A 144,179-nucleotide genomic window follows, 5' to 3' on the forward strand; every position below is an offset into this window, starting at 1 on the left:
AGCAAGCTTTAAGGTCAATGCAGATTTAATGAAGTCAGAATACATTACATCTCTGAGGACTGCATTTGCAGATGCAAACTAGCATAGTTCTACTGCCTTAGCTGGAGCTTTGCCAGTATATAACTTCTAGCCTTGAAAAAAATCTTACTAAATATTCTCAGTTGTGTCTTTTTTCTTCTTCTGTTTCTTTGTAGCTGAAGACTATTTTCTCCTGATTTTTCCCCTACATCTCTGTTCTTTTAATAGGTATTTTCCTTTCCTTTTTCCTCTCTACTTGAGTATTTTCAGCTTTCTCCAAGAACCTTTTTTTAAATTTTTGTTTCACAGAATCATAGAATAACCTGGGTTGGAAAGAGACTCTGGAGGTCACCTAGGTCAACCTCCTGCTCAAAATAGGACTAATTTAAAAGTTGATTCAGGTTGCTCAGGGCTTCCTGACCAGATGAATTTTGAGTATACAGAAGGATGGAGACCGCACAACTCTCTGTGTCCTTGTTTCTGTACTTACCCCTCTATTTTTTTTAATTTAGTTTTAATATTTCATTTTTTGCCATCCTGCTTCTTTGAATAACTTCCATAATTCTTCCTCTTCACTTCATCCTCACATGTGTCTCTACCCTTCTAGCTCTAACAGTTGTAGCAAACATACTATTTCCATGATTTCTGAATTTTCTGATGTATTTCTATTTCTTTGTAACAGAAATGTAGCTCTTGCTTTGATATACAGGGTTATATTTGCTCGTCACAAGATTCAAAGTGATGCCATATGGGTGGAGGTCAAATGAATGACCACAGCTTATTGCCCAAAGCCATTCAGGTAACATGAACACTGCTAGCACTGCCCTAATCCCCTGCCCTATTGTCCTTTGCTCCCACACAGCTAACCCATCCTGCGTTTGAAAATCAGACTTGTGTCTAATACCTCTAGGGCTTCAGTAGTTTTTGAAGGAATAATGGCTGCTAAGTATAAAAAGGTGCTCAACTGCGAGGCCTCACATTGCCTGAATTGCTAGATTCATGTTCAGAAATTTACTTTTTGTTTTAGTTGAAAATTTGGAAAAAAAAGTGCCTTAGCTGGCACTGGGTTTTGTCCATGGCACTGAGAGGAGCTACTGGGACATTTGTCAATCTAAATGAAGGTTGTCAATTTTAAATTGTTCTAAACAATTGATCTTCAGAGAGAGATAGACCTTCAATGTTTGCCATAGAAGAGCTGGGGTTCCACTCTCACATAGAATACAGGGAAATTTAAACACAATGAAATGAGATTTAGGAGAAGTAATCTTATTGCTTTTAAAATATTTGCATTTGAAGCAAACGTCTTTCCTAAACCACTAAAAATACATACATTGTTAAAAAAATTGAGTCATATTTGCTTTGAAGTGGTCTACAACAAAGCTTTGTGCTCTAATTGGGATCACTGAACCTTTGACTTTCCTGGTGATTACTGCTTCTGTTTATTTTTACAAAAACTAATTTTGAAAATCATAAACAAGTGAAACGTCACATCTGAATCAGTAGGTATTTGCTTCTATTTAATGAAGTAATGCATATTTGCTTCATCACTGACAACCATTTAAGTTGACTGGGAAGGAGATAACTTGCTGCACTCTGATAATTGCTTCAACGAGTAAGATCCAAGAAATGGGGAAATTCTAATTTGCTGGAGAAATCAGAGGCATGTACAACAATTGCTCCTCTCAATTTAATGTCTTACTATTGTTTGCACATTTTATGCCAATAAAATCAAAGCACTCAAACTTTGCTCTACTTTTGCTCTACTCTAGTTTGCCCATGTGTCTTCTGCAACAGGACATCTCGGGGTACTGAAATGAATCTTGCATCTTCATGCTTCTGTGGTGGGCAGAATGGACCTCTTTCCTCCCACCTCCTTTCTCATACCCAATTCTCAGAAGTGGAGTTATGTTTAACTATCATGATCAGTCTTCTCTGGTGTATGCAGTTTAAAGGAAATACTTTGCAATACTTGCTTCTTGTTGGATTTCTTTGATATTTATGGTATTTGGAGACATAAGCTTTTTGTTTACTTCAGTTTGCAGAACTGTTCAGATAACAAATATTTTTTCTTTTCATATAACTGTGCTTCTCAGTGACCCCACATAGAAAAAACAGTTTAATATCCATCTGAGAGCTTCCGTCTTCTGAGTATTCAAGAAGAAACACGGTACTCACAACAAGACTCAATATTCTCAAGATTATGTTGGATGCCAATATACATTGGAACAATCCACATATTCCTTCTACAATCCTGGACTCTTGACAAGGGATATATGATTTTATTCTAGCAGTGAAGGCTGTTTCAGTACTACATAGCTTCACTCAAGACCTGATCAGCCAATTCCCTCATTTCAGGAAAAATATTCAGGTAAAACAGATACTCCACGCACTCCATGCGAGGGATGCTGGGCTCCCTGAATGCTGGGACAAGCAGCTTTATGAAGACTTCGCCCGGACAGAACAACCGAAGCAGGGGACCTGGAGCCAGAACAATTCCTGTCCGTGGACACCGTGGTGTCAGGCTCCGCCTGGACACCCCCTTCCTTGAAGGCAGCCAGGGGAAGCGGCTTCTCCCGGAGCTGAGCGCAGGGGCAGGTGATCGGCGGGGGCTGCGGTTGATACTGAATCTGTGGGACACACACCGCTGGATCTCCCGGCACGGCCTCTGCCGCTCCCGGTGGGAATGCGGCGTTGCCAGGCTCCTCACAACCCCATATTTTGGCTAGAGGGACACCATTCGCTTGCGGTAACGCCGCCTGCAGCCGGGGCGGGGGGCAGCGGGACGGGGCCGAGACCCCGGGGCCGCCCCTGCCCAGGCCGCGGAGGGGGAGCTGCCCTCCGCCCCTGGGCGGCCCGTGTCCCGGGGGCGGGCCGGGCCCGAGTCCGCCTGAGGTGCGGGATGGCCCCGCCTGAGGGCAGCGGGCATCTCCGCGCCGCCCCGCCGGCCGCGGGGGCAGCGGCACGGGAGGCGGAGGCAGGGACGGGAGGGGAAGGGCCGCCCTCGCCCACCCCGCCGGCGGAGAGCGAGCTGGGGGAGCGGAGGCGAGGGGCGGGAGGAGAGGGAGCGCGGGCGCGGGGCGGCTTCCCGCGGGCGTGTGCGGGGCCGCGGAGGCGGCGGGACGCGAGGAGGGGCGCGGGGCGCATGGAGGAGCCGGGGCCGGCCCGGGCGGCCGGCGGGCGCTGAGGCGGCGGCGGCCCGGGGGCGCTGCGGGCACGGCCGCCGCGGAGCGAGCCATGCGGGGGGCGAGGCGGCTGGCGGCTCTGCTGTGCCCCCTCTCCCTGCTCGTCACCGCGTCGTGGGGAGTCCGCTTCCACCCCGGGCAAGGTAAGCGAGCGGCAGCAAAGGCGGCGAGCGGCCCGGGGGTCGTGGCCCTGCGGCGGGCGCCGTGCCCTCCGGGGCAGCCGCCGCTCCCCGGCGGGCGGGAGGAGGCTGCGCCGGCTCCCGGCGGCGGCGGGTGGCGGGGCCGGGCGGCCGCGGGTCTCGCCGGGCGCGCTGGCGGCAGCCCCCCGCCCCCGGCTGTCACCGGACCCGGGGCTGGCGCCACGAGTGCCGTGCCAGCAGCCGTGCGGGTGCCGGCGGGGCGTTGCTGCTGTGCTGCGGTGTCAGGCTGAGCCTCCTGCCTTTTGTCACAGAGACCTTGGTGAAGCAGCTCTCCTCTTATGAAATTATAACACCTGTCCGAGTGAATGAGTTTGGAGAAGTTTTCCCGCGCACGCATCACTTCAGAAGGAGGAAAAGGAGCTTGGAGGCACCGCTGGAGCCCGCTGCTTTCCGGACGCATTACCAGCTCAGAGCGTACGGGCAGGTCTTCCAGCTGAACCTGAGTGCTGATGCAGGATTCCTCGCTGCTCAGTACACGGTGGTGCACGTCGGGGCCCCGCAGAAACAGCCGTCCTCTGATTTGCGGCACTGTTTCTACCGCGGGCATGTCAATGCCCAGGAAACGCACATGGCTGTCTTCAGCATCTGTGGTGGTTTGGTAAGCATGTTGGTCACTGCTTCCTGTCTCCATTCATATTCTCCTCCCTGAAAGAAATGTAGTGGGATGCCTTTGCTGGAGAGCTAAGCTAGAAATTCTTGGGCATCATTCCAAGTAGTTGGTAATGAAATGTCTTGGCATCAGCAGTGTGCACTCATGATGATACTTCTCTGGTGGGATATACAAATGCCGCTTTCAAAGGATCTCTTGCTGGCCAGTAATGTAGTTGGTTGATGTAACTCCTGACACCAAGAGCGTTGTAACCGAGGGAAAAAGCATGCCCTAGAAACACAGTAAGCTATTGTCTTGATAAAATGATGCTGTCAGTTGCATCAGTTATGTGTTTGTAGCTTAACAGATATTGTGGTTGTGGGTGAGGAGTAATGGTAGTTGAGATGGTGAGAGAAGAGCTGGTGTTGATCAGTTTCTTCCTCAGCTTTCAACAATGCTGTAAAGGTATGTTGTATACTAATAAGTGTGCAGCAGTGCTCTCTAAACACATTTCTGCTAAAAGGGAATAGGAAATTTCCTAACTTCAGGGGAAGTGTGTCTGTGAAAGCCTTCTTAAGAATTGTATTGAGTAGACAAATCAAAACTGCAATGATATACATCTTGTACTTATCCCTTGATAGCATTTATTATGTCTTCCAAAGTGATAAGGAGAAATAGCATCACACAACTGTCTTTGAAAACAATTGTAGTGTTGCTATATTTTATAGTTTTGTGTCTAGAAACACGAAGACTGATACCTTGTGCTTTGCCACATCACTTCTTATTGACAGGCCAAGGACAAGTTGTGTGACAGGCACACTGTAGAAATACAGCATTGTAAATATTGCTGTGAATTGAAGTTGGCTTTGTTCCATTTTTTTGCAGTCACTTAGGAAACTAAAGGTGCAAGACTCTTATTTTTGGGACCTCAAGAAAATCCAACTTCATACACTAGGCTCTTTCTAGTAGCCTACACAAAATAGAATGCAATTGGTTGGATGTATTTAGGACTGTGTGATGTGTATTAATAGAGGGTGATAGACAGGATAGAAGAGAGAACCAGAAATAACTGCTATTTGAAAGAAACACCTCTTTCTTGTGCTTCTTGGATATTTGGATATATTCCATCTTGTCTTTGGGTTGAGGTGTGTGGACTTTGGTTAGTGCTTGGAAATTAGTGATGAAGCAAGCATTTGAAAACAGTAATTCTGTATTCATCCTAAGTTTTATCTATATATCTTGCTTTACAAATAACTGTCATTGGTTCTTGACTATATTATCTAAAGTTCAATTCAAAACTATACCAGATATCTTAATATGTTTACTAAGAGAGAGAGTAGTATGTTTACAAGGAGAGGGAAAGATGAGGTATCACAAATATGCTTGGTTTTGGTTTATTTCTTCCATGTTTCATGTTTTAATAGATGCTCAAATGTCATGTCATTGAGAATAGTGGCATACTTTATGAGAAGTTCTAAGAATTTGCACTTTCAACAATCTTTGTTGCCTGTTTGAATTCTATTCCTGTAAACTGTTGCTTTGCATTACTTGAAGGAACCACGTACATTAAAAGTAACTTTTCATCAAAACCTGTACTTACTGCTGCTAAAAGTTGTCTCAAATACCTTATTTATCAGTTCTCAAATTCTTAATCACAGGATCATCTTCTTGCCTGCAACAGGCCGAATGTCTCACTTCTTATTTCTCTCCCCCCTCTTCCTTACTGATACATTGCAGTATCATCATGTATGTGTATGGTCAGAAATCCCTGAGTGCCTTTAACTTAGGCCTTTCCCTCTTCTAGATGAGCTGTGTGAACTTGTCACTGCAGCTTCCAGCTGTGCTTCATGTCCTCAGTCATTGCCTGGCTCACAGAGTGCCTGGTCTGACCACCAGCAAACACCTCTCTGTCTTGCTGCTCTCAGGGCTTTCTCTCACCTCTCATTTCACTTTCTGCCCAGGCAGATACAGCCTTGGAAGGAATGTAGCATAGCCAGGGTTGTGTCTGCTCACCCCTCAGTGGTGATGGTTTTCAGAAGAGGAAGCAGAGCCTCCATGGATGCTGTTGCACTTCTGTGGGATGTGCCTATAGTTTTCCAGGGAGGGATTGTGTGGTGGGCACAGCCAGCTCATTGCCTGTAACTGCACAGAGTGTCTTCCAGCCTGACTCAGAACCTTCAAGCTAATGTTCTTCCTCATCCTCATGGACTCAAAGCAAATGTTTTCTGCCTTGTGCGACTGCCAAAGGAGAAAGCTTTTTTGGAGTTTAGAGAAGAATGAATGCGAAAAGAGGGAGCTACAGACCGTGTGGAATTATCCTGTGAGATCTTGTCCTCCCTGAATGCATTCCCTATTCCTAGATAGGACTATCCTCAAAAATTAGTTAAAAGATGTGTTCATCCCCAAAGCTTTTATAATTTCATGGGTTTGTGCATTCAACAAATGTACCTGAAAAAATACATTAGTCAGTTATTGCCCCTTAATGAACAGTGCCATGCTTCATGAGTGCATCCAAACATTTAAAGTCTGACTGCTACTGAGGTCAGATACTATTTATTGGGAGCAAGAGGGTAGAAACCAGGCTAGTGATTCAGTAGCCTTGCATTATATTTATTTTAGGTAAAGTCCTTTCTCTTTGTAGGATTGCTGAACTTGAGCTTAGTGTATGGAAGTTATGATACTGCTTTGAACTGTCTTCCAGCTTTGCATATATAAGAGAATTGCTTGTATTTGACCAATGCTGTAAAAGCTAGGCAGGAGAAAATGACTTGTACTCAGTTATAAAGGTACAGGGAGTGTAACAATGGAATTTTAAAAATTGCTCAGGATATGTGCCTGAGTCATGTGAAGTGAGACCAGGAACTTGTGTTCACTTTGTCCTGTAGGCATCTATCCCCAAGGTCTGAGTGCATTCATCACAGCTTCAGTTCTCCTCAAGTTCCTTCTTTCCTTCCTTTCTTTGCATTCTCAGGTTGAGTGTGTTGTCCCCTTCCACCCTGATTTGCCATTTCACCCTCCATTAAGCCTTTTCCTGTGTGTGCTAAGAGCACCTACAACGCAGAGTACCCATGGAGCATTGCTTAATGGCCCCTGACACCCTGTCTGCAGTTTTGTTGTGTTACATTTCAGAGCATGCCCTGGGTTCAGGGGTGCAAATGGCACAGGGAGGTTAGAAGGTCAGCAGGGAGTCTGTAGTAATTGCAAGGAGAGAGTGTATAATTAGGGAACTTTGGGATCCATCAAAGGCAGAAGGTCATTTGGAGTGATGGCCTGGGTGCCTAACTGAACATCTGAAATACAGGCATATTTCTTGCATCTTTAGAGTAATTTTTGAGATTTCATGCTTTATTTCACTTTATTTTCTGAAGTTCCATATTTTTTGCTTTTATTGCCTTAGTCAGTTAGCTTCCTACAAACAGGGAATGGGATCTGCTGAGGATGTCCTTGGATGCCTGTAGACTAAATATACCTTTCAAAGGTTAGGCAGACAGCAAAATCAAAGAGGTAAATCCTCTAATAGTTAAAAATAATTTCACTTTTGAGAACGTGTGACTTATAAGCTTAATGACAAATACAAGCTAATACCAGTGAATGAAGTGTCTTATAAATGATGATAGCTCCCTTATTTAAACTAGCATGCACATTCAATTCCTAGCAGGACCCATCTAAAGAAAGAAACTTTTTTTGGTTGGCTTTTTTTTTTTCATCATCCTGAATGAATGCTACAGAAACGGTTTGTTTAGTCTGTTGAGAAACCTGGTATTTTTTTATCAGGGGTTAAGAGGGTGTTGGCTGATGCTGAGAACAGTTAAAATTAGTTTTTGTGAGCTAGAAGAATGCTTAAGTGCCGAAGGTGTTTTATGTGACTACTGTGAGAGATGAAAAGGTAAGAAAAAAGGAAAAAATACATTCTTTTGGGTGTCTGGTCTCTTGTGTGTAGAGCAATTTCACATGCTCACTGGCTGGCAGTAGTTAGGAGTAGAAAAGTACACATGAATCTCTTCTTGTGTGGATTTGCCGGCAGTCCAGGAAGGCAGGGCCACTTTGTTCTAATGCAGCTTTGGAGTGTGAGAAGTGTCTTCCTCAGCAGCTCAAGGGAGCCCTTTGGCAATGCTCCCTTACTGCACATCAGACTTACTTTAGTCTGGAGAAGGGCAGGAGTATGAACCTAAGTGTGGATCCTCACAATCCTCAGCACAGGAGGTTGTGTTTATTTTTTATTAATCCAGGTCAGCGAATCACCTTTCTCAGAGGTTCTGAAAACAGCTCTGTCTGCTGCTATGGATTGGTAAAGTGGCTCCTTTTAGGGAAAAGGAAGCAGTCTTGGAATTTGTCTTAAAAAAACTGTGATTTTTAATTGGTTAAAAAATCCAACAGTCCAAATCCCAAAGAAAACTTGCTAGAAGCTACTGCTAGCATAGCCAGCATCCAGTTTCTTGTGCAGAGCTAGTGCTGGTGACAAACCCCAGATGTTTGCTCCCTGGTTTTGTGCTCCTTAGTACTAACAACCTCAGTGAGTGAAACTAAATTGTTTTTTCCAAGAAACTTTTAACACTTGTAACTAGAAAATATGCTTACCTTGAGATAATTTAATGCTTTAACTTCTAAGCTGTCACTTCAAAAAAGATACTTTCTAAATCTGGAAGGCAGGATTGTTTCAGTATTCGGGTTACATTTATAATGCTATGAATATCCATAAGGCACATGCTGGATTTCATAGTTTTTTTATATTAATATACTGATTCCATCATAAGCTAGGAAAACAATCCTATTAAAATGTCAGCTCAAGGCAATTGATTCTTGCTTGAGCAAACAAAGTCTTACTGCTACTGGCTGGGTGATCTGAAGACTTCCACGTGGTAGTTCTGGTTTCCTGTGTCACACATGTATAAAAGGTGAGACTCTGGCTCTGGATCTGCAAAACAGGAAGAGTTTCAGTGCTTCCATTATAACCCTGAGCATTTGCTCTGTTTCTGATCAGCACAAGGTGGTTTCAAGTAAAAGGTTTTCCTTTGCAAGTTTAAGATAAGAATATTCTTTCTCTTTGGCTTGTTACAAAATAGACAATTTCAGTCCTCTCTATAGCTGTTTTAAAAACCCTGAATCTTCTCCAGTATGTTTTCCTCAGGCTCTTTGCATCTTAACTTTTCCTGGAAATGCTTCCACAGACACTATACCTTCACACATAGGCCAGCACAGATCAGCAAATACAGCTGGTAATTGCAATTATAAACTGAGAAGATATGTGGAGTTGCAGATTGTGCAGCTGAAGGTCTGTCACAGAAAATGTTTTATCTAAAGCAGTAGGACCTGAGTATGTGTCTACTTGTTCACCAGCAAAATTCTGCAGGAATTGTCCTCTCAACAGAGAGGATGTGCCTATGCAACATTTTATGTCAAGGGTGCTGAGCCATCCCTGGGCTGCCTTCTGCCCATGCCCTGTGTCTAGTGGCCTTTCATTGGTGACTGCTTGGGCACATTCTTTGCCCATATGTTGCCAAATAAATTGTTTTGATGGCTGCAGCTTGTTCTCAACTGCTGCTTTTATTGTTTGGATCTATATGACCCAGGTGAATTTGCTGGTATGCTCTGGGCAGCCAGAGGAACTTTGATTTACTTTTATCTGTTTATATATACATACACAAACACATGTTCATTAAACTTTGAGGAAATACACAGAAGTTTCTGTGTCAGGGAAGGGCAGAGTACACAACATATGGACCTTTGCTGTCACTAAACTAAATTACTGGTGTGCAAATAGATGGGGGGCAGGGGTTGTGTGTGTGTTTTCTTTTTTTGTCTGAACTTAATGCTTCCAGTCCCAGGTGGCAGTCAGCATTTAGCTGTCATGGATCTCAGGGAACTTTGTACTCTTGTGGAGTAGATATGCTTCCCATATGAGATAGTGTATCTGCAACGGTCTCAATTCTCATTCTGTTTCAGACATACCCTCATGTAGAAAATGGCAAGATTCAGATAGCAAAGCCAGACACTGAGAACAGTTAATATCTTCTGGGAATGCACATATTTACAGAAGTACTCAAGGTAGCTTACTGTGTGGCTGACTAGGGTGAAAACCTAACCATAGCTTGTGTGCTCTTGGGGGATAACTGCCTGTGATGGTGCTTATGAGGTCAGAAGGACTGTATGGAGCTATTCATCTCCCAGTGAGATAAAAAGGGGGTTCTGCATCTACTTAAAAACATCAAACTAGGAAGTTCTCTTTAAACAGAGATAAGTTGCAAGTGTAAATTTGCTTGACATTTTCTGAGACAGGAGAGATGATATGATGGAGTATCCTTCAAGATAAAGTGTATGGATCCTGTAGATCTGTGTTCTGTCAGAATACTTAGCTTGATGATAGTTGAGGTGTTAAAACTAAATCCCCTAAAACTCTAAAATAAAAGCCAACAACTTAGTCCCTCCCAAAGTAACCCCCAAACAAGCAAGAAAATCCCTGTGTGTATTTATACATTTTGTTTTGCCAATGTCAACAGGCATTGTATAACTGCTTTTCTGTAATATAATCTCCATGTATATATCTATTAAAAAAAGTTATGCATATTTTTAGTTGGCTTGTCTAGCTTGTTCACTGTGAATTGCATATAAATATAAAAATAAATAAATAAATGACCCTTCTCTCTTTCTTCCACTCCACTGAATCTTGTTTATTTCCATGAACCAATGCTCTTTCCTGGCGGCTTTGAGATTGTTTTTTTAACATTCTCTCAAGTTTTTTGCTGTTTAGCCCCTCTGTTTTGGCTACAAATTTTATTTAGAAACTCCTGTTTATCATATGTTCATTGGTAAGGCAAGGTCTAAACATACAAATAGGTAAAATCCCTTTAAGCACTTACCTGGAACTTAAGTTTCAATCTGGAATTAAGAAATTTTATCTAACCAAAGCTCAGGTGTCTTTGCAGACCAGGACACTTCCTGGTGAGTGCCCCATCAATTATTTTAGTGGTGTGATTATAGTCAGCTCATGCAATCTTAACATCACAGAAATTGTAAGATGCAGTTAGATACCTATAACAAACTTTTAGAATTTTATTCTCTAAGAACTTCAAACATAATGTTGCTTTCAATCACTTCTAAAATGTTTCCTACCAGAAAACATTTTTTGCTAGATATTTCTCCCCTGGTGAGGGAAAAATAAAAATTTATGATTTTATTACTATTTTCTTATTTCAATTATATTAGCTCTGATTTTAATGCATTAGCTTGAACTGCTATCTCTTTTTGTGTTTCTAGCTGAATTATCTTCCAGCACAAATACTTTTTCCAAATGTTGACAGTGTGCTATGATCTCTGTAATACTTTTTTCTTTAATTAAGCAATGTTTCTTAAGTCTTTCATCATAAAATATTGTAACAGCGAAGCAGTAGGAAAAAGGGGGAGGGATTCTTAGGTGATTGAAGAGCTTTGAATAATCAAAAGAGGAGGGATAGCAGAGGGGAAGAGAATAGTATAAAAGGAAGGGATTTTGTAAATTACTTTGACTGTTAAAGTGCTCTTGCTATAAACTACTTACAGGTTTTCAAGTGAGTTAAGAAGTCATACTTTAAGGGCATGAGAAGTACTTGAGCACAGGAGTGGAGCTTATCTGGGACAGAGTCTGTCAGTTTAGAGCTTTGATGAAACAATTCCAATTGTGATGTTGAACATACTGATTCCTCATTTCTGAAATCTGCTGTATATCCCTTATGTTTTCCATGTGTTCTGAAAACTTTGTAGACAAAGATGTAATTTGTATATGGGCATGGTACATTCTTTAACCATAATTTTGCAATATTTACTTCTATAACTCCTGCAATAGAGTTAATATTGGTTAAGACTATACAGTTTTAAGCCACTTTAAACCACTAAGTCATACCATATAGTGAGTAGCTGTGTTGATCTCCTGAACCTTGATTTAATCTAAAGTGTCTAGATAATTCATAATATTTTAAATCCAAAATATAAATTATCATTCTCATGTGGGCTTTCTCATAAATTTTCTCAAATCTATGCATATGCATAGTTCTGGGTAGCACTTCTTCTTTGGACAATTTATTTATGATGTGCAGGAGACTGTTTTCAATTTTGTAGTCTACTTCTACTGAAGGGATCTTTAAATGTACTTTTATCTCATTATCTGAAGAACAGAAATAGAATGATTGAGGCAGCTTTCATGTTAGATGATTTGAGAGGCATCTGTAGATGATAAATCCAGTTCATTTCTGATTTAATTTCCTGCAAATGCTTGTACTCCTGTTTCAGCAACCTACCTCTGTACATCTAAGGGACTTTATTTCATTTTACCAAAAGTATTCTTCATTTGGATCTCACAGCTCTTTTCCTTGTGTGTCCAAGATGCAGCAATAGCTCCATTTGTATCAGCAGTATCACTTTCCTGGCTGGAGGACTATAAACAGGCAGTGTAACTGGTGACTGAATTTTTGTAGATGCATGTGTTAGGAAAATGAGGAACAAACCATGTAGTTTCAAGGCAAACTTGGAGGATTGGAATCGGTGGCTACAAGTTCAATGTCTTCTTTGGCTTTGAATGACAAATATCAAATACCTTTCTTAAGCTAGAACACTGCTTGATCTCTTAATTTTTGCTCTTCCTCCCATACAACATAGTGTGTTCAATTGATGTGCAAAAATTTGTCATAGACTACAGATAGGAGGCCTTCATAACTATTCAGTGGTAGTAATTGCTTCTTTACCCATACATTGTTGAAGAGGAGAGAATTCATTGTAGAAAGAATGAAACCTTTTTGCATTATAGATTTTTGCTCACCTATTTTTTCCATATCTAAACAGGCCATTGATCCTGGGATACTCTGTGAGAATCAATGGGCCCAAGAGTGAGCAAAAGGAAGCTTGACAGCTGAATCCATTTTTCTAAAATGGTTGTCCCAAGTATCTGTAAAGGTGGACTCTCTAGTCTTAAGGACACAATTGAACTGTCTTGTGTTAATCTTTTGACGTGAAAAAAAAGCTAGGAATAATTTTTGAGGCCAGGAATCATACTGGAGGATTCTGTCCATTCAGCTGTCCGTCCTAACTTTTTGGCCTGTAAATTTGTGGTCTGTTATTGTGAAGTTTTGAAGTGAGGAGACTCAGTCAAAAACATATGTCTTATGTTTTGTTTGGGAGTTTTACTTTTTTTTTTTTTTTTAAGAATGAAATCATAGAAAAATAATATCGCCTTGTTGCTGCGGTTTATCTTTTCTGGTGGAAGTCTGATAGTTTGAAAGTTTAATTTAGAATGTAGTACGAACTCTTTCCTTGTAAATTCTGGGGTATTGTTCTTATAATCTGTGTGTTGTAGCTGAAACCATTCCTTGTCTGTTTGTTGTAAAAGATCTTGAAGAGACAAACCCAGATTATCTGCTCCACCTGTTTGAAAGAATAGGAGGGAAGTAAAATGTATGTGGAAAATAAAGCAGGAACAATAAAGTTCTTGCTTAAATCTGGAAGAACATACTTTAAATATCTATTATGTAGAAATACGGGTTTTGATATATCAGGAGAAAATAATTAATTAGCATGTGAGTGTTGACAAATAGTATAGGGTCAGATTTATCACATTTTTGTTAACTGGGACTTTATAATAGTATATGTAATAAAACATGAATCTTAATGGGAATTGATGCGTTGCCCCTGAGTGACAGGCTCTTGTCTGTCCCTGTCATTACAAACCTAAAAAGTTGTACCTTAAGACTAACTGACAAGCTGTGGCATGTCTGTTTTCCTGAAGCCCTTTCCAGGCCTTTCTTGGTACACTCAATCTGCTGTCCTCTACAAATTACATGCCCTGGAAACACTGCATGTGAGAAGGCTAAACTGAATGTATAAAGGATCCAGCATGAAGACTACTTGCAAAGAATTTAAATGAAACTGAGGGGGAAAAGTGCTTCTGTGAGTTAGATTTAAACAGTCTTGAAATGAAAATACTATTTAGATGTCTTTTTTCATTCTGCAACAAAGCTGGTGCAGAGGATTCATCCACGATGTGTTGACATTATCTCTAATAATGTTATATATCAGACAAGATTGCAGATAGGCTTCAGCCATGTGTCAGACTAACAGACTCTTACAGATTGACGGCTGATAACTGCTTAGAAGGATCCCAAGTTCAAGGGGAAATTATAATTCCAGTACAATACCCTGGACACTGAAATAGGCTGCAGCAGTTAGTAGGTTAGAAAACTTAGTGGGTTGTTTGAAAAAGCCCTATTCTTGATTCTGTTCTCATTTATCCTGCTCTGCCACTCTCTCTATAACCCTGAGTTTCAAGGCTGACATGAACATTTAATCTCTTAAACGGTATTATGTATGTTGTTGCTTCTGTCTTTTTGGTCAATCTTATGCTTTAGTGGCAAAACATCTATCAGGATGCAGTGTACCTACTCACTTGATGTGTTTAATTGGCTGAAGTCAGGAAGTTGCTAAAAAGTTTGAAAATAATTTGATGGAATTATTTCTTCCTCCTCGTAATCTCCTGAGGTGGAGTACTTAAAGTAGGAAATTATGAATTTGGTTAGAAGTGCAGTGAGAAAGAACAGTCAGCTTTAGGATTTCATAATTGAAAGGATTATGGGGCAGGGGGCTGGGGGAAAGGAGCTTAATTTTTGTGCTTTGTGTATGTGCCAGTGCTTTTGTTGGTAATCAAGTTACTGTGGCTCCCATTACATAGTTAACCATGTGTGTCTACGGTGGCCGGGGATGGGGAGTGTTTTGGGGGCATCAAGGATAAAAGATACTTTAATGGTGTCAACTTTGACTTCTGCTCCAGTTAAAAATCTTCAAAAATAATACCATATTAACACTGTTTCTAATCTATGGGGGAAATGCAATTTTGGAAGAAGAATACTATATAAATTATGTTAAGGGCAGAAGGCAACAAATCAGTCCAGTCAGCAGTCAATTGACGGCAGTCAAATTCTGAATTTCTTGATGGCCTCTGCTCTCCACAACACCTTTGCACAGTTCCCAACTGGTCCTGCTTGGTTATACCTGGTTTCTCTATATTTTTGTGATCTCCTTTGTTTCATAACTCTTATTGTAATTACCTTTAATACATTGTTAATATGTGAGGTAATCTGAGTTATTCTGGTGGGGCAAGTCCCTGAAAGCAAACTTCTCTTGCCTTACCTTCCAGGTTTTATTGGAGTTTCCCCTGTCTGACATGCATGTGTATGATCATTAACATCAAAATGTTACCATAAATAGCTTTTATTTCAATGAGAATTATTTTTACATCAGTATTTTCAGTGGAAAATAATTAAATTACTTCTGTTGCTTTCAGATGGGCACCTTCAAGGCACACGATGGTGAATACATTTTAGAACCTCTGATGAAAGCGGATGGAGGTGAACATGAAGATGAACATAACAAACCACATCTTATATACAGGCATGATGAACTTAAAAAAGAGTATCAGAAATCCTATAAACCTTGTGAAGTTTCAGGTAGAGTCATACTTTAAATTTCATTGTGCCTTTTTCAAATGTCAGTTGTTGTAAAGAAAAAAAAAGCAAGATTTTATTTATATATATAAAAATAAATAATTTTATTTATATATTTATATCTATTAGTTAATATTATATATATATATATATATATAAAATAATTTTTCTCCACATCGTGCCATTAGAACCTACACATTTCTTTCACATAAGCTTGTCAGCTTTTCCTTTTGTTTTGTGACAGTGGCGAATTCAAAAGTAGGACTGAATGTATATATAAGAAAAACCCATGATGTTGCAAGAACTCAAAACTTTGCTTTGTCCTACATTGTCCCATATGTAAACATTGAAATAGTAGATCCACAGGAGCTGTTGCTTATATTCACAAAAGATAATGAACTAACTGCAATTCTAGCAGATAATACATGAACTTCTGTCTTCCTTAATAATGGAAGTATCTAATATTACTCATTAATTTAATACAATCTAATCTTACCCATTATTGTAAATGTTTGTCCTTGTGGGTATTTTAATAATTTATTTACACCATATATTCATAATATTTAGTATTATTCAAAGTTAAAGGAAGGGGGTCAACAGAACCTCTGCCTTGTACTTTCAGAGGGTGGACTTTGGCCTGTTCAGGGCACTGGTTCAAAGTGTCCCTTGGGAAACAGTCCTTAATAACAAAGGGGAACAGGAAGGTTGGACGTAATTTAAGGAAGAAATTTTACAGGTGCAGGGAAACGCCGTCCCTGTGTGCTGGAAGCTGAGCCAGCAAGGAAGATCAGCTCCCTGATCAGTTACTGGGCTGAACAGGGAACTTTGACTGGAACTCTTGAGGAATATCTATGTGGATGGTTAAAAACATGAAGATTAAAAAAAGCTTGGGTGATTAGCGTTATTAATTTTGGAAATTTTTTATAACATATTTTGTAGTTGAAAACATTCTTTTGAGAATTTTGCTTTCCCATAGCTATTAAGGCCAGAAAATAACCATTACTTCAAGCAAATGTTCTTATTCCTATGCCTTTTTTATTAAATGATAAATAATATGTACTGAACCAAATTAGAGGTCTTTCAATTAGTTTTGTGACTTTTTTTCTTTAATCTAAACAAGTTAGTGTGACAAAAAGGCTTCAGGCATTAAGAGCATAGTCGTTTTCTGCCTTTTCATTTTTTGGAACAATTATAAGAGATTGTGAGCTAGGGCTTACTGTCAGTTTGGGGGCAGTGAAGCTGCAGAAATGTTTATGAAGAAAAGCTTTGTGTTTCTATGTTTCTGTTCTAAAAATGATGTGTCTCCTTTAATGCTAGTCTTGCTTGGTTATTCATATCTTTTCTTCGCAGAGGAACAACTTATATCACTACTTGGAATCATGAAAGTTTCTCTTTCTCTAGTAAGGGAACCTTGACAGACGATATGGAGGAACATACCAGACAATACATATTTTTAGTTTGAAATTGGGCCATGGTAATTCTAAAATTACCTAACAAATCTTTTCTCCTATTCGTACTGTTTTCTTCTAAAACTAGTTTGCCAATGAAGAAATTTTTTGCAACCCTAATGTGCCTTACTCAGGTCAGGATAGGATATTTATTGCATCTCCTCCATCCATAAGTTTTGTTTCCTTTAGACGTGGAAGCTCATCAGAGTTTGCCAGAATAGATTTTGGATAAGTCTCATAGCTATTACTTATCCACTTGTTGATTTCTGGTGTTGGTAAACAAAATTAATTTGATTTGTTTGATCCATAAATTTAGATAATCTTTAAACTCTCCCTTTAAATCTGAGTATTATTTCCCATTTTGCCAGTACTCTGGAATCACAGACACTTTCTGTGACCTAGTAAAGATTGTGTATATGAAACTGCTTCAGCCAATTCTCTTCAGTGCATCCAACTTAGTCTAAACACATAAGAGTATATGTGGATACTCTTGAACTAGTTCCTCTTCAGAGCCAGTCCCTGCTTTCTCCCCTCATTGTTAGTGCTGATGGCTTCATGATTAGTATAGCCTTATTTTGTGACTGATTTTTAAACAATTACTCAGTAAAGTAATTATTGTTGTCTCTACTGTTTTTCTTTCTTACCATATTGTACCCTAACTTTAAGGAAGACAAACTGTGGATCTCTCAAAAATACCTTAAAGTTTAGACATGAGGGCTCTTCCCTTGAATAATGGAATGTGTAGATTTAAATCCTCTCAAGTTGAGGGTGACAGAAGTGTGGTCTCTGAATTCTTGGGTCAGTGCTGTGGTCACTAAGTCATTAGAATAAAATTATTAGGAGACATATCCTTTGGCTACTTTTTAAGAGGGAGATCGAGTTTCCACAAAGACAGTGGAGATTTCCTCTGGAGGGCCCAGTTAGCTGCTGAAGTGCTAGAGGGCAGTGAGAATTCAGATATGCTTCTCTGTTGGGTATTTTTTATGTGAGCTAAGATCACTCTGGTAAAGGCATTGTTTTTCTGTATCAGGCATCAGAAGCATTTGTTGGCTGGACTACGCAGTATAATTGGAAGTATTACAGTACTTAGCTGAAGATATCTGAGTAGATTGTGTGTTTCCTAGAGCCTGATTCTACACAATGAATATTTATAAAACTGTCAAAGGGGTCACTTAAGTCTTTTGGTGTGTACTTGCTTATGAAGTTAAACTCCATATTTATTTAAATATAATGTTATGTGAATTTGAAAGTCAGTAAAGACTCGAATTCAGGAGTTGGAAGTAGTTTGATTTTATTTGTTCTTCTGGTGCCAAAAGTTTGTGCGTAAAAATGCGTTTTTTTAAACTAACTTGTGTCCTTTGTTGTACTGAGTAAGCTGTAGTGCTTATCTCCTTCCAGCCTTCCTGTTTGGATTATACTGCTTTCTAGGAATTGTGTAGTATTGCTGTGTCTTAACTAATTTGTAACAAATAATCCATTTATGATAGAACTATATAAAAATATACAAGAGATCTCATTTGGTGTTCCTGTTACAATCTTCTGTGTTTTTGGGGTTGTGTTTAATGCTTCCACAGTTTCTCTTAGAAATAAGATCATAAATACAAGTTTTTATATTTTGAGCAGCCTTTTGCCTTTGTATTTAGCAACTGCATTCAACAATAAATCTTTTTATTTTACAGAGAAAGAGTTGCAGAAGAGCACTTTATTACATCCAACCTTCAGCAGTTTAGATGAAAAGAGCAGCATTTTACAGAAGTCTCTCAGTTCAGAGTATGCTTTAAATAACATCTCTGTAGAGGATGGTGGCAATCCACATTCCAGGAAGAAACGTTTTCTTTCCTATCCAAGATATGTAGAAGTGATGGTCACAGCTGACACCAAAATGGTTCGTCACCATGGGCAGAATTTACAGCACTATGTACTAACTCTGATGTCAATAGTAAGTAAGTTCTTAAGCATTAGGAATTTTAATTATTTCTGTTCTGTTGTTTTCTTTTCTACAACTTTCCTGTCTTCTGGTTTGATCAAATTCTGTATAATAAAAAGAGTTTACATAAACATAAATAAAAAAGATGGGTCAAAATTTAAGGTTATGGATCTTTTCAGTTTAATGCAGTATACCATGTGTACGTGAAATTATGAGATCCATTTCCTGATTTTCTCTTGCTTTAGAAGAATTCTTAAGTTTCAGGGTGTGAAAAATACATATTAATTACAGCAGACAGATATTAAATGGCATTGTGAAAAAAAAAAGCTTGGTTATAGTAATCCTAGTTTTTCAATTTTTCAAGAAACTTCAGATTACTATGGGTCAGACTTAGAGTTGGTATAATTTATTTGTGATCTTTATGTGGTAAATTCTTTCTTGAACCAAAAATTATTCAGAATATAGTACAGTAAGCTCTAAAATCAAAAGTTTTACCTTGACATCACTTGAATAATCTATTAGGAAAAGGCATGCTAACATATTCTGCCTTGTAATTATTCATAGATTTCTGTACTTACATCTATTCAGGAAGCTTAATTTATATGAAACTACATCTAGCTTGGGGGTAGCAAATTAAAGCACCTATCACATAAGTATCTATAGAGACATCTGCTTTTAGATGGCTTTTAACTTGACCAGTTACAGACATCTACTTTGGATGAACAGAATAGCACTGTAGTTTTACCATGATTATTTAACTTGCTTCATAGAAATGCCCCATGCCATTTAGGATGTTGTAGGACATCTGATGAGGCCTCAGCTGCTGCTTCACCAACCTATGCAAGTCTCCTGTAAAACAAGTAAAACATGTGTTGCATCTGCCAGTTGTGCATTCTGATAACCTATGGTGTGTGAAGTGGTGCTGGGTTGTAGGCACTTAGAGAGCTGAGCTGAGTTCTGCTCACTAATATCCACATCTCCAGCTGATGACACTAGAGCTGCTGCCATCTATTACACAGATGATGTAGGAATGTAAATTGAGAACATAGAGTTTCTTTTAATTAGTTTGTAAGAAAAATAAAATAATGTTTTAAGGGAGATTAGCATATGTTATTGTAAGTCTTCTGAATTTTTCTACTTTTAGTGGTGTGAAGGTACGAAAGTTCATGTATTACCAAAAAAAAAAATCCATACTGAAAGTTCTTTTGCCTCTTACAGTACAGAGGAATTCCTTTTGAAACAATTAATCCCTAAGATGCAATTTTTTTATGGTTACTTCCTTTATTAAAGAGGTTTACTAAGGAACAAAGTGAAGTGGTAAAGACATTACTTTAAAATAGAAGCTGTTTTTTAGAGCACTTTATAATAAGATGAAAGGGAACATTTATTATATCTTTTTCATGAGGCCTTGTTGTGATTATAGGTAATTCCTGATTTTTTTTAAGAAGAAATCATTGTTCTTGCATCTGTAGATGTTGTACATTCAAGTACTATTCCTTACAGGGCCATATTTGTCTTACACAGTTGGACTTTTAGGTGAATAAGATAAGCATTGTATAATTGCTATTAAAGATAACCTATATATGAACTGTTTTTAAGATCTAGTATTTAACATATACTGTATGAGTGAAAGAATACTTGTTCTTTTCTAAAAAACTTGTCATTTCTTTCTTGTGCTTTCCTATCTGTACTGTAAAACTAGGGTTTGACACTTATTGCTGGCTTTGGGGTAATAGCCTTCAATAGGCCACTACATATTTAATGTGAGTTTAATACCTCTGAATGCCTCTGAAGGTGGTAAGATCTATTGCTTGCATCTGTTGGCAGCTCTATTCCATATATATATGCAGAAGACAGTGATCTTGAACCAAAAATTTCTTAAGATGTTATTTCTAGTAACATTGAGCTTTTATAAATACAGATATAAAAAGTATAAATTCAGATCTTATTTTTAAAATATTTTCTTTACAGTTCAGTAAATTCCATGCACTCTCCCTTCTCCTGCCTCCCATTTCCCCCACAGAATACAAATCACAACTTGTATCCCTTCCCTTTTGATTTCTTCCAAGCATTTTCAGCAATGGCTTGGAATCACAGAACAAGTGGAAGTCATCTAATCCAACCCTCTCCTGACACAGATATTAGTCACACAAATAATGTGAATGAATATACAGCCTTCTATAACTTCTTATCCATAACAGTTATTTTTCTGTAAACTAGTAAAAAAATGTGAAGGATAGGAAAACAAGTGACTATCATTCTTTGCTATTAATCTGCATTAGAATTTATCAGTACGCTAGTGGGTCATTTCTTGACCCACAGCCTCTTAGTGTTTGAAATTGAACCATTTTTAGTCTAATTTGATAGCCTATAAAGGAAAGAAATGAAACTTTTAAATTTTATCCTTTCTGCCATTATACAGATAGCTTTGGTTATTAAATTTTACTGGTACTAGTATCTGGTCAAGCAACTTCTGTTATGGGAAATTGTCAGGTTGCTGGCATTTTAATTGAAGCATTATACTTTACTCTTGTAATAATTCTGAAGCTTTTAAGGTTATTTGGTTCTGGCTTGGATATTAAAGAAACCTAAAAACTTTAAGCATATAAATGACATTAAATTTAATGAAACTTAGACATCTAGCTCCCAGAAGAACCTTTGAAATCCTTGCCCATTTTTCTTTTATTTTCTTTGGGGCTTTTTTTAGCATCAACAAAGCCACCAAAGTAAACGTGCTGCTGTTTTATGAGTGGCAAATAAGAACTGAAATATACTGCTAAATATTTTTAGGGTTTTAAGTATCTTGTCACTCATCCAATTCAACCTGAAAAGGCTTAGCTCTCAGCATGCAAGTAATCCCTTTAAAGTAAACTGCATAAATGTTGGCAATATGAGTATTCACATTACTTACATTATATCTTGGAAATACTTACTCATTCTGATTGAAATATGTACTTCAAGATAGAAGGAGAACCTTTGCCATAGGATTTTATGAAAAACTTTATTGTATTTCAACACAAAGAGTGGTATTATTTAATGTGAAACAATAAATAAAACAATAAGAATACTGTAATTGCTTAACTTGCACAGTTTTTTCTTGTTCCTCCAAGTATTGTATCAGCAGAGCAGGCAGTAGGCACTGCCTGAATAGATTTAGTAACTGGAGGACTTAGACTATGTTCTGAAAGTTCAGAGCCCCAGACATGAAGGCTTGATCTTAGCAACTGAGATAATTCATTAAAACACTGGAGTTTACTGTAAAATTCATAACCACCTGAAATTTGGTTCTATTAAACATTTTGAGGTACTGTCCTCATTTTCTGAATCAATAGCCTGATTATTGACATCCTTTTAAGTACTTTACTCCTTATATAGTTTGTTTGGTAGTAAAAAAAAAGCCCTACTAGGTCTGTTCTTAGTCTGCTTGCAGGAAAAACTCTGTAGTCTTGCCTTTTTGAAAAGAAGTCATGACATATAAAACCACCTGAGTTAGGGCTGTGATGGGCTGCTCAGATTGTGAACTTGGCTGACTGCCTAGTCATGGGAATGCTGAAGTCAGAGCATGGGAGGGGAGAGCCATGCATTCAAGGAGAGAATTGAGACAACATCAATTTAAATCATTTAGCTTGCAGCCAGCCATAAAGGGGTGTTGTATCATAGTACTATTAAAATATGGTGTTAAAAGCTGGTGCTTTTGATTTTCATTAAGACAAATCTTTAGAAAAGTTTTAGGGTTACCATCTTTTACTGACATATGTAATAGAAGGCAGTGATTAGTAGGTCTTAACAGTAAAAAATTTTTCTAGTTAGAGTCTTATTGATGCTTTTTTTTGCAATCATAATCAGCAATCATCATGAAGTATTTCCTATATGGGAAGTGTGTGTGCACCAATGTGTCCCATCATTAAAACCAGACAAATTATTTTATCTTAATATATATGGGGTGAATTTAAAGACTGTTTTTGTACTTCACAGTTCATACTATACAGTAGTTAACAGTTCATCTTTCCAGAACACACTGGGAAAACACTGATGCCTTTAAGAATATTTGGCATATTGATTTTGCCTATAGTCATCATTTAAAAATAGGCAGTAGACCTAAATAGTTTATGTGTTAATAATTTAATTTGTATTGCTACCATCTGAAAGGCAATGAATATAGTTACATTCAAAATTTAGGGGTGAATATATTGTTCCTTGTAGCTGTTCCTTTGAACCTCAGTAATGTATTTTTCCCCTTTCTCATTCAGATCATTGCATTAGTATTAAAGCTACAGGAATGTTTAGTGCTTTTTATCTCTTATGCAGTAAAATCTAGAAGGCCAGCACAAGGCATATTTTTCTTGGCACAAGCCAAGGATATACCTTATTATGTTTCTTCTGTGTATATAAAAAAACCCCATGATCTTGTGCATTTGGCATGATTAAAATGAAAGTGGGTATTTATTCACCAATAAATATGCATAGCTGGAAACAATTTTCAAAGTATCATTCATATAAATTCTCTGAGCTGTCCTTCTTATTTATCTTGACGTATGGGTATCTGTGGAGGTATAAAAGCCAACTATTCTTTAGTTGTGACTGTCCTTTAATTGTGTCTCCAGGATGCCTGTATATGAAACGTCATGATGATACCTCACTACATCTTGAGGCTGACCAACTAATACAGAGGAGTTAGTGTGCCAGGTAGCCAGGAAGGCCAAGGGCATCCTTGCATGAGAAATAGTGTTGCCAGCAGCACCAAGGCAGTGATTGTGCCCTTGTGCTCAGCACTGGTGAGGCTGCACCTTGAGTGCTGTGTCCAGTTCTGGGCCCTTCACTCCAGGACATTGAGGTGCCTGGAGCATGGCCAGAGAAAGGCAATAAGGCTGATGGAGGGTCTGGAGCACAAGTCATATGAGGAGTGGCTGAGGGAGCTGGAGGCATTAACCTGGAAAAAATTACACTCAGGGGAACCTTACCATTGTGTACGACTACCTGTCAGGAGATTGTATTGAGTTGGGGAACAGTGTTGTCTCCCAAGTAACAAGTGAAGGGCCAGAGAAAATGGTTTCAAGCTGCACCAGTAAGGTTTAGAAAAAATTATGTGATGGAGAGGGTTGTGAAGCATTGTAACAGGCTGCCCTGGGAAGCAGGGGAGTCACCATCCCTGGAGGTAAGTAAAAGATGTGCAGATGTGGTACTTAGTGGTAGGTTTTCATAGTGGACTTGGCAGTGTTTGGTTGAACTCAATAATTTTAAGGGTCTTTTCCTAAGTGATTTTATTTTGCAGTATGTGGGCAGGCACATACTTGCCTGTCTTTACATTTCACTGCTGTTAGTATTATTTACTACAATTTTTGTCTAGATGGTGGTTGTTGTTGTTGGTTCAATAATTAGACTTTATGAATTTCTCTTCAGTAGTTCAAGAGGTATTCCTAAGGTGAAGTCTTGGGATTGTCCAATTATGATAAAGGCCTTCCTTTAAACTGCTTGGGACCCATCTCGTATAAGAATAGGAACGACGAGTATAAGGAGACAATCTTGCCAAGCAGCTCAGTGTTTCTCTGAGTAGCTTCTAACAGCTAGAGAAGCCTGTCAATGGCTGTGTCTTCTGAAATGATCTTTGAAGGTCATTTCTTTTAGATTCTGAAAGGAAAATGCATTGACATTGTGCTGTACATGATGGCATTTGATGTGATCTAACTGTGGTATGTATTTTCATTGAACAGTTGTAGATGGTGATGATCATGACTGTTACCATCTTCTGACTTACTGCAATATTAAAGCTCTGTCTTTGCACCCATCTCAGTTACAGGTTAGAGGTGAGACAGAACACAGGCATTCCTGATGGGGTGTCCCCAGCTGGCAGCTAAGCCCCGCACAACCACTTGCTCACTCCCCCGCCAACAGGATCAGGGAGAGAATCAGAAGGGTAAAAGCTAGAAACTCGTGGGTTGAGATAAAGACAGTTTAATAGGGAAGGCAAAGAATTTATTCAGTGCTTCCTTTGGGGAGGCAGATGTTCAGCCATCTCCAGGAGAGCAGGGCCCCATCACATGTAATGGTTACTGGGGAAGACAAACTCCATCACTCCAAATGTCCCCCCTTCCTCCTCCTTCCCCCAGTGCATACACTGAGCACAACAGCACATGGTCTGGCACCTCCTTGTGGCCAGTTTGGGTCACCTGTCCTGGCTGTGTCTCCTCCCAGCGCCCCAGGCACCCCCAGTCTCCTTCCCAGTGTGGCAGGAAGAAAAGCAGGAAAGGCCTTGGCTCTGTGTAAGCTCTGCTCAGCAATAATAAAAACATCTCTGTATTATCAACCCTGTGGTCAGCACAAATCCAAAACATAGCCCTATACCAGCTAGTATGAAGACAATATTTCTACCCTAGCCAAAATCAACACAAAAGGCAACTCAGGCTTTAAAATGCAGGTATGTATTCTTTCCTTTTGCCTCCACTAAAGCACTCCATGAGGTGACATGTAGAACCTCTACTTGGTTAACTGAGCGGATAGTAGCTTGAACAAGACTTGGGTGAAGGGGCAGTAGATGAACTAAAACTTACAGGGGAAAAAATTGGGAAGTCTGAGGCATGGGTATACTTGTGCAAGTTTGCATGAGAAGTCTTTGCTGCCATTAGGATCTACTTGTGGAAGCCAGTTTTGTACAGAAATATGCATGCCACTGAATAGAGGAGTAGCACCAACAGAAATAACATGGTTCTTTCTCTGAAGCAGTAGCTGCTCATATATCTCATGACTTCAGACAATTTTTGGGTCTTACGAAGTATATGATAGAATCAATATGACACTGGAAACTGTGAAGGAGAAATCTCCCAGATCCTGGATATCTTACATGCTTTCATCACTACAGTGATACATAGAAGATTCTGGAGCCTACAAAAGACATACAGGCTATGAAGCGATGCTGTGTTTCTTTCAGGGGATATGAATGTTTGTCTTTTCTTGGTACCATGCTTGTGTGTACCAGACAAGAGGAAAGAAAAAGAGGTCTTGTGATACAATGTTAGGAGTGAAAAAAGGAAGGAAAAAAGAGCTAAGCAAGATGTATCCAATTGGATTTGGATATATCATTTACTTACCTTCCAGCCTCTAGGGGTACTTGCTTGTTTATTAGCACCTTTTCTAAATAGGGCATTTTGCCTCTATTCAGTCACACTTTCATGGACAGTTGAAGCAGGATTTTCAAGAGAAACTAAACTGTGTGACCAAGTTGCTTCCAATAAACTGGCAGCCACAGCTGTCTGACTTAATCTTTCACACTTTCTTGAAAATAAAAGCTGTGATCCTTCCACTAAAGCGTAACTAGTTTAATTTGTATTTTTCCCCATTCTTTGTTGTATTCTGGTTGGTGAAGGCTGGTTTTAAGAGTTTGAAAAATCTTTTGAAACTAATTTCACTTTATCTTGGCTACTACCTCCTACTTCTCTGAAGCCTGGATTTAGATCACTGTAAACCAAGGGGATCTGGAAATTGTAAAGAAATGGTATATTCTATTAAATTCCTATCCCATTTCATCATCTCTTTTCAGGAATGCCTCCAATAAGAGATGACTGAGAGGAGTATCCTTAGAATACATGAGCAGGGACTACTTACATATTATTTTTTTTTCACCAAAAATAAGGATATTATATTCCAGATCTTTCATAGTTTCCTGCATCACTGTAAAATTTCAAGTCTCAGTGGATTATTTTAGTCTGCCTAGTTCCTTAGGTAACCTATCTTCAAGTTTGATTTGTGGGTATCAGTTTTCAGGACTTTTCACAGTTGTTCGACCATGCTGAGAATGCATACTGAACTTTGCTGGTAAGAGCATCTTGTTATCAACATACAGTCTTGCTCTTGATCTTTTGAAAGCAGTGGTAATAACTAAATGTTTGGAGGTCATGGTCATGAGGCAAAGGATCCATAGTTTGACTCAAACATAGGATTAATGAGAGCAGCGTTATTTTATCTTTAGCATGAACTTACTTTCTCTCATAATGGAAACAGGTGTGTTTCACATTTTGGCAGGAACTGCAGACCTCTGGCATCTACATGACATTATTCCAGTCCTCAGCTATTCTGCAGAGAGATAACCAGTACATAATTCAGATGGTGCATAGATATAGTGTTGAAAGTCCTGCAACAGATTCTCTTCAGGCATGCAATGAGATATTTTTCTCTCATATACTTACTCAGTCTAATGCAGCTCCTCTGAGGTATGAGTAACTAGTTTTGTGTTTTGAAGATACACTCTTGCTCAATTATTTTAAATGGACATTGGGTCAACAGGCAGGATGGAGCACTCTTGTATCTGTGTTTTGTGTTGGTTTCTTTGCCTCCTCTATGTTTCCAGATTTTGTCAGCAGGATAACCTTGACAGAAATCACTTGCACAGCAGTAAAAGATTTTTTTCAAAGAACTATTAATGTATATGAGGGAACATCCATCAACTACGGTATAAGTACTGCTACAATGATGAACAAGAACTGCTAAGTTTTAGTTACAAGAAGTCTCCAGCCTTAACTCCTTGCCTGGATCATTCTAATCACCCAGGAGCAGAAATTATCTCTACTATAGCAGAGGAGGCATTTGGGAAACTTAAGGCTAATTTTGCACTGAAGGTTGAAAGTCACAGTTTAGGCATGCAGGCATTGTTTGGTGTTGGCTGAACCTAGTTAACTCTCCCATTCAATTCTCAATCCCTTTGCGTATTCGACCTGATATATATAGTCTTAGAGTACTGGACAAGTCATGTGTTGGTTTTTGTTGATTGTGTCACTACCTCAGATGACCTGCATGCTCTTTACTTGACAGCCAGTGAAATTCATCTGGTTCCTGAGCTTCAGAGCTTTCTGTTCCAAAACCAGACACTAACAAGACTGATTTACAAGTTAATTAAGATATGTTTCTGACTAATTTAGTGGCATTCTGTGATGGAGTAACTGCACCAGGGGCAAGGAAAGAACTCTGCCTGGTCATCTGTAAAGCCTTTGATACAGCCCCCCACTGCAATCTGTCCAGTAAATTGGAAAGATGTGGATTTGATGCATGGACTGTTAGATGGATAAGGAATTGACTGGATGGCCACTCCAAAGAGGTATCATCAATGGCTCAATTTCCAAACAGAAACCAGTAATGAGTGGTGTCCCTCCCTCGAGGGTCCGTATTGGAACTAACACTTTTTAATATCTTCATCAATGACACTGGCAGTGTAATTTTGTGCACCCTCAGCAAGTTTTCAGGTGACACCAAGTTCAGTTATTCGGTTGAGTTGCTTGAGGGAAGGGATGCCTTCTGGAGAGGCTTGAGGAGTGGGCCTGTGTGAATCCATGAAAGTCTACAAGGACAAGTGCAACAACCATGTCCAGTGAAAAAAGTCTGTGTTAGTGCTATACACAAGTAATCTTCTTGTATAAGTTTATACTGTAACAAATTCTCAGTTGTAAGTGCCTCTTATAACAGCTTAAATGGTATTAGAATCAATCCTTGGAATAAGTGTCTTCCAATTCTTGGAATATGGCAAAGATCCTCACAGGTCTCATCTCAGATTCCTCTCCGACATGATTTTAGAATGCCATATGAATCCATATTCTGTTTCTTCTTTGCTGAAGAAAAGTAAAACTTGAAAGAGCTGGGCTGGAATTAATCTGCCTTAGCCTCATACATCTGAAAATTAAACATCTTGTCTCTTTCCATAGTAAAGGGATGAAGAAATGAAATAGCTGCTCTTCATGTCCTGTATGAAAATGTATGTTTAAATACATATCTCTAGATAGTCATGTCTACAGAACAGTTCATCCCTTCTCCTTCTTAATTGACCATCACATCCATCTCAACTCATGTAACCTATAGGGAGCAAACCTATAGGAATTTGCTCCCTATAGGTTACATGAGTTGAGATGGATGTGATAATTGTGTTATTGTAAAACAGCAGTTTCTATAGGAGTATACTTTGACTGTGGAGAGGATAAAGGTCCAGAAATATCCTTTCTAAGTTTATCAAAGTGGATTTCAAAGTAGAAGAATACATTATGAGCTTGATTGTGGTTAAGTAATTTTGATATTAGAAAAATGATAGTTTATTCCCCTCAATTCTGCCTAAATTTTGCTTGAGCATTTCAGATACCTTTTGTAAAGGCTTCTGAGTTTGTCCATGCCCAATGGATTCAGCACTTTTGTGAGTATTTGAGAGATGTTCCTTATTCCCACCTAAGAGTAATTGGCTACTTGCTGGTTAGTTACCAAGAAAGGAGTCTGTATGGAAAGAAGCAAACAATAGCTGTACTTCTCTGAAATATGTTCTCCACATGGGTTCTGAAGCCCCTACTCTTATTGAATCCTCTACTTCCAGCTTGTTTGTCAACAAAGGAATGAAGGACAGTACTGCATAGTGTCTCCAGTTTAGAGAAAGGTAGGGCATGAGTTGGGAGCCCCAGTTCTAAGTTTTAGCAGTATTACTTGACCTCAGGTAAATAGAATTTATACACTGCAAGGCTGTGGTTTCACAAGCAATTTGAGCCAGTTCAAGTGGCTCAAAAGACTTCTGAAAGAAGTCTGTTCTTCTTCCCGTTTCCCTCTGTCAGCACTTGTGTTGGAGACTGCACAAGAAATGAGAGCATATTGACCAGTATAATGTGATTAAAAAAAAACCCAAAAATTTGCAGTTGTATCAGTTCCTTGATCACTTTGGAGCCTTGCAGCCTTAGCACAAGCTTGAAGGGAGGAAAGGCAGTACTTCTGTGTTTGGTGGCAACTCTTGTTTACATAAGGCTGTCGTTCGACTACTGCTTTAAGCCAGAATTCACATGGCTGAGGTATCTGAAGCTGTTACTTGGAGTGCATAAATTTTTTATACTGTTTTTATGAAAAATAACTTTCAAAGTAGTCCACTTTGAAAGTTGCATGGAATTGACTCATGAATTTTACTATCTGTCTGTAAGAGTATGTATAAAAATGCCTGTTGGGTATATAAATACAAATTTTATGAATGCAGAAAGATACCTTTGTATATGTCATGTTTATTTTTTATACAGTTTTACAGCTCAGTCTAACTTCCATTAAGAGCAAGATAAAAACTTATTTGTTCCAAGTTGCTTTTTAAGGCTCTCTAATATTTCCATTGATTCTGCAAATCATCCATATAAAGCAGCTTATGCCTCACAGTCACAGTAACAGTACTTTTTTCCTTTCTTTGATATTTTATCCATAAACTATATGTGTACTTTTTACATTATCATTTCAACATGTTGTCTGTCTGTTTGGAAATGACTATAGTAAAGCTATTTGGATATTATTTTTTTTGTGACCGTGTCCTTGGGTAGAAGGTACAGTTGGATGCATGAGATACCTGTTGTGTAGTGGCTTGGTTTGCATTGGTGATTTGTTTGTTTCATTAAAAGAGATAGTTTACCAAGTGAGTTTAATACTCTAATCTTTTTTTATCTTTAGGTTGCAGCTATTTATAAAGATTCAAGTATTGGAAATCTTATAAATATAGTAATTGTCAACTTAATTGTAATTCACAATGAACAGGTAAGAAAAATAAATATTTAAAAGATTTCTTTCTTATATTAAAAACAAAATGCATGAACTTACATTGTAATTACAAAGTTGTTCTTTTTTAGTTTAAATATAATTTTTTTTTAACTACATAATGTTGTTTTAAAATAGGAAACAATATGTCAAATGCAATGTTAACTTCAAGGCCTGTATTTAATGCCTCTATTTTCCTGTCTGTATTAGTAAGTTCATTTGACCTATACTGACATAAACCAGATAGTATATGAAAGCTTATGGCAGAACTACCTGAAGTGTGATTGTGCTCATGGAAACATGACAGGAAAATAGTACTTTTTATAGAGGGTTTCGATGGCAGGCTTTCAGCCCTAACAGCTGTAGTATTTTAAGATTGTAAGAAGTACTTGCTTTTCAAATATGTGGATTTATATTTATTTATTATAAATGTTTTGTCACTATATTTGCTAATATTGAACACATGGTGAATGCTCACATACATTGTTTAGGATAATGGGTTCTTATGACTGATGACTTCAGATCTGGCCCTTCAAAAAATGTGCTGAGGGAATTCTTATGTCGAGTCCTGCTGACTTTCTTTCCATGCACAAGTCATTACTTTGTAGATTAGCAGCACAAATGACAATGCAGTAAGTGCAAGTGCATGAATATTGAAGCCCTTATTTGATGTTTTTGGCCATTTCTTGCTTAGGAAGGACCAGCTATCACTTTTAATGCAGCTACCACTCTGCGTAATTTTTGCTTATGGCAGCAAGCACAAAACACTTTGGATGATACTCACCCTTCTCATCACGATACTGCTGTTCTCATCACGAGGTACAGTATCTAAAGTAGCCACAATTACCCACCTAGGTGAGACAAATGCTTCAGTTTTGTTTTTACAATATAATCTTTCAACCATTCCACTGACATTATTCATAGATAAGTGAATAACACTATCTTGCCCTTCCAAAACACTGATTATCAATATGTGAGCAATTACTCTGACATTGCTATATTGATAGATAAGCATCTGATTATCCTTCCATTAAAGATTATAGAAATTAATTAGACCTGCAAGTGTTGCAAGGAAGTTAAATCTCTAGTTTTGGTACTTACATGTGATAGGGGAGGAGTGTTGTTAGAGTCAGCTGAAGGATGCAGTGACAGACAGCATCCGATAGCCTGATCAGAGCTATGAAAAGCTTAAAATGGAAAGCATATAAATATTAGTATGTTTTCTGCCCGTACACCAGTCACCTCAGTGATGGTTCTGATGTTCATTCACTGGAATAGTCTCTTTTTCACTGATTTTTCTTTCAATAAGGTTTCAAGTATACTGCAATTTGCATGTTTTTCAGCATCATTTCATACTTAAGCTACCTTCTGCATTCTAGAGAAAGAACATGATAAATTTTTATTCTTTGCTGCTAGATAAAAGGCCTCACTGTGGACTTAGTCTGGTGAATTTAAATCACTTCTTTCACTAGAATTTAAATGGTTTGAATGGCCTGTAACATTAAAGAATGAGAATCAGATTTGCAATTGCTGTAACTAGTGTAGCAACAGTGAAATACTTTTCAAATATTCTTTTATATACTCTAATTATTTGTAATAAATATTTTCTTTCAAGGGAAGATATCTGCAGAGCTAGAGAGAAGTGTGATACTCTTGGTGAGTTACTCTCTTTTTCATCAGTATGATTTTACATACATAAGAATATCAGTGTCAATATTGGTTTAGGAATAGTCAGAAAATAGATACAAAATTTAAACCACACAGACAAAAATAATGGTTTCCCATTTCTTATTGCTATTCTCTCCTGGCGTGTACTTTGGTGCCAGGTGGTTGTTTGTTTTGTGTAAATTTGCTGCATACTTGAGGCACAGCTTTTGACTTGAGTGCCATAGCATTCACTGTAATGCATGGCAATATGTGACAATTCATTCCCTTAAGCTTTTATACAAGGATTCAATTTTGCAGGTTTAGCAGAGCTAGGTACAATGTGCGACCCACTGCGCAGTTGTTCTGTAAGTGAAGAAAATGGATTGAGTGCTGCTTTTACTATAGCACATGAGCTTGGACATGTGTAAGTACCTATTTCTTGGCAGGTAATTGTTTTTGTTTAATTTCCTTTTTCATGTGACCAATTTTCAGCAGTGGGCTTTGTATTTCTAAGAGGGTGCAGTTTAATGTGGCCTTTCAGAAGAGTCATTATTTTTGCCTCTTGCAGTGAGCCTGGTTAAGAAATTGTGAGTTTTATAACTTGGTTGGTATCCTGAATTCTAGGGAAAACTGTCCAAAAGATTAATTCTGTCCTTTTGTCATATGAACTGGTTGAGACACTGGGGCATACCCTAGGTAGTACAACATAGTTCTGTTAAATCTAAGTGTATTCTAGCTCTGTTAGGAATTTACCTTTAAGAAAAGACAATTGTTAATATAACACAGAAATATTCTTCCTTGTGTTTGATCCTTTCAGAGTACAGTAGAGTAACACAAAGAGAAATACTTTACACTGAAAAATAAGAGGAGATGACAGCATTTTATTTTATGAAGCATACCTCATCAGTGATGGCAGAAAGGTGCTATACTCTAGCTCCATGAGCATGCTGCAGTGTAGGTAACGACGACCGTACAGAGCTCAGTAGCTAGCTTGTTCATTTTCTTGTGCCTGCAAGTCCACTTAGACACATGCTATTTGTCTTGGTACTTGAACTGAGATAGTAGTGTAAGATGTTAGTTGCATTGAGTATGATATTGATGTGCTCTGCAGTTTTTGTTTCTGAGTAGTTCGAGTTATGATGTGAGTGTTGGGTTGCATGTTGTGAACAGACCAGCCATGGCCTGTATATTCAGTTGAGGACATGGGTTGTTCCTTTATAGTGTTGCACTCCTACAACACTGGAATTTTGCTGGTAAGCTAAAAAAATATGTTACTTGTACAATTCTTCCTGTACCCACCACTATACAACTAGGAGCATTTGGATAAGGGGATAATTATGTAAGTAATTTTAAAGATATTGCCAAAAGGTCAGATAGATGCATTAAGTCCCAGTAAATTTTAAGGCATTCTCAAACTCAGAATTCAAGCATTTGCTGCTGCAGCAAAGAAAGTTTCAGTTAATTATTGCTGAATTTGTTTTGGAGTTTATCTCTTTTGCTTTTTAGGTTTAATGTGCCTCATGATGATAGTTTTAAATGTAAAGAAGCTGGACTTAAACACCAATATCATGTGATGGCTCCAACTTTAAATTATCATACAAGTCCATGGACCTGGTCAAAATGCAGTCAAAAACACATCACTGAATTTCTTGAGTAAGTATCAATATAATGCTATGGTTTGGAGTGGAGTTTTTTTTTTTTTTTTTGTTTTGTTTTTTTTTGTTTTTTTTTTTTTTTTTTGTTTTGTTTTGTTTTGGTTTTTTTTTGGTTTTTTTTTTTTGCCTTACCAATTTCATTTATTTCTGAGAAGTATTTTAAAGGTATTGCTTAAATATAGTTTTTGCACTGTTCTTTGGTTTAACCACTGACTTGCAGGGCCTCGGTCCTCCAGAAAAATACATGTATTTAACTTTTTTTGTGAATTATAGCCATTAAAGTTGCACTGAACATGTAAAGCTTAGAAATTTTTTTAATGTAGTGGTATTTTTGATTGAAAATACCTTTAGGATTATTTTAGTAGGTTAGAATAGGCACCCTTTATTTTCTAAAGTTTTTATGTTGAAAATAAGTGATGAGTATAATTTAGGTAGTACCATTTTTTCTTTTTTTAAAAAATGAGAAAAAAACCCACTTAATTTTTTTTGGTGGATCTAAATGCAAAATACAAAAAAGGAAAATCAAGTGATCTGGTACATTTCTTTATTCATTAATTCAATTAAAGTCATTATACAGGCAAGTAAGCATTCAAACACATAACTCCACTGAGATATGTGTGTGTAAAATGTTGTGTGAATAGTGAGGAGGTTCCCAATGAGTTGAGTGATTTATTCACATTTTGTTCCTGTTTTACAACAGTACTGGTTATGGTGAGTGCCTCCTAGACAAACCTAGTGGAGAAACATTCCATCTCTCCTCTCAGCTGCCTGGGTCAATGTATGATGTCAACAAGCAGTGTGAGCTTACTTTTGGTATTGGGTCACAAGTATGCCCTTACATGGTGAGTGAAAAACAGGCAAAGTTATGCTTAATCTAGGCTAAAAAATTACTGAAAAGTACTGGTTTTGGAATGATTTTATCCTGAAATAAGTAAAATTTCAGGTTATATTGTTTTGAAGTGGAAGAGTTCAGTATACAGCATTGCAATTTCACATGTGAGAAATCTATAGCAATAGAAAATAGGTTTAATTCATTTTGATTTCCATATCTATGAATGTGAGAATTCTTTTAAAATATCTAAAGCTGCATATGCTAAAGTTTCCTGCAACAACTTAAAGGGATTTATTTCAGCACTTCCTGCAAATGTTTTCATAATATCTTACATTAGCAGATCTTGCTTCTCTGCTTCTTTTAATGCTTTTTAGAAACTTACAGCTTAAAAATAGACTATCTCAAACATTTCTTCTAAATGTTTGTTCCAAATTGTAGATTCCCTCTACTTTGTCAGAGTCCAAAAATATTTTCATGCCTGACAGTTTTTTGTATACAAAACTGAGAGAAAACTCAAACAGATTAGTCCTGAAACTTAAGATATATCTTGAAAACTTAATGTGGCTGTTGCAATGTAAACACAATTATAGCACTTTATTCACTGCTGACAAGATTTCAGGTAGAGTTAGATTTTGGAGCAACTTGTAAAATTCCTCTACCAGCATTGTATGTCTTGTTGGAGCTGTTTAAAGAAGAGCATTTAAGCTCAAATTCAAACTGAATTAAGTGGAGCTTTTTGGTGAGGTAAAATGTTGTATAAGAGGGGTCAGGCTTTGTGAGAATATTAAAGGAGAGGAAAAGAGGATTTCAAACACCTGAAGATGGTGTTACTGAAAACTGATTTATAAATTTGTTTAATCTGTAAGGGTTATTTGTCTATTAAGAGTCTTTTAGCAATTTGAAAATGAGGCTTTCTGCCTTATTTTCTAGACAGTACATTTAATTCCTGTTAAATTCACTTAGGGTCTTCTTCTGGGGGATTCAGTGGAAACTGTTGGGTGTAGTATTACCCATAACCTCTTACACTTTTAAAAAAATTTTCTACTGAAGTAGAAAATGAAGTTATCTATTAATCTCATGGGATCAATTTCAGAAATTCCACATTCCTGCTTGGTCTTAAGCAAAATCTGTTTTGGTTCTGTGGGGCTTTATCTGTGAAAACATGGTAGTACAATAGCAAATCCTAAGCCTGCATGGTGTGAGAAAATAAAAATAACACAATCAATAAAACAGTAAAATAATCACAGCTAATGTCTAAAATGGTGTTGCCAGTGCAAAAAAAGTAACGTGGTTTTCTTTTTAGAAACAATGCAAACGCTTATGGTGCACAAGCACAGAAGGTGTTCACAAGGGTTGTCGTACTCAGCACATGCCTTTGGCTGATGGAACAGCTTGTGGTATAGGCATGGTAAGCCTTGTTTTGTTTCTCAGTACTTGCAATTTTGGATGTAGGTAAGAAAGTGTGTGGCTGTGTGGCAATACTATGCTTATAGACTACTGATGGTGTGAAAATTGTCTACCTGAATTTACATGCAGTTTCTCTTAGTTCTGTAATCTTGTGACATAAAAACCCACAGTTTGTCTGTTCAGAGTAATTATGAAAGTTTACAGGTGCCACACTTCTTTAAAATAGGTGAAAGAAGTCAGGGGAAAGTTGACATCTTTCCTTCTGTTTGAAATGTTCAGCTCATGCATAAGTTGTTTTTTTCCTGATTGGTAGTGTCCAAAGTAAAATTATCTGAAATATGACATCCTTAAACTGTGTTTCCCCCAGTTCATCTTGTAGAGGCTGTTTATTGAACCAGCACAAATTAAGTATGAGTCACTTAGGTACAGGTGTATGCTTTTTGAAAGAGGGAGTCTTTGGATTCTAGTCTCAGGTATTTATATCTGCATTGTATCTGTTTCAGAGCAAATAGGAAAACGTGTCAATAGCTCTTCACTTGCTCCAGGAAGTGCCTTTAGCACACATAACTCATGTTCATTTTCTGTCTTTCCTATTGTAACATAACTCAGGATATTTGGGTCTGTTCAGTGCTAGAAACAGGAGCTTTCTTTTCATTTATCTCCCAATGTGTAAGACTACCTGGCTGCTTGAAGTACAGATTAAATGCTTTGACAGATTAAAGAAAAAGAAGTGGAAACTGCATTTCCTATATTCTGCTCATTGGTTTATTTGGTAAGGAGTTTTTGGGTGATAAGGGTGCTACTCACTGCTTCTTCATTTGCAAGTCTTTGAATTCTGATCCTGATCTGTAAAATTGGACAATATAGCCTTCCTTGGGATGTCCATAAGGGTCATGAATATCTTATTACTAGATATAGTCAAGACACTTACAGAACCTTGATAGAAACACAAGCAATGGCAGAGGCTAGTTGTATCCAGTTTCCAGTGAAGATTTGTGGCTATCAGTTTTGGATTTGTGTGTGGTTTGGGAAGTGAATAAAAATAAGGTGCTTAAGTTCTTTACTGGTCTAGTATTTGTCTTCTTCATGTCTTACTTCACCACCAGCAAACAGAAGTGTTTTCTTATTTGTCAGGGTATTGGGAGAAAAAATCTTTTTGAGATTTTACATGGTAATGTATGACAATGATTATCTTAAGTGTGGGTGGTTTATTATCTTGAGCTGCTTTTATATAGTAGTGTGCTTTGGCGGCTTCAGGGGGCAATGTGGGAGCAATGTTAATTTTTTTAAAAATAATTTTATATGTTCAAAATTATTAAAAGCTCTCATTTAATTTCCTTGTATAATAGGCAGCTACATTTCACTCAGTTATTTCTAATTTTTCCCCAATAACTTTTAATCTTACGAGATTCTATGTTTGGTAAGACAATATTAATGAGGAGTTTGAAAATAGTGTCTTAATGGAAAACAAATGTAGTGGGTAAACTCTCTCAAATGGCTTCTTTCTGTTCTGCAAGATCAGAAAAAGTTACTTGAAGGCTGTAGTGGAAGCTTTGCTTGATTGTAGCCTCTGCATGCTGTTGGTGTTAAAATGTTTAACCCATTTTTCAGTCAGTCACTCATCAGAAAGGAAGTTCTTCTTTTATGGAAACTTCATTTGTCACCTTCAGTTAAATTGACTCTAATTTGCCAACATCAGAGGACTTCTTTTACAGAAGAATACAAAAACCTTTTTTATGTAATTAGCACAGTGGAACCATTTTTCTCTAGGAAGTAAAGAGCTAATTATGGTCATTACCTCTGAAAGATGTAAGAAAGAACAGCAGTTAATTAATCTGACAACTTGTCATCTGTTCCTGACTAAGGGACAGCTCTTCTCAAGCTCAGACTGCAAGTTGCCGCTGATGTTAATGGGCATAAGAGATGGTGACTATTAATTGTAATTAACATTTCCCAGCAAGCTAAATTGATTTATTTTTAGCATTTACAAGATTATTGCTGTGATGGATACAGAAAAGACCCATTTAAGGCATTTGTTATTTTAGTATCAACTTTTTAAGTTCAGATTTCAAGCATCATGTGTTGTATTATTGAATCTGGCTCTATGAACTGCTCTAACAGTTGGATTTAGTGAAGCATATCTGAGTCAAAAAAAACCCACCTCCAAAGAAGAAAAATTGTTGAAAACACCTCTCTTTCAGGAGTGGCATTCTCAGAAAAAGTCTTTATTGATATGAAAATAACAGCAAAAATACCCAGTAAAGTATGAGTCGTTTATTACTGGTTTTTTGAGGCACTCCAAAAGTTTGCACTCTGGTCCTTCCTGGATTCCTGAGGAGTATAGAAATATGCCCATATTCTTTTGATTCCTTGAGCATTGGAATGGGGAGGTAGGACATAGCTATATGATTCTGACCTAAACTTTTCAGTGTCCTGGGGATATCCCCGTGTTCTGCATAATGGCAGTTTGCTACTTGAACACTGTAAAAAACTAACTGTCCATGAAGTTTGGAAAAATCTCTTTAACAGCAAGAAGGAATTCACATGGTACAAGTAACAGTTGGATTGGAAAGAATGTGCTTTTCTGTGTTTTAGAGACATGTTAATCAATTCTATTCACTGTAGATATGTAATGTATATTGAGATAGCATCTAAAAATATTCAGAATAGCAATCAAATAAGTTAAGATTTCATCCTAGTCCTTTTGGCATAAAAGACAGGGATACAGATATAACTGAGAATGAGAATGCAGAGCAACAAAGAATTGCTTTGAACAGTAAAAGAAATACTCATCTAATTCTGAATTATATTTGCTGTTCTTGACTGGTAGGTAGTACCCAGTAATTGATTATTATTAAGAATTGTTGCATAGCTTGACATAGCATTGATGACTACTTCGTCAATGTAATACATGAAGATATTGAATCTGAAAGAATAAATACTTTCAATGTATATATATGTAAAGTAAGTATAAAAAAATCATGTGGATTTTGTCAGAGTTGGGGATAGGGGAATATGTTCACCATCTGGAAAGCAGCCGCAGATTTTTTGAACTGTAAGAACAGAGTAAAGTATGGGCTCAAACCATAAATTTTTTCTGTAAGCTGGGATTTCTGTGAAATATTTTTCTTTGAGCTATAATTTCAGAAAATTAGAAGTTTCAAGGGAGAAAAAATTATGCAATTTTTCTGTAAGAAAAAGTTGAAAACATTGAAAAAAACTTAAATAGTGTGGATTTTGTAGATAATGTCATTTGAGTAATAAATGTAGACTTGTCTGAGATAAAGACCTGAGATGCTGTGGTGACACCTTCAGTTCGAAGCTCCATTTCTTCTGCTTTGTATGCTCATTTTATTAACTCTAGTTTAGCTCTAGTTTAGCTCCTTTAATGTACCTTAGGGTCCCACTTCTCATCTTGGTGGGTTGTGTGGGAAGTGCTTGATTTCAGAGAAGCTCTAGTCCTGTTCTGCATGCATCCACCCCTATCCTTCATTCAGTCAAAGTTAAGCATAGCCTGTCAAGTAACGCTTTAATAATTTCTTCCAAGATTGCTTTCCTGGAAATTTAGAAAGTTTAGTTAGAGATAAATTGAAAGTTGTCAAAAGCAATTTATCTAGTCATAGGTTAATCCATAGGAAAGACTCCAAGTGCTTATTTTAAGGAGATTATTAATAAAAACAAGTTTGGGTACCCATAGGTTTATTGATTCCAAATTTGAAGCATTTCTAGGTTTTTCGACAGAAAACCAAATGTTGATCTTGACTAGAGCAGCCTCGCCACTTGCTGCAATTGGTATGTTTGGAATCATGTGTCATATCCCCTTTACATGACACGTATGCTATATTTGCCATAAGAATGTAGAAAAAATTGTTAGCAATTATATTTAAGTTTATGAAAGCTCTGTGTATCATACTTTTCTCAGTGAAGCAATTATTCAAATGAATTCACAGAGAAACATCTGGAACCTGTCTGGTGCAGGAGTTTTCTACCTTGACTTCATCATGTTGCTTCTGTAGGAATGCAGCTGAATAATAGCTGAGACAAGTTTGTTGAATAAGCTATTAAAATCCCAGATGTAAGCATATGCTTTGCATTTTTATGGATCAAAATTGTACTGTTGAGGCTATAAAATTTTGTTTAAAAACTCTTTTCTTGAAATCTGCCTTCAAGTTATTGTAAATGTTTTTCTGGAAGGACAAAGAGCCTAAATGCTAGATCACTGTCTATATTGGAATGCAGTGTTCATTTTGTAAAGGAAGATTTAGACTCTTCAGCCTATAGTAGAAAAAAATTATTTCGTAAGATGCTAAGGACAGTTCTTGGAAAGGCAAGTTCTTAATGTTCCTTATGGATGGACTATGTAGAAAGTCTACCATTGATTGCTAGGGATTTGACATTAGGTATTAGAAGGCTTGCATGTAAAGGTACATGAAGGCCATCTTGAAAAAAAATAATACAGACTAAGAGTAAGCACTCCAGTGAAAATTCATATGCAGTGAAATAATGGTGGCTTTCTGGTTTTAGGTTAAAGCATTAGTTTTAGCATTAAGTGATGATCTGCCCAATTGACTGAATTGTTTACACAGTTCTATGCATTTGCTTTGGGTCTGAGAGTCAACTGGAATGATCATATTCTTAGGGGGAGGCATACAGAGATTAAAAGATATGGTCTATATGCAAGAGTTGGTGTGACAAGGAATTACTCAGGCCAGCAATTTTATCATCAAGTTTGATTAGGAACTTAGGCACAAGCCTGAAAAGAGAACCTGTTTCTGTAAAAAATTCCTATTTTGCGAACAAAATGTTTGATAGCATGTGAGCATAAGTATCAATATAACAAAAGCATATACTAATAAGGAAAAAAAAATTGAGGAGTTATTTTAAGCAGTGATAAAACCACAAGATTTGAATTTTGTGCCAGTCAGCTATATTCAGAAAGAGTACACACAATTTTTGTGTGTTCAGTGAAACTTGTTTCTTGGTAGTTTCTGCAATAAATTTGTAATAACTCTCAAGAAATTGTACATTTATGTACATTTAAATTAATTGTAAAAAATAGGAGGTTTAATACTTGTTTTATTATTTAATCTTTTGTGTATCAGAGGTTATTAAAAGGTTTTATGTGCCAGAGACTTTATTTATCAAAATCGTTCTTGAGTTTAAGGTAATTTGAGGCTGTTTTGTCTTGCAGAGAGGCAAAGCCTAGGCTTTAGAAATAACAAGCAATTGAGTTGATATAACCTGCTCTAGTGACTGATCCATACTCTATATTTCCTGCAGGGAAAGATGGGATGAGTCACTCCCTGTCAATACAACTAGCAGAATCCCTCCTGACAACAAACCTAATTAATGGACAATCTAATCCTGAGTCTGCAAACAGGCATCTAACATAAAGAATTCTCTCTATTATGTATGAACACTGACCCCATGTATTCAGTCCTGGCCGGTGTCTTGTCTCCAGATGAGGGCAGTCCTTGATGCCTCAGAGGGTGTTTGAAGTCAAGGACAAAGTTGACACGTTTCCCACATAGAAGTCAGCAGGATATGTAATGCTGAAATTATAGTATCTCGTAAATATTCTATTTTAGTATGTAAACTATTCCACTGTGTTGTGATCAAATATACTACTTGGGATTTTCTAAAGGATACAAGTGAATTAGAATTCAAACTGCTCTAAGTCATCAATAGGATTAGTCCTGGTAGTTCCTGTTGGTTCTTTGGAAAAAGTCACACATGCACCCATCATAGGATTCTGATTTAGACTTTTTAGTCATGTACTTTCTGAATAATCACTGAAGTGGAAACATAGGCAGTCAGGAACAGGGATAGTAAATACTTAGAAGCAAGAGGTTGGTGCTTCTGGGGAAAAAAGGATAATTACTTTCTATAAACAGTAAAAGTGTACAGTTACAGTGTGGTAAAGTCTCATAACTGGCATGACCACAAAATAGTCTTGCAGTCTTTGCCTTCCTAATAATGTAAATCCCAGCAGACAAAATGAAAATTCCTCCTTTATGTAATTTTTTTGTGGAAATAGGTAATTCTTCACTGAGAATGAGATGTAAAGTAACATAATAGGCATTGTAATGTAGTATCTTGCTCTAAGAATTATTATTTCTTTACTATTTTTTTAAAATTTAACTATTAATTCCGTTTTAATGTTAATAGCTTTGTTAAATTAGTAGTAAATTTAAAAATGCATAAAATGTTAATAAATTAAAATATTTTACACCTTCTGTTATAGGTATGAAATTCTCGGTTCAAGTATGAAACTATAGCATCATCTTGATTTACATTATCAAGGTCTTAAATGCTTGTCTGCTTTTTCCAAACAATCCCACTAAATAGTTAGCTTTTGAGATGTTCAAAACACCCTGATTTTCTTGGTGGTTTCTTTTAACTTTTCACTTTTTGCATCAGTATGAATTCAAAATTAAACTAAAAAAATCTGATATATAAGAGACAGTTGTATTTTTGAACTTTATGCATTAAAGTGTAGCAGGAATTCAAGATCTTATAGAGATATTTGAATAAAGTGACAAGACAGATAAGTATTCAATATCCAGTAGATTTCCTAGCTATCAAAGTACTCTGGATAGCATTTTAAAAAACAAGACTACTGAGGAAGTTATCTTAAAGGAAATGGAACATCTTAGAAAATATCCAGATCCAGATATGAGTAGTGGTTGCTTAAATTTTATTCTTTTTCTGCCTCAAATAGGCTGTAACCTTTTACCTGAATTGCAAGTTTTATTTTGTTTGTCGACACTGCAGCACTGCCGCCATGGAATTTGTGTGAGCAAAGAAATGGAGCTGCGCCCTGTAGATGGAGAATGGGGACCATGGGGACCTTATAGCTCGTGTTCAAGAACTTGTGGAGGTGGAATCAAGAGCACCACCAGACTGTGTAATCGACCAGAGTATGTTTTTTTATTGTGTTTCACATTTTTTATTATGTTCTAATGTGTTTTACGTTTACATAATGAAGGTATTAGAAAATTATGGATTGGCTCAAAATAAAATAGAGGTATTGTGGGCTGTGCAAATCAGTTTGAGTCTCCAACAAAAAATGCTTGTTTCAGCCATGTTTGGAAATAGATAAGTTTACAGACTTTATTATGCAGAGGACCTTTAGATTACTTATGTCTTTCTGCAATATTATCCATTCGTGCAGATGTTTCTAAAAAATTAGTTTGGCAGGGTCTTTTTTTCTAGGTTTACTCTAACTGTTGAGGTTTCTTTAAACATAAGATGCTTTTTTTGCAGTAAGAACTGCAAAAATAAATACATGTATTCCCTACTAATCTCTTTAGTGAAACACTTGATTTGATTTGATTTAAGGCTTTTCCACAACATCACCACCAGTAACAACCCACAAGGAGCAGTGGTTATAACACAGGCATTTAAAACTTCCCTTTATAATTAGAAAATTACATTGACTGAATAATTCCATGTGGATTTTGTTCTCTGTAATAAAAGTCAAGGAGAACTTTACCCTTAACTTGTCCAGAAGGAGAACTACAGCTGGTGCCTGAGTAGTTTCAGTGTTTTTCTAGGAAGTTATGTCAGCTTGATGTTATCAGTAGGATAAATGAAATTCAATCAAATGGCTCAGGTTATTTTATTTTCTCTGATGAGTAAGAGGCAGTAGACTAGATTGCCATTAGATAATGCCTCTTTCAGTCCCTTGTAATTGATTGTATCAATTTGCAGTTGATTTATTCTTTTTTTCTTCCCAAAGAACATACGAATTCTGAATTATTTTGTGTCTTGGTTTATAACTGTTAAAATGTATTCTAGACTTTGCGGTAAATGGGGCATTTTCCACAATTTCCCTTTTTTATTCTTTTGATCCCCAAAGCGAAACCAATATTAAGAGTACAGAAAAGACTGTGTTAGCTCCTAATTGTCCTCTTTCTTTGTCACTCTGTAAAGTAAAAATTTCAAATTACTGAGGGAGGTGCCGCTTGTGTAGAAATATGACTGTAATCTCAGCTAAATTGATAAAAGCATTAAAATTATTAATGCTTTTACTCAGGGTAAACAGTTATAGCTGTTGGAGAAGTAAAAGTAATAATGTATTAATGAACATCCTCAGTGAGATTACCATCTCAGCAACAGTATTTCACAAGGTTTGGGTTTATTTTGGGTATAACTGAATGCACAGTAGAAGCTGAGCATGTGTAAATCAGTTGCGCAGCTGACAGGATGCTTTGTGAGATTTTCCTCCTTAGATCAGTGACTGAGGCCACTTTTTGTGTAAAACAGCAATTTTAGAAAATGAATGTGTTTTACATTTACTTTTATCTTAGGCCAAGAAATGAAGGAAGGTATTGTGTTGGTCGCAGGATGAAATTTCGGTCATGTAATACTGATTCATGTCCAAAAGGGAAAAAAGATTTCCGGGAGCAACAGTGCTCCGAGTTTGATGGCAAGCACTTCAATATCAATGGTCTTACCTCTGCTGTTCGCTGGCTTCCAAAGTACAGTGGTAGTAAGTAATCCCACATCTTTTCAATTAACACAATAAAAATGTTATTTTATTTAAACTTTTAAAACAGACAAGAAACCTCTTGGATTTTCTTTCCAGTTGCTATGAAAGATCGCTGTAAACTTTTTTGCCGAGTTTCTGGAACAACTTCCTACTATCAGCTGAAGGACAGAGTTGCTGATGGTACTCCCTGTGGAGCAGAAACCAATGACCTTTGTGTTCAAGGCTTATGCAGGGTATTTAAATCTAAACTTATCAATTATTAAAATCAATTTTAACAGGTGGTAAAGTATATAATCAATATTGATACAAATCAACGTTACTGAAAATATGGTGTTCTGAGTTTACGTAAGTTAATTTTACTACCTATCAAAGATCTGGAAATGGAAGCAATTAAGTTAAAAACATATAGTTGAATCTGAAGACCCACAGTCTTGCCTCATTAAGCCTCACATGTGGAAGAGTAAATATTGTTCAAGTGAGCAATGAGAAACTGATCCAAAATTAGGATAAAGGGAGGAAAGAAGCATGCTGTGAAATTAGCATTGCATTTCTGCTACCAAAGAAGTAAATAGAAATAGAAAATCCAAGGGTAAATGGTTTATGTAATTAATATTTTACTATCAAATCAGGAGGAACTGACCCTTAAATCAATTCAGCACTCTGCTTAATAGCAGCTATGGCATTGCCACAAGATTTTGTTAGGAGAAGCAAGGTGCTATATTTTAACAATTCAAGACTTTTTTGTAGAGCCTTGTTGAGCTTTTGCTGATTGCAGTGAAACTGAGCAAATTCAGAATGAGGAGGAAATATAGCTTATTTTTATATGGTTGAATAAAGAGGAAATGCCAGAGAATTGTCCTGTTTATCATAGTTCAAAAAAACCCTGGAAGTTTAAGTAAAGATACATAAACAAAAATTGTGCTTATGTTACTTTAACCAGCACAGTCTGTGTGTATTCCTTTGCTTCTTTTCTGTAATGGCAGAGTTTAAATGAATTGATGACCATGTATACATACATACTGCTTTTAGACTTCCAAGACTTTTAATGTAAATATAAATTAGAATTTATAAATTATGTTGATTTTTTAATACAAAATTTTTATGTACTGTTAAGTATTCTTACACAGATCTTGACATACGGAATCTGTTGGGATTGCACGATTCTATTTTATCCTTACATTGCAGAATCCAAAACTATTGATGGCTTTTAATGGATTCCCAAGGAAGACTTATATATATATATACAGTGAACAACAATATTTTGGGGTAGTGGGAAGCTTATATTACTTGTTTTCATTGTTTTCCATTGGGCTGAGTGACACTGGGCCTTTTTTTTTATCATTATTTGTAGCAAGCAGGCTGTGATCATGTTTTGAATTCAAAGGCAAAGAGAGACAAATGTGGAATCTGTGGTGGTGATAATTCTTCATGTAAGACACTTTCAGGTACTTTCAACACTGCTCATTATGGTAAGGTTTGTTTTGCCTTTTTATAATCTTAATGCACACTTCACTATGGCTTAGAAATTATTCTTTAAATTTAAGGAAGCAGAAATTATTCTTTACATTTAAGGATTTCAGTGTATGTTCTTTAGGGCCTCTATCAACAAAAATATCTTTCGTTTTCAGTCACATTCCATCTCAAGGATACAGAGGCAAGCACTATGACATACTAACTCATTCTAGTGAAAAAAAAATCAATCTCCTCAAAAGTCAAAGCCAAAAATAAAAGAAATTATGAGAGTAAAAGTACTTTGAAAGGATGAATGTTTCCTGCTTTGTACTTTGCATTCTCTGGTCTGAAACTTTGCAGCTGAACATATCCCAGTGTCTCATTTTGGTTGTGCAAAGAGATACAAAGAAGTTTCTGTTGTGAGCAGCTGATGAGGTTCCTTTTCTCCTAGAGTGAAAAATACAGCCTATGAAATGTGACCCTCCTCCTTCCAGAGAACAGGGGTAACAATATTTATGTTTTTTCCTCCTCATTGACAAGTAGTGATTGAGAAAGTCCTGAGTAACCCTGGTATTTCTTATTAATTTGATTTAGTTTCTCTACAAGAGCTACTGATAGTTCTTCTATATGTAGTCTTTTCTGTGAAGTGTGGAGAGACTACTGTGTGTGTAGCAGTGCAGTTAAGTAGTTAGAGCATAGAACATAAGGACAGAAGTCTCCAGGTTAATATCTGCCTAGAGGCTCCTTCATACACCTCACTAGTTGAAAGAGACCACAGGTGAAGTGAAAATGATACCTGGAGAGCTGCCAAATAGGATCTTCATGGAACAAAGGGATTGAGGAAAGTATGCCAAGTATCCTGCTGGATTTTCTTTTCCCCTGGCAGAAGGCACAGATGCATTGAAAATTACCAAAAAATTTATACAACTACCTGTCCCATACAATGACATGTATTTTTTCTTGTGTCTGTCCTAAGAAGATGCTTATAGATAGCACATGAATTTTGTCACTCACGCATTTGTTACAAATCAAGTGACCATAATGTGAAACTGATGTTATGCAAATAAGGTCAAGACTATCACTCTGATTTAATGACTTCCCATTGTCACCGACTTATTTGCTTCCAATTGAAGTTGAAGGGGAAAAAAGCCCCCATGTTTTGGGATGAGGAAAGCCTTGAGTTATTATTTGGTTTTCTAGTGAGTGAAATGTTTTAAATTATGTTCATATTCTTATTGTAGCATATAAGAGATAATGCTGAGTTATCCAATGAACAGTATGCTGAACATTTGGGATTATCACGGGGTGTGCTCAAGTAGGAATAGAGCCATGCAAACAGTAAATTGTATTTAGCTGATCACTAAAACTCTCATGTCCATGGGAGGTCTAAGACATCCCTAGGCAAATGACTGAAGGTATTGTCTGAGGAAATACAATTTTCAGAAAAAATTCTGAATTAGGGTCACCAGCTAAATATGTTGATATGCACTTGATATTTTTCTTTTAACTTCATTTGTTTCCCTTTCAAACTGAAATGAGCCATTTTACTAAGGCAGAACTTGGAATTGATAATAGCAGCCCGTGGTGTGAGCTTATAGTCATGCAGTTACAATGTTGTCAGTAACTGTGTAAACAGTAGTAAAGAAATAATCAAAAATCCATTACAGCAAAACACGAATTTACTTGGCTTCCATTTTAGGAGATGGTAATCTAATTATGTACACATTATTACTATGTTGGCTATTATTGTTGCATCAAATTAGAGTATCTGAGGCTTTCCTGGACAATGGTCATTCTCAGCATCCTAGTGTGTGATTTATTCTCTTTGTGTATCCTTGACAACATGCTATGCAGTTTTGTTTATAGTTTCCTCCTGTATTTTTTCTTCTTTCATTCTATTATGTCAACGACAAAGTCTTCAGTGTGTGAGATGAGGGGCTTTTTAAACTGTATTTTGGTTTTCTTCCCAGTATGTTGAAAGATTGGCCAAACCCTGTATTTATCCCGAGCATGCATCTTGTCAGTTTGCAATTGCAGTGCTGCCCCCAGCTGGTAAATGTGATGGACCTGTAATTAGATTAAATCTTCATTTAAATGCATGGCATAGTTTTAATAGATTAAAAGCACTAGGAAGTTAACAAATTATTAAATTTGTCATGGCCTAACCCCAGCTGGAACCACACAGCCAGTCACTTACTCACAACCTCCCAATGGGATGGGAGAAAGAACTGGAAGAATATAAGTGAGAAAATTCAGATGGTTCAGATAAGGACAGTTTAATAGGTAAAGCAAAAGCCGTGCACACAAAGCAAACCGAGAATTGGTTCACCACTTCCCATGGGCAGGCAGGTGTCCAGCCAGGAAAGCACGGCTCTGTCATGCAAAACAGTGAATTGGGAAGACAAATGCCGTCACTCTGAACATTCCCCCCTTCCTTCTTCCCTCAGTTTTATATGCCCAGCATGATGCCATGTGGTCTGGGATATCCCTGTGGTCAGCTGGGGTCCATCTGTATGCCCTCACAACTCCTTGTGCACCCCCAGCCTCCTCACTGATGGAGTGGGGTGAGAGGCAGAAAAGGCCCTGACTCTGTAAGCTCTGCTCAGCAATAACCAGAACATCCCTGAATTATCAACATTTTCCAGCACAAATCCGAAACACAGCCTCTATCAGCTATTATGAAGAAAACTAACTCTATCCCAGTCAAAACCAGTACAAAATGAAAAGGATATTGCCATTTAAATATTTACCCACAGAGGTGCATCAACTAAAGCCACAGTAATACTGTTAAACACAGTGAAATAAGTGGAAAAATTATCAAAATTTTTATTAATACCTCAGATTACATGTTTATATTTGTTAGTTGTTTCCAGTGTTTGCTGTACTCAGTTTTTCTCAGCTGTAAGTATTTCGAATTCATGGTTAGCATCTGTGAGAAACATGTCTGGATTTTTTAACCTAGATTTATGTGCAGCACGATTTTTAAAAAGTAGATCTTGATGCATATTATTTTTTTACCTGGTGGCAAGGCTGCCATAATATTACTTGGAGATACTGCAAGAAATGGTGACTCATTTGTGAAGCATTTGTATTTTGAAGGGAGTGCACTCAATATTTTAAGCAGAAGAAGATGAATCAAGCATGGCTAGTTTAACAGCTGTATCTACCTATGCATATGACCTGCAACACTGCAATATTATCCTAGTATTTAGGATTTATTCTTTAGCATGCTGGAATTCTCTTGGAGAGAAAATCTCGTAAAGAGGGAATGGAGATATTTCCTGTTAAGTGACTTACCCAGATTTCTGTAGAAGTTTAAATTGTGAGCAGTCACAGTGTTTCCCAAGTCTCTCTTGATATACTTGACTGCCTTCTAGAGTAGTTCTGCTCTGTAGGAATTTTTCTGAATAGATTGAGCTTAAGTTAGTGATGAAGAATTGAATTCACATATCTGAACACAGAATCTAACATGTGAAGGCATTCAGAGGCATTGGTTGTCTCTGGTGCACTGTAGGGTTTTGTGAATCAAAATTTATTTTCATATGTACTAATACTTGACTATTTTTGTATATAATGTATTTACAGGTTACAATGTTGTAGTAAATATTCCCAAAGGAGCAACAAACATTGATATTCAACAGCACAGCTACTCAGGGAAACCAGAGGATGACAACTACCTTGGTAAAAGCCTCCTGTGTACAACATGGATGAATGGGGTTTGTGCTTTTGACAGAGATCTGCTCTGGATGTATATTATGAGAAATCTGATAAAGACATTGGAGAAAATATCTAACTGTTTTGTAAATTCATTTGTCTGGGTCTCTAAATCAGTAAGATGTTAAGGTTTCTAGTTCTTAGATGAGTGCGTTCATTCATTAGAGAATAAGAATTATAGCACCTTGCATCGTTTTGTCAATTCTTTACTTTGTTGTCACGATGTTAATTGGAATGCCACAAGTGAGTTCAGGAATAAAGCAGGTATTTGTTGTTTTAAATCTTGGAAGCATTTACTTTGTATATGAACAAAACAGTCTGACCATCAGCAAACTTACCAGTTGTCTCAATTTCTCTTTTTCTATTATGTCTGGGACGTAAAGAGTATAAAGGTTGTCACGTGCTGATAGATTTGCAAGTGTGTGTAGGAAACAAAGAAGTCATAAGTACCTCCTACCAAAAATCGTGGTTGTTCTATTTCACAGTAGTTACATTATATCTGAAGTGCCTGAAAAAATATTGAAGCATATTTTCTTCTGTCTCTTCTTGTATTGTAATCCTAGCCAACAAACTTCAGAATTCTCGAAATGTTTCCCTTGTCACCCGTTGCCCAGAGACAACCTTTTCCCCCCTGACATTAGCTTCCATTTCAAATGTAGTAATGCCTGAATAGCACCATGTACTACAAATTTTACCTTATTTAAAAAATGTTTAATTTGTCATTAATCTTTATTATTGCAGATAGGTCATTGTGTTAAATTACTATCACAAATGCTTAATAATTTATTTTTATTTTCAAATTTACTTTTAAAACCCACTTCACTAGAAGTAGCTATAGCAAATACAAGGATGTGGATTGTAGAATAGGGCAGAAATACCAATAACTACTGTTTCCTTCTGCAGTGGCAGAACCTAGTCAAATTTAAAAGTTAGGACTGCAGTCAGCAATTCAGCAGAAAAAATATTATTTAATTGCTATAATGCAGAGAAAATGCATGACTTCGAAAATCCATGACCACTGCTCAGGTGAAAGGTACTGATTATTAGGGTTGAGTTCATTAATTTGAACTCTTAGATATAACTTTTTACATTGACTACAATAAAACTACGTGTTGGTGAGGTTTTATTGATAGAACCTTTTAACTAAATAGATTTCCAATATTTTATTTTACTTGCAGCTTTATCGGATGCCCACGGAAATTTTATCTTGAATGGAAATTTTGTTGTAAGCATGTCAAAAAGAGAAATCAATGTACAAGGAGCCATTTTCGAGTACAGTGGTTCGAACAATACCATAGAACGAATTAACAGCACTGATAAAGTTGAAGAAGAACTAACCTTACAGGTGCGTGTTTACTTTTCTCAGAAGTTTGAAAATTTCCTACATGATCATTATGTTCATAATTTTATGTTCAAATTCACTGAAAAACAGCTATTATTTTATCTCAATCAAGGTTTTGTGTGTAGGGAATTTATACAACCCTGATGTGCGTTATTCATTCAATGTCCCGATAGAAGATGGAAGTGATCTTTTTACATGGGATCCTTATGGACCCTGGCAAGATTGCAGCAGGATGTGCCAAGGTACTGTGAAGTGGTTTTTTTCACCAGAACCAAACACCTGATGGGATTTGGGAAGGGACTCATCTTAAGTTCGTGACTTTTCACCATTACTTGTAAGGGAGAGACTTATTACCCTCAATATCCTTCAAGTTCACAGAGCCTTTAAGGACAGAACAGCTTCTGATTGTTTTTGGCTATTATTACTACTTATGCAGTACAATTCTATATTCAAACCTACATTTGGAGACATAGGAGCAGTTTATTAAAAAGCAATTGGATCAAATCTAATATATTCTTATAAAGTGGTATTGTATGTCTATTAATATTCATTAGGCTTCCATTACACCACTTCCAGGTGATGACTGATTTGTCTGGTGTCTTTCATACTCATTTATTTGTCTTTTTTTTATTATCTGCTAAATGGGACGATGCTGTTTAAAGATATATTTGACTATTTTAAGCTGTTACACTCTGGGCCATTCCAGTATAAAAATAAAGCCACAGCATTTATGAAATGTGTGTATATAAAAGTGTATGTACACAGATTTTTGACAAATACTCTTCTTAGCGGGTGCTAAAAAAGCCTGAAAATATGTAATGATGAGTTTCTTCTGGTTGTATACATGCTCATTTTCTAGAGAAGCAGAACAACTGTCGACTGAGGTATTTCTCCCAGAACTCCAGATCTTTTAGGTGATCAATTTATCTGCTTCTTTAAGGGAAAGGATCACAATGTCTAAGTTAACGTGGTGGTTTAGGAAATATGTTAATTAGCAGAACATACATGATGTGCTTGGAATACTTAGGCTGATGAGTAAATGCACTGTTGCACTTTTGTAGTTCTCTGGAAGTTGATATCCTGTGAGACCACTCTAGGACAGCTGGGAGGTGGAGAAGGTAATGGGAAAAGGCTATTCTCCACCTGGAATGTAGTGAGCTGCACAAAGGAGTGTGTTTATGCAGTATCTGCAGTGTACAGCAATTTGTGTTAATGGGGCATATCAGTTCCTAGCTGATGAATGGAACCCATAAGGCAATCTTTCTTATTTTAGCCCTTTATTTACTTCTTCTGATGCTTTTTGAAGGTATTCGAAGAAGAAGAATGACATGTATACGTAGAAGTGATGGTGTGGTAGTGTCTGATCAAAGATGTGAACTTATACCCGCTGTACCAAGTGTCTTCGAGCAGTGTAATACAGACTGTGAATTAAGGTAAAAAAAGGTTCCTAACTGCTGGAGTTATTGTGGTCTTATGTGGTTTTATTGATTGGTATTGAAATAAGGTAATTCAGATTGCTTTATCCTCTGTCCTTTCATTCCTCTCTACCTTCCTCATTCTTCCCATCCCTCCTTGCTTTCCTTAAATCTGTTGGTGTAGTGGCTTTACACATGGTATTTACACCTTTTGTAAATTCGCGTACATGGTATTTACCTTTTATCAAGTCCACATAGAAGTAGGGTCTTTTCTAATTTTTATTGGTAAATTGCAAGATCTCGTGTTAGAATTGTGAATCTGTTCTATATATTCTGGCACAAAAACTTGTATTGCTGCATTAAATACATTTTCCACCAGAATTGTATCCACAACTGGAAATAATTTGAAACAGACTGGTGTTTTTGCAGTCCAAGATAGCCCACACTGAAATATTCAGACGATGAAGAGTTAGAATTATACCTTACATTTTTCAAGGTCACCTAGGAGATTAAGATAAGAAATCCTTTAAATTCAAAAAATTTCTTTTCAGCCTATGAGTCAAATTCTTTTATATTGCTTTTAAAATCCAGTCATGAGATAGGGTTTACAGTTTTATTTGTTCCCTAAAATGCATATCTATATTTACATTATGATTCTTGGTACATTCTTTGAGCTTTCTGTAACAGTTTGTCATTTTAGGTGGCACAGTGTTGGCAAAAGTGACTGTACATCGAAGTGTGGCCCAGGACATCGGTCTGTTGAGATCCACTGCATGAAGTACTCTATTGCAAGAGGACTCAGTGCTCCAGTGGAGGATAAGTACTGTGCTGATCAGCAGAAACCACCAGCCAGAGAGCCTTGCCATGGTGACTGTACGTTAAGAAGTTGGCACTACACAGAATGGTCAGAGGTACAGATTTAAAACTTTGTAATTGTACCATTACACTTCTGGTCAGCATTCATACAAAATTTTTAATCCTCTATATGTTTTTACTTTAGTAACTAAGAGGAAACAATGTTTGACAAGTACAGATATGTAGAATCATCTGATACCAGCCTTTATATTTCAGCAACTTCCTTATATTTTTATAAGAATGGGCAGCTTGTTTGCAGCCTGGTTTTGGATGTTAGCAGCAAAGATCTGGTAATTAAAGGTGTATATTTTATTTGCTTAATAATTTAATTCTGTACTATTTTGATTTTGTTCTTTGTTAGAGCTTTGTCTTGGAGCTATTATATAAAGCGCTGAATTTATCTCAAACGAACATATTAGCATTCTGTGGATTAAATGGAGGACACTTTTGTCAAGTGCAATCCTTATCATCTTTTTACCTTTAAGACTGGTAATGTATTTTGGCCTGGTTTTATTTTCTTGTTTCCTATTTCATAACTATGTAGTGTTCCAGGAGCTGTGCAAGAGGTGTCAGAACCAGAGAAGCTTTTTGTATGAACAACTTGGGACGTCATCTTCCTGACAGAGAGTGCCAGGAACTTCCAAGAGTTGTAACGCAGAGCTGCAATGAATTCTTATGTCCAAGCTGGTCTGTTACTGACTGGAGTGAGGTAATGAAGCTTGGTAAAACTTAAAGTACATTTGGTCCTGGTCATCGGTATTAAAATAAGCGGCATTACGTGCTTAGGGGTTTTGTTTTATATTTTGGGCCACATGGTTGTGAAAGTTAAGTCCTATAATTTGTCTGAAACACATCACACATCTACAACTGGCATGAGAACTTCTGTAAAACACTCCTAGAATTTATTTTCTCCTTAATTTTGTTACATTAAAATGAGGTGCTGAAGATATGTAAAGTAAATATATTTGCAGTAATTTGCATACCTTCCTTTTTTATGAAGCAATGACAACTATACAGCCAACTGTTTAATAGAATTGTAATAATTTTATTATAGATTAGATGGATATAAAATAATTGTGGACAGTTTAAACATTTTTCCAGTGAACACTGTGATATATGCACTGTTACTGTATTGGAAATAAATGATCTGCACATAGTTTTCATAATTTGCAGCTTCAGAATCTTAATAGTAATTTCTTTGTATTAGCATTTGAATTGAACTTAGTAGGAAATGAAAAGTTCATTAAAAAATAGGGTTTTTTGAACTACTGACATTCATGGAATATTTTTGTTATTTATGTGGTTTATTTATGAACAAGTTATTAAAAGAAATTGAAGCCCTAATGCAGATTCATGTCTCTGCAAACTGGTGTTTATAATAATTTTACAGTGCCCTGTGACATGTGGCAAAGGAATGAAGCATCGTCAAGTCTGGTGCCAACTTAATGATGAACAACTGAGAGATGATTTCTGTAACCCAAATGACAGACCAGAGTCAATAACACCATGTGACCTTCATGAATGTGCATCTTGGCAAGTAGGGCCTTGGGGATCAGTGAGTACATAAGGATTTCTGGCTTCTTGTTTTATAGTTCAGGCCATAAGCAATCACAAAACAATACCTTTTAAACATTCTACTTGAATCTTACGCAGTTGTTTTAGTTGAATTGATTCACATATTTGTTTGCAGGGTCCTATTGGCTATCTAACTTGTAATTTAGGAACACCCATATAGAAGTTAAATGCCTAAAATAGTAATTGGTCTTGAACCTTAATATCAAAGATGTTTTACACATCAGTGTAATACATCACCAGAATAATGAAAATTAGGGTAGCAAACTGTTCAGATGAACAAGACAGGTAAAAGACCAAGTATTTATAGGTAAGTGGGCATATTCAAATGGTAGCTTTAATTAATATAGATCAGTCTTCAATCTACAATATACTTCAATTGGTGCAGATCAGTCTTCAATCCACAATACACTTCAATCAATCATTGAAATGTATATGCTAATAATAGCAGGGAAAAGGACTTAGTATTTTATTGTTACATTTTGTTTTTATCTTCAGTGATATAAGATCTGCTATCTCTTTATGTGAAAGTGCTGTTGAAAAACATGTTCCTGTGTGACACTCATCGAATGTAAACCAAAGTGGATTTAAAACACTAGGAAAAAGGGAATTAATTTGTGAAGGAAACGTTTGTCAGTAAATAGATGAGAATTAATAAAAATATGAGGTACTCAACTTCATGTGGCATTTATTAAGATCAGGTTATTCAAACCAGCAGTAGAATACTTATCCAAGAAACAGTGTTTCTTGGATATTAGTGGGAAATCATAACCAAATAGCAGCTGATCTTTATCTTATTATATACAACCTGTTATTAAAATACAGAATAAATATACCTTTGGAAATTAAGTATATTTTTAATTTAGACATTTCTTTTACTTTTTTACCTTAGAGATAAGCATACTGTTATCTAACTTAATGTAATCTTGTGATCACAGGACTGTGAATTTCCATTCCTACAAGCTAAATGCAGAAGTTAAATAAAGGATTAATTCAGTCCCATGATAGAATCCTTATGAATAAAAGTAGTTTTCTGAAATAGCTTGGATAAGTAATTTACCAATCTATGTCACTAGAGTAGAATTTTTCATTGCAGTTTTTCCGTTGTACCACCTGGTAACAGCCCTTCTCAACCAGGTTTTTACTGGTACTTGTGCTTGAACCACAACATTTATAGGGATAGGGTTTGCATCATAATATTTTCAGCCATCTAATGTTTTAGGTGACAGCTTTGAGTGCACTGTGGTCAAACTCTGTAGTGAAGAGAAAAACATTTAACAGCTGCAGTTAGTGATTCATTTGAAGCTACTCCTTATTCCTCTCTTTCCCCTCCTCTACTTTCTCTTCACCAGTTTTTATTGCTGAGCATGATATAATAGAGTATGAATTGTCCCTTTAAAGAGGTCAGGTCAGCTGTTCTGGAAGTGTTCCTTCCCAGTCTCCTGCCCAACCTCCAGCCTACTCACTGCAGGGGATAGAAAAGGGGAAAGAGAGGAAGCCTTTGTCCTGCACAAGCACTGTTCACTGGTGTGCTACAAACACTGCTTAAGTACCTGATGGTCTGCCACAAAGGAAGTTAGCACCATCTCAGTAGTCATTCCTATTCATTCTAGAAAGAGTTGCAAAGTAGAAAATGTAATTAAAAATGAAATTTGGTTATAAATAGCTCTGTTTCAAGTGTATGAAACTCCTGCCTTCAACAGTGTGCGGTAACATGCGGACGCGGGTACCAGGTGCGTGCAGTCAAATGTGTTACTGGGACGTACCGCGCAATCCTGAGCGACAACAGGGAGTGCAGTGCTGCCACTCGTCCTAGGGACAGCCAAGTAAGTTAAAAAACACTTCTCTACTTCTCTATCAAAAGTGTCTGAATGCAATTATTTTCTACTGACTCTGTGTGGGAACTCGGAGGGCATCACTTCTAAAATGAGAACAAAATACTGAAACTCTATGCTTTTCTTCACAAAAGTCAAATTTTGCCTAGAGAATTAAGTAAAAGAAGAGTAATTTTAAGAGATGTTTGAAAGTTGATATGTGATGTTGGTAGAGTATATGGCTTCAAGGAATCCAAAGGCCTGTGATTATTTGGCGGTAGCTCCAACGTGTAGAATATTGTAAGGACACTGCTTGCCATCCTGCTTAATCAATAATACCCACCTGGCTTCTTTAATGAGCTTCTAAACATAAAAGCCTGTTCATTGGTGTAGTTTATTTCTGCTTAGATGTGCAAACACTGGATTTGATTATCCTTGGCATTTTTAATTGTGGTACCTGTTAGCTACTGACTGAAACTGGGCAAATTTATATTCTCAGTAGCTGAAGATATAAAGGACACGATAGGACAGTCACTGTCTTTGCTTGATCCTTCTGTGCTGCCTGTGGCTCTGAAGCAGGAAACTGTAATGTCTATGCTCCTTCTCTCCAACAAGTTTCCCAAAACTGTTCTTTCTCAAAATGCCAATATTATTAGTTATTGCTAATGCATTTTTAAGACAAAATAAATTTTCTTTGACACTCCATTTAAAATGAAACAAAGCAATTCAATGAAAGGTCTTTGAATAATTCCAGGGAAAATGTAAAAGAAGGTATTTGCATGTTAATTAAAAGCTAACCATTTTTACTTTACATTTGGCTCTTCCAAAGTGTGTATTTCAAAAGTGTTTTTTTTCCTCACCCCCACAGGAATGTGAATTGCCCTCTTGTCCAGAAAATACAAAATTATGGACTACTTCACTTCCTCTAGTTCATGTGGGGAAGGTGACCCAATGGAGATATGGATCATGGACCCCAGTATGTAATATAGCACTCACACCTTGCAGGGCAGCCCTCCACTCATTCACCCATTTTTCCACAGAGCTTTCATTAAGATATTTTTCAGACCGAAATCTGCTTGGGATAGATCAAAAAGGAGTTCTTAAGAAAATAAAGGAGGGGATAGACACTTCCAGCAAACTCTGTGCTTCAAATTCAACCAGGAAAAATAACAGGAAAAAAAGTGGAATCCTAGGAGCTGGGGTTCTGAGTGAAATAGTTTTTGTATCATTGGCAGCGCACTAGGAAGTGATTTTTTAAATGTAATTGATCAGTTTCTAAGTATTTGGAACATCTTTGATGTTAAAATATTATTTAAATCTTTTTAGTGATAGTAATACTAAACAGCTGGAGTCATTAAAGATCTAATTTGACATTTTTTTGTAAAATAAACATTAGTAAAACAGTTCCTACATGAATTTTCTTCAATGCAAGGTTTTTATTTTGATAATGTTAAAAATTAGTTTTACTTGATAGCGATGAGAAAATTTAAAATCTTCTGTGAAATGTGGATGTGTCTGTTAATCCCTTGAGATATTTAACAAAGCATATGATGCAGTTATATTTTTGCACAGCTATTTTAACTAAATAGCAGTAAAGGGTGCATAAACTGAGGCTACTCAGCCGTTCTTCATTAAGTACACCTTGAACTTCTCAGCTATAAAGGCATCAGAAGGGGCTCAATGGAATCTGCTAATACAAACCATAATGGCAAATGGATTGTTAATATCTGTTTTTATTTTAACCGTTCCTGTAAATATTGCATCCCTGTGTAACAACTAAAGTGTTCTGGAAGTTACTGATGTTTCTGTTGCTTCTTGCAACTGCATAATTATTCTATGTTAGAGTTTAAATGCTATCTGTTTATACACACTGAAATGCTTCATGAGAATTAAGGCCATGCAATTCAGTTTCAGGCCAACAGATACTATGTTAATATTTTAGATGCTTGCATGATCTTGTTTTAGTCTCCTAAAATGTGATGACCTTGAATTGTTCCCTGACAGTGCTCTGCATCCTGTGGGAAGGGCGATCGTGCTCGCTATGTGAGTTGCAGAGATGCTCATGGAGAGATAGCAGATGAGTCTTTGTGTGCTCATTTACCACGACCCGCTGAAATTTCAAGCTGCTTTAGCCCATGTGGAGAGTGGAAAGTTGGAAATTGGTCCCCTGTAAGTATTAATTGTAACAATTTTTAATGTGTGTATTTAGATTATTGGCCAAGTCTCTGTTTAGAAATTGAGAGTTCTTTTTTCCTTTTTTTGCAAGCATGATTGAAATTGCATCCCTTGAAAACACTAAGTATATGTTTGTTCTTGTCAAAAGTAAATATAAATGAATTTATATTTATTAATCATCAATGCTCTGTGACAAACACTGTGTTAATCTTTTGGTCAGTGCACGGTTACGTGTGACAGTGGAATAGTAACAAGACAAGTCATCTGTGTCAATTATCATCAGCAAATCAGTGAGAATTACTGTGATCCTGAAGGCCGACCTCCTAAGGAACAAGAATGTAACATGCCACCATGCCCAGTTTATCATCATGTTCCAAAACTACATGACCATCCAAGCCATTTTCCAGAAACAGGTTACCTCCCAATACACCCTCCACAAGACAATTTAAACCAGTGGAACCGTCCTTCCGTGGGAGGATATCAATGGAGAACTGGACCCTGGGGAGCAGTAAGAAATTTTTTTAGATATATTAATTTGTTCTGTCACATTAACATTTAATGTGTTAATATTTCTAGAAATGTAATTGCAGTACAGATTTGGTCAAAATAAAAGCACATTCATTTTAAAAAGTATTGTTATTCTTGTTCTTATTTTTATTCAGAATATATTAAATTCTAAGTGTAATTTTTCTGTGATTTCAAATTTAAAATACTTCTACATAGTAGTTATTTTTATTTGAAAAGTTCAGTTTTGAGAGTTAAGGCTTAAAACCAAGCTGCTGTTTTAACCAACATATTTTACATTTCTTTGATCATGCAATGGCAAAATGTATTTTTACCTGTTTTGGTAGTGCTCTAGTACTTGTGCAGGTGGATTTCACCGCCGAGTTGTAGTATGTCAAGATGAGGAAGGAAGAAGTGCCAGTAACTGTGATGAGGCAACAAAACCTTCAGAGTTGAGACACTGTGATTCTGGACCCTGCCCGCAATGGAACTTTGGGAACTGGGGAGAAGTAAGAGCATTTCACTTACAAGGGAAACATGGTTTATTACATAAGCTTAGAAGTAGAAGCATAATTATGTGATTGTGAGTGGAACTGAACCCCTTGTTTTTACTTATTTAATAGAGTTTAAAATTTAAAAAGAATGAGTTTCGACTTGTTTATGTAAGCTTTATTCTTTGATCAAATCCAGAACTGTAGTGGAAATATGAGTTATGTAAATATACATCCAGAAGAAGTAAGTATTGTGTGAGGCTAAGGATATACAACATCAACAAATCTTATAGTTGTTGTACAACGTGTATCTTGAGATGCAGAAAATTATATTCTGTTACAAAAAGCTGGATTGTATGCTGAAAAACCACAGTGCAATTGCTAGTCTAAAAAAAATGAGCATAAGAAGCTGTAGAGAAGCTTTATTCCATGTAATTTCATAGGTACTAACAATAGTAACTGCAAGTAGTGGTGTTTACTGGGTTGTAGTTACAAATTAGGAGTATCAAGATAGGATCATGCATCTAAAAGTTGTGCCTGGGTTAAAACATTTTGATGACACATTTGGTGTTATTGGACATGTTAGTCTCCATGCTGTGTGATGTTATATCTTGACCACACACTCCTGCTCAAATGCTACAGAAAGAGTTAAAGCTGATTATTTTTGCATTTATTCTAATTTAATCTCTTGTGATTCTTGCCCACTTTTCTTACTTTTGCATATCAGTTACTGGAATAGAAAAAAGAAGAAAAATTGGTTGAGTGACTTTTTTGTTTTACCTCTTTTCTCCTTGTTTTAGCCAGATTTAGCCATTCAGTTCTCAAGGTCAGTCTAAATATCATATTTTTTTCTGTCCACAGGCATAGACTTGGGATACAGTTCATGCAGATTATACAGTTTTTTCCTAATTTAGAATAATTGAGAATACCATAAAAAGGTTTGAACTATTATAGCTTGACTTTCAGAGCTCATTTGGAATGAGAACTGGTAATGAAGAATTGCAGGCAAACAGAAATCCTACAAGTATTTCACACTTAGTCTGTATAAACTGGACTGTGTAAAAGTGTGCCCAGTATCTGAGTTTTCTGGCACTGTTTGGCAGGGAAAACTACTTTTAAGAAAAAATGTCGCTGTTTTCCTTGTATTAAAGAAAGAGATACATGCACATATATTCTCATAATTACTTCTCCTTAATGAAGTATCGGTTACTGAGACTTCCTTCAGAAAATCACTTGATGAACCATAAAAGTGTCATTTGGTAAAGGTTTTGGTGAGGGAATTACATGAGATTAGACTTTAAGTCCTTATTCTTGAATAGAGTGTCCAGGGAATATGGAAATAGACATAGTAAATAATATGATGTACTGATGATTGTTATATATTTTGGTTTGATGGTATGTGATGACTCTGTTAATAACAATTATTGCATATAAAATTCTGTGTTTCAGTGTACTCAGACTTGTGGAGATGGAATAAAGACAAGACTGGTGATTTGTCAGCTTCCCTCTGGCCAAATGTTGGGTGATCAAAACTGTGAAATTCTAGACAAGCCACCTAACATGGCACAATGTAATGTGCATTCTTGCCCTGGTGATGTTTCTTGGCATCGGGGACCGTGGAAATCGGTACGATAGCATTCAATAATATTTTTTGCTTTCTTGTTCTTTCTGTTGCTGTATTTCCCCATGTCTTTTACAAGATTTTATGTCATTTTTTAAAGTTGATGACAATGAAATAATAATGCAGGTGGAATATAGTCAATGTAGTTTTATAAAGAAATTGTTCCTACAGTCATAGAATTGAATAAGAAACAGCCATTTCCTTCAGTGGGAACAATATCATGGTCTGTAAAACATCATAGGGAGTATTTTGAAAATTACCAGAAATCATCATAACTCATAACAGTACCTAACAGTGCTCCATTTGGAAGGGTTACAATTTGATATGTGTTTAAATTTATAAGTTTATGCTGTAAATTATGCTGTAGTACTATCTATGTATTTATATTTGCAAAAACACCCTAAACTTTTTAGTGCATAACTTTTTCCTATGGTATATTTAAGTATAAAATAACTCACATCCATGTATATTATATTCTATCATCAAACATTTTGCTCCATATTACTTGTACATTTGTATATAAAAGTTTATATTAGTGGTTTTAAAACAGGGACTAATTAAAGTTATCTATGTATAATTATGTATGTAACTATAATATGTTATTGTCTACATGTCACTGTCTATTAATGTGTAAAAATGCCTACTGTAATCACCATTAATCTTTAAAATTGCCACTAGCAGATTATTAACATACTGAAGTAATCATTGCAAGCTCTGCAGTATAGAGCACATTACAATTTTGAAGCTGTGAATTTGACAACAATATTGATTATTGTGCTAAATTCTAAGGGGAATAAAGGCAATCAGAGGAGGTTGGATCCAGTTCTGGTTCCATCAAAATCAGCAAAAAACCTGTCATTGACATCTCTGAGAGTGGTCTGGGACAATACTTATTTGAATTTTTTTATTAATAAAATTATGTAATTTTTCTCTTTGAATTAATATGGCAGCATTTTAAAAAAAGTCTGATTTCAACTGTAACAATTGCTAATGCTATATAGGCTATAATTTATTGCAAAGAGACTGTAAAATGTAAGTTTTATTTAATTGTTTACCACAGTTATCTCTTTCTTCCACTACACAAAGCAGAGTTTAGGGTTTGTGTTTATCTTATCTAGCCATTTTCCAAATAATTAGCGGTGACTTGCTAATTAATATTCATCAGGTGCCAAGAAGACAAGCAGGGTTCAGCATACAACTGATTTTGAACTCAATTTTTGTTTTCCTTTTAGATCAAGAATTGTTCACAAGCTGTTTCTTCCCTGAGTAATTCAGTTTGCCCTACATTAATAGATTACCTGTAAGATCTTGAATTTTAAGTGTTGTGTATGGTTCAGTTTTATAAAGATTTTCATGTTGGTTTATTTCTCAAGTGACACAAAAAGCCAATTTAATCCTTCAAAAACTAAGTTTAGAATGGATTCTATTTATCAGACAGAGAGGCCTCTTTTATATATAATTGCAAGCTCTGTGGTTAAGCCATAAAAGATTTAATTTCATCTCATGGTGCAGAAACAAACATAGCAGATTCAGGAAATAAAAGCAGGCTCACATATTAAATATGCTGTCATTTAAATAATTTAACTAGTTTAAATGCTGCCAACACAGAGATTTAGCTGGTTTTTGTTGCTGTTTAAGCAGAGCAGAATTTATTCATTAAGAATGACTGTAAGGAAGGAGCAGCAAAACTTTAGTCACAGGAATACTGTTGTAGCCTAGTAAAAACATCTTTTTTTAGCCATGGTTGACTAGTGATTTTTTTGTTTGGCAAAAGATCATGGCCCTGCCTATCTTACACATTTCTGGCATAAAATATGCTTTAATATAGGGACCTGTTAATGACTAGATGCTCTCTGGCTGCTGAAGTCCTCAAGCCTGTCACATCTGCATTTACCCCCATCTCTGTAAGATTGCAAGAACCAGAAAAGTAACTATTTATATTTTTCATAGAAATATTGAGTAATATTTCTGTGCCAGGTGAGCAATGCATCAAGCTTTTGTGTCTACTAGTGGGATTCCAGAGTTAAAACCTAAGCAGAAACTGTTACACAAGACTAGATGATCTTGGAAGTCTTTTCCAACCTTCATGATTCTGTGATTCTAACTTGTCCACTAGCAATTACTATATATTTAAGAACAGAGGACTTTTAGCAGTATCCTTTCTAAATACATTTGTTTTATTATTATAGTTGTATATTATTATTAATTTTAGTATAATTGTAGTATATTATTATTAATTTTACACAACATAATTAACATAAAACATGTATTGTAAATGCACAAAAGGCCCTTGCAAAGAAGGTTCAGTTTATGATTTGAATCCAGAATTTTGGTTGATGCTTTCTGCAGTTTAGCAGCTGTTGGCTGTTACACTTTATAGTATCTGTCAGTGGCTACTGGAGCTGACCCTCACAAAGCTTAAAGGCTGTGTGCTCCTCTGTTCCTGATTCCTGCAGTTGTCCAAATGCATGTGAGGAATGTAAATCTCAAATTTTAAAGGTTTATTCCTTTAATTTTTATATATTTTCTAAAGATTTTAGGAAGCTTTGGCCAAAATTTCACTGGAGGAATGAAATAAGCTGTTTATATATGGGAAAACAATACTTTCAGGCTTTCCATAGTGAGGAAAGTTTGCTCACATTTTTAGACAACTACGATTTTGATCTTATTTTTGGTCCTCTGTACTTTTTCAGTGCCTGCAAAAACTCTTGAAGATCCAGGTATCAAACAGCAAGGTTTCTGCTTAGGCAGTTGGTGGTAGCAGTTGATGTTACCTTGGAAGCTTTGTATTTCATTTGGGCAATCAGTTCTTGTATGAGTGTTGGTAGTTACCTAATTTTATCATGAAAATTTTAACCAGATGTGTCTCAACTTCAAATATAATTGGTTCTCATCCTTTCTTGTTTCTTTAGAAAGAATAGATAGCTCCTTACAAAAGATAACTTTTTTTTGGTCCGAAATGTTTATTAAAAAAAAGGGTTTTTTTCTTTTCCTCTTAGGATTTGTATGTAATTCATAAGTATTACTTGTGATTTCAGAGAATATAGGCATGAAAATAATGGATTATTTTCAAAGTTACCCTGAAGTCTCTGAAAGGTGTTACTGTCATTTCTTACTGCCCTTCAGACGCATGATGTAATATTCTTTAAACAGCTGTCTTTCTAGTTCTTCGGTTTTCTACTTACTTACTCCAGAATAATTTAGATGTAATTCTGTCTTTGCAGTAGTGGAAGAAATCTGCTATTAATTTTTAAGTATATGAATCTACTTTTTAGAAATAGTCCCAGTTCCCTTCCAGCGTTGTCACTGCCAGGCATCCCATTGATTTCTCCAGGAGCAGAAGCAGGCCAAAGTTTCATATGTAAAATATTTATTTGTTTTCATTTTCATGCAAAAATTCTTGCTGTGTATAAGTGCCTTCATTCACTTTTTCTAATGTGTAAAAAGTATTTATATCTTTAAAAATAATCTTTTATATTAAAAGGGAATTCAGAATCAGTGAACTTGGTTTTCAAAACCACCTTCAGTTTTTTACCTCTACTTCTGCTGCTGCCTAATGTTGAACTTCAAAATACCTCATTGCCAATACAGCACATTAAATTAATATCCCACTGCCTGAAATCTTGATGTTAGCATCTGCTATTCATTTTTTGAAACTTTGGAAATGGGAGGGAGGCCTTATCAGAGATAACTGATAGCACATGTCGCTGCCCAAATAATGTCATAAAACAGTCTTGGGGTAGTGAATTTTATTTCAGGTCATTCTGATAAAAATGAAAGAAAATACATGTTTCCAAAATTCAAAAAACAAAATATTTGTGTAATGTTCATTGAGAGGAAAATCTCCTGTTTGGTGCTATGTTGCCTGTATAGCTTGAAATAATAAATAAGTTATAATGAATGTGTAATAATTTAATTTAATGACTGTGACTTGTGTCTGTGAAATACAGTTGCATTTTAACCCTTCTTTTTCATGCATGTTGTGTGGCTTTGTATTTATATTTATTGTGCTCTTTATTAAGGAATGTTAATGTTTAAAGCCCTTAAAAAATAAAGGGTGGGCCAGATACTAACCATTTTTGCTGAAAGTGAGGGTTTTCTTTAACCTGTGTGTTGATACTAACTTCATACTATACTTCAGTGATGTTGTCATGGGGAAAGATCTTGTATTTGAACACAAAAAATATTGTTACTGATACAAGCAATGTTTATGCCATTGACCTACTGGACTGAAATAGATAGATAGTTTTTGATGGTAAAGCTGAAAGATCCTAGCCCCTGAATCTTTTGCTGGGGCTGTAATTTAGTGGCCCAGTCCTCTCCCACTTAGTATGTGACAAAACACAGAGAAGAATGAGGATCCCAATATAAAGCTCAACTCTTAATATCAAAGATGTAACATGGTTTTTAAAATCTTAAAATACTTTTATCAGGAAGAGGTTTGCAGAACTTTCAGACCTTCCACTTAGAAAGAGGGCAAGAGTGGGACATAGTCAAAATAAAACCAGTAAATAATGATAATAATGAAATCACATACACACCAGAAAAACAAACAAACAAACAAAAAAAAACAACAAAAAACCCCCACACAAAACCCCAACAACCAGAATATAATGAAAGGGGAAAAGAAGCAGGTAATGCATAATACCATGCCTAAATACATAAGCCATTTAATGAGAATGAAAGGAATGTGAAGCTACTGGTGTATTTATTAGAACTTTCAGAAAAGCTGAAGGGTTCTAGTTGGTCAAATCCTTGTGAAAATCATTCTGAGCTGCCTGTGTGTGTGGCAGCTTCGAAAACCCCAGCCAGAACTCATAAATGTTGGTTCAAAGTGGTTTTGGAACTCAGATTTAAGATATTAGATAAATGTTAAAGTACTAGCATTTTCAAACATTTGTGAGGGTCCATACATAAATATTTTTATTACCTGGAATGGGTTAGGAAATGAACAATGTTCTGTACTGCATGATTTCTTAGTCCTTTCTTTGAAAACCAGTAATTGTGGCAGACTGGTGACTCCCCTATGACAGGCTGCTCTGTTGATCAGTATGTGTTCTAGCATTTGTGGCCCTTTCCCTTCAGTGACAGCAGGATTAAACACTTAGATTTCCTGCTGAATCAGTCCTTCAGAAGCTTCCATGCCTGCTCATATTTATGTACAGGAAATGTAATGTTGGAAATACTGTTAGTAAATTGAAAATATACAGAAAAGTGGTTTAGGTTGAAAGGCAACTGGATTTCAACATGTGAAGGTAGGTAAAATGTTGCATTTCTCATCCAAAATTGACTCATATTTTCATGCTAAAATAATATTTAATATAAATTGGGGGGAGTGTTAATTCATTCGGTTATATTGAGTTAAGTGCCATAGAAAAAAGTTGTATTTTCTATGCTTTTGAAAAGTTTAAAAAATTTCTGACAATACTGTATTGTGCCAGCACATATTGCTTTTTATTTCGAGTTTTTTAAAGTTTGAATACAAAATCTTAGATTTTAATCGAATGAAAAAATTTATACAACGTGATGTTTTTTATAGAATGGAAAGGCACATAGAGCTTATGTATTTGCCATTCCTTTAATTTCTGAGCTTCTCTTTTGCTGTTGCTAACATGATGAAAAATGATAAATCAAAGCTTGCACTGGCTGGGAACCAGCATTTCTTTTGCTCATTTTTAGATTTTTCCAAACTCAGCTAAAACTAATTCACCTCCTGTGGTAAAACTGTCTTATGTCTACTTAATTTTGTAACTGGTTAATTGAAAAGGCCCTATCCCTTAAGATAATACAATGAAATTTTAAATAGTTAAAATATTACAAAAGGCTTTTTAACTGTGCAACCCCTTTGTGGAAATGTAGCTTCCATAATATCATCCTCCATCATATTAAAAATGTGCTCCAACTTTTATTGTGAAGACCTGTGAACAAAAGGTCCCTCTCAAGGGGTCCAAGTTACTTTTCAGTGAGAGTGCAGATTATGTCAATCCTGTGCATTTATTTGTTTTCCCCAGCTTCACAGGAGGCTGGAGGCTAAACTACCTGTGATAGAGTCTGTTAAACTGTGTCCCCTTTTTGGAAGCAATAAATGGACTAATTTTGGGTTGCTGTTTGGTTTTCATGGAGGTTTTTGAACACAGCTGCTGGATGGACACAGATACATCTATTATTCTCTATTTGAAAAATGTGTCCGGAAATTTATCCATTTATTTGAAACAGAGAGAAACCCCTGCATTTCTTTTTCTCATGGTGGATTTCCTTAAGGTCTCCTGTCTCCATTTCTGCCAGCCTTGATGCTTGCATTTTACTCCCTGCCTCCAGTGCTTTCATGTAATTGCTTAGAAGTGTTACTAGTGCTTCATGGCTGTGGGGTGCAGAAGGATGAGTCTTGCTGAAGTCTGGCCAAGTCAGCAATTTGATGTCTGTGATGCTGTAATGGAGAAAGTGCCTATTTGAAGCTCTTGCAGAAGGTATCAAAGGCAAAGGGCAGGACTGCAATTTTGTAAATTTGACACAAATTTACACTTGTAGATTATATTTTCAAAAAGACCTAGTGAGAGTCTAGCTCTGTTCCTGACTGCCACTGATTTCAGAAGGAAAGGTAAGGCAGAATTATTTGTTAGGGGTGTTGGTTTTGTTTTTTAATTTACTAATGTTTCTGTATTTTTAATTATGATTTGTCTCAGTCTGTTGTATGTCATTCAGCTGAAAGATGATAATAGGTACACATACCAGATAAGCTGCTGCAGGAATGCTGGCTGAACACAGTAGTTTATTTTTTCTCTCATTCCCAGCAATTAATAAGCTGATCATACTTTTCATTGTTTTAATATATACTGTCGTGAATGACAGTTTCAGTATTGCTTGAATGAGGGCTGATGGTAAAGTTTCTAGCGCAGATACAAGCAGAACCTTCAGTGACAAATTTAGGACTGCACATGAGGTAACTGAGCCTGCCAAGTGGCTGCTGAAAGGAGGCAGAAATACCTCTTGGTTTCCTGATTCTCAGGTGGTAACTAGACAAAGACTCAAATCAAGAGCATGTAAGACAGGAAGAAAAACTAGATAATTCAATTTTTACTGTAATTGGCAGACAAAATGGAAGATATATAGGAAGAGGTAGATGAGATAGCAAATGTGATGTGTCACCACTGTTGAATGAGAACTCATGAAAATAGGATTATTATTTTTAAATTTCCACCCACATTCACATCTCCATAATCCATTGTTCTTGTGTTATTGTAATAGCTAAAACCTTGTTTGAAAGTCTAATGGTGTCATGTGAGTCATGTAGGTAAAACAAAGAGAAAGTTGCTGACTGGACAAGCTCAGTCTCATTTATGAATACATGTAGACAGTGTAGGAATACAAGGCACAGTGGAGCCTGCCTGAGTATCTCAGTAGGTGGGGAGCTGAGCATAGTAACTCGTGGGGAGTTGGTCTGCCCACGAGCATGGTCTGGTTTTCAGATGCTCTGTAGTTGGCATCAAGAAGGATTTCAGGCTTTAGGTAGTGATGGGCAGAATAGTGGTGTTCATCCTGAGGGGGAAAAACATGATAGGGCTTTCAAAGAAGGACCTGGTCATCTGTTTTATTTGTTCCGAACTTGGAGAAATGCATAGTATTTGAGATGTCAGAAAGGTAGGCCAAATTAAGACTTACTCAGAAATATATCTGGAATGAATAAAAGATATTCTGTAAATAATCATTAAGTGGAATCTCAAGGATTCTGGTTTTGATTTTTTCCAACAGCTGCAAAGAGTATGGTTGTTCATCTGACATCCAGGCAGATTGCCATTTTCTGGCAGTAAGGATACAGCCAGCTGCACTGGACAAAAGAATTCAGGCCATGTGGTGTCAACTTAAAAAAATATCTTCTAAAGTTTCTCAGCATCATCAGCAGAGTGTGGCTTCTTCAGACGTGAAATCCTTTACTTTCAGTGTATGTGCTGATGGTTCTGACTTTGTTTTAGTCAAGATGTCTTTATGTTTAGGAGTAATTGCACATTCCTAGTAGATGCCAGATATATCCTCTCAGCAGTTTTTCCTTGCTGTTATCCACATCAATCCTAAAATCTGCCTTTAATCCTCTTATTCCCCCATCATTCCTGCTTTTTCTGTGTTTTTATGTAGATGTATGTAACTTCTCATTTATGTCCATCTGTTAAATAGATATACTTCAGCATGCTTGGAAAATGGTTGTTCAGGAGTTTTTGTTACCCCTAAGATGAACGTTGAAAGAAAATTATCTGAAAAGTAGTCCAGTAGAAGCAGCTTTTTAAGGAGCATACAGTGCTCAGTCCTGACAGAAAAGGTATGGCTGGGGACAGTGGCCAGGTTAGATGACCTCAGAGAACCATGGCAGTCTATGCTCAGCTGCCACTTGCAAATAGCTCTGAGGTTGTACTGCAGTGCACTCTGGTGTTAACATCCCCAGTAACCTGGAAGCCTCAGAAAACAATGTGGATGGTAGAAACTTGGTGTGTGCCTGCTTCTCCTCTTGTTACACAGCCAGAATATGTAGGTAAACTGAAAGGGGGAAAAAATGTAGAAGTCCCTCTTGGGCTGACTAGAGAAAAGGATCACTGCCTTCTTTTGTTTCTGAATTAAAAAATTCCAATATTAGATGATGATACTTGGAGCGGATTGTCCTCTGGTCCATTCCACTCAGGGCAGTAGGTAGTGGCAGTTCCTTGGCACAGGGCTTGTCCTTCCTGAGCTCCTGTGCTGAAGAGAATGGCTTCTGAAAAGTAAACTTTTAAATTTCCCATATAAAAAATAATGAGAACTGACCTTCAACAGTAGGAAAGCCATTACAAAAGTCATGTATACTACACCACACTTGTGATTTTTTTTATTAATTACAAGTAATTGAGGTGAAATCGCTGGGGAGGTGTCCTGAAAGGTGGTCTTCAAATATATGCTTTTGAAGTAACACTATAAATAAGTTTATAAATATAACTTATAAGTTTATGTTAAGCGCAGAGCAGTACTCTTACTTGAAAGCTATCTGAATACAGAAGAGGTGATATCGTAAGTACTGCAATTCTGATGCAAAAATAATGTCCAGTGATACTTTCTGGATGAAGTTTAGGACAACATTAGCTAGAAAGACATGATTGTAATCTGAAGAATCTAGTTATAAATAACTCAGGTCACAGAGGAAGGGTTTCTTCATATGTTAAAATAAGGTCTCTTAAGCTTCCCAATGTTTCCTTGTAAAAATACCCTGCAGCTCACAGCAATATATTGCTTATATTGGATGTATAAGGATCTGGGGTTAAAAATGATTTTCAGAGTCTGTAAAAATTTTTCTTAATAATTAAGGTGAGGTATGGTGATTGTGGAACCATAATCCAGGTTTAACAAGGATTCAGAAAGGACTACCAGGCAGCTTTAACCATTACATTGAGGGTTCAGTCTAGGACAGATAATCTAAATCTGTAGTTTTTAGGTGATGGTACTTGCAACAGGTAAAAAGTATGCCTTTTTGGTGGCATAGAGCTGGCAGCTTGTACTGTGAAGTCTCGCTGTAGAGCATGAACAGAAGAATATCCACATTTTTGACCTTCCTCTGCCTAAAGCCTGGGAAAGAACAAAAGATGAACTTCATGCCAGTGAGGATGTAGCATCCCTGACATTGAAGACAAGACTGACAAACTGCTGTCAGGAATGGTCCGCGTATAGCTGATTCAAACTGAGCAGCATTGCGGATTGGATGATATCTGTAGGTCCTTCTTAGCCTGGTCTTCCCCCCTTCAATTTCTATGGCTGCAAAAGCACAGTCAGAAAAGTGACAAAGCAGACTTACAGACTGCAGGTGGAAGGAGGACTTAATCAACATATCTTCTGAACATCAGAGAAATGTGATATAACACTGAATTTTTGAAATCAAGCCATACTCAAAGAGAGAACTTAAAAATTCTTCAGTGTAAGTTCTGTAGTTGACATAGGTGTAACTTAGATGTAACAGTAAATAATACACACATTTCTTGGAGTTCAATCCACTCTTTCTCAAGAGTGATGGAATGTTTGATCCTTGGTCCTTTTTGGGTGCATGAGCTAATGGCATAAATGTTTGTACTTGTTTTAGCAAAGAATTACTGACTCCAAATCAAAGAATTCAGCAGGATTTAATTACAGAATCTGTGTTGCTTCTTAACAGTTGTCAACATACTTAAAGCAATAAACAACTCTTTGAGTGCTTTTATCTGAAAAATGCATATTGCGCTCAAGCATTGCAAAAACCCCTGGGAAGGTGAAGCAAGCAGAGGAGGCAGACAAAGAAGATCTAGTTCTAATACAGCAAATGAAAAGTTGAAAGCAATTCTTGACTAGGAAATGCTCAAAATACTGTTTTATTAATTGTGCAGTTGTGATCCCTCTCTACTTCTAGAATATTAAAAGAGTACAGGCTTTTGGGCCAATTAGAGGTCATTAAAATGCAGTTTGCCAGACAACTCAAGCAACTACCATGTTTAATCCCATTTTAAACTGAACTTCCTGTCCAGTCACAAAAGTTCCTGACCGAAAAAAAGGCAGAAAAAAGAAGAAAATATCTTTTAACATTTATAATATGTTTTATCCTTTTTCAGTGCTGCTGTTGTGTCTTAGCCCCTGTAGGTATTGAACACACACAACCACTCCCTCCCTCCCCCTTGGTGGGATGGGAGCAAGAATTGGGAGGTTAAAAGTAGAAAAACTCATGGGTTAAGAAAAGTTATTTTTATGGGTTATGCCAAAGCTGCACCAGCAGGGAAAGCAGACCAAGGGATTCATTCATCACTTCCAATGGACAGGCAGGTGTTCAACCATCCCCAGAAAAGCAGGGCTACATCATGAGTGATCATTTTTTGGGAAGAAAAATGCCATCTCTCACATGGCTTCCTCTCTCTTCCCCACAGCTTTTATTGCTGATCATGACATTACTTGGTCTGGACTGCGTCCCCTCAAAACTTTTGCACCTCCAGCCTCCTTGCTATCCTTGATGCTGTGTGACACTCTTCAGCAATAACTAAATTATCCATGTGTTTTCAACACAAATCAAAAATCTTGCACTAGCTACTATGAAGAAAATTACCTCTGTCATCTTCCAGTCATGCATTTATATTTTAAATCTCTGTATATCTAAAACAAATACAAAAAGAAGTTATTACATGCTTTCTATTTACTGGTCTGTTTTTCAGTATCCAGAAGCTCACTAGGCTACCAGGTAAACTACACAAAGCACTTTTCTCCTCTAAAGAAAAAGTTATGGAAATTTGGTACAGAATCCACCAAATAATACAAGGTCTTCAACTTTTCAATGAAATAATAATAGCAAAAGAATCAAAAAGCTTTTAGTGAAGTTGCATGTCTGCTGCAGAAAGAGCCCTAATTTGGGAGGAATTGATGATGGCATGCCTGTCTGAGAGTCCATCTGTGCCACAGAAAGCATGAGTTTTGTCAGGCTGATCCCTACAGAACTTTATTGCTATGAAGAAAACACAAACAGATGAATCCTAGTTAGCAGTGTTATGGAATGACTTTGAACAATTGTAATGAAATCCAGCTTTTAGTGCAGATTTATGTTTTTAAAAGAACATGGCATGTGGGAAATATTACTTTATCCAATGTTGAGACAAGTGCTAGAATTTCTGTGTAAAATGGTAACAGGATGGGGTTTTTTCAATTTGCATTTTTTGGAGGAAATGTTCATATTTCTTCTGAGATTTATGTTCTTACGGATTTTTTTCTTCCTATGTGGTTAATCTGCAGAAAATACATGGAAAATTGTGCTCTCTCACCATAAACCTCCCGTTGTGTGGAATGTTATACCAGTGAAACCACATTATAGACAAACTGAGCCATGAGGACCACGCTCAAGTAGTCAAGGACCATGTTCAAGTTAGAGTGGAGGGTGGTCAAGCAGCCAGAATTAGTGCAGTTGTACTTTCCCTGGTCAGGAGAGTGAAGCCTTGGGAAGACCCCCATCACATCAGGGTGGGCACCAAGCAGTGAGAGGAATTTATTCCACAGAGAGTGTGCAATAACACGTGAAGAGCTTCGGCAAGGAACACAGGCTCATGGAGAGGAAGGTTCAGCCTTGTAGGAGATGCGCTGTGGGCTCCATGCACTGAGAGGACAGGAGTGGCTTCCTGAGCACAGAACAAGGCCTTGCTCCTGCACCATTGAGAATTTGACAGTTCTTACTGACATTACAGAGCTGAAGGGAGGCCAGGCAGGCAGGCAGGTGTCTTAGCTCAGTGTTCAGTATGCAGCTCTCTAAAGAAAAAACTGACTGGTGGGGTTAGAGCTCAGTGCAAGACATCTCCCTGTAAGCTGCATTTAGATGCCTTTAGGCACTTCCAGTCCTGCTCAGATCTTCTATGGAATCTATATTTTCGTTCTAGGAACTGAGCAGATCTATGCTCTGTCCACGCAGAAATGCAGACATTCCCCACTTGATATTGATGAAAAGTTTGTATTCAGCATTTGCGTGATTTGGTGTTCTGTCTTTGCTATTTGCTCTCTGTAATGGAGGACTGGCAAAACTTATCTACTTGGTCAGGAGTCTCCCTGACCAAGTAGGTAATGTAGTGTATTGTAGTAGTGTATTGGACTGGAGGAGTCTTCTCTAGCCTGCCTGCATATGATGCCAAAGCACTTCAGGAGGAAGTGATCCTTTAGAGAACTCATTTATATATTATCTAAGGAATAAAGCCAGAATATACCAAATTTCAGGAGAATACTGTACATATGGAATAATATACCTTATGAGACTTTCCACTGATGATCCTGGATCCTCTACATCCATGGCAAGTGTATTAGATTTTTCATGTGTTAAAAAAAAACAAAGTAGGAGCATTTCTTTTTCTTCAGTTGCACTAAATGTCATCTATCACTGTGTTTGGCCATGTGCTTCACTCATCTGCTGTGCACTCAGTGTACACTTAGATCAATTTCTTTCTTTAGCTTGTTATTAGAAATAGAAGGAAATCTGTTTTCAGGATGTTAATTGTCCTTATGGATTTGTAAAGCACTGAGCTGGCCAATCTGTTAAAAAGATTGTGCATGCATGTAGAATTAGACTCTTACCACTTTTTAAGATAACTTTTTTAAGGTCCTTGGCTGTGGCTTAGGGCAATCTAGGTGCTTCTGTAACTGATATGTTTGCAAGGCTTTAAGAATAACAGTCCTTAAATCAGTTGCCTAAATTTCATTGATGTCCCAGTGAAATTGTAAAGGATCTGGTCTTTAGAGATATTTAGATTTCTGTTCCTCACACTGTGATAAGTGGGAGATGGTCACTGCAGCAGCTGTAGGAATCTGGCACTGTGGAACCACTCTGAAGCAGGCAGGAGCAGCTCCATGAAATTCCAGGAGATGCAGCACCCCAAGCACTTAGCTGTAGCAAAGCTGCTGAGAGGCACATCTTAGTTTAGTGCTTTATTTAAGTTTTGGCAATTATATTTAAGCAGAAGTTTACAGATGCTTAATATCCGTGGGGTTTTCTAGCTTTTACAAGTATCAGAAGTTTAATTCCATCAGAGCAAAACCACATTAATATAATGAATTAAACATCAGTGCTCTTTCATGAAGTAAGTAAAAAACACCCAGCCAAAACACAAAACAACAACAAAAACACACAAACAAAAAACCCCACAAAAAATCCTCAGCTGAAAAGCTCTTAAGTTGAAACCCATAAGAGGATGCAAGTGAATCACTTCTTGCAGAGTGACAGTCCTTTTTATCAGTGCAAGATATATTCAACAGAAGGTTTGGATACATGTGAACAGAGAATCAGATCTTGATGAAAATGGGAAAAAAGGAGATAGCAAATCTATTTGCAGAAATATTGTCTCTGTACACTTTTAAGTATTTAATGCATTTAATGCTTTTTTATATAGTCCCAACATGTTGAACATGTCTTTTAAAGTTTTAAACATAACATTAAATTGATATGGAATGAAAATCTCCCTGGAAAAAGTTATTTAAATGTAGATATTTACATGATATGAGTTAGCAGTATTTTGTAACTTATTGTCTTTTACAGCAAAGAAAAACTAGATCAGTTTACTTATACAAGTTACATTACTGAAACGATAACTTATATTTCCTATATTTTTTAGTTTTTAAAAAGATGAACATTCTTAAAATAATTGAAAGTAGTTTCTGCTTCAGATTTTAGGTATCTTTCATCTGAATTTCTGTATTTTTACATTAAGATACCTAGGTTTCAGCTGCTTTTAGTCATCAAAGCTAAACAGTATTTAAGTGAAGTATTTGTAATAACTGTACATAAAGCCTCTGTTATTTTTAACATCTAAGCTGGTATTTTCCTTTCTGAACTCCCCCTTTTAATTCATGTATTCTAATTACAAAGGTAAGTAGAACATCCTTATAAAAGAGAAGCAGGCATTTCTCTGGAACTGGTAATTATACCTTCTAATAATAAATTAACACAAAAATCTTTCTTTAGTTTTTTCTTTAGAAGTAATAGCACAAATTATAAAGATCAAATAAGGACATTATAAAGATCCAGATAAGGAAATTTAAATATAACAGAGATATAACTCAGTTGAATTTGAACCAACAAAGAGAAAAAAACCAGGCCAACCACAGAAATTCAGATCAAGTTCTCACCTGTGTAGAGGTAAATGTGTAATGCTGTATCTAGTGAGTAGAGATAGGGGAAGATCTTTCTAAGGCTGGGATGCAGGATAAGATAATGCACAGCTCTTGCTGTTAGCAGCCATGAGCCCTGTACAAGAAATAGAACTTCTGTTGAGTATAATATATCCGCACAAGGTATATAAACAAAGATATCAATCTGCTGAAAAGTGTTGTCCTAGCACTTAATTTTGAGGGCAACAAATTAGAGTGAGACTGTGGCCTGCTGTGAGATTATTCTGTGTAGTGGTAGCCTCCCCTCCTGAAGTGGAGACTTCTTAGGAGAGTTTCTTTGGTTGCAGCTCTCAGCCTGGAATGCTGTCCCACAAGAGGGGCTCTCTGGGGCCTGATTTATTCTGCAGAGGAGGCCACTGAGGAAGGAGAGACATGTAGGATTTTTCTGACTCATCATCGAAGGAGGTTAAATAATTGTGAGCTGCACTTCACTTCCTGCTAAAGAATTAAAGGGAAGAATATTTAGAGTTTAGGAGTCTTTCATGTCAATAGTTTGTGTCTGAAATTCTTGAAAAAATCTTTGAGGGAAGGTGGAGTCAATTATCAGGTACTAACAGAATTCTATTTTTTGTGCAAGTTATCATGCCTGTTTTGATAAATAAATCCTCTGAATTCAGAGCTAAGTCTTCTGAAAGGGTTTTATAATTATATGATTTAAACATTTTAAGTTTTCTGACATACATTAGTCATATATTAAAATTTCAGCTATTTGTTGTTATTTTACTATCTTAAAGTATTTTCCAAATTAGTAAAACATAAATTGTAAAACTGCAAGAACATTATTTAAAAAAGATATATTGAAGGGTTTTGCTGAGAGCAAAATAATTTAATTTAGAAACAAGCATTCTTTTCATGAAGATTTTAGAGCAGATGTGTAAAAGGCAAACTGTGGCCAAATCAGTGCCCTTATCTTTTTTGTAAATATAGTTGCATAAGAGAAAAATGCCACCCATTTTATTGTGTGACAAATGTATTGCTTCATTCTGCAAAGTTTTAATTTTAAGCACAGTGGCAGTTTCAATTAAACCTTTAAGATTACACATAGAAATGTTTAAAGACATAGAAATCCTTGTGATATTGAGGACAACTGAGCAAGCTGAGATTCTGCTTAATAAACTGTTAAACAAAAACATTTCTTACCTAGCAGAATAATTTATTACAGCTGCTTGTTCTCTATTTTTAAAACTTTCATCCAGCTGTTGTTCTCAGGCAGATATTTACCTAAACTTATTTTCCTAAAAATAGAAGACTTATGTATTCAAAAATGCTTTTTTAAGTTAGCCTGTAATGATAATGATGTAGATGATGATGATATGACATAAAGGGAAGAGAAATATCTTCATTTCTTTTGAAGAAAGTCTATATTTAAATTTTTTTCATATCCACTAAAAATTTCAATTTTTATTTGACTATTATTTTTCTACCCGAATCAATTATCTTCCCATAGGAAGTGCTTTTTCAAGCATAAAATAAATCATGGATAAAATCCTAGATCAAATTAGGCATGTTCTCTTTCCAGACAGAAAAAAAATCATCTCCATTGATCTAAACTTTTATATAGGATGATGTAAAATAGGATTAATGACAATATTTAAGAAGGAAACACTAAAGTAGTTACACTTGCGTTGTTCATGGTTCAAGAGAAATCAGCTGAGTAGCCACCTAATGTGGAAGAAGTTCAGCTGATTGACTTCCTTGCTTGACTGAAAGCTCTCTAAGCCCTGTAGCCCTACTCTGTAGGTGCATAGGATGTCCCTGATGTGATGAATTAAAATCCAACCTCACTGAAATCTGGCAGTAGTCCAGCAGTTTAGCGGAGGAATGGTCATTTCTGCAGCAGAGCCTGATCCATGCGGCACGCTCTAGTCTCGGCTAGGGCGCCCTGCCAGGGAGGGTTTCACAGAACAAACCTGCAGCCCCGATAGTTTGAGAAGGAAGGAAGGAAGTGTCGGAAGGAAGTGTCGGAAGGAAGTGTCGGAAGGAAGTGTCGGAAGGAAGTGTCGGAAGGAAGTGTCGGAAGGAAGTGTCGGAAGGAAGGAAGGAAGGAAGGAAGGAAGGAAGGAAGGAAGGAAGGAAGGAAGGAAGGAAGGAAGGAAGGAAGGAAGGAAGGAAGGAAGGAAGGAAGGAAGGAAGGAAGGAAGGAAGGAAGGAAGGAAGGAAGGAAGGAAGGAAGGAAGGAAGGAAGGAAGGAAGGAAGGAAGGAAGGAAGGAAGGAAGGAAGGAAGGAAGGAAGGGCTAGAAACACACATAGCCATGATATTGCATTTTCCTATCTTTGGTGCTTGTGATAAGCATGGTGCCTACGTGAAAATAGCAGTACACATCTGGAAACAGCTGTTAGAGCATGTTCTTGTGAGATCATAGTATCAAGCTGTCTCCTGCATGGATATGGATGGCTGAGCACAGGTATTTCTCAATGATGACATTAATGAAGATGTGAGAGATATTTGGCGCCTGATCTGTAATGGTCAGTATGAGAGAGCTCACAGAGAAGTTTCAGACACGTACAGCAGATGTTGTGTCATAATACAGAAACTCCTATAATGGCTGAGTCCATTTTGGGTGAGGCCACAGCTTCTTCTGGTTTTCTTATTGCTCTGAGATTTTTAGCAAAGTAGTGAAATAACACTTCTCTTTTCAGTGTTCTGTTTCCTGTGGAAAAGGTCTGAAGTTTCGTGATGTGCATTGCATTAACAGCTTCCAAACAAAAATAGAAGAGGACAACTGCAAACATTTGAAAAAACCACGAACACACAAAATATGTAGAGCTGGAAGATGTCCTTCTTGGAAGGCCAGCAGATGGAAAGAGGTATGTAAAAGCTTCCATAATTATATTCTCCATGAAAATACAAGACAATATCATTTTCATGACACACTGCTTCACTGGGAAAAATTGTCAGTATGCACATAGCAATGAAATTGATGAATTAGCAAGCACTTAATTGTAGTTTCTTTTTTTTTCTTTTAAGAGTGATGAAAAATAAATGTCTGTGAAAACTGAAATTATTTGCTAATCTGAATTTTGTACTGAATAGCTACTTAAGACTTTCTTCATCTTACCTTATAAATTAATAGTAAATTTTTAAAATTTACTTCTTACTTTGTGGAATGAATTCAGTAATAACAAATGGAGCCAAGTTTATGGGAAAAGGTTAAGAAAAAGGGCTTGTGGGCACAAATACTGGCCTTTTCCCTGGTTTGGTCTTATAAAACATCTGTCACCTTGTTGTAAAATTGTGTGTAATTGAGCACATTGCAATATTTTGTATTTCACTCACTCTTTCAACACAAGATTCCCCACACTGGACACAGTATCACTCTCCACATTTTGGCCAGGCTTGATAGAACAATATGAACTTTGATTGAGCTTGGGCGTTTAGGTGGGCTTTGCGACATAATTGTGCTTCTGCCTGGGGTAAAAGGGAATTAGATTTGTCTCAGCAGGCATTAATGGGATGGTGAAATTCCTTTGGCCAAGAAGACGGTAAAGAGACATTTGGCATTTAAGCTCTTCAGAGTTCAAAATTGTTAGTTCTACATGCAAAAAATAGTGTCCTCAGAATATTACACTTTTTGCAAGATTTTCTAACCTGAAACACTCAGATTTTTTCTCTTTTATTGTAGTATTTGTATTTTAAAACAGACAAGACTGTCAGTCTCTAATAAAAACAAGATGTAAACTTAGATCTTCAATCATTGATCTTGCAAAAATGTAAACTTCTGCTTTGCATGTCTATAGTGATCGTCCCTACCATGAATTAAGGTAGGCAGAGAGCTCAGTTAGGTACCTCAGAAGCAATTATTTTCTGTTTAATTATAGTTTTGCATTTTCACCATAAATTTATTCAGGTATTGTACTCATATCACAAAGGCTGTGAAGCTTATTTGAAATAATATCCTAGGAACTTCTAATGACAGCAGTACTCCCTCTGGGGACAGTGTCGTTTCACAGTGACACAGCTAATTTTGGTCTCTTTCAGTGCTCTGCATCCTGTGGAGCGGGGGTTCAGCAAAGGGACATCTCCTGCCAGGTGTCCGGCCTGGGGCGGGTGAGCGACGCCCTGTGCAGCCGCGGCCGGCGCCCCGCCAGCACGAGGCACTGCCAGCGGCGCCCCTGCCCGCAGCACCGCTGGCTGGCACAGCGATGGGGAAATGTAAGCAAGGCTTCTAACCTCTGTGACTTCATTGAGTTCTGTAATACGGCATAATAAGTTTGGTTTCTCTTATTTTTAAATTTCTTTTTTCCCACCCCACGTTTGGATGTATTTCTAGTAGCTGTTATGTAGCAGAATAACAAATGACCGTGCTGGAAATTTTGAAGGTCAGGCTTGCAAAACTTCAAAAGTGACAAAAAAATGTTAAAAGGCTTTATTTATACTCCCTTTTTATAGTCTCTACAGGATTTGCTTGTCTATTGTTGTAGACAAAAGCTCTGGTGGAGTTCTGAGCAGGTATTTATTGATAGGACTATCTCTGCATACTTTTCAACAAAGTGCATAAGATGTATAATAGATCTTTATTATGAAATATCTTTTTAAAAAGCAGCTTTTAAAGATCAGAAATGCAGAAGAAATATCATGTGGAAGTAAATACCATGGAGGTAAAATCTTTGGACAACAGTGTTTATAAGAAGTTCTGTATGGAAGATTTAAAACATCTTAAAAACATGAAGCATCTTTTCTTGTTAGAGAAAAGATAAGAAGCAAAATAAATCTCATTATACTCCTACCAAAGAGGAAGCAAGATAAGGAAAGAAAACTCAGCATTCTCTTACCAAATATGCTTTTTCATATTTAAAAAAATTTACATATACTTTCAGGAAAGAGCTGTCATTTCTAAAGGTGTAATTACTATTTTCTACATGCAAAAATTTAATAACTTTTGTTATTTTTGCAAACATGCAAACACATAAAGCTGCGGAACAGAAAAAAACCCAAAATTATGTATAATACCTGAAATGGTGTGCAGAAGAGCCTTTCTCCAACATTAAAAAAAAACATTTTGTGCATTTGTGTCATATTAATAATCTGGCATGCTGAATTTTCAAGGCTCTCCCTCTCCCTGTTCATCTCCCTCTCCCTCTTGTTCTGTTTTCAAGATCAACTTGTTTTGTTTTCAGGACCAACTTACTTCTTTCATATTTCATTGAAATCCTTTTCTGTCTCTTTCCTTTTCATAAGGAAGGGTTTTTACCCTCAGCCTGTTATCTTGGCTTGACCTTTTCACTTTCTCCTCCATCTTACCCAACAGTTACTGTGTCATTGTAACTCTATGCAGTTTTTTGGTTTTTTTCCCAGCTGATTAGAAGTACTTTGAAAACAAAGTAAAATACTTTGATTCAGTGAATAATTTAGTCTGACATTGATAGCAGATGTCAAAATGTATTGCTGTCTGGGTTTTAGTGGTGTGTGCCAATCAGTAGGTAACTTCATTCTGTACATGTCTAGTTGAACTGTGATTAATTTTCTCACTTTTAGTGTTCAGCATTATCTAGAAGAAAGGAGATCTACAGGAAAGTAAAATGTGTGAATGAAAACCAGCTCCAAGTCGATGACAGTTTCTGTGATCCTGCCACAAAGCCTCCATCATCCAAAACCTGTGGAGTATCTCCCTCTAAATATGTTGTGCTCACAGGAGAACTGTCACAGGTACACTAATACATTGTACTGCTCACACATCTCTTATATATCTTTACATTTAAGAATGTTATATTGCTGTAAAATGTAGGTTACATGTGTGGAGAAGTTTATTTGTATTTGAACATGTCTAAACTTTCTCCACATTGACCTTCCAAGTCAACGATGACTTATTGTGGAGGCTGTTATGAGTCCTCCCTTAACCACCCAGGACCTATGATCACTAACTAGAGGAGAGCTGCCCCTACCACAGGATTCCTTTGCTGGGTCCCAGGAAACTCTCTTGCAAGCTGACCTCAATGAAGTAACCAAAAAGCTTTTCCTTGATTTCTGTGAAGTGCTTGATCAGTGCTTTGTTTCCCTTGCACATCTGCACTGCCTGTGTGTGCATGTCTGTGCACGGGTCACAGCTGAGAGGGAATGACTGTCTGTGCATTTGTCACAGCTGAGAGGGAATGGCTCTGGAGCCTCTGAGAAAAGGGCACCGTGGGGCTTTGTGGCTCCTTGCACACGTAACAATTGCAGACCTTCACTTCTGTGCACTGCTGCTCCAGCCCAAGGCGGCACGCCTCCAATGAGAGGCTTTGCCAGAGCAAGGCTCAGAGCTGACATACCTGTAATGCAACTCTGCAGAAACGTCCCAGAACCTTTCACAGCAATGATGCCTGTGCCTGGGAATTTTGTTTCAGTGCTCAGAGAGCTGTGGGTTTGGTCACCAGCAGAGGATCCCCTACTGTGTTGGAATCCACTCTGTGCAAAGGCGGCGCGTGCGCGGCCTTCGGGCTGTAGCGTACCCAGAGTGCCCGGTACAGCCATCCCCCTACATTTACAGATGCAACCTCAAAGGATGCTCACAAGCAGCTACCTGGACAGTGGGGAAGTGGACCAAAGTGAGTACAGACGTGCAAGCTCATTCTTATAGCTGCCTCTAGCATGAATAAATACCAGGAATAACTTGCTGACGTAATGATGCTAATTATTTGCTTCTTTCTAAACTGAGTCTTAATGGTTATCTATGTCTAGTGCTCAGCGTCTTGTGGAGCGGGGATAAAGCAGAGGACAGTTGAGTGTATGACTGAAAATGGCTTATCTAGTGACTTGTGCCTGCCCCATTTAAAACCAGCTGCCAGAAAGATCTGCCATGAGAAAGAATGTAAGTGATAGCTGTGATTTTATGCAGTTAATGTTTTCCCAGGTTACTTATATTAAAGCTATAAATATATTTGGAATGCAATTATGGAAAATTAAGTCCTAAAAGTAAGCTCTGTTCCTGAAATATTAATATGATTTAATAATTCATTTTGAAGGTGAAATTCTTACCACCTGCAAAGATATGCAGATTAAAAAAGGGATGAGAAGGGATGGTGAATACCTACTTAACATTAAGGGAAGGATGATAAAGGTACTGTTAATATTTATGAGTTTTTATGAGTACATATTTTTATGAAATAACTTTTTTCTAATAAAAATTTTGCTAAAGGGTTGCATTTTCTCTCCCAGATTTATTGCTCAGGCATGAACTTAGAGAATCCCAAAGAATATTTGACATTGGTAAAAGGTGAAGCAGAAAACTTTTCTGAAGTATATGGATACAGGTACAGAAGTGGTTTTGTAATGTTATGAAGTGCATTTATTCCTTCCAAAGTAAGATAATAAAATAATACTTACTTTTTGTGAGAAATTAGAGTAGGAATTTTTTTGTTGTTGATTTTCTGTTTTAAATATCCAGGCATGTGAGCACACTACAGAAATTTGGATAGTTCAAGCCTGAAATTATGTTAGTTGTAGTAAATTATTATAATTATTTTCTGTCTTGACTTTAGTAGAAATGACTTTGGTCCACATTAGTGTTTCAGTTGAGCCAAGATTAAAAGCAGAGCTTGCTGTTCAGTAAAGGTTGTTTAATATTTTTATGTGGCATAGTGCAATACACTTATTTTTCACTATGATATTAAGAAAAAAATCTCAAAATGAAAACTAAATATTTGCTGTTCTTTAGGTTGCAGAATCCATATGAATGTCCCTTCAATGGAAGCAGAAGGCAAGACTGTGCCTGTCGAAATGATTACCTTGCAGCTGGCTTTACGATTTTTAGCAAAATAAGATTTGATGTGGCATCTATGCAAATTAAAAGTAAGCATTTTGTTTCAGCCAATTTGAGCATTTTATTGAAATTGTATGTGGTCACAATTGCCAAATTATGTTTTGATCCACTTACAGATCCAGCTGTACCATCTTGGGGCAAACAAAATTCTTATTTAATTTAAGAATTCAATGTCAAAAATAAAAAAAGAAAGAACACCACTACTTACCTTGTAAATTTGTCCCAAGTGGTCAAGCGGGTCAGTCTCACAGATTCATTTTTTGTATGTGAACTACCTTCATTTTCTAAGGTTTTGTTCCCGTTATTTCATTTTATTTTAATCCACAGCATTTTGTTTTCCTGTGGAAGTCTTTGATTCAGCATTTTGTTTTCCTGTGGAAGTCTTTGATTCTGTGCTCTGCTTAGTCCCTTCTCAGACCTTAGCAGACACTAAATAAATGGACAAGGAATCTTGCAGTGCTTGAAGCCCCTGCCTGAAGCTGGCAAGTTGGCCCAGCTCCCTTGGTGCAGTGTCCAGGTGCACATCCATCTTCCTCCTAACCCACTCATATCTCAGAGAGAAATCTGGCCTTGTAGGTTGGACTACGAGTGCAATAACCAAAATTCAAATCATTGTTTCTCAAATCAAAACACACAACCTTCCTTTCCAAGGGAACAACAAAGAAAAAAACCCTACCCAATGCAAACAATAAAACATCCATGTTCACACTTTTCCCTGTTTCCCCCTGAACTTCAAATGCAGCAGTTAGTGTTGAGTAACTTTCTGTTTTCTAGCTACAGATTTTCTTTTTGCTCAGACTATACTGGGGAGAGCAGTACCATTTGCTACAGCTGGAGATTGCTACAGTGCAGCCAGATGTCCACAGGTATTTATGATTTCTTGCTCCCTTGAAATGTTTACATAAGAGGAGGGAAAAAATATGTATGACTTGTTTAGATCTGTAAGGTTCTAAACCAATCTCCTGTTCTGTAAGGTCAGTGTACAATATTAATAAGTATTTTTCTTTTACTCTCTTCTCTCCTGTTCCACCATCCCCCCTCTCACAGTTTTTCCCTCAAATTGTTTATTACACCCTTTCCCTGTAGGCTCCATGTATGTGTCTCCAGCTTTCTGTGTGTTTCATGTACTGCTCTGCCTCTCTCTGGATTTAATGTATCCTTTGTTTCCCCTGTTGCTTTCTCAGTCTTTGTTCTCCTCTAGTGACTTTTCTATAATCCTGCATAATTTTCCTAATCTTTTCTTTGTTTCTCCCCTGACGCTTCATGTCTTTGAAGACTACCAGAGGAAATCAAATTTTTTTAGCAGTTTACTTTAAAATTTCCGCATGCATTGTTGTGTCTACATTAGTGTTCTAGTTTTATTGGGTGGTGCTTTTTAGATTAATCTCTATGTTGTCCCAGTTTTCTGTTTGCTGTTTCACATCACAGAGTAGTTTGGAAAGACATGAACTGGATCCCTTTTGGATTAAGCTAAAGGCAGCAATGAGCTTCAGAGGAGGGATCTTAATATACTCTAATGCTATTGAGTATGCAGTCCATGGGACTAGGTGTGAGTTTATTTAGTCCAAAATAAATTCATGATTGGTGCACTATCTACAGACTTGGGCTCTCTGGGCCAATTTTTGCTTTACAGGTCTGCTTATACTGCATTGTCCTTCTTGATGATGCAGACATAGCCCAACTCTGAGCTAGTCAACCTTTGTAGCCCCCTAGCAGAAACAGGACTCCTTAGAAAACACTTCAGTTTACCTTACACTATTAGACAATTTAGGATGAAGACAGCTGTCCTCTGGAAGTGAATTTCTTTTCATTATAAAGGAATTAAGACCAACTGGCTCACGCTTGCTTGGAAGTGAATCCCTGTTGCCCATATCTCCTGGTTGCCTAAACTTGGGACCAGCTGTGGGTGGGCACAGCCCAGGGCAGCTAGAGACAATTTATGCACAATTTATGTAAAAATGAAGTGCCTAGGTTTGGCAGACTTAAACCCCTGGCAAGAAAACAGTTAAAGTTCATTACAGTATTGGATGCCTTCAACCTGCAAGTCCTTTGGGTGCAGCATGATACAGATCTGTTTGCTGCTGTGTGTAGCCTCTCTTGGGAGGTCATTCTGCTTACATGGCTTGGCACTGACACATTTATTTCCATCTAAAAGTTCTGACTGAAGCTGACACTTTTGATGCAGTCAAAAGGTTTCCATTCCTGTGCTTTTAGTCCTTAAATCTGTTCCTAGCCTTGCACATGCTGCATGATACATCAGACAGCTATTGAGCTGTAATTGTAATAGCGTTTCTCATTTATTTTTGCAAAATGATGTCACTGTGAAAGAAGTTACTCTGGGACTGTTAATTATGGAAATAAGTCTATACCATTTGTATGAATTTCCTCCTTCATTAAATGGAAGTCTTCCACTTTGAGGATAGTTGAAAAACATCCTACCCTATCCATATGAGTTTTTATTAGCTCATCCCGAGTTACACGAGTGCTATAAGCACAGCATCTTTACATAGAAGTGCTCTCAAAATAAATCTGCCACGCTGAGCAATATAACTGAATTTTTGCAACAGAATTTCAATGAATCATTATAATAAAAGCTATATATATTTATATATGTATGACATTATTAAGCAATAAAACACAGAAGCTACCATTTGCAATAAAAAATTACTAGGTCTGAATACAGAAATCCAGGCTTTCAGTGAATAATGCAGAGGTGTGCAGTTTTCTGATTGTAGTGCTGCCTGAACTAATCATTAGGCTCTTTGTGGGGGCAGTACATCTTTGTAACAAATTGCACTTCTCTGTGAATGCAATTTAATAATTTTCTGTATCCCAGTTTGTTTACCAAGGTAGTGCAATTTGTTACTTTTAATATATTTCCTATTCTCATAGGAACTGACTGAAGCTAGTTTTCAGAGTCTATATTTGTGTAGGCAAATGTTTTAGAATCAATAGCTTCTATATCTGTTGTGAATGGTTTATATTGCAAAACATTCCACTTAAAAATATTTATTTTAACATTCACTTATGTACTTGTTCAGTTGTGTTATTTATTATACTGAAAAAGCAATGGAACATGATAAGATGATGATGCTTACATCATCTTACAGTGTGCAAACATTTGAAAATTTGATGTCCAAGCGATTTGTCTTTACAGGCAGCAGTGTGTTTTGATCAAGTTATTTCCAAAAAATTCAGGAACTTAAAAAACAATAGTCATTCAAGAAAACCAACTTCATTCTTGCTTTTGAAAGTCTGTACTTTTTGTAAATTAAAATTTCATCTGTAGAAGGGCAAAAATAATTTCAGTTGTCAGATGTTAGTTTTGTCTTCATACTCAGATGCTACAGATCAGCTGATGCACAGCTGGTGCTTATTGCAGAACAACTTGGTTTTGTGTTGTGAATGTCCATAGAAAGGGGCTAAGGCAGCATATCCAGCCCATATTTTGTACACACCTTTGAGTACTTCATGTTTAGACATATCCCAAGCAATATGTGCAAATATGCCAATATAAAGTTTTTTAGTGTTTTGAACCCTGTTTATCAGGTCTGTAATTTTTTTTACTTTTTTTTTTTTTTTTTTTTTTTCCCTAGGGCCAGTTCAGCATTAACTTGGCTGGTACAGGTCTGAGATTATCCAGTACAGTGAGATGGATTGCTCAGGGCAACTATGCCACTGCTGACATACACAAATCCCACGTGAGTCAATGCTGTTTTCCTTCACCTGCTCTTACAGCTTGAACAAGAGGTACAAATGTTGGCTTTAGTGAAAGCTGCAGTGATTTTTGTGAATCAGAAATAGCATTCAAAGTCTCTGACCCATTTAAGTTTTCTTCAGCAATGTTTAATCACACTGTCCAGCATCTAAATCAGATCAGCACTCCCTGCCTACCCTTCACTTAACTGATTTTAAGAGGTTATTGTATTAATTTGGTTTATTAGAGGCTTTAAGGTGCTTCTAAAAAAATACCCAAACACAATACCTAAGCCTCCATATTTTGTTCAAGATCATCCTACTACAGATTATCCTTTTTTTTTTACTCTGATCTTTATTAGTATGGGAAACCAAAACACCAGTTAAACAAGAACAGTAAGTGTGCCTGGTTTAAGACAACATTGGGTGGTAAGCCTGGGAATGCTGGAGAGCCTGGGAGCAAGGTGTAGAGGGGTAGTGATAAAGGATCTCTGTTCCTGTTTTGCTAATGCTGCTGTCTCTTGATTTAGTGTTTCTAGGTATGATTTGTCAAAAGGTCTGTTGTGTGCAAACCTCGAGAAGCCTTTTGTGCAACTGTGATTTCAATCACTTTTCTTGATTGACTCTTCTCTTTGTCTAATTCCTAGGATGGTACTAAAATATATGGAAGATGTGGAGGATTTTGTGGAAAATGTGTTCCTAACACAATTATTGGTCTCCAACTTCAAGTACAGTGACAACTCTGATGTACTAGGAGCATCAAAGCAGGGACATTTACCATTTAGGCTCAAATTGTAGGTGCTCTGTATGTGTATATTGTAATTTTTTCATGTCTGTAGTGATCATTACTGTAACGTTCACTAATAAGAATTCCTGTTTTCTTCAGGATTAACTCAAGGTTGTATTATCTGTTTATGGGCTAGCAAGTGCATAAATCACAATCAGAGACCTTCAGGTTTTACAGGAGAAGCATTTATTCAAAGTACAGTATGTACTAACAAGTAAATTCCACTGGGATTACTTCCGTGGGTAACACTAAATTTTACCATAATTGTAATTCTTTACCTGTTACTTACCAGTATAGTTCTTTATGCAGTATTCAGTAAAATTTATCCTCTACTGATCTTTTATGACAGATTGTGCTAAAATATAGAATCGAAAACTTTACTGCTATATAAAGAGACGGGTAATTTCAATACTTCCAATTTTATGCAAACTTGTAGGGTTTATCTGTCAATAACTTACAGCTGAAAAGTACATAGCCAAAATGCTTGAGATAGTTTTATAGATCTGTGTGTTTCTCTGTCAGTGAAAGCATTTTTCCACATCCCTTTCATTATATTCTTTGTGGTGCTCAAATCCTAGCAGAAATACTGAGAAGTGTGGTTTAACCTTTGTAGTCTCTATAGCACATGTTAAACATCAGGTCTTAGGTTTGCTGTGGTTACAGGAAAAGAAAATATGGAAACAAATTGCTTCAAAACCTGATTTAAATCGCTGCCTCTCATCCATGTATACTGTGAAAGCAGTGCATTCTGTTTACCATGGGATCTTGTGTATAATTGCACAAATATGTATTTGCTTAAACACTTTCCATATCCACCTTACTCCTTTACCCTGGCCAGTGGCACATTAGTAAAGTGCAGTAGTGTGCATCCTTCAAAGCCTGATTCAGCATCATTTTCAATAACCTTAGTGAAAAATCTGAATGGAAGCACCACCCACTGTGGTTTTGGTGTCCATCTTTGACTCAGTTCGGTTTCTCAATGTCTGTAAATACAGTTCTAACATCTGCTGTTTAAAGAAGAGTTACAAGGTTTAAAAGATGATCTAGCTCTTTGATTTGTTGGTTTGTATTTTCTTACAATCCAGAACTGTAGAAATATATGCATATACAGATAATGTGTTTTAGAGCCAACTCTCAGGTATTCAGAATAAAATTTCTACCAGCATAATAATGTATATTATTGTACCAGATAATTATAATGTACCAAATAACTATACATGTTTTCTCTGACCACACATATTTTGTAAACCAAATATTTATTTTGCAAGCCAGTATAATTGGTAGATCAAGTGGCAGCTATATTACATTTTTATCCACAAAAGTTAGCCATGAATTAGCAATATTTATTAATTAAAAACAATACTGTACCACAGAAGTGTATCCAGCTTCTTTTAAGATAACACATGTAGGTAATTATTTGTGATCTCTGCATCAGAAATGTATTTTTGCACTATGTGCCTTATAATAGTTGTAAACATTAATAAGACTATAAAACATTATTTTCCTAGAAGTGTTTACATTTGCAATTAAAATATTGTAATTTATAAAATATTTATATAATAAATATCCTTGTGTGAATGGTACCATGATACTTTTGTTTGGGTTCTTTTTGGTATTGTACTCTAAGTACAAAATGTTGCAAAAACATTTCAGCTTCTTTAGGCTGAAATAAGATAATTTACAGAATAATTGCATTCTTAATGCTCCTCTACAGTGGTATATATTGGCATGTACTGGAATAACTGGAGGTTATAGTTAGAGGAATTATTTCCATAGAAGCAATACCTGCTTCAGAGGGAAGAGCTCTATGTCTGTCTGCTCTTTCCAGTTATCTTCCCATGATTAGCTATATTTTTGTGGGGGGTTGCCTTGTAAGTTTTAACTGAAATAATGTAGAAATCTGAAATAGTTTTCCTCTCTTTGTGCTATCTCCAGCTTTTATAGCATGGTCCCTTGCCTGCTGCTTTGGCAGAAGGGCAACTGCAGTTTGCCTCTGTCCCCAAGAGGGCTTTTTTCTTTTCAGTTCATCTAAAGGCTACAAAGCTTTCAGCTCTGCTGCCACAAAGTCACTCTGTGAATCCACTGCCAAACAAAGTGACTTTTAATGCAGTATTCAATATATCATGTTTTTCTTGGATAGTAAAATGTATTTTTGAGTAAAAATGTATTTTCTATACTTCTAGGATATCATATGGTCCAACTTTTGCATGGAACAGCACTATATTGTATTGTAGATTTTTGCATCTTTTCTTTATTATACCCTTGATTTAGAGTTTCAGCCTGCTGTAGGGAAAAAGTAATCCTTATGTTTTGACAGTTTGTGACTTCCCTGTGTAAGATTTTTTTTTCTTTTTTTGAGGAAAAAAGGCTCAATCAGTCATCCCAATTTCAAGTTTCTAACTTTTTGTCCTGAGGCAATTTAAGAAAGATGTAAGCCTAATGATCAGTTCTGAAGCAACTGGAGATTTGATGATGCTAACATGTTAGGACGCCATGCAAACAAAAAAGAGGATGATGGGTTGTATTTGCAGTAATATGTTTCCATATACTTTAATTGAAATTGCTCTGAATTTCCATCCCACTGGGCAGCCAAGATGCTTGCCAGAAGGGCAGGGTGCTCCATGGCAGAGCTGTGGGCTCTGCATGTGCTGAGCTGCCCCTGGCTGTCACAGTCACACGGCGCTCCTGCTTGGGGTCATGCTCAGGAATGAAATGCTTAACTGCCCTATCACTATTCCATAGAGAAAAAAAAAATAAATTGTAATAGCTAAAGAGGATTGTAACAATGCTTTGTTAGATGGCTTCTAGGATCTTTTCAATCCCATCAATGGCAGCATTACACATTAGGTGACAGAACTGCACTTGGCTCTGTGTGTGCACTTAAATTACCTGTGTGTGTACACACACACATTTAATGCTTATCTGAATATTAAGTGCCAAAATGGGACTAGGTAAGAAAAACCTTTTTTCTCACATTTCTCTAACAAAATGTCACTTGATGTGTGACAGTACCTGTGACTGCTCTTGACGAATTCATCTTCTAGATGTCTTCTTCTTGTATTTCCCCAAAGATTATATGTGGGAGGAGGCAGAGGAGATAGAAACTTTGGCTCTGGGTGCTCTAAGAGTTGTCTTTTCTAGCAGAATTCATCCTGGTCTGTTGTGCCACTCTCCCTCTGCAGAGAAGCAGGATGTGCCCAGGTGTTTGATCTGGAACATGGGTGTTGTACAGTCAATCTGACGTTTGTGGACAGAGCTGTGACTGAGTGATTTCAGCACATGCAGGCTTCTGGTGGACAGTCATGGATTTTCTTATCTAACTTAAAGGCTTTAATATTCAAGACACACTTGACAAGATGAAGGAAATGTTTGGGGTTTTCTTCCACTTCTGTAACCTGGAATATGGTCAGTGTAACTTCTGTGTTTTTTCGGCTGTTTGAAAAGACAGTTCCATGTAGCAGGGAAGGGGCTTTATGTCTTGCATTTTTATTGCAGTAAAACATGAGATTCTTGGAAAATTCAGAATATGAATAAAATACTGCTATCTTGCAAGCACTTTCTATAATTTGCAAAGCTTTAAATAAGATTAGGAAGGAGTATGTGGGGTTGTTTTCAGTTTCCATAAAGAAACAAATAGATATGTGAAAGTTGATGTTCTGCGGCTATCAAAACTAAATTTGAATTATAAATGGATCAGAAATATGCTGTAGTATTTTAACTTTAACTTAAAAAATATAAAGTAAAACAATTTACAAAAATAACTTTGAAGTAAGATAACTGAATATTTAAATAAAGGAACATTAAAATAAGCATCATATATAAACATCACAACTGAGATTTCAAAGTAATCCATGTTGGCAGTTAATCCGTGTTGACAGTAAATCCATGTTGGCCTTATTTATAAATTGAAACAATTTCCTACTGCACACCAAAGAAGCCTGTCAAAGCATTTTTCAATAATTAATTTTCATGATATGATATTCCATATTTCTACTTTTGTAGAAATTGCAGCATTAAATACTAAAGGCTGCACTTAAATGCCTTGAACAGTTACATGGTATCTTCCTTGATGCAGAAAAAGTATGAGTAGAGGTCACCATGGCAGAACCAATATGAAAAATGTCCTTTAAAGGCTAGAAAGTGGCAATTCTGGAGAAGTATTTGTATCTATAGACCTTCTTATGGTCTCTCTTGTGTGGCCTGTTTTGCTCTCCTATGGTATTTGACCATAATTTCCTAAACATTTATGATTTTTCAGGATGGTCTCACTAATCATAATCTAATCATTAAAACATGGAGGGAGGCCCTCTCTCTTTCTGGTGTGCTTTGAAAATAAGCTTTTTAGATAATAGAAAAAAAAAATACTGCTTTTAAAGGGCATTCCTATTTCACAGTACTGGCTTTCCTTGAGACAGAGCAGAACTGTGATAGTGGGGGTAAACTACCTGCATTTTGTTCAAACAGAAGTACAAGCTATCTGACTTGGAGTTGGATCTGCCATTTAATATTGACATCCACAGAAGGTGCTTTGCTTTTGCACAGTTAAGTTTATTTTGCAATACTGTAGGTTGAGAGGCTTTTCTGGGCTTTGTTTATCCTAGCTTTAAAGAAGCAATCTGTGCTCTGTTTCTGATAAATTTCTCCTTGTGTTCAGTTATGATAGATATTCCTTTGAGTTGATTGTATAAAAATACTGTAGCAGCAGAGCAGAGCAAAGATCTAACTGTATTTATGTCTATATTCTGCCTTTAAACATGAACAGCTGTGCATGCATTCATCTGTCTCATGTTTGACTCTGTGCTGCCATCCAGAACCTTTTCCTTTTCAATAAACAAATGTTTCCCTCTTTAATCTGTGTGTGTTTTATCTCTGTTCCTGCAACAAAACTTTCTTGTCCACATATGTTTTTCAAATTTTATTTGCATAATTAAACAAAGCATGCAACATGGAGAATCTGAGCTGTAAATTGTAACAAATGACTCTCTCTAAAGAACTGAAATAAACCAAGCTTTTTCTGTCTTGATCATCATTACTATTTTGTTTTGGAAAGCAAAACTCCTCATTTATGAATACTGAAAGGCTTTTTTTGAAGTAACTGTATGGGCTTATTTTGCAGTCTGGTTTACAGAAGCAAGAAACATTCAAGGAGAGCTCATGAATTTTCTATTTGCAGAAGACTGGAGTGATTCATAGCAGCAGCATATATTTACACCTTGTAGGATGAAATCCTGTTTTGCACTTCAGCTGTCTCTGGCAGTCATTTACTGACCATGGTAATGACATTCATGGTCAGTTCATCATTGTCCATGAGCTTTTGAATTTACTTTTGGAAGATGGAATAATTAATAATGTGGTTGCACAGAACACAAATTGAAATTTGTGCTTGTAAATCCACAGAGCAGAAAGTTTCTTTTTAGTGTTTTGTATTTAAAACATCTTGCAGAAAAGCTTGTTGCAAAAGCATTTATTATACACCTCAGTAAAGAAACAGCAACCCTGGTAGTGTTTGTATTCCTGGAAGCTCTGCAAATCAGACAGGGCTAAGAAGGCTGCCACCAGTAGCCCCTTTCATCAGTGTTTACAAGGTATTTAACTAAGAATTCTTTTGCCCTTCAATTATTCTTTTCTGTCTTGGGTTTATTACTACCTCTGCCAGAAAAGTAAGTGTCTCCAGTTCCTTAGCTGAATTCCCACTTCTAACTGCTGAGAGAGAAAGGAAAAGAAGTAAATTCATAGTTGTTACCTCAAAGGGAAACCACACAACCTGTAAGCTGATATAAAGGCAGGATCAGAAAGTGCACAGCGAAGAATGACATTATTGTGCTTCTAGAATCCTCTCTTCAGCAGCAGGATTAGAGTCATTGCTGCTTTTCTTTTGTGGACAAGTGAATTTTTGGTATCATGCTGCCAAATATTTACTGAGAGATTATTTTGAGACAGGTCTCTGGAGAATGCAGATAGGCAGGCATAAAAATGGGAGGAACTCTTTGGGCTGGAAGCTTAGCCTCCTGCAATGTGTTTGTCTGACCAGCTGTCGACAGCATTGCCTCATATGAAATTCAATGTTCAGAGGATTTCCCAAGCAGCAGAGCAAGTGGAGAGTGGAGCACTGTTTCCAGCAGTAACTTACACCCTGCTTAAGCAGAGGGAGAGAGGGGACTTTGATAAGGAAATGTGCTTCTGGCTGCCTGAAAAGCTTACCTAACCCCTATGCAAGCAACTCCCTCACCATTGTTACCAGCGTTGTTTTTTTGCTGCCATATTAAATTATATATAAGCTGTCAGAACCATAAAATTTTAATTAAAAAATTGTATCTACAGGCAATTTTGCACTGCTCAGCGACTTTTTCCTCTCTGTTTTGTTCTGTACGCTGCAAACATTATTTCATACCTCTCAAGTGTGCTTTACTTTTCTAACCAAAAAATAACTCTTCTGGAGACATCAGTTCTTAAAATTTTTTCTTTCTGCTTTACTCCCTGAAAAAAGTGAGGTCTCTTATTTTAATGATATTGCCCTAGAAAGACACATTCAAGCAACCAGCTATTTTAGTATTTAAATATTTTTACTCACACCCACATTTACATTCTTGATCAAGCCAGTGGCATCTTCTCTATCAAAAGGCATAAGCCAGCTCAAGCATGAGTACCAGCCTGGCAAAGTTGTTCAGGTTTCTTAGTAACATGGTACATTACAAAAAAAGGATGTGAATTGGCATGACCATTCTTCGGTGCAAGAAGAGACTTCTGGTTCTGATTCCAAAAGTCACCGCAGCAGCCACACTTCCAGCCCTTCACCGAGCCCCAGTAATACCCATGTAAGTCTGCACTGGTGCACAGATCTTCCATGAGGATCCAGCTCCCCATGCTTGAGACCTCAAGCTCTGGGGTTTTTTGGATGTTTTTTCCCAGCCATATACCTTCCTCTAGCATTTTGTTCAGGACAAAGCATGTGGTTATTTTTCAGAATTGTTATTTTTCAAAATGTGCTATTGCCGAGAGAAATACAGGATCAATGTTGTAACATAGTTAACTCATGAGGTATTTTTTTCATCAGGAGTTGCTACTTGAAACTTCTGTCTTATTTGAAAGGTTGCCAGTTAAATTCCCCATAGCTACACAAGAATCACTTGCTTTGAAAGCAGAAATTTCATGCGAATCTGAGGGCACATTTTGCTTTAAAGATCTAACTGCATACTGTGCTGCTGCTTCATGCTGCCTTTACCATACGAGCCAAAGCTAAATGATGAGATCAGTGCTATGCCAAGTATGTGCTAAAGATACCAGAATAATAAATATGAGGACAATAAAATGACCTCTTGACATGCAGAAGACAGGTTGTCATCCCTATATAGTTTCAACTAGCAGATGACAGTCTCAAATCTAGATCTTCTGCCTAAAAAAAGCATGATCCCATTTGCTGAACTACAGAATATTTCCAAGAATCTCCCTTGCATATATAAAATCCCTGCTTGTTCATGTGGGAAGCGATCCTCACTCAGCTCAGTGACCCTGTCCTTTCTCCAGTGGTAATGTGCTGATTCTTTATCATCATGAGGGCTTGGCCATGAGGTGGGAGGCAGGACAGACCTGCTGAAGGCCAGGAGCCAGCAGCCTTCCAGCTCATTGGAAAGAGAAAGGCACATCAAACATGAAAGATGCCTTCTTCAAATCTCAGGTTGGGTGGTTTAGGATCCTAGACTGCTTGTAATATTTATTACCTGTGACAATTTTTACAAGTAATTTTACTTTAATAACAAGATGCTCCATCTGACATCAGTGGTCTATTTTATATACCCAGAGGCTTTGGGACAGGGGGGTTGTAAAACACTGAGCAATGAAAGACATAAGGTAATATGCTGTTAAAATCTGGGAAATTATCTGGTGGTTTCCCATTCCAGCTCTCTGCATAGCTGCATTTAGGGCCAAAGGTGCTTCTTAACAAGAAAATGTGACTCAATGCAGACAAGAAATATTGAACAGGTCTTGTGAGGCATCAACTCAGCTCTTGCCTACATGGATGGCCTCATCTGCCCTACTAAGCAGTAGCACAACACAGCACACATAGTTCATCTCCATATGTCTATAGGTATAAATCTATACCTACTCCAAGGTCTCTGCTTGCTGCAGGGGGCCCCTGGAACATGCTGCTCCAAAATGCACACAGTCCAGAGAACAGTAGAGGCCAAAATAGCACCAAGAAATGTGTCAATAATTTAATGCCAGAGCCAGAAAGACAGAGGTCACCTAGTGTCCCAGCTCTGTTTTATTTGGTGGCCCAGGAACAGACCTGAGGCTAACAGCAAAGTGATTCTCCTTGTTCCTCTCACATACAGCTTACACCCTTCACCTTGGCCCCAGAACATCATTCCTAGAAATATTTGCTGCAAAGGAGGGGTAAATGCAGTGAAGAAACTCCTGCTAATATATTTCCAGTGCATGGTGGGTCAATATCAGCATTCCCTCCTCTCATAAACAGCAATGCTAAATTGGAACACTAAATTTCCTTGGTGCATTTTGAAGGGGGACGATGCTCACTTGATGAAAACATCTCAAATTTTTAAGAAGTTGCAGAAGAGTCTGGCAGACTGTGGGAGAAGGGGATTTCATAGTTTTGAATAACACAAAGTGATGCCAGATCCTCTACTTTTATTTTGAGGGAAGTTTTATTAATAGTTGGGAAATATGATCTGATTCCAGATTTCTCTATCACAGACCTCTCAGATGGGCTGTCCTTGGCCATCACAGCAGCAGCAGCCTGTGAAGTGGTTTCCATGGGCAGAGCTGGCACAGAGGGATTGCCATAATGAGCCCACACAGGCTTGGCACCTCTCCTAGAAACACACAGTATGGTGTGTTTGCCCACTACAAATTATTTTGCTATGCTGGGTGCTGTTCAGTGGCCCTAGAAAGAGAGAGATTTGTGTTTTGGTGGCCAAGCACAAGAAGAAAAGTGTTCCAACACTGAAGGGTGTCTGGAACAGCACACTTACCCAGACAGCCCTTTGCTGCTGAGCAGCTCTCTTGCACTGCCTTGGCATAGAAACCTGGGGCAGAAGTTCACAAATTAGGATTGGAAAACATCTGGTTCACATTTACCCAGAAAAGTCTGCATCAGACAGCAACTGCTTGGACCAATGGAGAGAGAGAGCATATTTCTCAAGCATCTTCAGACTAGGCAGTTTCTGAATTTGAAGTAATAAATTAGGGCTTAAGGAAACCATTTGAAATCAGATGGCTGAAACAGAGACATTCTCTGAGAAGACATAGCTGTTTACATTAGCAATCTGATTTCTCTCCCCCCTTTATTGTGCTAACTTTTATAAGGATCTGCATACTCCCTTTGAGAGAATTATTTGACCTGCAAATTGGAAAGTTTGCTCAGTAGCACAATAAAGCTGCAGGAGCCCTAAAGCGCACTTGAAGTGATCTGAAATTTTGCAGTATGGTGTGCTTATAAAACACCAGTGTAATATTAGAGCAGTCACTTTCTCACCATTTTCTTCACACTCATTGAACCCACAAACTGAAATCAGGAGCCAGCCAGATGTTACCCTAATGTCCCACAAGATGGTGACAAAACAATTCTAATGACACATCATTTTCATTTGTGCTCTGTACAGTCTTAGTGACTCCAAATATTTTCTTACCATGCAGATGCATTAAAGTCCATTTATATAATATACTTTGGGCATTTTTAATGGGTTACTCATTTGGCAGATGTTCATTCTTTTGAAGTACTTTGTTGATTGTACTTTAAATTGACTTCAGGACTACATCGCAAGTTTCAGTCCCTCCACATCAGCAATTACAAGTTCCCTGGATGCTGAAGAGGGAAAAGTACTTTTATTGCTTCTGATCCATCCCTTTGCCAGACTACTTCCTTTCCCTCCCCCTGCCTGCCCACTGCCCCCCACCACCCACCACCCCCCTGCCATGATTTTTTTTGTGTGAGTCTTTTGGCCAATAAATTCCTTCATTTCTGAATTAAGCATGAAAAAGTGGCATGGTACATTAGGCATAAGAAAGGTAGCCACTGAAGAGCAGTGCTCTCCAGAGACAAGACCAGGAACAAATACTGTGAGGAAGAAGTGAAGTGCTACAAGAAGTCAGGTGCTAGGGAGGGGTGGTAACACTCTCCCTTACACTTAGTCCCAAGATATTTTATTAGAATTTCTTTTTATATATAACTATGGTCAGTTTGGGATAATTGCTTCTTTGGGCAACCAAGCAGAGGAACTGAATGGGGCCTGAACTGCAGAATTTGCATCTTGGTAGTTGTGCCCTCAGACTGGGTACTAGAGATGGAGAAAGTATTCCACATTATAAACTGCATGTCTTTGAAGACTGAAAATATTGTCCAGTATTAAAAACAGTTGTTTCCCAGGGTCCTACTGTTTTAGAAACAATAAAAATTACCTTCTCAAGGTACAATGTAAATACCAGCTCTTTATTTTGGTCAAGATGGGAGCTGAGTTTAACAGACTGAATGGCTCCAGCCCTTCAGGTACCTGGAAAAGATTGTGAGGAAAATACATTCCTAGCTGTACCTGTGAGTTTCTATCAGTAGATGACAAGACCAGATTAATCCTTTGGCTGAGACTTACAGAGGCATTTCAGTGACTTGAAAGCCACATGACCAGATTTTCAAAGGTATTCAGTAATCTAATTCTCAGTGATTTAAGTATGAACTTGGTCTCTAAATATATTCCATTTCTGGCCAGAAGTACCACTTTAAAATTATTTATGCATGCAGGAACCAAAGCTTTTGTGATAAAACAGGGTGTGCAGAGAGGCTCAGCTTGTTCCAAACAAGCTTGTTTGACTGTCAGACATGATGCACCCACGTGAGCCCGTGCAGGAAAATCATCCCTGCTGAGGCGTGCACTTAGATCGCCTCCAAACTCTCACCTCCCACCCTCTGCACTGCAAAGACTTTTGCTGTGAATTTCTTTCCTGTGGATTTTGGCCACAACCAACACAGGCTGATTGTGATATGCTCATGATTTTTAACAGTACCTGTGAGTTTCAGTCAGATTTTTTTTGTAGCAGTATATTACTCCTGGACTAGGAGATGGAATGCAGCCAGTTGGAAAAGCACACTTTGATGGCAGTGTAAGTGGCAGCGACTGCAGTGGTTGGAACCTGGGGACAGCCCTGTCCTCAGCAGCAGTACCATAGTAGGACTTGGCAGGACATATCATTTTCCCATTTTAAATCTAATTTTAAGGGTTATTCTCCCTCCCTCTCCCTGCATCTCCGTATCTCTTTCTTCAAATGCCAATAATCTCCATCCCATACCTGCTCCATGGCAAATTCCCACGCAGGTGCATCCCCCCCCATGTTGTATGTTCCACACCTCTGCTGTCGTTTGATGCATTTGATGCATTTGAAACCTGATGGTGGAGGAAATCTTGCCCTCCCCTGCTGGCACAACCATGCTGCATGAGTTCCTGCTGTCCACACCCACTTTTAGCATGTTTTTGCATAGGAGCAAAGATGATCACAAGCATAACCACGCTTGTCTGGAAGTGGGCTATTCACACTTGTGTAATTTTCATATAAGAAGCTAGATGCCTAAACCCATGTTCAACACATAAATAAACATGCCCTATTTTTAAGCATCTGCCATTCTCATGGTCTTTGCAAACATTATTTAAATGTGCAGGCTTTGGCATCTAGCTGGGAAAGTTTTGGCTTACATTTCCAGAGGCCTGTAAGAAAGACCTTAATGTGTGCCGTTATTTTAAAGGCGTAAATACAGTGATCTGAAAGCAGGCTTCTGGGCTTGCCATCAATCCTGGGCAAAACATCAGTTACTGATGAAAAGTTCTCTTTGCAACTCGCTGCTATCAACCATGCCACTTGATCTGGCTTTATGGAGAACAGTTCATCAGGCTCACACAGAATCATCTTTCAAGCTATTTTAACACAGAAGGTTTAGCAAAATGAGGTAGGTTAATAAAGGTTTTAAGATTATAAAGGTTTAAGATTATAAATGTTTAAGATTATAAAGTTATTTAGACTTCTTTAAGAACATTTAATACAATCATTGTGGGATTTTTCATTAGCAGAAGCAAGGGAAATGTAACTGTAGAAGAGAAAACACCCACAGATGACTCTTTTTTAAAATCAGGCCCCACAGGGGCTACTTCTTGGCCCTATACAAGAATGAAGGGGGGAAATAATTAAGATGTGAATGAAAAATACCACACAAAATGCAGAGTCCTTTTTGTTCCTAGCTGGCTTTCCAACTAGAAGGCCAAGCAGATCAGGTTGTTCAGGATCCAATTGGATATTTAAGTTTTGAATATCTTCAACAATGGAGATTTCACAGTCTCTGGGAACCCTCTTCCAGTGTTTGACTATCCTCACACTGAGGAAAAAATTTCTATCTTGCTATCTAATTGGAATTTGCTGTATTGCAATTTATGTCTGCTGCCTTACACACTTCCAAATAGAATATGGGTTCTTCTTCTCTATGACTCCATTAAATTTTTGCAGACAGGAATAAGGTCCCTCCAAAGACATCTCTTCTCTGGACCAAGAGAAGGTCACCATCCAATGAATCAATTTCCACATATCCTGCACTTGAAGGGCCTTGCCCATGCCTCACCAGTTTGGCTCCAAGGATGCTGTAGAAAGCCTTGCTTTAGTCTAAGAAAACAGCATGTCCTACTCTCCCCCTGCCTGATTCCCAATCACCTCAGTACAGAAGAGATTACCAACCAGGCTGTTCTTCACTCACTCCACTCTGGCTGTTCCCAAGTATTTCCCATCTTTTGTGTTCTTTGGAATGTCTTCCAGAAGGAGCAGCTCCATAACCTTCCAGTATTTAAAAGGCAGCTACAAGGAGGATGGAGTCTCTCTCTTCACAAGGAGCCGCATAGGGAGACAAGGGACATCAGGTACAAGTGACACTGAGATGTTTTATCTGGGTATGCAGAAAGAATTATTTCAGTGAGAGCAATCATTTATTGGAATAACCTCTCCAGGATGTGGTAGAGAACTTCAGTATATGATTTATCAGGGTGCTACTTACATCTATAATCTCCCTTTCCCACTAAATGTTGAATCAAATGATCATTTCAGGTTCCTTCCAGCCTGGGATGTCCTATGAATCTATGATTCTGATTTACAGGCATTAAGATGGGCTGATGATGCAGCAGCAGGGAAAGTGGTTCATGTCCTTCTACCTTCTGTCAGAGCCTGGGGAAAGGAGCAGCCTTGTCCTCACTGTCTGCAGGCTGGAGGTGAAACGCAGTCCTCCACGCCACAGCATCCCAGGGGCAGGGGAAGGGGATGTAAGGAGCAGAGAAGGGACAAGCTGTGACCCCTCTAGCTGCCCTGGCAGGGTCTGGCAGCGCTCTGCTGGCAGAGTCCTTCAGCATGGCAGAGGCCTGGCATGGCGTGGCAATGCCATTCTCTCCATGTCTTCAAAAAGGAGCTCTGTCATCACTGCTGCTGCTTCCCTTGCCTCTCAACTAAAGAAAAAGGGTTTTTTCTGAAATTTCTGGAGCAAGATGTTCTCTGAAAGCTGCCTTTTTCTGATCCCACCCTGAAAACACATAATGCTGAGCATTTCAGAACATGAGTGAAGAAGAAAAGCCCAGTGCTGGATTAAAGCCACTTTTGGCAGAGGATAAAAGACAGTCTCTCTCTCCCTCTCCCTCTCTCTCTCATGCACACACACAGACAAACAGGAAGAAAAGCTCTCAGGGGCACAATCAATTACAGTTCATATCTTTTCTGAGCTGTCAGAGATAGTCTCTGGCACAGGCCCTGCTGGAGTGCAAACCCAAAAGGGATTTCAAAAACAAATCCTCAGCTGATGTATACCTTGTATACCAGTACAGCCCAGAGCAATTTGTGGAACAGGAGGAAGACGATTAATACATGATGATACATAAGCACAAGGAATATTTTTCTCTTAACTGAATTTCCGCTGGCCTCTGTAGTGAACTGACTGAAACAAAGGCTGTGCTGTTTCATACTGCTCGTGAAAAGTTTAAGATTTTTAAAAATTTGGTTTAGTCCCAACCAGGACAGTCATATCTTTACACATTGCTGTACATCTAAACGCTGACACAAATAGGAAATTCTAAAACTGTTTAACTTAGGAAATTCAACACCTGATCTGAAATGCAGACCTGCTGCCAGTGTATGGGCATGTCCACTCTGCTGCTGCTGCTGGAAGGGGCTGTAAAAGTAGCCAGAGTATGGATTGCAAGCTCACAGAGACATCCTCAGGAAGGTATCGAGAAAATGTCACCAGACCTTCCTGGACAGCAATGGCAGCGCTCATTTTATCAACTACAGCTGGGAAGCACAACTCAGCAAATATTTGCAACCAACCCAGACTTAAATATTTGTTCTCTTATCGGGGGATCAGCACTAGGTTATCGTGACAGCCCTGTAAACCCTGGCTAACGTGGCTGACATGAACTATTGCAGCTTTGCTACAATCATGCAGGAAAATGCCTGTACAAAGACCTTTGTACCATAGACCCCAAATCACCACGCAGCAGCTTGTGGAGGTGTTTGTAAAGGATGATTTGGGCCCCTGTGGCTGCAGGGTGCCATCCTCTGAAGCTAAATTCAGTGGGAGGCTCTGCATGGGGTTGTTCATGCTTGAGCAGACCAGGAGAGCACTAAAATGCTCCTCATGGCTCCTTTTGCTCTCCCTCTGAGGCTTTCCCAGCATTTCAGGCTGTAGCCAGCAGGTAGTTCAGGGCTGTGTGATATTGCTGTCTATCTTCAGCAAGCTCCCTGTCCCTTCCCACCCACCCCCTTCTCAAGTCTGATGCAAATATGTTGCTTATTCATTTTGATGTTTCATTCAGTTTATCTTACACCCTTCTAAAATATTAATTTCTGACATCACGGCAGATTTTTTTGTGATCCAAGCACAGAATTCTGTGTGTGAGTGCAGAAATTAAGAACCCATCTAAAGGGACAGCAGGGACAAATCTTACCCAAGGGGGCTTGGGGAGAGGCTTTGTTTTTTAGGATTCCAGGAGGCCTTGGGCAAGATGGTAGAATTGCAGTAATAAATTACCACCCTGGTGTAAAGCTGCAACAAAGACAAATTGCAAGTGTAAATTAGAAGTCTAAATCCTACTCATCAGCTCTTTAGATCTAGAGCAATGATTTGAGCCACATGTCAGATTACAGCAATGGAATGTTCCAGCATTGCTTGCTGCTAAGCTTCACCTTCAGTGCACTTGGTGCCTCAGGTCTGCCCAGGGCTACGAGCCTGCGTGGGCAGCTGGCAGGGGCAGAGGAGCCCAAGGATGCTGGTCCAGGGAATGGGGTCAGGGTCTGAACCCATGGCTCCAAGCTAGGGCTGAAGGTTTCTGTGGTTATAGGAGAAGACAGAGGTGCTAGAGCAATTAACAGCCTGGGTTCTGATGCTCTGACCTTTCTAAGGGCTGTGGATTTGTGGCTGAGCAACCACTTCAACCCAAGCCGTGCAATGTTGGTGGATGCCATTGCCTGCTTCAGCTCTGCTCTGCAGAGCAGGACTCACTCACCAGGACCCAGTCTGGAAGCCAGGGCTCTGTCTGTGGCTACAGACATGCCCCTGTCCCAAGGAAGAGATTGCAAAACTTCATTCATTCCAATTTTCACTAATTGTTACTGGTGGTTAATAGACACATGCTTCAAATGCTGCTGGGTGTGGCATCTTTTTGCATTGTTTTTCATGAGATTGCCACAAAGTGTAGCAGGAGTTGCTGAATTCAGAGGGTTATTGCAAAAGAAGCCATCTGAGGTATATAGAGAAGAAGAAATTGGGAGGGGGGGAGCTCAGGTCTCCTTTTCCCTTCCCTTCCCTTCCCTTCCCTTCCCTTCCCTTCCCTTCCCTTCCCTTCCCTTCCCTTCCCTTCCCTTCCCTTCCCTTCCCTTCCCTTCCCTTCCCTTCCCTTCCCTTCCCTTCCCTTCCCTTCCCTTCCCTTCCCTTCCCTTCCCTTCCCTTCCCCTCTTTTCTTAATATTTTGGAGCATGTTGTGGAAAAAAAATTAGTCATCTGTCTGACAGATATTAGTAAAGTGGAGACTGTGTTAAAAATAAAGTGCCAGGTTGTCCTCTGCAGAAAGTTAATAAAAAGAAGGAAGTGAAAGGCTGCTCATTATTTTTAATGACTTTGCTTTCCAGCAGTGTGCCTGTATCTCCCAGCCTTTACATTCTGCCTTATTTCGGTTCATTACGGCGCATTACGGCTCTGGAGAATGATGGCTTTGTTCTAAAATACCAAATGTATCAAGAGGCCCCTGGCCTAGCCTGGCTGGGCTGTTAATCCCGGCTGCAGTGCCAAGGAGGATGCTGAGGAGAGCCTGTTGCAGGGCAGCCCAGCCTGGATGGCTGGGAGCCCTTGGCAGGCCCTGGTGCTGCTGGAGGCTCCGTGCAAAGCTGCAGGCAGAATCGATCCCGGGGTGCTTGGCAGCTGCCTGGGTGTTTTCTGTGTGCACATCCCTACATTTGTCTCCCTTGCTGGCTCTACCTGGCATTAGCCTCTCATTCCCCGTCAACAGATATTTGCTTTATTAAGTTTAAAATGTAGGATGCATTTTGCAGTGCAGAAGATGAAGGTTCAGGAGTGTGCAATTCACAACACAGTCCCAAGCAAAGCACCCAGAGCATCCAGCTACATCTGCAAGCCCCTTGCACCCAGCAGGTAGAAAAGCTGAAAGCACAAGCTGCATTTCCAGATTTGAAAACAACTGGCTTTTCTCAAAAGGTTTGCTTGAAAAAAATTCCTGCTGTCATTCAGTTATATTTTTCTGATATGCTCTTTGATAAATCAAGGCCCATGTTACAGCCAGATTACAGTTGCAGTGATTGGTTTGGAAACAAGATGCATAATTTCTATGGCTCCACAGGAAACATCTAAAAGAGGTCCAGAGCCAGGCTCCAGGGTCTTTGCAGGTTTTTTTCTTAGTAACTCCTCAGAAACTCATTTCCCAGCAGATTTTGGTCTCATGCTCTGCTTCCTCTTCTCCCTTACTAATGGTTGAGGCCCTGCAGCAAAACCTGCATCATGCATGTTGTATGAAACTTAGTGCAAAAATTCCAAACACCATGGAGAAGGCCCTGCATGGCTTGGGGCAGTAGCAGGGGATGCAGGGAGACCTCACACAGCTGTGCTCACAGCTGGATTGCTTCCCTGGCGCTTTCCATGCCTCTCCTGTAGCTGCCACCCCCAGTCTCAGCCACTGTTCCTGGGGGAGCAGAGGCTCTGAGAAACTGCAGTGGGCAAACTCATAACCCTAAGGGTCTTCCAGAGCAAATGCCAATCCATTGGAACCATTGCCCTCATAAATCAGCCTGGCAAACAGGAGGGGGATTGGAGCAAGGCTTGGCTGTGATGTTGAGGAGCCGGTGCTGATCCTTTAAATTCTAGCCACTACAAACTGGCTGATATTTTGAATTTGCTTACCTTTTAACACAGAAAAAAGCCAAAACTCGTTTCTATTGGCTAACCACATTTTTTCTGCCTGTCTTAATCCAGGAAACTAAAATCCTGACCAGAAATTTGTCCCCATCCCTAAACAGTGGCCTGCTGGTGTTTATAAAAGAGATCACCATGATTCTTCCCAACGGCTAGAGGAGTGAAATGGGAGTGTCAGGGAGGAAAATGAGCTTGTTCCTGTGTGAAAACAGCATAGGGTCAGGCAGAGTATTTTTGGAGGTGGGATGGGTTTTTGTTTGTTTTCCAGCTCTACCAGACACCAAATTTGGCTGTAGCCTGACAACATGGCTACAGAGGACTCTTTTGTCTGTAAGTTAATGAGAGAAATGCTTGATAGATGGCTACTGGCAAGCTAATTAGAAGGGATTCGATGGATTGCAGAAAAAAAAAAGCAAAAGGAAGGGAATCAAAATGTTCAAGAAGATCATTTAAGGTCCTCGTTCTGGGAGAGAGAGACTAACTGGTTTCACTTCCCAGAGGCTAATCCTGCCCTAATTGACTTATTATTGGAGTCTGAAGGAAAACAATCCATGTGGCTGTGATAGCAGAGCCAGGGAAGGCATGACTGTGGCTGCTGAGGGGAATCTGGGGGGACAATAGCTGCAGTGTGTGAAGTGACACAGGATAGCATGTGCAGACCCCAGCAGGGCAGGAGCCCTGGCTGGGCACACTGCTCAGTGTTACAGGGTGGATGGGGAGCATTGGGAACAGGCTCAGGATTCATTCCCACCCAGTGGTTTCAAATACTCCTGTGAGGAAAAGCTCAGCTTCTTCCCAAATGCAGACCAGACAATCAGGGATCACATGTTATCAAAAAACCAATGTGCAACCTATAGCTTACTCATGAACTACAAAAACCAAATCACACATCTACAGCCCAGGACAGGGAGATCCTGAGAGGTGGCTCATGCACATGGTAAACAGAGTTCTAAGATGCATCAAAATATACTAAGTCTGGGAACCAAGCAAAGGCTGAGGAGATTTGCATTTTTTCACATTGGGAAAATCAGTTGTCCTTTCTGTTAACATGGCAAAATTACTTTGATTCCCTAGTTTGCATAATTAAAATACATAGCTAGAAAGGAATTCAAATTTGAGCTAAATTACACTGAGGAAACTACATTCAGTTTTGATCATTTAGCTTGACATGCACTTTTTTGGTATTAGAAATGCACAGAAGGTATAGTATTACATAAATAAGAACTATTATGGAATGCCTGAGGGATTGCAATTCATTATCCAGAAAAACTTTCAAATAAGGAGACACAAATGCTTGCTAAATTACAATGAAATTCCAATGGAATATCAGCTTTCTTCCATAACAGGACAGATGACCTCATCTCATGAATGTTATTACTGTGCCTCTCATGGTTCTTCAGGGAACTTGAGCTTTGATAGTATGAAAATATGATAAATTAAAGAAATCAAACACAAAAGAGGAAAATCCTGCAAAAAGTACAAATGTGTGTAAAAACACCTTCCTCCTCCTCATATAAACTTTAATGTAAGTATTTTCCTGACTGAAATGGGTAGAAATGCCTTTTCTCCAGAATGACTTGATGATCAGATATTTGATTAGTAGCTGTGGGTTGGCAAGGAAGGTGTAAAAGTCTGGCATCTTCTGTTGAACCAGGTTTTCTGAGGCTTTGGGCCAGGCTTTTCAAGAAGAGTTACAAAAGGAAAAGTTTAAAATTAGCTGGACAGAAGTATTTTAGATTGTTGGAGTACGTCTATGTGCAGGCAATGGGCATTGCTAAGTAAAGAAGATCATTGGGAAGCAAGCAGATGAGACATCACTCAGGTTTGCAGTTTCTCCTGGGATGCAGCTACAGCAAGACCAAGATGCTCCTCTCTGAACACAGCATGTGCTACAGCCCTCCCTGAAGCAGGGGTAGCTGAGGTTCTTGTTAATAATATGTCCCTTGGGGTGGACTAGAGAGAAATGACACTAAGTGATCAGCAGGTTTATTTCCTAATGATCTGGTTGAAATGGAAAGGAGGTGTTTAGCCATTTTGCTTATTATCTGTAGAAATACAGCAATATAAAAACATAAAAAATAACACATTAGAAAATGTATAAGGAAAAGAAGAGAGGAAGAAAATAAGAGTACAAAGATACCACCACCTGTGGACCCAGCAGTGAGATTGCTGCAGTTTCAAAGTCTTTTGGTAGAAGTGATGGTCTCATGTTCATCCATCAGGAGTGGGGGAAGCCTGTGAAACACAGGAATTCAATGTGTTTATATAAGTTTGTGTTTATGGAATTTCCAGGTACTCCCCCAGGGCAGGGTAGGGAGTTTTATACCACCTGATGCCACACTGTGTGTCACGTGCAGTCCTCTGGTGGAAGGCCCCAGAAATGAGTCTGGAGGCACTCTGGGGGGCTCTGAGACATGGCATGACAGCTGCCTCTCCCATCAGTGTAGCTGAGCCAGTTGTGCACCGTCAGAGGGGCCAGGCCTACGTGGGAATGCCCTGGCCCTTCCCCAGAGGGGAGTTTGCACATCTGAGCCAGTGGTGCAAGGGAGGACCCTGGCATGGTGAAAGCACAATCCCACCAGGCAGGAGCTGCCTCTGTCCTTACCTGGCTCTAACCCCAGCGCCAGCCTCTGGGGGTGGGTGCTCACACCCTCTGTCTTGGGCTGCCGCCTGTCAGCAAATCTGCCCTGCTTTGGCAGAGGTTGGTCATTTGAGTCATCACAACCCTTAATATTTCAGTCTCTCACAGCCTGTTGCAGACAGAAAATGAGGTGTGTCATCCAGGTGAGTTCAGGAGCTCATTTCACTCCTCTGATTCAAGGTGGGGATGCTTCTGCCAACACTTGGGGCTCTGCTTGATGACTGGATCAAGTGTTACATCTGTAGTTTGTCAGGGAGGGCTTGCAATTCCAAGAGCTGCTCCAGAACCATGTTTTCTGGTTGTACAGACAAAGAAACACATCTGCAAATTTTAGTAAAGTACTCTGAAGTTAGAAAACTTCAGAAATTCTAAAAATCCTCTCAAACCTTGGCCTTAATGCAGACTTTTTCATGTGAAACAACCATCTGCTGTACCTCACAGTAAAGTAAAAAAACAAAAATAAACACAGGTGGTAGAGGCAGGGAAAAAAAGCTCTCAGAGAAATTGGTGCATTTCTCACTTATTAGGACATTTCCTTCATTTTAAGCATAATTTATTCTGTTTCAGCTGCATGGTTTCTGCACATTTCCTTTGAAACATCTGGAATTCTTTTTGGCAGAGATCCGAGGCAATGCAGTGCAGCCTCATCTGGGAAGAGTATCCTAGGAAAGTGTAAATATCACAAAACTGTAAAGAAAATAAAAATAATATGTTAGCATTGAAGGGCTTGGAAAAAACAACTGGACTAGATCAGAGAGAAGTGAAATCACCTCAGTGGGCAAGGAGGAGGAGGAGGAGGAGGAGGCTGGTGTCAGCCCATCCTGTGGGCCTGGGAGCAGTGTCCTTTCTCAAGCCGCTGGAACTCATCAAACCATTTCTGGTGGACTCTCCTTTCACAGATGACTGATTTTTAACTCAATTATAATAAGAGTGAGACATGAACTCTCTCCTCAATGGAATCCACCCAGGAGACAGAGGCTGTGACTGAGGAGTCAATTATTTGGAGATTACTAGGGCAAAGCCCTGAAATATATTTTGGTCCTGCCAATTGCCGCAGGATCATTCACTTCCCCAGGAGAGAACTCCAGCAGGAGCAAAGCACAGAAGCTGCTCAGTCAGACCAAATCTGGGGCTTCAGCAGAGGCTGAGCACCAAACAAACACCACGAGTGCCCTGTCCACATCCCTCACAGTGCAGGGTGGCCTCTCAAATCCCATCAAGCTGACAGGTCTGTGCAGTGCAGAGATGTGCAGAGACACTTGCTGAAGTCCCAATGCAGCCTGGTCACATTAGCATAGCATCCTGGCTGGCCCAATTAAAGAACTGGAGCTAATTAGGCCAGCCACAGCACCATATTGATTGCATGGTAAAGACAAAGTCCTGACATCTAGATGTGCTAGTGGGAAAACAGAGCATTGGGCTTGCAAGTTACCTGTGTAAGTCAGAGCCTCTATTCCCTGTCACCGTCAGTGTGGCCCTGCTCCCCAGTGCTGCCTTCACACAGACTTCAGTGCTGCAATGCAGTTTTTTTAAAATTTAATAGTATCCAGAACTCAACAGTCATCTCCTTGTTTTGTGGGCACAGTTCCTGAAATAAGATTAACTTTGTCTCCAGGGGTCGCTTTCCAGCCAGCAAACTAAAAGTTGTGCAGGAGAATGAAAACAAGGCAAAGAGAGAACAAAAATCAGGCTGCATTGCAGACTTTGACTTAATGATACAAAAATATTTCAGGGCTTTTGGGGGGAAATATTTAAACCCACAGTTTAGGATTTTTGTATTCAAGCCCTACATATTCTCCATATTAATCTAACAGCAAGGAGCTGATGATTTCAGCGCAGGGCCATTCTCGAGCGTGCAGATTGCACGAATCCACCTCCCAGTGGATCCTACCCCACAGCCTTCTCTGTCCAGAGCCATTCTGCAGCTCAGTGCCCTGACAGAGCCCTGCTCTGCAGACTTGGCTCTGAAGATGACAGCCCAGCTATGGCAACCACAGGGGATCCTTGCTCCAGCAAGCTCTTGTGTGGCCTCCATTTGCCACTTCCATTCTCATCACCTAGGACATTTCAAATGGATAGAGATATTTTTTTCCTTTATTATTCTAGAGGGGCTGTAAGAATGTTAATATTTATGGGTCTGACTAGCTGGGAAATCAGACTTTTTCATATTGCAGTGTAACCATTTTGAAGAAACTGTTTCAAGGAAAAGTGAATCCCAAGGTTCAAGCAGGGCTGAGAAAAAAGGGAATATTTTATCATCTATGATCTTTCTGATCAAAGCAATACCAAAAGCATTTCTCTGTCTGCAGAGAAAAAACTGAGGAATGTGGAGTAGGCAGAAAAACTAATATTACATGTGCCTTTTGAATCTCCTTCACAGCCAGGAGAAGGGACAGCCCAACCTTCATTTCTGCAAGTATGTGCAGGCATCTACATTTATCATGCTGTGAACTTCTCTATTTCATTCCATTTCAGTCTGTAAAAAAATGCAAATGGACTGATTAAGCCAAATGATTGTATTCTCCTCTCCCTCCAAGGAAAAGATGTCAGAGCTGTTTTACTGGAAAGCGGACGAGAGGGGGCACTCACAGATTTCCTACATCAGGGCTTTGCTTTGTGCAGTGTCGGTAGGAAATGTATTTGAGAGAGTCCTTGCTGGAAAAGGTTCCAGGAAAAATACCAAATTAACATAACACCATAAAGTAGCAGAAACATTTGTCAGAAAGGGAAAGAAGAAGAATGGGGGTGGGTGGGTAAGGACACCCTGGCACACCACACCAGAAGCCCTGACCCATAAATCTGCTTGGGTGGGAGGACGGAGTGCTGCAGGAGCAGGGCTGGAAGTGAAGATCCTATGGCACTGAGAAGAAGGCTGGGTCCAAAGTGTTGTCCAAGCAGTGAGCTAAAGCTGGCTTCAGGCCCCTTGTAAAAATTTACATTTGCACAGTAATGAAAAACTGCATGATAGGGACTGAGAGAAGCTGAGAGAGATACAGCTTGTAGGGCAGTCCTCATTTTACTAATTAAACATTTTGGATTGCCTGCACAGGGTCACTTGGGAAAGTTAAATAAATCAATCAGCTAAAGGTGTGAAGTCAATTTATGTAAGTTATAGCATATTCAAGCTGCATGTGAATGGTTTCATTCAGGGTAAATGGCCTTAGATTACTGCAGCTTAATTTTCTAGATTAGCAGAAACAAAATATGTTTTGATAGCAAAGTAAAACAAGATGGAGGGAGAATAAACATCCAGTTAGTAACTTAGTCCGGCATCTATGGTCCCTCTTTGTTTTCAGCAGCAGAAAATCCAAAGCTACCTAGATAGACAAATAAAGTTTACTGTGCATTATAAATATCGTCTAACAGCCCTGGCTGCCAAAGGCTGTAAGGAGCAGAAAGTGTGTTACCACAGCAGCTACAAACCTCACAGTGTTTGCTGTGCCCCCACCAGCCCCTTCTGCTGCCCATTTCACTGCATCAGCAACCCACTGGAGCTGAACCATATCCCTGCTGCAAACAGTGGAATCAAGTAACTAGGAATTAACTTCCAATTAACACAGCTTAAGTAAATTACCAGAGACTGGTATTATCAGAAACATAACTGTTGTATTAAAGAGTACATTCATTTGCTCAGTTAAGGGAAATATCAGTCAATCAAAAGCTTTGCCTTGCTCTGTGAACTTCCCTTCTCTGCCCTTTACTCACCATTAGGGTCTCCTCAGCTTCATTTTGAGCCAGTAAATTGAGCCATGCTTGTGTCTCTTTTGCCTCTTGCAGGCTTCTCCCATTAATCTCATCATTGCACCATTGCACCTTGCTGTAAAAATGAAGAACTTCTGGTGTTACAACCAAATAAGGGAAATCAAAATCAGGTAATTGTCTGGGGCAGGTATGTGTTAATGGGTGCCAGTTTCTGAATTTTACCTGTGCATCTGCTTCACAGGGAAACCTGAATTGTGATTTCCAAAATCCACCCATTCCCTGCTACATCTTTGTAGACTGCCCATTAAAACCAAGACTGGGATTTTCCAAGCAAGTGAGTTTCACTGGTCACTTTAGACACCTGAATCAAATCATTACCCAAAGGTGAAATTGGGTTAGATAAGGAAATATTGTAAAGCATAGATGTGATAGCATTATAGTTCTGAATTTTTTAAACTACTGGTCATATGAGAATGGGTTTTTCATTGAACTCCTTTAATGTTGAAAATAAAGTCCTACTGCAGATTTTTCTCTAGAACCTCCTAGCTACAAATGTGTTAACATCCTCAAGGGTCACATTTTCCCTTTTGAAAAAGGAAAAATGTCAGGCTCGATTTAATAAATTTCTGTCCTATTTTAACAGGATGGGTTTGGAAATGTTTTGTTAAATTGAGTATTACACATTTCTGTGACTATTAGGGGAACTTCCACAGGAGTGTGAAAACAGGAGAGCAATCCAATGAGAAAAGGAAATCACTGTAGCAACACCGAGACATTTGGTGCATTCACACCAAAAAATGAGGTAGATGCCTGTTAGGGGAGAAAAGTTAGACAGAAATTATATTACTGAGATTTAGAAACCCCAAATGTGGCCTAAAAGGATACAGAACCTCAAGTCCTATGGTCCTATTCTTGTTTTAGAGACTATTTGTATTCTCCATATAACGCATTTGCTGTGTGAGACTGATTAGATACCCTGCATAAAAGCTATGTTACTAAACACATGAATCACTTAGGAAAACCATAAACAATATTCAAAACAAGAATCTTGTGTATAGTCTTTGCAGTAATCTAAGAAGAAAAGTGTTCCATCCTTAATTCATCCTTTTCCCCCAATAAACTGGTAAAGTGTTATGCAGTATACAGCATTTTTACAGTAGAAGACAACTGGGTTGAGGCATACAGGCTCTATCATGTCACCTAATTAATAATTGGGCTATTTCTCCATTTTATCTAACAGTTGGGTACTAATATAATCATTATTTCTTAAACTCCCATTGCCTTGAAACCACAGTAAATAATAGCAGAAATATCATTTATTACCAAAAATCCCAACATTTGAAATGCATTTGTGAATGAGTTTTCCAGGCATTCCAACATTGAACTTGTTCCTTGATTCAGGGAGAATTCACTCAATCCAGGAGCCTACTAGCTTAAAAACCATCTTCTTAAGGTCTGGGGAGAATGCTTCAAAAGACTTTATGGGAGAACAAGGTCATGCCATGCTAAGCAATCAGGAGGATTTCTGGAGAAGAGAATTTACATCTGCTGAAACATATCTAAGGGGTGAGGTTAAGAAACTAAAACAGGACCCAACCAGAAGTCTTTAGATTCCATAGGGAAATTACTTTCCTTATCCCTATAATTGCCTGCTGGAAATCAACAAAATAACAATGTATTTTATTTGTTTGGGTATTTTAAGGACAGTTAGTTGCCATTTAAAACAAAGATATTTTAGAAATACTTGTAACCTACAGACAGGCATCTTTTAGGATTTATATCCCTGCTTCCAGGCAATTAGCTTGCTAATATGTCTTCAGCACTTGCTGAAATTTTTCTTTGACATTTTCACTCATCCACCGCCTTGCTGGTCTTCAAGGCATCATCCTCTGGTATTCCAACCCTGCAGAACTGGAGGGATGTTCTTGGTGCCAAGACCCTCTAGTTTGGCCAGAGTTCAGCAGTGTATGCTTGGAAAGCTCCCAGAAGGGCAGGTGCAGCACAGCATCTTCCTTGTCCAGCCTTCCCTGGGAGCCCACGACTCAATGCAGCCGTGCTCTCATGGCTCTCTGAGCTCTCATGGCTCTCTGAGCTCTCATGGCTCTCTGTGCTCCAATGGCTCTCTGTGCTCCAATGGCTCTCTGTGCTCTCATGGCTCTCTGTGCTCTCATGGCTCTCTGTGCTCTCATGGCTCTCTGTGCTCTCATGGCTCTCTGTGCTCTCATGGCTCTCTGTGCTCTCATGGCTCTCTGTGCTCTCACAGCTCTCCATGCTCTCATGGCTCTCTGTGCTCTCATGGCTCTCTGTGCTCTCATGGCTCTCTGTGCTCTCACAGCTCTCTGTGCTCCAATGGCTCTCTGTGCTCTCATGGCTCTCTGTGCTCTCATGGCTCTCTGTGCTCTCACAGCTCTCTGTGCTCTCATGGCTCTCTGTGCTCTCAGAGCTCTCTGTGCTCTCATGGCTCTCTGTGCTCTCATGGCTCTCTGTGCTCTCATGGCTCTCTGTGCTCTCATGCTCTCTGTGCTCCAATGGCTCTCTGTGCTCCAATGGCTCTCTGTGCTCTCACAGCTCTCTGTGCTCTCATGGCTCTCTGTGCTCTCACAGCTCTCTGTGCTCTCACAGCTCTCTGTGCTCCAATGGCTCTCTGTGCTCTCATGGCTCTCTGTGCTCTCAGCTCTCTGTGCTCTCACAGCTCTCTGTGCTCTCATGGCTCTCTGTGCTCTCACGGCTCTCTGTGCTCTCACAGCTCTCTGTGCTCTCACAGCTCTCTGTGCTCTCACAGCTCTCTGTGCTCTCATGGCTCTCTCTGCTCTCATGCTCTCTGAGCTCTCATGTCTCTCTGTGCTCTCATGGCTCTCTCTGCTCTCACAGCTCTCTGTGCTCTCATGGCTCTCTGTGCTCTCACAGCTCTCTGTGCTCTCACAGCTCTCTGTGCTCTCACAGCTCTCTGTGCTCTCATGGCTCTCTGTGCTCCAATGGCTCTCTGTGCTCTCATGGCTCTCTCTGCTCTCATGGCTCTCTGTGCTCCAATGGCTCTCTGTGCTCTCATGGCTCTCTCTGCTCTCATGGCTCTCTGTGCTCCAATGGCTCTCTGTGCTCTCATGGCTCTCTCTGCTCTCATGGCTCTCTGTGCTCCAATGGCTCTCTGTGCTCTCATGGCTCTCTGAGCTCTCACAGCTCTCTGTGCTCTCATGGCTCTCTGTGCTCTCATGCTCTCTGTGCTCTCACAGCTCTCTGTGCTCTCATGGCTCTCTGAGCTCTCATGGCTCTCACCCTCTGGCAACCTCTCTCATGGTGCCATGCCCATCTCCTTTTGGCTCAAGAGTGACAGAAGGAGGTTTTCAGAACACCGTCAGCCTGCTCAAGTTCAAGTCCTGGGAGATGGAAGCCCTGAGAATACAATTCCTCAGGCAGCAACAAATAGAACCACAGCAATTTTCAAGAAGAGAGAGCAAAATATCTTCAGCGGGGAAGCAACACAAAAAGGTGCTTAAGTCCTTTACAGGACACCTAAATGACTATTTGGTGAAGTAGAAACCTTTTCCCCTAAGAATTTCTTCAGGTTAAATCCCTGAAAACTCACAGTCACCCAGCTGGAGAAGAACCATGGAAGGTCCTACAAGTTATGGCAATGGATCTGCTTTTTAGCTTTACTCAATCTTCAGCATTAGGTATGCAACAGTCCTCTCAGAGCTTAAATTTATTTCCTCATGGTTTTGTCCTATCCTGCAAATTAGACACATTTTAAGAAATCAAAATATGGGAAAGAAGAAATAAAAAATTAAGCCCCTGAGAATAAGACAAAATTTCTCCATTAGCAACATGTTTATGAATATATTTGCACAAAAACAACAAAAGGAAAATCGTGATACTGCACAAAATGTTTTAAATGCTATTGTGAAAGCAGGCCAAAATGTTCAATCTCCTTAACCAGCAGTTGAAACAGGCTTTAAATTAATCAGGATTCTTAGAAATTCTAATAAGAAGGGACTGATGAAAAACAGCTGCACCCAATCCCTATAAAAACCTTCAAAAAGAAGGGAATTAAGTGATAATGCTGGTGGAAGGGCATAGCATCATAAGATGGTCTCCTGCTGCTACAAAATGCCAGAGCAAGACCAAGTATTTTTCCAAGGAGAGATAATTATGATGAGCCTCAGCCCTGTTTTCTGGGGCTTGACTTCCACTCTGTGGTGGGGTGATAGAGCTCTCATTTGGATAGTCTTTAAATTACTGAACACTGATAGAAAGACCATCCAGTTGAAATGTTTGCTAGAAGTGGTATTTAAAACATCTCTTCCCCCACTATAGCAATTTGTGTGAGAAGGGTGTGTTTCCAAGGTGTGGCTTTGTAAAGGACGGGAATAGAAATGAAAATAAAATATATGCTTAAGTGTTGAAGCTCCTCTGGACTGTAGACTCAATAAAGTTAAATTACAGCCCAGTATTGGTAAAGGAGAAAGTATCCCACAGAGAGGCAGGATGTTAAGTCTGGTCTCAGGAAACCAGTTGTCTGCAAGAATCCCTTGTGGAATACCAAGAGATGATGCTAATAGGGTCCAGTAGTATTTCAGAAAAAAAAATTAATATTTTGGCAAGATTAATGGTGCAACAAGGTGATATTATACAAAACCAGTAGTTTATGAAAAGAAAGAAAGAAAGAAAGAAAGAAAGAAAGAAAGAAAGAAAGAAAGAAAGAAAGAAAGAAAGAAAGAAAGAAAGAAAGAAAGAAAGAAAGAAAGAGAAAGAAAGAAAGAAAGAAAGAAAGAAAGAAAGAAAGAAAGAAAGAAAGAAAGAAAGAAAGAAAGAAAGAAAGAAAGAAAAAAAGAAAGAAAGAAAAAAAGAAAGAAAGAAAGAGAAAAAGAAAGAAAGAGAAAAGGAGAAAGACACTTAATTTTTGCATGACTCTCAAAAACTGTTCATTGAGGGTTTTTTGGGTTTTTTTTGGTGGTTTTTTTTTTTGTTTGTTTGTTTTTGGTTTAAAGTTGTTGTGTTTTTTTACAAAGAAACAGTCAGATCTCAGTAACTCCCCTTGCTCTGGGTGATGTGGCTTCTGAGTGTCCCCGAGCACAGGCAGACATGCTGCCCACGGTGGAGCTGCAAGATCAAGCTGATCTCCATGAGTTTATAGCAACTTCCCCCAACACTTATGGATTTATGCAACCCTGCCAGCATGCAGCTGCCAAATCTCCCTCCCTGAACTGACACTTATAATGTTCACTCAATTTGATGTCCACCGGGGTTTAATCACCTGGAAACTGAGGTCTGTGTTTTGCTCAAAAGGACTTTTGAAGACTGTATGAAAATATTTGCACGTGGGACTTTTCATCTCATTTTTTTGCCCTGGAACAAATTGCTTAACTTTTGTTGTCTTCAGTTTCTGTGGTTATAATATTGTCTGCATGTTCATAGTTTCCCTGGAGAGTCTGTGAATGCAGAGTTCAGCTCCCCTGTGGAAATGTGCTATTGCATCAGGACTGCTGCTCCTCCTCTGAGCCAAGTTATCCCCACAGGAGATTCCTCTGGGTTGGAGACATTGCACAGAGACACACATCCAACATTCCTGCAGATGCTCATTTATGTCTCTCTGATCTAATTGTATGGCAAAGGTAAATCTGGCTATCAGTTATCTGCATAGCAAAAGGAGTTAAAGCAGTAAGATTTTTACTTGCCTTGACAATGTGTAGAGGCAAATAGAGGTACAGGCTCTACAGAGAGCCCATGAAATTCATCTTATGGGGAGGCTGCTAAAACTGCCTCAGTGTAAGCTCTCAGCTTTCTCCATTTGCTGCCTTCTGCAATCCCAATGTCTGTCATTTCCCAAGATAGCTAAATCCTGAACTCTGGAAAAAAAGGCTTCATGCAAATGTAGTTAGCAATGACAAGTCATTTTGAGGACCCTGTAAGAGTCATAAACATGTTTGTTTTAATTGAGGTGGGGTAGGGTTTGTAGTGCTATAGAGCAATGAAAACAGCCCCAATAAACAACTCCTCTCATCTCCTGCTCTGACAGCCCCTTTCTCAAAACACCAATATTACCCACTTACAAAATGGATTTATGCCAAGTTTAAAGCATTTCTTCTTCTTTCAGCACACCAGATGGTACTAAAAATTCAAAATATTTCCTACAACAGCTGTATCTTTGACAACAAAATTAATACAAGCCGAAACACCACTGTGGTGTGTAGGCCATAATGACCACAGTCCTTAGTCTTGTGTCTAATGTAACAAGGCATTTGATAGTTAAAAAATATATCTGATAAACTCAGCATTGCATCAATCATGTGACTCTGTCTGGGTGCTCAGACCCAGTTGCAAAATTTAGTGCCTTTGTAGTTTAACAGCTGGTCTGATAAGAATGTAAAATACACCTTTCCCTAGAGCTATAATAAATGTGTTAACACTTTCTTACAACCAACACTTTCCTACAACTCATCATTTTCTTGCCCCAAGATCCCTCTTTATATATTTGGTGACATAAATCTTTTAAGCTGATTTTGACCAGAAGCTAACTTCCCTTACTCTCTGTATTGGGACTTTTGAGAAACACAAGGAGATGTGGTTTTTTTCCTTTGGTGTTTAAAGAGGAGGAGGGAGGAGGTGGAATACTTTCAGTTCAGACAAAACAGAAAATGAAAATGATGGTGACTGCAATTTCCATCTCCTTAACACAAATGTGTACAGTAAGTCTTTTTAATTATCTATTTGTTAGATCATTAACTAGATCATTAGATATTACACGCAACTCTTTAGTATTTTAAATAGTGTGGTGGCTTTGGCATGTCCTGAACAGTGAGCAATAAGAGAAGGAAACATGAAAATAAAACTGAAGTTAAGTAGTTTTCCCATCAAAAGAGCATACTATCCAAACACTGTAATGAACACAATTCCATCTGCATATGTTTCTACATGTATATGAACATTCTTGATGGTAGCATGTGGATATCTGCTAAAAAATTTAATTACTTAGGAGTGCTGTGAAGCAAGAAATAAATGTTAGCTCTTGTAGTAGAAAGGGAGGATGGTGTGGTGGTTATTGATGCTGGACAAAGCCTAGTCTTGTCTTGTGAGACACTGAGCCACCTCCACAGGGAGTTTTACATACCAAAGGTGTGTAAGGCCTGAGGCGCATGGAGGAGCTACCATGGGAACAGACAGTAAAAACCCAGGACCTGAGTTCCAGCCATCCTTTTCCCAGTCAGACCTTGCCTGAGGTAGGTGAGCACTGCCTTCCCCACCTCTGTGTGACCGCCTTTACTCTCTGCCAGTCTCCGATCTCTGCTCTCCCAGTGGCACCTTCCCTGCACAAAGCGCTCCTCTCAGCTTCCTGCAGTGCAATTCCCACCCTCGTCTCTGGGATTCCCTTACCTCTGGGGCTCTAGTCCTCATTCAGCACAAGCATGTGCTTGCACAGACCATCTGGCATTGAAATGATGTGGTTGAACTGGCACAGTCATGCTGGATGTGGAGGTGCTAAGCACATGGCTTTTATTTACAGATATAGTGCTACAGCTATTTTTAACCATCTTCCTTTTTGCACAACTGCAATGCTGCCATATCAGTTCAGTTTACTTGAAAATTAACATTCAAAATATTACTCATTCAAGTGCTCCCATTTAAAATTTTTAAGTAAGTAATTAAGTCTTACAGTAAATGCGGCTGGTTCTAAATGAAAATTTTTGTGCTTCTTCAAAAAAATATACTGTCCATACTGATCAGGCAAATGTGTGTGACCTTATCAGACACGAGCAGATGGTTTTACTCTAGGTAAATCTCTAAATTATTTTATCTAGAATCTAAATTATTTATCTAGACACATAAATTTATCTAAAGGTCTCTGATACCACAAGGGTGATGGCTTTCTTCCCATCCTCAAATAGAATGCATCCCTACAGTCAGTTCAGTTCCAGGATGAAAAACGTGTGTGACTTTTATACCCTGATGATCAACTGAGCAGGATCAGAACAGATTTTTCTGATCCATACTGAAGATTGAGCTGATCTTGAAGGCCTAGAGTGATCCTTGTTTTCCCACCCCTGCAGAGCCACACAGCTTGTTCACTGTCAGTCAGGCAAGAGCTGGCCCACTGTTAAGGTACAGACCTCTTTTAATTCACATAAAGTTATTTTAAGGCTACATTTAGGAAAGAATTCTCTAAAGGTCCCATTGCATCTCCTATAATTTTCAGGGAAGAAAACAAACAGATGATCTCTAAGCAGGGTTTTCTGAGCTCTGTTGTGTTACTTTGCATTTGGCCAAAATTTATTTACAGATATTTATTTCCATTTCCATTTTGCAAGAGCCCAACTCTCTCACACAAATCCCTGTTAATGACATATTTGTAGAGCCCTAAAGGATGCTAAAGGGATGCCCACAGTCTTGGTTAAGCCCCATCTTAGCTGCTGATTTGAAGTCAAACATACTCCTCAATCTCTGACCTCCAACTCTGCCCCCACTTTCATGGTGCCTGCTAAGCAAGCAGGAGCCAAGCAGCAGCAAAATGCCAGCCTGTCCAGGAGAACTTCCCATGCATGTGCAGCCTGGACACCAATAGTAGCCATGGGGCAGAAATTTCCTCCGAAAACTCCTTTCAGTTGTATCTATTTCAGCCCAGTGCAAAGCTGAAAGGGTCAATATGGAAAGTGCCAGTGATTTTTGCTAATGCATTTGGTTTTGCACAAGAATGAAGATTATTGAAAAAGGTTGAAAGAACTACTTTAAAATAATTTTTTCCTTCCTTCTTGGTAAGATTTTATTCCTAACTGTGCACTCACCTGGACAAAACCAGTCATTCAAGTGGAGCATTGGCCAAGGCTCTGGACTCACCATTTGAACATCTCAGAAGCCAATGCTATCAATAAAGTTATTTCCTACTTCAGCACCAGCTCTGCTACCCGAAACAAAATCCTGTACATTTGAGAGGCTCCTAGAAAATCATCTGTGCTTCCCAAAATCTGTCCCTGTAAGTCCCTTTGCCAGCCACAGCACATGCATAATCACCATGGCTAACCAATTACTCTGGGAGCGTGTGTGATTCCCAGACTGTCAGATTTTCGTGGTTTGAGATGTTGACATACAGCTCCAAGCTGAACACTTTCAGCTCTAGGATAAAGCACATAAAGGAGAACAGGGTGGGTTTAGTACACCTGTTCTCCATCCATCCATTCACCGTCTTGAGACTTGAGAGAAATTCACTGTAGACTCCCAGAGGTAAAAGGCAATGAATGAAGTCACTCCACAATATTTTATTTTGCTGCTAAGATACCGTAAGGTTGCAGGAAAGCTGACACCAGGAAAGGTTACACAGGCATCCCAGGAAAGAACTCAGGAAGAGGGAACACTGCCCATATACTTCTAATGCATTTCTAGCTAAGCTCCACACACTTAATATCTTGCCCTTCATCAAAAGATTTATGATGTTTGATAGCAGAATGGTATTGCCGAGAGGCAGGAACACTATCCTTGTGGTGTCATGCAGTGACATTGCAGGAGTAAATGATCTCGCTCCCTCTCTGCAGAGAGTGCTCACATCCTCTCTGAGCAATCTATTTACACAAAGAGATTGGAGCTGCAGATCAGTGCACACCACATCTGATGAGCAGTATGAGACTGCAAACCCCATCTCCTTCTCCTGTGACCTGATGGAGGCCCCAGCTTCACCCAGTCTTCTACTATTCTGATTTGTCTCTGTCATTCTGCTCTCCTTGTTCTCTTTAAGATCCAGCCTGGGACTTTCCTTTACAATCTTCTGACGCTTTTACATTCCTCTAATGCTCCTTTTGTCAAAAACAGAGAGTAACTATGTGTACTTTAGATGTCTTCATACAATTCAGGAGCCACAGTGATGTAAACTGCACCATGTCCATCTATATTTCTCTGGCTTGCTGCTTGCTGTGTCTTGCTAGTTTTCATCCTAGTCCTGAATGTGTTCTTGCTTTTACTTCTTTTTCTATCCACTTTGTCCAATTATCTGGAACTTTCTGTCCCCAAAGCCAGGATTCACCCTCAGCGGTGGCAGAGCACAGAATTTATTATCCTGTATAACCAGAACTATGCAGGAAAAATCTCTCTTTGGAGAACACCATGCAAGCTGGAATGGATGTGCATGGCCAGTGAAGAACTACTCAGGGTGAAATGTCTTTTCAAAAGTACTGAAATCAAGTGGCTGCAATGCTGCGGTCATTTGTACAAGCTGAAAGACAAGAATGTTTTTCTGACAACTGGCTGAAAACTAGCAGCATCACTGACCACATAACAAACCAGTATCCTCCTCAGAAGGGCAATCTGCCTGGGAAAAGTGTTTTTGAGACAGAGCACATCTGCCAGAGCAGCAGCTTGCCTTGGACTGTGCCACACTTTTCCCTGGAGCAGGCTAAATCATCATAAGAGAAGGTCATGCTCTCCAGTGTATTTCTTCCATATGCTGCTATTTATTTCTTTTGCTGGTGCACTACAGTCCACTCGTGTTTTAATCATGATTATCCTGAGATCTCCTTTTCCACAGCAATGTCTGAAAAAGCCCATGAGCCTGGTGCCTCAATAGTCACAGCACTGTCTTTCAAGTGCCCTTGAGCCTTTAGCTCCCCACAGTGACCGTGATGTGTCCTTAGCCTTGCTAAGGTGACTGCACAAGGGATGGATTTTTGCAGGTCAGTCTGTGTGAGAATTTGGAATGAGGAATCTATTCTTATCTCACTTAGTGGGTCACCTTGGAGGAGTTTGTTCACTGTCCTATGCTTTGCTCTCCTCACATGTTGGAAGAGATATTTAATGTTTCTTCATGAAAAGCAATTAGCTAAGCTGTAACACAATTTCCCCTCCTAATTATCTGTCAGCCTGCTGTCTGCTGAGGGAATGTTCAAGCTATGTGCTCTCATGCTTGCAGGTGCACTGAGGCGCTATTTATTTTTGTTTTTCTTAGCCTCTCTCTTATACTTCCAGGGCACAGTCTTTGTGTTCCTAATCTTCATGAAAATGGACCATAATACTCTATTCATTCCCAAATTCCATAACACTCTTGACAGAATAAAACATTAATTATCAAAGAAACAGCATTAGAGTTTTAATTTATAGTTTAACTTCTGATTTGATGTGTAAAGAAATATGAAATTTGAAGCAATTTGAAATAAGGGATGGCACCCAGGCTCTCTGAAGGACTCTGGCACAATTCAACTTGACCATAGACTGCACAGGAGAAACAGAATCTCAACACCTGGAATTCTGCACCTTTCTGGAGCATCCTTTCAAATGGCCTATAAGCATCTGCCACGACAATACATGATGCTCGTACACTCTGGAGCATGAGTTGTGCTGGTGGTGAGCTCATGTGCAGAGTAACCACACAGAGCCTACTTGTGAAGTTCAATCTGTCTGGGAGACCCCAGTGCCACCTTTTATGTGCTGTGTCATCAGTCTGCCCTTTGTGATGGCCGTGTTTCTGGGACTTGCCAGACACCTGGCATTTTCATAAGCATTCTGTATCTTTGTCCTTCTTTTCACATGGCCAGACCTGTTTAATAGACTAAAAAGCTCACCTTTTCTCCTGACAAAGTTTCTATGCAGAGCGTGAAAGTGGGCATGTCTGGGAAAATCCAGAGATGATGTGTTTGAAAACCAACTAAGGCCAGTACCCTCCTCTCCCTTTATCTACCCTTCTCCCCAGCCTCCACATGATCATTTCCCTGAAGCTCAGAGAAAATCTCCTCCAGCTAGTTCCCTGTTTCTTTGGTTGGTGGTGGAGGGGAGGAAAGCCCTCTCCATGGAGGCTTTGTTCCTCTTTTTTGCCCAAAGCCACCTTCTCTTCAAGCTGCTGCTCTATCACCTCTGCCCCTTTGTTCTCCTGCTTAGGGATTTTCCACTCCTCACCTTCCTGCTGATAAAGTTAATCAAATTAATTTTCCCACTCAGCCACCTCCCTTATCACAGTCACTGACTGCTTGGCCAGAGCCCAATGGATATGCTTTATGAGTGCTGCTGTTTGTTCTGCAGCTTTTTATGGCCAGGGTGAGTGATGTGTCCCAGGGCCTGTGTCAGCAGCTCTCTGATTCACAATACCTTGAGACAAATAACAAATACATTTTCAACCATTTTGTGAAATAATTCAAATTCATACATTCAAATAATTTCATCATCAGGAAAAGATCCAGGATCTTTTTGTTTGGCTTTGAAACTCTCTGCTTTTAACTAGTGCTTAGTCCAAGGGATGACCACAATTTGTTTCAGCTTTCAGTGATTGTGAAAGGAAGAAAGCAAATTTTGTTCTGTTTTGTGTTGCAGTGCAGACCTCCTGAAGGTGCAGGATGGAAATACATGTGAGAATCAGCAGGAAATATGCCTTCTCCTTGACATCTCTGGCAGATCTCTAGCCTGGCCTGCCTCCCAAGGCCCCTTCAGCAGTTAATGCAAGAGCCCTTGGCTCAGTGACTGAGGAAGCCAAGGAAATTGGTGCTTAACCCCAGACGGGCTGAAACTAAGGTGAGGTCCTTAGAGTGATTCAGAAAGATTTGCAGTCCTTCCTCCTCCTGCTGTTACTGCTGCAGCATCACGTGTGTTAGGAGCACCAAGGACAGCATGCACGGGACCACCAGCAGCCTGTTAAGCAGTGTGACAGCTGATCAGGTCGTGTCACAAGTGAGTAGGTAGATCCTTATGCCCAGTGTTGCTATTCATCCCCATCGTTTGATTTCATGCCACTGATTGTCTAAGCAATCTCAGTGATGGTCTGCTCCCCACAACTATGCTGTCAGTGTTAGAGACCTCTGAGGAGATCCTGTCAGCTCGGTGGCAGGAAAATTCCTGAGTACATAAGGCTTACACTCCTAAGAGGATTCCTCTTTGCACATAGCTCCTGGTGCAGGATGACATTGCAGAATTTCACTAGTTATCCTGCTGAGGTGAAAAAATAAAACAAATTTCATTGTGCTATGCTAGAAATAGATCTTAAAAGCATTCTAGATTTGGAAAGCAGGTACAAAGAATCAAGGAGCAGCTCTCACCTCACATATCCCCTCCCCATGTCTGCCCCTGGCCACTCATCTGTGCATCTCTTGCATGAGCTCTGGACCTTCCTTAAGCTTTTCACAGGCTGATTTAGCTCACTAAAACAGCATAAAAGGAATCCCAGAAGGAGGAAAGGCAGTAAAGGGTAGTCTGGAGTTGTAGCTGGGTCATTTGGCTCGGCAGGATGTCCTGCGGATGCCAGGGCAGCGGAAGGGAGCAGGGAGGGATGGATGGTGTGGGCACAGGATGCAGGGTGGCACAGCCTGCCTTCCTCTGCTCAGCAAGCTGGGCACCAGCTCTGGGGCACCTACAGCCCTGCTCCTGAGCAGTCTCATCCCTCTAATGTCATCCCCCTGGACTGTGCCAAAGCTCAGTGAACTCATGCTTTCCCTGGGAATTCAACAGAGTGTAAATGCCACACTGGAATTTCCTGTAGCTTAAAGACTCGATAATTGGTTTAATTAGGCTATCAATTTATGATCTTCTTGCTAGTGAAAAGCTGCTTGATTCAATGTTAGCTTTTGATATGCAAAAATGCTTTTGAAACTCTACCTCAACCTGGGTGGCCCAGAAAGTGTTATAATTTCCCTGACAATAGATAATTCATTCATTTTACACACATGTATCCCTGCCTGACAAATGCTGAGAGAGAGTGTTGAATAATCTCTGAGGCTATGGATTCATAGGAATATTTCTCTGGAGACATTGCCGGAGGGATATGTTGTTCAGACTCCCCCCAACTCAAAAGCATCAGTTTACTTCACTGACTTTTTTGTGGACCTGCAAACATTTCATTCAACCTAGTGAGAGTGCATAAAGGCAGGGACGGTAGCAGTGACAGGGAGGAAATCTCCTCATACTGACGCTAGTACCAGGAAAAACAACATGAAACTAAAGCTTCAGTTTAAATATAGAAGATTTAATGATTAAACTTTCTATGACATAACCACAGAAATACCTAATAAATAGTCATTATGGTGGTAGAAAGATAACAATTTATCTACAATTTTATACTGATGCTAATTATGATCTCTGACTAGATGAATTAGAAGATTCTCAGTTCTGAGTGTGGTGTTGTCAGCATCCTTCTGTGTTTCAAAGGCCCTGGCATTTTCATTACTAGTATTTTACTAGTATGCTAACAAGAATGACAGTGTTGCAGAGGAATATCCACTGATTTAATGTCATTTTATATAATATTTAATCTTTCTCTTTACCATTTGTTTCAGTATTTTCAGCTATGTTGATTTAATTTAACCTGGTTTCTCTGCAGAGCCAAAAAAATTTCCAATTCTCACATTTTTGGATTGCTTTGCTCGTGGGGCACATTTGTTTCTGTTTCAATTATGACCCTGTTAAAATGAAAACATTTTGTAAGTTGTTAAAATCTGGTTTAGACAGCACTGTGTTCTTAAATTAATGTCAGCCAGCTTTTCATGTTCTTACACCTACAGCCCAGACTGCTGAGCCCAGTTTCATATCCTCGACATTACTTGGGGAAAGTGTTATTAGTGAAGCCCTAAAACATTTGCTGTTTTGACAGGTGGTCAGTTTGCTGTCTTGTTGAAAGAGCAGTTTGTCTTTAAGAAGTGCACTGCTATTCCATACTGGTTTTCTGGCCAGGTTGCAAAGTGCCTGATGTCAGCAGTGTTGGTCCAATTCCATGGCTGACCTTGCCCCTCTCTACTGGCATCACAAGAGACCTTTCCCTCACAGCAGTGTGGGTGGAGGCTGGGGTGGTCAGTACCACACACTGGGGCCCCTGCAGAGCAGGGAGAAATGGCTCAGGAGGTTGCAGTAGGGGGTTGGAGGGAAGAAGAAGGGAAGTGATGCCTTAGGGGACAGCTATCCAAGATCTATCCCCACATGGCATCTATGCCTTTCTTATCTACCCTTGCTTTCCTGAGTTCCACAACCATGAGGAACTGCCTTCAATTCCTGCCTCAGAAATATCTCTGGCCATGTCAAAAATATCCTGTTTCCTCTGGCCTTGGGGTAGCAGCAGAGTCAAGTGCTTCCAGACCCCGTTTCAGGGGCAGCCAGGGGTGGTTGTGTCTGGTCACAGAGGGAAGCAGCGGTTTGCACAGCTGGTTGCTACTCTGGGAGATGAAAGTGGATGAGGACTTCTAAACTGCACACCAGGACATCTCATCTGGAGACAAGGGTTTCCAAACTGTGGAAACTAAAACCACTGGGGCATAAAGGCTGGGATAACAATTGGTGGGATATCCCATGCAGAATAACATAAATGTTGTGAGCTCCTGCCACAGCATAGAATCACTGAATCACAGAACATTAAGGGGTTGGAATGGCCCTTAAAGACCATCTAGTCTGAAACACTGCTGCCATAGACAGAGAGACCTCCCACTAGACCAGGTTACCCAAGGCCTTGTCCAGCCTGGCTTTGGACACTGCCAGGGTTGGGGCATTCACTCCCTCCCTCACAGGTCAATCTGTTCCAGTGTCTGACCACTCTCAGAGCAAAGAATTTCCCCTAATACCTAACCTGTATTTTCCCTGTTTCAATCTGTGCCCACAGAATGGTATATAGCATGTAGTGAAGTGTGATAGGGTGCTTTGAAGGGATAGGGAGGCTCCTCTCAGGTCACTGATAGATCTCGTGTGTTTCTGCAAAGGCATCCCAAACACAGACTTATTTCAGGCTTATATCAGCCTTATCTGACCTAAAAACCTTCTGCAGCCTCAAACCTTTGCTTCCTTCTCTCTGTTCAGAGCATTTCCAAGCCCTCAAGTCAGGATGAAGATGTGGGAGCTGATATCTTTCTAGTGATGAGAATGTCTCACTGCCAGAGTAAAGTGTTGTCTCCAAAACATTCTTCATAGCTGGTGGCTTTACAAACTCACTCAGAGCTAAGGGCTTTCCACATGGCAGGTGGAGACCTATACCACAGGGAATAAGAGGAGAATATCAGATAGCTAAGATGATGGGAGAAAGGAAAGAGGAAAAAATGTTTTTTTCCTGCAATCATGCAAAACAGGCATTTTAGATAGCTGGAGACATTTCTGCACCTTGGTTTGGATGGCGGCCAGTTTACATGTGAAGCTGGTGCCAGTGAGGAGGTGAATGAATAGCTATCCTCTCCTCCTTGTTTGGCTGCTTCTGGGGAGATGAAGGCAGGTCTTCCTGCATGGTGTGAGAGAGAAACTGGTCAAAATCAAAGTCTCTCTTTCTACCCAGTGATCTTCAGCTGTTAACCTCCAATGCGAAAGGTGCAACAAAGCAGAACTCAAAGACCTAAAAAAGGAAAAAGTAGCACTTCAAAAGCACTCCGAAGTGGGAGCTACTTCAAAAGGCAACCCTGGAGTAAGAAGCACTTCAAAGGGGAGAACTTCCCTAGGGAGCTTGTTGCAAATTATCTTAAAGTAGGTCCTACCATCAAACAGATGTAATTAGTTTCATTCTGATTGTCATGAAATCTTGTTCATTCAAAAACAGCCTGAACATTTCATATGGTAGAGGAGCACTTGCCAAAGTATACACCAGACTTCAGTGTAGTTAGCACTCTATCACTGTGGCTGCAAGTACCTGCTCACCAAAGTTTGTTAAAGCTCAGGAAGGTCTGTCCAATGTTCTTAACTTGGGTTAATTTAATTCTCATTTTTCACAGCTGACTTGAGCACTATAAATGAAGTTTGTTGCTATTGTAAAAAGTGGAGATTGTTTCTGGCCTCTCATGTATTTCCAGGTACTTTTTGTAGTGATATTTGAGCACTCCAAAATTGCATACACTTTTGCTTCCTCTGCTTCGCTGTCTCTAGGCATAAGACAATCCAAACATCATTAATTGCATGCACTGCCAATTAATTTTACTGTTACCATAGACAGTGTAATTAAAATTGTGGCAACAAGGTCTGACCCTCCCATTCCTCCTCTTTTTATCTTTCTTGTAAGTTTTTTCCTTCTCATCACTTTGAACCCTTCATCTTCTATACATCCTTTTCCATGTGCTTGTTCTCACAACAGGGGAACCAAGTCTTCCCAGATCTCCTGGCTGCAGCTGCACCCTCCCTCAGCCAGCATTCATATTATCTGCCTGGCCCCAACACTTGTATTAACAAATGCTAAATTTGAAATATCTGTTTGCTTTTTAGAAGTTCAAATTCTATATCTGTAAAGAAAGTAACAGGGTGAAGTGAATTGCCTCTGAAATTTAGGTCAAGCATGAACAACAACTTCCAAAAGAATGGAGGCATATCAGGATTGTTGAGTGCCCACAGCCTGATTTCAGGAAACCTCTTTTGGTTCTCAGCACTCTGCTTCCTCAATCCCCTCTCAAATCCTTGGTGAAAAGTTAATTTTTCATTCTCATGGGAGCTAACTAACACCTTTGGATAAATCAAAAGGAGTGTCTTGTGAAAGTGCATCCGTGCAGTTAGCACGTAGCAATAAATGCTAAGGTGCCTTTCTCAATCATACTTCAATGGGTACAAGAAAAAAGAATGGATATATATTAGAATGGTGTTAGATAAAGCACCTGTCACTTGAAGGCTCTCACACAGACACCTAGAGAGCTTACTCATCTTTTTCTTGTCTTTCCCATCAGTGTGCCACTACACATCTTATTCAGGAGTTAAAGCTCGTTTGTTTCTCCCTGAATAGCATCTACGTTGTTACCCTAAGGCAGGCAAAAGGTGGTTCCTTATTCCCTACCCAGCTCAGGTAAAGCTGCATACACACAGGAAAAGGAAGAACGGCAAAAATGAGGGAGGATTGTTTTTAGATTATTTACCAAAAATCAACATATAATGCCCCCATCTGGAAGTTATAGTGTATTTTTCTGCTTGCACCCACACAGACTCTTACAATGTATTTTCAGCGTCTCATTCCCATATTTTCTGTTAAACAACTTTATTGCAGCAAATTATCTTCCACATTAATAGTGAGATTAATGTTGTCTTTTGAAGACAAAGCAATTTTTACCCGTAAGGAAAGATCCTCCCCTAGGCCTCTCAAGTGCACTGGTGTTCTGGATTTGAGCAGCCCACACTCTGAGGCATATGGAGAAACAGCTCCTGGAGTGCAGGGATCCCTGGAGTGTGTGACAGGTACAGTATGGAACATGTCAGACCCACTGCCCTCTGACCTGCCAGTGTTGGCAAGTCAGCTTCCCACAAATAAAAAGTTACTTGGCCTTATCAAAGGGTGTTAAAGTGTGTTCTACCCACTATGAACACCTATTTAAGTGTTTTAGTATTAATCCTTTTGTAGTTGGGACTTGTTTTGAAATTTGTCTCTTAGCAACATCAGAGTTATTTACAGTAAATCACATCTGAATTGAGATGAAAGAACTTCACCTGACTTCAGAAAGAAAAATACACACAACTTGTGTTTACAATGCAACCCATTACAGATGATTGCTTTGGTGATAACAGCTTATGGAACATCCATATGCACAGTTGGCATTTGTAAGGTGATGAAACAAAATGCAGTTTCTGATATCTGATCTGCTTTCACTGTGGTACTTGAAAAAATAAATATACCAAATAATATCATAACAGTTGATTTATGTGAAAAATAGGAACAAAACCATACTCTTATTAAAATAAAGATCAAGTTCTAAAATAATTTCTAAAATAATTGTGGTTTCTAGTATTTAGACTGCTAAAGAACAGCATGACAAAGTATTGGAGCCTGAGGCTGCTACGCTGAGCTAAAAGGAAAGTAAAATAGTGTTGTTCTTGTTTTAAACTAGAAAAGATATGAGCTTATAGAGACTAGCTGCTCTAACTCTATTTCTTTATTATATTTTGAAGAGAGAGACAATATTGCAGTAGAAGGAAACAGAGAAAAAAGGCTGGCCGAGGAACAGATGACCTGTCTTTGATAACAAATCCTTTAGTACTGCTACTATGCTTTGCTAGTCCTCTGCCTGGGGGTTAAACCTGGCTGCTGATGTTCAGTTTTGTAGGGCCAGTTCTATGGTATTTTGAATGGTTAGAGTAAAAGGAGAATTCATGCTACAGGTTTCACCTTAAGCCAATTTAGAAAATTGAACTATGTCAACATCACCAGTTCAAAAATAAATTAGTCTTTGGTATTAGAAAACCAGGCATTCTTACGAAAAAGAAAAAGAGTAAAATTATGTTTTTGGATAGTTCCTCAAGAAAATTTCAGCCTTATTATTTGAATTATGGCAGCACCTTCCTGTTAAATGTTCTGCTTGCACTGTAATTTATAGACTAAGTTAGACCCACAGGCTATTACACAGTACAGCAGGATTTAGAATCAAAGACAGAACACACAAACTTTAGTAAACTGTCCTGGGAGTAGACATCTTTCCTAGAGACTTGAGATGCTGTGGAGGACAGGGTGGCTCTGGAGAGTCTCATCTCTGAGTACAGACTTCTGCTTTTCAGATGTGCAGCCTGTCCTAGGGGGTTAGACCTCTTGCCAAGCCTTTCTTATAAAACACAGACAGAAAAATCTTCTCTATCAATATCATCTCCTGTTAAAGAAATTTAGATTTTTGTCCTTTCTTTAGCAGAACTCAAGTTCAAATCCAATTTTCCTTTAGTCCCTCCCATTTGCCTCCTCCTAACTGCTGGTCTGTAGCTATGCAGGTTGTAGTCCCTCTTTCATTTTGTATGGATTAATTATGCATTCATTATTACTATCTTGGGTCAATGCCCATAAGAATCTGTAGCTAGGAGGACAGCTCTTATCTGAGATGTGAGAGACCCGCATATTAATGAATGTTCTATTTAGTACTAATCCCTGTATTACAAAGTAATAAGTCTTTGTGTCTCCCAAGTCTACTTTGAATGCCCTAAGCCTTCAAATGTAGGGAATTAAGGAATTAATTGCCCAGAGAAGTGCTGGATGCCCCATCCCTGCAAACATTCAAGATCAGGTTGGACGGGCCCTGAGCAGCCAGATCTGTTTCACGATGTCCCTTTTCATTGCAGGCGGTTGGACTACATAATTTTTAAAGGTCCTTTCCAACCCAAACGACACTAGGACCTTATGGTTCTATTCTATTATGTAGCAGTGGTGGGGAGCAGTCCAACATTCTGCGAGTCCAGTCTGGTGTGTGCAGCGTTTCCCAGGGCAGGGAGGATGAGCACAGGATGCCTCAAAGAGGCACCAGGCTGAGGTGGCCACCCATCGATGCTGTTGCACTTTCAGGCAATTTATTTGTGCGCGGCAGCAGGGAATTCAGTCTCTGTGGGCTTTGCTGGTAAATCTCAAACACCTGCACACTTTGATGGCACCACAGAAGAGGTTAGCAGCCAACAGGGCACTTGGGGAAAACCCATTTTTAGATTTCAAAGTGTCTACATAACTGGCAGTGAGGTGTTACTGTCTGGATGGCATCTCACCATCAGGCAGTCTCTCCTTCCGTGAGATTCTCCCCAGCACAGCCAGTCTCCTAGAATAAGGAGAAAATATCACACTCCAAGAAATAACAGCTTTTTTGTTCAAAATATTTAAGAATGTTTTCTAATGCTCTGAAATGAAAGCAGAAAATGTTTCTTATTTCCTGCGGAAGTCAAAGAGTACCATCTTTATTTTTGTGTCTGTTCTCAGTGTTCAGCTGTCATTGTAGTTTAATTATTTTGTCAGAAGCATCTGCAATTTGGAGACTCTTTCTTATATATTTTCATCCCATTTTCATCCCAGCTTGCATCCCATGGTAGTGCATTCTGGCAAGTGGTGGGAAACAGAAAGAGAATGGAGCAGCAGGACACAAAAGTGGTCAGGTTTGGCAATGAACTCAGATAAGGCCACGATGCAGCAAGTTTAATTATGACCAATCAGAGAATGTAATGAACACAGGAGCACAAGATTGGATGTACACTTTTAAAAATTGTAAAGAACAACTCTGCTTATCTTTGATAGTAGAATCTTAGAGTAATTTTGGAGTGTAATTGTTACACTTTCGTAATGAGTTTGTTGTACTTGCGTGATACTATACCATTGCAATGACATATTTATTGAACAAAACCATTCAGTCTGAATGGTTTTATCTGTCCCAGCATTTACAGAGGTGTTGAGGGGGATGAGGGGGGAACATGCAAAGCATACATTTGCTGGTCAGGGCTAAGGCACAAAGACGTGCTTCCTCCAGCTGTCTTCCTCAAAACAGGGCCACCTGAAAAGGGGTTGCAAAGAGCCTTAGCTATGAAGAGGGTGGCAGGAATGCTGGCCTAGTGAAACCTGCGCATGCCATATCTTTTCCAGGACTGACAGGAAAGACCTAGGAGGTATAGCATCTGTGTAATTTAGTGATGTTCTAGGGTTAAGTGGGTCTCCCATCTGGGTGAGAGAGTATCTATTATGCTGGAGCAAGCACATAAACCACAGGCTGACACATAGATTAACGATGATAACCAAGTCTAGACCCTGCTGGATGCCTAAATGTCAGCTTTAGTGTAGGATGACACTGTCTCAAACATCTGCCAGAGGGCAACACATAGTAAATTTCCCACATACAGAAGAGAATAAGTGTTAGATAATGTTCAACAAATAAACAAACCAAGAAAACCTGTTCTACCTCAGTTGGAGAGAAACAATTGTCTGGATTGTCCCTGTCAGCACTTGAAGTAGATTTATTGCTTCATATCAACAGCTTGTTAAAAAAACTGTCAAGACATTAAGGAAACAAGGAGGAAAATCCTCCAGACCGTAGTTTGCTATTGATGTCTACGAGTCAACTTGTCTTGCCTGGAAATCATGCTATGGCTGTCAATAGGGGCGAGCTACGCCACGTGACGCAGCTCTGACTGCGACAGGTGGGAAGGTCAGCTCCTTGCAAAAGAGTTTAAACTAGAAGAGTGTAGTAAATATGTGGGAGTAAATATGTAGTTATTTAGGTATCATGATTGAGAAGTTTTAAATAAATTGATTACCCAAACATATTTTTAAAAAATGGCTGCTTGATGCATTTAAAAATAAGGAATGAGGTCTTCTTTATGAAAACAGCACACAGGTGGCAAAAATCATTCCATTCTGGCCTAAGATAGATGTATGAACTTAAAGTTAGTTCAGAACCTATCCAAAGTAGCCAAATGTTGTAATGGAGGCAACATTACTACAATACTGCTTGGAGCAATGGATGTACCAGCAAAGGAAGGTGTCCTTGGTAAGAGCAAACATGTAATGCCCAATAATCCATGATTTTTTAGTTAATCTCATTCTGTTTTCCTAGACCAAATTCACCTTACATCTACTGTCTGCTTATAATTTGGGTATTCAGAAATGTGGAGGTCACATTTGGAGTCTCCAGTTATTAAGAATATGAGTTTGCTGTATACCTGTAGATCAGATTTGCATAATGGTCTTATGTTACAGTTACAGCATTAATACAGTGCTATCAGAGACCTGCAGGGAATAAGAGACAGCCAAAGGAAGGTATTTGGTTTTGAAACAGATTTGCTGCAGTTTCATTCATTTGTAAGAGAAAGATCAATCAAAAAAGCCAAGCAAATTTGTAAAACAGAAGTTTTAACTATAAAACACACCTGTATATTCCACAGTTTATTCCCTAATTATATGGGCAGAAGGAATAGAATTGTCCATTTTTCCACATTGTGAAGTTTAATGTACAAAATATCTATGCTTTTGTAGCTCAATAAACATAAATTCTGGCTTTTATGACACAGATGAAGAGGGCCCTAAATGTGGATGTGGTTTTAAAATGAAATGAAAGAAATTTTATACCCACACAGAATGAATTGCTTATCTGTGTTATCTCTGATTTTGATGGAGTCTTTAGTGTTTTCTTCCTATTCCCACTTACATCAGATCATATGGGTAAAATACACAAATAAGAGAGATCTCAGTTGTAGAGTGACAGTGTACAGACTGCTTAAAATTGTATGCTATATTCATAGTCTGGATTTTTTATAAACATTATTTATTGCAAAATGTCCCTAAATCTACACTGAGGTGTAATGTTCTGCTGGCAATTACTTTAACAGCTCTCAAAATATAAAAAAATTAAAAAAAGAAAAACCCAGGGACTCATTTTCTCTCCAATTTTTATTTTATTAATTCTGTAAAACTATGTCACTCCTGTCCATCACTTATGTTTAATTTCGCAGCCTGCAACAATTACTTCATACATAATGTCTACCTTTTGTCTGAAAATAAAACTCCAACAACCCAGAAACTGCATTTTTCTTTACACATGATTGTTCTCCCCAAAGAATTTTAAAGCAGTATTTTTGGAAAGAAATTTTGTCCATGTTCATTTTTTATCAGCTAGTAGAATCTAAATGTGATTCACTGAAATTAAGTACCTTCTGTTTTCACGGATCCACTGTTTCACATAGCAAGCCAGCAGGGCCAAGATAACCCCTTTTTACCCACAGGTCTTTTGTCAGCATGCAGGGACATGACAGAAGGAATTAATTGGTCATTAATCCTTATATCAGAGTTAGAAAGCTCTTCCAAAGCTGTTTTCTGTGTCCACTGGTCCTGAATACACAGGGGAGAGCACAGGGAGAGCACAGCAGTGAGCACATTCACCTGGGAGATGCCCCTGGTCTGTTTTGTGCCAAGTGTGATGATGTCCTGGCTGTCCTTCCTCTCACAAAGCTGCTGCCCAGCTGCTCCAGTGATTATCTTGCTGCTCACCTGACAGAGTTGCAATGGTGCAATGGGGCTGTAGGGAATGCGAGTGGCAAGAACACTGACTTATTAATTTGGGAATCTATGCACATCTTGGCTAAGAAAATCTCACATGAAAAGAACATGTTTATTGCATTGCAAGAGTTTCTTCATTACCTGAAAAAAACTCATAAACTGGAGGCTTGTTGTCTGGCACTAAAAGCAGCATCTCCACAAAGCACATTTGTAAGAGCTCACAGTCAGTTTCACTAATTAGCTATTTTGTAATTGCTTTGGATAAAGTAATTTTACCCTCTTGAAATGTGTGATCATCTTTAGCAAATTGTCTCAAAGTGCCATGTAATTATTCTATTTGTGATGGTATTAAAGTGAAAAAAACCCACTTGCAGCCCTGCTCCCAAATCAACAAGCAACTAATTTTGTCACTGTTAGAGACAAAAAAGCCACAAAAAAAGGCCACCAGGTTTTGGAGCATGGCTTCTACACATGTGAACTGTGACAAGGCCCAGAAATAGCTTGAGTGCAGCCTCAGCCTTATCAGGCAAAGGGCTGAACAGACAGGGGCTGCGAGACAGGCTTGGACTGGGGGAGCGCCGATCTCAACAGGCGGCGGCGGCAGAAAGCAAACATTAAACCTATCTTGCAGATGGGCAGCAAAGGCACAGAGCAATTAAGGTTCTGATTTGGGAAAATGCTTAAGAACATACATGAATCCCACTGAAGTAATTAAGTCCAGCTCCTGGGGAATGACTTTAATGAAATGAGACCTGGGAAATTGCCCGCAGCCACTCATGAGCTTAGGAGTGAACCAAAAGCAAGTTCTGTCTCCAAAGCCTCATTTTGGTAACTTCAGTGGTGTCCTTGTTCCATCTCACTGGGGTCTTCCCTACTGGCTTTGTTTCTGACCAGAGAGCACAAAAGAAGGAACTGGACATGTGAGTGCAGAGCGGGAAAAACTGGTGGTTGGGGATCCTTCTGCCTGAGCAAAGAATATCAGCTGGGTTTTATTGCTCTAGTTGTTTTTATGTTTTCCTTACTTTCCTCTATATTGTCCTTTTTAATATTGCAGATTTTGCTGTTGAGAGGGAAGGAAAGAAGTGGTGATCTGTCAAGCTAATTTACCAAACACAGTCCTGTCCTGGAGTCCTGACACAGGCTGGAAGGGGCAGCCCTGGCATTTTAAGGTGGCACCATGGTCCTGCTGTCCAGCGTGTCCTGCTGCTTCTACTCGCCTCACTGTGACCTGCTGCTCTGCTTGTTCCTGGAAATAAATCTGAGGGCTGAGCCCACCCAGGCTTGCACGTGTTTGCTTACAGGTCCTCTGCACAGGGCTGCCCAGCTCAGCACCAGCACCACCTGGGGTGGGGGAAATATGGGCAGGATGGAGGGGAGTGATGAGATTTGCTACCCAAATTGGGTCATGCACTAGAGGGGCTATAAGGTCTGCTTGGGGGTTTATTTCTGAGACAAGGTCAGGTGAAAGGAAAAAAAGAAAGGGGGAAAATGGAATTTCTCTTTCAAATGTGCATGCCTTGGGTGACATATCACTACACTCAACTGTTCAGGTTTACATTAAAACCTGGCCAAAAATGGACATGTAGCTAAATTAGGAGATAGTTGAAATAACTTTTCCAATTGAGCTTAACTTTAAAAATATTCAGGACTTTTTCTTTTCCTCTCAAAAAAAAAAAAAAAAAACCAAAACCCCCAAAAAACCCCAGTATTACTTCAGGCATGTCAATGAGAAGATGTGTAGTAATTTTTTCTCCCAGAACTGAAGTGAAACATTTTTTAATAATGCTTTGGTTTCCTACTGATATGCTCTGCATGTTTTTCTTTTCTGCAAGATACAAGTTTCTATCAAAAGGAAATATGTTATTTCAAAATGAAATATCAAAATATTTGCTTTTAGTATCTTGAAATAAAATGTCCAAACTTTTTCAGATGAAGCTTTTCACAGACCCAGAAAGGAGTCCTCCCATCTTCCTAGGTGACAGAGTCAGGGCAGTGATTGTTCCTCCGTCCCTTCCTGACATCTCCCCTCTGCTGTTTTGGAGAATTTAAGCTGTGACAAGTTAATGGCACTTCAGATTCCAAACATTTTCACTGAACAACCATAAGGGAGACAACCCATATCTTTCTAAACACTCCTTCAGGCTCTGCTGCAGCTTCAGTCACTCTAAGGGAGAGCACTCAATGCATTCTCTGGCAGCAATCACTCCAGCAAATGTTATCTCTTAAATCACTTCTTTGATGAAGTGAAAATACCAAAAAATAAATCGTGATGGTAGAACCAGGATGCTATTATGGCATGTCCTGGACCAGTTGATTTGGGGCTGAGAGGAAGTTGTTTGTTTTTTTCCTTAGTGCAGCTGTTTTCTCCCATCTGTAGTCATCTGGACCTTGAGGTATCTCAAGACAGTACTTGTTCCTGAAAAAAGAGAAAAGAGTGTTTTCTTGCTCTTGGTTTTCAGTCAGCTGGTTTGATAGCTGCAGAGGAGTTACTTGCCATCCTGAAGGTTGTCTGTCACCTGACTACACAGTGTCTCTTTACTTACAAAAGCTTTTATCTTTCTCTGGTCACCAGTGCTGCTGTTCTTGTGTTTGGTTTATGATCTGTTGCTAGGGTGTATTTCCCTGGCTGGGATCTGGCCACATTTGGCTGATGTCTGGCATGTGCTGCTCTGCTTTTGATTCACGTAATTGTTAAGCAGGAAATACCTAAGAACTTGTTATCATCTTGTGTTGAACAGAATCCTGGTGAGCTGCAGCACAGTTGTTTCTGCTCACACACATCATTCTCTGAGCTGAGTACAAAGCATATGTGCTTGCTTGTTTCACAGCACGCAAGTGTAATAGGTATCACTTTGTGTGATTTCTCTTTCTTTGGTTAGGCTTGCAGGGAACTCACCTCCTCCCACTAGTGAGATCCACATGTGTGTCCTTCCCAGGCTGCACTGCTAGACATTGCTGGAAGTAACCCTGGATTTCTAGCATGAGCTTTCCTGGAATATGTTAGTGACAACCTCCTTTTCCAAGTGACAGAAACACCAACGAGGAGCGGGGCTGTTCTGGGCCATGCAGTGATTGAACATGGTGCTCAAGGGCAGCCTGGGCTGCTGTGACACTGAAATTGTGCAATGTAAGATCCTTAGGGCAGAGAGGACACGTACAGCAAGCTCACTTGCCTGGACTTCAGGAGAGCAGATTTTGGCCTCTTCAGGGATCTGCTTGGTAGGGTACCATGGCATAAGGCCCTGGAGGGAAGGGGGACCCAAGAGAAATGGATAATATTCAAGGATCACCTCCAAGCTCAGAAGTAATGCATCCCAACAAAGACAAAGTAAATTAAAAATGCCAGTAGACCACCATGCATGAAAAAGGAGCTCCTGGACAAACTCAAACACAAAAAGGGAACTTAGAGAGGATGGAAGCAGGGACAGATAATATGGAAGGAATACAGAGAAATTGTCTAAGCCTACAAGTGTCAGGTTAGGAGGGCTCAAACCCTGAGAGAATTAAATCTGGCCAGGGACATCAAGAGTGACATGAAAAGTTTCTATATTCCATGTTGATGACGGAAGGAAGACTAAGGGAAAATGTGGGCTCTCTCCAGAAGGAAACTTGGCTACCTGGGATATGGAGAAGGCTCAGTGATAAGGAGAGGTAGTCAGTGAGCTCAGTCTTCAGTGGCAATTGCTCCAAGCACATCACCCACATCACAGAGGGCAAAGGTAGGGACTGGGAAAGTGAAGGAGGTCGGGAGAAGATCAGGTTTGAGTCCATCCAAGGCACCTGAAGGTGCACAAGGCCATGGGACCTGATGAGATCAATGTACAGGCCCTTAGGGAACCAGCAGATGGAATTGCTAAGCTGTCCATCACATTTGAGAAGTCATGGCAGTCCCATGAGGTTCCCACTGACTGGAAAAGGGGAAACATAACACCCATTTTTAAAAAAGGAAAAAATGAAAACCTGGGGAACTGCAGGCCAATCTTATCTCTGTGCCTGGCAGGATCATGAAGCAGATCCTCCTGGAAATTGTGCTAAGGCACATGAAAAATAAGGAGGTAATTCATGACAGCCACACAGCTTCTTGAAGAGTGACTGACATAATCTACCTGGACTTGTGCAAAGCATTTGACACTGTCCCACACTTATCTCTAAATTGGAGACGCATGGATTTGATGGATGGACCTTGCAGCAGATAAGGAATTGGCTGGATAGTCACACTCAAGGTGTTGTGAAAGACTCAATACCCAAGTGAGACCAGTGGTGTTGCTCAGGGGACAGCGCTGGCACTGGCCCTGTGTCACATCTTTGTCAGTGACACCGACCCTGGCATCGAGTGAATCTCAGCGGGCTTGCTCTGGGGACACCTGACTGCAGCCTCCCAGTACCTGGAGGGGCTTACAAGAGAGCTGGGCAGGGACTTTATCAAGGATGTGTAATGACAGGACAGGGCATAAAGGCTTTACATGGGAAGAGGGTAGATTTTGATTAGATATTAGGAAAAAAAATCTTTCCTGTGAGAGTGGTGAGACACTGGAAGACTTTGCCCAGAGAAGCTGTGGCTGCCCAGCCCTGGAAGTGTTTAAGGTCAGTTTGGACGTGACTTTGAGCAACCTAGAGGTGGAAGGTGTCCTTGCCCATGGCAAAGGAGTTGGAGATAGAAAATATTTAAGGTCCTTTCCCACCATTTCTGATTCTATGAACTTTATTCATTTGTCTCTGTCCAAAGAAGCTGGTGTGAATAAATGAGGAATGGTACAGCTACAGCTGTGGTCTCCACCCTGTTCTACTTCCAGTAAACACTTGGACCATTGTTTCCAAAACCACCAGTGGGCTCAAGTGCACCAGTGACTCCTGTGTAAGCCATGTCTTCCCAGGACTTGGCAGATGGCACAATCTCAACATGGGAAAAAAAATTATTCTTGATTGAGGTGTTTTAGCTCTGTATCAAGCACCTACAATTATACTTCTTAAGGCCTGACCATATTCAAAAGGTGCTTAAAGTTTCATCCTGAATTTTGTGTCTACAAAATGCAAATGTAGCATCTAGGGAGGAGGATTGGTCAGTGGCCGCAGACTTCATTGCAAAGTTAACTTTTACCTGAGTTTCTTGGAATGGTGATGTCCTGCAAGTGTGGCCAGGAGAGCTGATGTCTGGGAGGTTCATCCTGATTGTGGCTGGGCTGTGCATGTGCACCCACACTCTCTGGCACCACAGAAATTAAGCAAGAGCAGCATAGGGGTCTGCTAAAACACAGCTTCCTCATGAGCCAGGCTACCATGGAAAAGACTTGGAGAGGAGGCTGAAACCTCAACAGCTCCATGCTCTCTTCCTGGGCTTGAAATTTCTGAGTATCAGCCCTTTATTTTCCTGTAATTTGGATTTTAAAAGGCCTCTGGTGAATGGTTAGTATTAGGACTCCTACAGATCTTGCTTTGGGTCACTGCACCCGACCCAGGAGTGTGATGAATGCACCTTTGGGCAGACTCTGAGAGAGGCTGAGGAGCTTTCAGGAAAGGTGTTATGTGGGAGAGGACTGCAGCAAGGTATGCAACCTTCAGCCCTCTTCCTGCCTGTGTCTCAGGAGCCCTGGAGGAAGCCAGCAGAAGGTGAGAGCTCCTTGAATGTCTCTTTTGGAGAAATTAGCTTGTTCCTGGCCACCTTCCCAGATGCTCCTCAATAAAGGAGGAAATGGGAGCATGAGCTAGTACACAGTAGTAAGTGTGATCATTTTGAGAGTGATCCAAAGTCCTGGCTGCAATGAGGTGTAATCTTATTCTGATTGTCTACTTGTATGCATCTGCAATCCAACCCACTAGGTCCCTTTAGGTTGTACCTCAAGTCCTGTTTACAGGCAGCTGTTTACAGTGAAAGCAGTTATAATCAGCATGGACCATGGTTCAGTTATAATCAGTATATAAACAATATGGACCATGATTCAGCTGCCTTCCATCTACAGGATTCCTCGTGGACAACCTATCATTTGCCTGCAGGAGATTTCTCTTGCTCCCTGTTTGAGCCCCAGAGGCTCCAGTGGCTGACACTGCAGGACCTCTGGCAGGGCTGCCCTTCAGGCTCTCCTGGCAGGCATCTTGGAGAAGGCAAACAAAGTGCCCACCCACTGGCAACCAACTTGATGTGAGCTAAATACCTGTGTCCAAAGAGCTGTGAAGGAACAAAGCGTTTGCTGAGTAAAGGCAGGGATGTCAGGGGGAGACTGGCTGTCTCCAGGAGGGATGTTTGCTGAGCTAACCTGCACCCTGGCATTCCCATGCGCTCACTGCAGAGGGAACGGACCATAGGACAGTGCACCATTTTCTTGTGCTTGATTTTGATGAACAATGGGATGAGGTCAAACACTTAACATGAAATACTAGCTCTGATAATGATGATAGACTTTACAGGGGCCTATTTTGCATTACTTAAATGTTTTTCAATACATTATAACCCATCTTCCAATGATGAGTGAAAGCTGGAAGGTTTCCAGGTTCTTGTCATGCAATAGCTGTGTCTAACCAGGAAGAACAAATTATAAACACATATTTTAATTGGAAAATAAGGTGGCAGATCTTAGCAACCAATGCTACATTAACTATCTCTTAAATAATTCTATAGCAAGCTGGGCCTTCTGGAATTGCCCTTTTGGGATTTATCCATCAATGAAGTGAGATCAACATGTGATGCTTTAGGAAGGTAAGACTGGAGATTGAAGTTTTATTGCTATAAGGCATGTTTTAAGTTGTAAGGAGATGCCCTTCAGAAGAATTATATTTAAAACTATTCCAGGAAGCCAGCCAATGTACACAAGCATTTGCCGAAAGTATGTGAAAGATTTATAAAAATATTTCCTGGATGAAACATTAACAGCACAATGTTTTAAAAGTAGAACTACAAGAAATGCAAGACGTTTAGGTGAATGTCTTTCTGAGATACAGACAAACCAGGACACAAAGCATCAGCTGCATGGTTGTGCTTCCACTGAGAGAGCTAAAGGATGTCATTGATATGGAAAATAAACAGACATGTTTCTCCTTACCAGTCATTCCTCACACATTTTGTCAGTTCACGTTACCTGAAAGATCCTTTCATTTGAATTGCATATGTAGCACTGCACTACTGCTCCATGGCTGAGTACCTCTGGGCATGGAAAAATTCTGCAGTTTTTCAATATTTGTGCCACTGACCTTGTTGTTGGATGTTTCTTTCCAGCTTTCAGCTGTGCAGCCTCATTCACTCTGTCCACTCTTCTTCCCATTTTCCAGCACCTAATTCCTTTCTCTGTCCTTTCACAGTTTTTACTTCTGTAATGTCCTTCATCTGTTTCCTTGAAACCACAAGGAGTCATCTCTGGCAATGCACAGATGCAAATATGTAAAGCTTACCTTTACTGCTTAAACATAATTTCCTACTTTTTGTCTTTATCCTTCTAATATCAAAACCACTTTGGCTTTGGAATTGTGACCCTATTTTTTTACAGTAGCAATGATACTAAGGTGGTGCTGCCATGTACTGTACTTAGAGATACTGCCATAATGAGATAGCAAAAGAAAAAAAGGAATGTTTAAAATAAATAACAATACTGAACGAGGAAAACTCAATGTCTGTGGTGAGGTCTAGAGAAAGGCAACAGAAAATTATTTCTGAAATATAAATATTTACTCTGGCAACAAGAATTGGGATGCACACCTGTAAAAAAAACCCAGTAAATATTGCTAGAAAACAATCTTCATCATAAATAATGTAACAGACACAACTACAAGCCAGTCATTTAGAATTCACCACACTAATGTGTTTTGGAGCAGCTGTGGTTAAAACTATTCAAATGTGTGCACATTGGGTATCATATCACAAAAATTTTGCAACCAAAGCTGGTTTGCAAGCTAGGATTTCCTGAGATAGATAGGACATATTCCTCCCCCATTTTTAGGAGAGCCTAGAGTTTTTGGACACACTGTTAAGTTTAAAAGTACTTGTCAAGACAATCCAACACCCCGTTGCTTCCCTAGTGCTCCATATGGGACAGTGCAGTGTTGCCTGTTCAAGAATTAAGGAAGAACACTTTTCTTTCCTAATAGTTTGCAGTTTTGGAAACTATGATTTGGTGGTATAGGATGCATCATCAACTTAGATATTTATAAATTTTAATCATTTTTCATGCCTGTTCTTGAACAAAGGATTGTACCACAGAGCTGAATTCGGTCTGACTGCTGGCTACTATTCACTTTTTTCCTAAGATACTTTATGCATTTCAAAAATTCTCCTACACGGCTGTGCAGTGCTAGTGACTTTTCATGGAGTTTAACAGACATAATGGATTTTTCAATTGGAAATAAATATGTAAGCCTTGGTACAATATGCATCTGAAAGAATGCTCACTCCAGCCAACTTGGGTACTGTCTGCTCCCTGTGATCTACCAAAGCTGTGATGCAGATGTCCAGAAGCAAGTTAATGGCCATAATAGCTATTCAAGACCATGAGCTATGATTGTCTGAGTGATCCTCTGTGGGGAAAAAACAAAAAAAAGATGGATTTGTACTGATTTTGGTGAGGACTAAATATA

At 38.9% G+C, this 144,179-nt stretch overlaps 1 protein-coding gene across 1 annotated transcript; it reads left to right on the forward strand.

The window, feature by feature from the left end:
* The first annotated feature begins 3,252 nt into the window (after positions 1-3,252).
* Positions 3,253-89,704, forward strand: ADAMTS20 (ADAM metallopeptidase with thrombospondin type 1 motif 20). Its single transcript, XM_063155191.1, has 39 exons — positions 3,253-3,343; positions 3,652-3,998; positions 15,292-15,454; positions 18,579-18,838; positions 30,263-30,346; positions 31,041-31,165; positions 31,962-32,002; positions 32,312-32,417; positions 33,500-33,646; positions 34,349-34,490; positions 35,784-35,888; positions 42,662-42,807; positions 44,200-44,381; positions 44,478-44,614; positions 45,733-45,850; positions 49,419-49,514; positions 50,726-50,892; positions 51,002-51,131; positions 52,196-52,322; positions 53,005-53,215; positions 53,704-53,868; positions 54,550-54,714; positions 56,435-56,557; positions 57,414-57,521; positions 58,550-58,714; positions 58,941-59,228; positions 59,572-59,733; positions 61,165-61,341; positions 78,642-78,809; positions 79,981-80,154; positions 81,478-81,648; positions 82,326-82,526; positions 82,660-82,789; positions 82,944-83,038; positions 83,137-83,231; positions 83,636-83,769; positions 84,515-84,606; positions 87,337-87,441; positions 88,084-89,704. The coding sequence occupies exons 1-39, from the start codon at positions 3,253-3,255 to the stop codon at positions 88,171-88,173; spliced, it is 5,733 nt and encodes a 1,910-aa protein (XP_063011261.1). The 3' UTR covers positions 88,174-89,704.
* Positions 89,705-144,179: the final 54,475 nt, after the last annotated feature.

This window comes from Melospiza melodia, chromosome 4 (genome assembly GCF_035770615.1).
Source record: "Melospiza melodia melodia isolate bMelMel2 chromosome 4, bMelMel2.pri, whole genome shotgun sequence".
NCBI classification, from domain to species: Eukaryota; Metazoa; Chordata; class Aves; order Passeriformes; family Passerellidae; genus Melospiza; species Melospiza melodia.

Coding starts and splice junctions, on each gene's coding strand:
- ADAMTS20 (XM_063155191.1), top strand. CDS start 3,253: ATGCGGGGGGCGAGGCGGCTGGCGGCTCTGCTGTGCCCCCTCTCCCTG. Junction 31,166..31,961: donor ACTGCTGTTCTCATCACGAG/GTACAGTATCTA, acceptor TTTTCTTTCAAG/GGAAGATATCTGCAGAGCTA. Junction 56,558..57,413: donor CTCGTCCTAGGGACAGCCAA/GTAAGTTAAAAA, acceptor TCACCCCCACAG/GAATGTGAATTGCCCTCTTG.